General features: G+C 46.8%; 1 protein-coding gene across 1 annotated transcript; it reads left to right on the top strand.

Annotated features, from left to right (window-relative positions):
• The first annotated feature begins 60,588 nt into the window (after positions 1-60,588).
• LOC138292037 (nuclear receptor subfamily 5 group A member 2-like) lies at positions 60,589-122,962 on the top strand. The gene is made up of 7 exons (XM_069230369.1): positions 60,589-60,808; positions 61,686-61,801; positions 79,476-79,617; positions 82,870-83,489; positions 118,992-119,111; positions 119,627-119,774; positions 121,008-122,962. Exons 1-7 carry the CDS (start codon positions 60,724-60,726, stop codon positions 121,250-121,252), a joined length of 1,476 nt encoding a protein of 491 aa, XP_069086470.1. The 5' UTR covers positions 60,589-60,723; the 3' UTR covers positions 121,253-122,962.
• The last annotated feature ends 21,217 nt before the right edge of the window (positions 122,963-144,179 follow it).

The raw sequence follows: 144,179 nt of genomic DNA, 5'->3' as shown, positions 1-144,179 counted from the left end.
CCAATCCCACTCTAAAAGTGATAAGCTCCACCATTTCACGACCACCAGGTCTCTTTAAGGTCCTTCATTTGGATTTTGTGGATATGAATGACAGGTGCAACAACTACAGGTACCTCATAGTAGTGGTCTGCCCATTTTCCAGATGGATTGAGGCAGGACCATATGTCCATTTTGATACCAAATCAATAGCCACCTTCCTTGTTTGGGAAGTGACTCCCCGCTGGGGGATCCCAGAAGCCATAAGATCCGACAATGGCACTCATTTTTCTAATACAATTTTTGAACACCTCACAGTGCTATTACTGATAAAGCAATAGCACTATCTGTCCTAAGGAATATCCCGAACTCAGACCATCATTTGACTCCTCATCAAATAGTGACAGGGAGATCCATCAATGTCCAAGCCACTGCCACTAGAACTAAAATACAGGGAGGGAGTTTGTCCCAAACACTGAATGATTAAATGCATATGTATTTGTGTGAATTGACAAAATGTGCAAAGTTCATTTCCAAACAGATAACCAAAGGAAAAGAGAAGGGGGCAAACACCGAGGTTCACCTTCCAGAAGTAAAAGTAGGAGATCAAGGCCCTCATTACAACCTCTGCGGTCTTTTCAAAAGACCACTGAGGCTGCGGGAGCCAGAATACCGCCAGTGCTGGCGGTATTTCTGGCTCCATATTACGACTTTTCCGCTGGACCAGCGGACGGTAACAGTGTTACCATCCGCTGGCCCAGCAGAAAAGTCACATCAACATTGCTGCTGGCTTGTAATAGACCCGGCGGTAATGCTGATGTGCAGCGGGTGCAGTAGCACCCATTGTGCATTTCACTACCTGAAATTCAGGCAGTGAAATGCGCGATGGGGCTATGCCCGGGGGCCCCTGGACTGCCCATGCCAAGTGCATGGGCAGTGCAGGACCCACAGGGGCACCCCAAGCCCCCCTAACCACCAGCCTTTCCATGGCGGTGTTTACCGCCATGGCCAGGCTGGCGGTCGGGGACTCATAACCCCCAGGGAAGCAGTGCTTGCACCCCTGCCCTGGGGATTATGGCGGTATAGTGGAGGGGCCGGCGGTATGGACATGGCTATTGCGCCACGGTCATATTAGCTGGCGGAACACTGCCAGCCTGTTGGCGGTGTTACCGCCAGTTTACCGCCGGCCGCCAGGATCATAATGAGGCCCCAAGTTTTCATACGGAACTTTGTTTGCCGATGGAATGAGAAATGCTTCGAGGGTCCCTACACCATCACCATGGTTACACAAAAGCTCTCAAAGTGGATGGCAGGAAACCTTGGATCCATCACAGCCATGTGCGCCTCGACCCAGCTGCTCGCCAAAAATAATGGACAGTGCAAATAAAACAAGACAGGGATGACGATCGTCACCATAAAAGGGTCCCCCTCCTACTATATTTTTAGACTACATTTTGGATAGACATTACCATGCATCACTATGTATTTTTGTTTTAAAAATGTTCTTTTATCTCCTAATTTATCCTTTTTCCTCTTTGCTAGCAAAGTACCCCCAAATTTTAATATCTTTCTTGTTCAAAGAGAGCTTTCTAGCAACAATGCGACCTTTAACGCTCATGCGAAGTTGCCAGACAAAATGTGGTATCAGCAGGCCATGGCGAGGGTGCAATCCTCTTGCATCAAATAAGTTGTTGACTCCACCAACAATCCTTCTATTCTCTTAGGTCATTTGTGAAAGAAACAGCCACTCTCCGTCTTTGAGAATTGAAGTTTAATAAAGTAGACAGTGAAAAACTCAACGCATTTCAGAAATTCTTGTTTCCTTGATCATGAGTCAAACCAAACACATAGCACCCACCACTTTTAAAACACAGTGCATGCAAAGGAATAGTCTGAAACGGACTACACCAACAAATGAAAAGGCTTTGCATTACAAGATATCGGCCATAATGGAGTGAAGTTTACCATTATAGAGTTTGCCTTACTCCTCATTGTACCACACTTGTATCATAAACCAAATATTTGATCAGCAGCATATTGTTATTGTTTCTCAAAATATATATACTGTTATTTCAAAATCAAGCCCTAGTGGTCTAAAGTGCAAATGCATAACATATATATAATTTTGCCTTTAAAGTAATAATCATAATCACAAAGTTCAAACCTTAGTAGGTTAAAAAAATGAAAGAAAAAATAAAGAAAAATTAAAAGAAACAAAAACACATTGACCCTGCCGCGTGGGCTCTGACCCACTGCGGGTGACACCTGTCGCTCCAATCCAGGTTTTGCTCCGGATTACCTGCAGTGCCTCATCTCTACCCAAGGGCAGGGATGACTGGGCAGCTGAGGGCATGACATAATTGATTTCTCACAGAAGCCGTCACACCCAGGTCTCATCCGTTTCTCTCAGTTACCTTAGTCTCATATATAAATGACAAACAGAGGCAGTATATGTTTTAATAATGATTTTAATAAAATGACTGCATCTTAGATAGCAAAGCGTGAGCTGCAATAACCAGGACGACACAGCATAGTATTAAAATTGTGACAAGGAGAGTGAAGCAGAGAAATAACGCTCTCATATTGTCACTATGGTCAATAGACTAACTCCTACCTAGGCTATGATAGATCACAGCATGTTAAGCTCTAATTCTGCCCTTCAGGTTCCCCTGGGAAGACATCATCCCCCATACCTGAGCAAAGGCCTGCGGTCTGCGTTAGCATCGGTAGAGAAGCATTCGGCAATCAGCATTCAGTTGTGGTTCTCTGGCTGGAATCTCCCTCTAACGTGTAAGGGACAAGGAAGTGTTTTTATAACAACACAGCTGATGTTCTGAGAAATGTCCCCACATAAGGATGTGTGTTTTCTATGAATGTTGGAGACTAAACTTCTACCACGTTCACCGGCAATGTACCTTGCTGTAGCCTTGGGAGAAGAACAGAGTGAGCAAGAAAGTCTTGTTTGAGAACAGAGTGCTGGCCTAGGCAAAAACAGTTAAATAAACAGAAAATAAAACAAGACTGTAAAAGTGGCTATTATAACAATAACAAAATAAAGCCAAATAAAATAGATCTAGGTAAGACTGCACTGCGGCTTGGCCTAGTGTATTAAAATAACATGCATGGAGCCATGGCTAAAATGGCTACACAACAACCCCAATGGATAACAAACGTGGCTTATACGTATGCATTATCAAACTAGAGTAGGCAACCTGACAATCTATCTCAAGGGGGAAATAATCATAACCCAAATGCATTCAAGGGATACTACTGTCCATTTTCACAAGTAGTCCAATTGTGTACCAAATATACAATGAGTGCACCCCACCTAAAATTTTAAAAAACAGATAAAACACATCACAAAGCTCATATTTGGTAAAAAAGAAACTAAGCTTGAAACATATTATGCACTTAATCCTCCAACATCCTGATACAACTAATTAATATTGTGCCCTTTGCATAGCCCACATGACCTACCAATTTTTCGTCCATAGTCAATACAACAGGATGCAGGGTATTCAGACCAATAATGAGTCTCAGCTCTAGTTTTGTGAATTCTAGAATTCTGTTCCCACCTTTCTCTTTCATTGGGATTCTGTCAGGGACCACACATTTCAGCAATTTAGCATTCTGATCATGGTACGTTTGAAATGTCTTGCCACTGGGTAGGCCCCATCATCATGTGTGATCGCCATCATATGCTCCAACACTCGCTTTTTTATCACATGAATTGTGCTCCCCACATAGAACTTATTATATGGATAGTGCAGGGCATACACACTGTAGTCTGAATTGGAGGATACATGTTTTGTTATAACATATAGTTTAGATGTTTTAGGAAATTTTACCTCCTTACGATTAACACTGTATTTACATGCTTTGCATTTCCCACAAATGAAAAACCCACAAATTGGTCGTCTCATTTCCATTTGGGGTATTAGACATTGACTCAATGAGTCTTTCATAGATCCACTTATTCTGAAGGTAAATCTAGGGGACCCATCCAATATTCTGGCCAGTGTTTCATCAGTTTGTAGCACAGGCTAGAATTTCTGAAAACTCTTGTTAGCCTCCCTAGTCTTGTTATGGTAGGTTGTGATGATTCTGATAAGTTCAACCTCCTCAGTAATCTTCTTCTTAACCATCAACAGGGCATCTCTTTTAAACTGACTCACTTTAGTCAGAGCTTTCTCAATGATGAACTTAGGGTATCCCCTTTCCCCAAATCTCTCTGTCATGGTTCCAGTTTCCTTTTTAAAAAAAGCTGCATCAGAACTACAGTTTCTTCTAGCCCTTAATAATTCCCCATGTGGGATACTGTATATCAAGTTCTGAGGATGGTTCCTGCTGGCATGAAGTGAGCTGTTCCCTGCCATTTTTCTCCTAAATAAGGGACTTGCCACCTTCCCATTGTCGATGTAGATTCTTACATCAAGAAATTCTATTGCTTCTGCATCAATTTCACAGGAAAATGTGAGATTAATAGAATTATCATTCAGGATAGTAACACATTGTTGTGCATATTCTGTATCACCTTTCCAGATGCAAAAAATATAGTCTATGTACCTGACCCAAAGGACCACCTGTTCTTCGACCTCCCTGATGTTGCTGACTACCTGTTCCTCCTATCAGCCAAGGTACAAACCTGCATAACTGGGGGTGAAGCAATTGCCCATTGCAGTCCCTTGAGTCTGACAATATATTGCCTTATAAATGAAAAAATATTCATAAGGCATATATAGATCATGTCAAAAAGCATTTCGGTATGCAGGAAGAAGGACAAAGATTGAGTTCTCAAAAAGTGTCTAATGGCCTGAATCTCTAGGTCATGGGGTATACAGGTATAGAGGCTTTTGACATCTACACTCATAAGCAAAAAATCATCTTCCCAAGTGATTCCATAAATTATCCGTAGAAAGTCCCCTGTGTCCCTAATATATGATGGTAATGTTTCCACAAAGGGACGTATGAAAAAATCTACATATTTTGAGGTATTCAAGGGCCCTTCTTTGGGTCTTTGTGAAGCTTGGATAAGAAATAGACTGCAAAGCTTGGACAAGAAAAAGACTGCAGAAGTCTTGGGAAATTCTACCATGGGGAATTGATATTCCTCCCATTCAAGCAGATCTCTGTCTCTCCATTCTTCCAGGTTCTCAAAATACATCATTTTAGCATGTGTCATTTCTCCCTTGCTTGAATTTTCGTAACTGGAGGTATCTCGTCATTGCCTCAAACCTTTAAGGTACATATCCCTTGATAGGATCACCACATTGCCTCCCTTATCTGTATGACAATGTCCTTGTTGTTCTGCAATGATTTAATAGCTTCTTTATATCGGGGCTGGAGGTTGTCAAACTGTCCCCTACTTCTAAACCTCAAATCGTTTGTTTCTTTAATAACACCCTTATCCAAAACATTAATGGCATCATTATTCACCGGTAGAGATGCTGACTTCGGTTTAAACCCACTTGGACAACTCAGATCAATGTCACTACTAATGTCAATTACATTTCGAAAGGCATCTAAAACTGAACTCACTTTTTCATCTAACTCACATAATGTGTGAAGTATTTCCAGGTCACTTATTTGAAAAAATAGATAGTGCAATCATATTCTGTCTTGGCGTGTCACTAGGTTTAGTAGCAAACCATTTTTTAAATGCTTATTTTATACTAAAATGAAAGAGAATAATCAGACTTTGTGTATATTCAAACTGTGCCATGACACGAAAGGATAATCCTAAAGACAGCTCCTCAATCTCAGACTCAGTTTTCTAACTGAGAGATTTACCACTATCCTTGTGTCCATCATTTTGCTGCTGATTGGCCCTTTGTGTGTACTCTCATTGGGCATTCTGCAAAGTCTTCCACCTCTTCTGTTGGCACCTCTTCCCCCTCCGTGACTTTTGTGGTTTCCTCTTCCTGGTTGCACAGCTAGATTCCCCTGGGCCATATGGTCGAACTCCTTTAAAATCTTGTTTTTTACTCTACCCATTTCAGACTGTACAGACGCATCACTTTCACTATTATCAATCACTCTATCTCTCCATCCATTCTGGACTTTTGACAAATGACCTTCTTTATTGATTTTCCTAGGCCAGTTTGTGGATTTTGAGGGTCAACAGTTTCCCATCTGTTGGGTTGTTTTTCCCTGATCTAATCGTATTTTCTTCCAAAGGTCAAAATCTGCCCTCTTTTATAGTCAATTTGGTCCCTTAAAAATTTATGTTGTTTCTTCTTCTTTACAAAGGTTACAGGGACGTTATAGCTAGGTTCTGAATTTACTTGTACAAAACCACAGAAATTCAGCAGTTGTAGTTAGCATTCTTTCAAGCAACTATAGCTTACGCCCTAAGGTAACTATAACTCGTGGCCCACTCATGCACAGGTTTTTCTTAAAAGATTTGACTGCTAATGTTTCATTTCTTCTTTCAAGAATGTTATAGAAGTTCTCCTGGCTGCTGTAATATCTGGGGTAATTAGCAGTGCATGGCGAGGGCGTGAGTTATAGTTACCTTAGGCTGCGAGTTATAGTTACTTGAAAGAACTTTAACTATAACTGCTGAATTTCTGTGGATTTGTACGAGTAAATTCAGAACCTATATAACGTCCCTGTAACCTTAGTTTTTTTCAGTGAATTTGTAAGGATTTTTAAATTCTATTTCCGAACTATAACGTCCCTGTAAACTTTGTTTTTTTTTAGTGAATTTCTAGTTGTTTTTTTTACATAAAGTAATTTTCATTACTATATGTTAATCCAACTACCATCGCGTGCGGCCTTCCGCCAGACCCAGCAGGCAACCACTATAACAACCCAACTCCTCCCTGTGTGTGGCCCGTGGCTGTGGGCATCGGGACTTGGCCACAGCCAGGCCCTGCGGACAAAACCTATGACCACCCAAGTCCGCACAGCCCCCACCCCCACCCCAGGCCAATCTCAGCCCGGGGACTCCATTCCTTGGAGCCCAGCCTAAACATGTAATTATTTTAGGAGGGCAGTGCAGTCCCCCTCCCCAAGCTGATTTTGGCCCCGGGGAACCCACCCCAAGGGTGCAACCTAATTATTATTTTTTTGGGGGGATGGGTGGCCGCGTGGGCCTCCTCCCAACGTCAATCTCGGCCCCTGGGACCCCATCCCCCAGGGTGTGGCCCAATTATTTTTGGGAGGGATCTCAGCAATGGGGACTGCATCCCCCGGGGCCTGGCCTAAATAGAGCAGCTTCCTCTCTGTGAGAGCACTGTTTGCTCTGTCTCCCTGCCTTCATCTCCACCGGCAGGGAGACAGAGGAAACCTCTGCTTGCAGCGAGGAGAGTTGTTTGACAGCTCCTGCTCGCTGCATGCAGAGTGTTTGCTGTGGCTTGGCTACAGCTGTCAAAGCTGCAGCCAAGCCACAGCAAGCAGCTATGTACTGGGGGTGGTCACCTCAGGGCATAGCAGAAGCCGGCCCTCAGGGGTGGAGTTCTTAGGGCCATCAGTGGCTCCTCAATGGGGGCAAAGCAGCCCTCTCCAACTACAATAGCCTCGGGGAGGTTGTGGGCTGTAGGGGTCCAAAACTGACCCCCTTTTCTTTTTTTAACATTTGCTGCACAGGAATGCCCCAGGGTGGTGGTCCCTGGGGCTGTGGGAGGGCCACGCAGCCCTTGCATACAATTTAAGATGCCCTAGGGAGGTGGCGGTCCCCAGGCCTGAGTGAGAGACCACGCGCCCCCGCCCACAATTTTAGAAATGTCACAGGGATGTGGTGGTCCCTGGGGCAGCAGAGGCCCCCCTGCACACGATTTGAGAAATGCCCCGGGGAGGTGGCTGACCCCTGGGCTGTGGATAGGGGAGGACAGCCTCCACGCATTTCATTTTTTTGAAGTCCCTGGGAGGTGGTGGTCAGTGGGGGTGTAGGGGGTCAGAGGGCCCCCACTCATTAAAATGTAAATGTCCCCGGGGCCTGTTCCACCCTGGGGCTTCACAGAAACAAGAATTTTGTGAATTTGAAGGAAAAAGTTTTAAAACATGCTTTTCAGCCCCGTGGGGGGTCCCTCTGGTGCCCTACCACCAGAGCTAAGGGAAGTCCGAAGATGGTTGCTAAGACTTCCTGGTTTGAAGTGTTGGTAGCCAATCAAAGCTCTGAATTTGCCATGCCCAAGCTCTTAATCTTCTTGAAGTCGTCACGGCTAGAGATATACAAATTTGTTTTTCCTTTAATATCTCAAAAACTACTGAATGGATTTACATCAAATAAACTAAAGCATAACCTGCAACTGAAAGCTAGCTTGCTGCCAAATTTGGTGTAATTCCATCCAATTGTTCGGACTATAGTTGTGTCTAACATTCCTGCCGGAATTAACATGGGAAATGCAACTTTTTTCACCCCTCAGTTTTCTCGGCCCCTGCTTGACAGATCACATCGAAACTTTATGTGTGCAACAAGAATCACTGGCTCACTTTTTGGGGGGGAATTTTGTGAAGATTCATCAAACGGTGTCAAAGATATAGGCAAGTCAAATAAATACTTTTTCTATGGAAACATGGTCCTAACTATAACTACCCAGTGGCAACATATATATAAACCCCAGCCACACTTCACTGAAATTCCTTTTAAGAAAGGTGTTGGATAATACCATAAACATCACATTGTAAGAAAGTTAAAAATATATAAAAAATAAAAATGAATAAAACATAAATATTAATATTGTAAAAAATTCCTTTACACACTGCAACCACCTATGTAAATTACATTATAAAATGTAAATCTAACAGATGCGCATACATACAAAATTAAAAGTATGCAAACAATGAATTAAAATAACACAGCTCCTCTCAATTCAAATACTGCATACAGTGAAAGATACACTATAACACACTGCATGTTGCAAACACACAAATGGACACAATGGCATACAACACAACAGTAGTTACATTCTGGGACCCACCACATCTCAGACTGGCACATGGGGAAGAGAGCAAAGCCCAGAGTGTGGGCTCTATTTATGTGCTTCTAATATAAATGATTGTCATGAGTGTAGTTTTTCCTCAGGTGTTGCACCTCACCCTAGTCTTCTCTAAATGTAGTACTACAGAGAGAAGGAATGAGATTTTTGCTTTTGCTATCTAAAACTATATTTGGCAATGTATGCTTGAAATACAACAGCAATTATGCAAGCTGTACATTTAAGCTCATATTTTTAGTTTAATGTGTTCCCAACCCCTTATTTATGTGGGTCAGAACATAATCCAACTAATAGGAGTAAATCTCTGCCTGGAGTTGTTGAAGTGCATTTATGTGGATATTTTCACATCAGCCTAAATCTACATGTGCAGAAATTATTTTATTACATATATTACCTTTACACACAGGCCACACAATGTTATTGAAAAAAAATATATATTACTTGGAAATAAATAAATATTTATTTGAATACTCGATTACATTTACATTACAATTTTGAAGCATGGACATTGTTGTTGTCATCTGCACCCAGGCAGTGTCTATGTAACACTTTCATTTTGTTGTTGTTTTTGACCTAGTGGATATTGTGCAGTTTAGGAAAGGTCAGATCTACTGTATGGTATATGCATCGGAGGAAATAATCCGTTTGATTCAGTACCTCTGTCCACTCGCGGCTCGTGGAGGTTACAGGGGGCGGTGGGTTGAGGAAGATTAATACATTTTAAAAAACGAATTTAAAAAAACCTTACTCAGCTGCAGGCAGGCACAGGATCCCAGCCTGCCTTGTGGCCAATCATGAGGCTGCTCAAAACAGCGTTAGGATTGGCTGGGAACACCCAGCCAGGGCACTCCCAGGCAGACTGAGAGCCTGGGGCTGCTCTCTCCAGCCCGGCAACACAGTACCGGGCTGAAGAGAGCACAGTGCTTGTGTGTATTTGGCCGGCCCGAGACGGTCGGCCAAACATACATGTGCACTGAGGGGAGTGCACAGAGCACTCCCCTCAGTACTCGTCATCCCCAGTGCCCTGCCCCTTTAACAATGAAAGGATAATTACTTAGTTTAATACCCTTTCATTGTTTTGAGGGTTAACAGCAGTTGCTGCTGGTGGAGGGTGGGTGGTGACGCTCCTCTGCCATGTAGGAGGAGATGCCACTGCCTCTCTCACACTGTTTTGTCTGTGCTGGTGTTGGCGGTTGTGTTGCATTGCAGTAACGTTTGTATAGAGCCTCATGAGCCTGACGAGGTCATGAAGCACTTCTCGGTTCATGGGCAGGTTGTGTGAGTTAATTGTTTGCTCTGTGTGGGAGCAGTTTTATTGTTATGCATGATGCGCTGGGTGGTGCTGCTGTCATGTTGTGGCGAACTCGTAGCTGTGCAAGGCAACGAGGAGTGAAATATGTCACCAAACGTTGTGTTAAAGTGCACTGTCTTCGTGCAGGATTCTCATACGTTATGGTGGCCACGGTCTTCATTATGTACTGACGGAGTTGTTAAAGATATTTTGTGGACCTTCCTCGCATGGCAGGAACATGTGTCATTAGCGTCTCCAATAGACAGAGACAGCATCTTAAACCTTGACGTTTGGTGCAGAAACTTCAGGAGGAATGTTTGTTTGGAAGCAGTTCTCTCCTGCTCGCAGGACTGCTCGGTGGTGTTGTGTTTATGATTGCATTCATTATCGCCACTTGTATTATGCAGGTGTTGTAGTCCATAGCAGACCACTGAGTCATAGATGACCATGGAGAAGTTTTGTCTCTGGCGGACTACAGGGATCTGGTAAGTGTTTTTTTTTGTTTTGCGAACTCAGGACCAGATTTATGGAAAGTGGCTCTGCACCGAGTGCAGCAACACTTTCCCTGTGCCCCTTAGCAGCCCCTACTGCCACCATGTGTGCGCCGTATTTAAAATAGGGCCACCATGGTGCAGGGTAGGAGGCAATAGGGTCCTTTTTCATGACGCTATTGATTTACTTTGCAGGAGTAGCACCAAAATATTGGCGCTACTCCTGCAGAATACATAGGGGCCCATTCAAAAGAATGGAAGCCCCCTTTTAACGCCTGCTCTTGAGCAGGTGTTAAAAGTGCCAGAAAAAAATCAATTTTTCCGGCTCCCCTAACGGAAGAACGCCCCCTTTGCATGCATTATGCTTGGCTCAGGCATTATGTAGCACAAAGGGTTACAGAGTGGCACAATGCATGCATTGCGCCACTCTAAATACTGCGCTGGGATTTCGGCCTTGTTGGGCTACATTAATGTCACCAATAATTACATTAATGTGGTGCATGGTGGCGCTAGGGGACTATGTATATGCCCCTCAGGCTTTCATGACTGCTTCTGGCGTCCGTGATGCAACATGCGAGTTAAGCTGGTGAAGGGCTCTTCTAGCTATTTCCTCCCTCTTTTCATTCCAAATATAGCTCACAAGACTCTCTGCTCATCCTTCTCATTGGTTCCCAGTTTTAAATAGTTTCTGCATTTATCTTCTTAACCCCTTCGCTGCCAGGCCTTTTCCCCCTCCTGTGCCAAGCCTTTTTTTGGCTATTTGGGGCAGTTCGCGCTTAGGCCCTCATAACTTTTTGTTCACATAAGCTACCCATGCCAAATTTGTGTCCTTTTTTTCCAACATCCTAGGGATTCTAGAGGTACCCAGACTTTGTGGGTTGCCCTGAAGGAGACCAAGAAATTAGCCAAAATACAGTGAAAATTTTGTTTTTTTTAAAAAAATGGGAAAAAAGGGCTGCAGAAGGCAACTCGTGTTTTTTTCCCCTGAAAATGGCATCAAACAAAGGGTTTGTGGTGGCACGATCACCATCTTACCAGCTTTCAGGAACAGGCAGACTTGAATTGGAAAACCCAATTTTTCAATACAGTTTTTACATTTTACTGGGACAGACCCCATTTTTACTATTTTTTGTGCTTTTAGCCTCCTTCCAGTTAGTGACCAAAATGGGAGAGAAACCAATGTCGGATCCCAGAAAGCTAAACATTTCTGAAAAGTAGACAACATTTTTAATTCAGCAAGGGGTCATTTGTGTAGATCCTACAAGTGTTTCCTACAGAAAATAACAGCTGAAATGAAAAAATATTGAAATTGAGGTGAAAAAAACAGCCATTTTTCTCCACGTTTTACTCTGTAACTTTTTCCTGCGATGTCAGATTTTTTAAAGCAATATACCGTTACGTCAGCTGGACTCTTCTGGTTGCAGGGATATATAGGGCTTGTAGGTTCATCAAGAACTCTAGGTACCCATAGCCAATAAATGAGCTGCACCTTGCAATGGGTTTGTGATGGGTCGCTCCATTCCGACCCACACAGTTCTCTTACTTGTGCTGACTCTGCCACACACGACCTGGTGCATACTGTGTACCCCGGCGATTTGATTGGTCACTTATGGCAACCGCGGGACCAACTGCGGGTTAAAAGCGGAGCGTCAGAGAGATCGCAGAGAGAGGCGAGAGGGAGTGGAGACATACGAGTGACAAAGGAGGAACAAGAGGACGAGGAAACCACCATCGAGGAGGAGGACGGCCGGAAGACGGAGCCGACGGGAGCTGGAGTATCACAGCGGAGATTTGGAGACAGCTGGCCCGGGGAGCCCGCTTATACGCCGCCACGCTTCCGGAGAAGTGTGGCATCTCCAGGCCTGGGAAGGAAGAAGAAGGACGAGCCAAGAGGACCTACTACTATTCCATAAACTTTGTACATATTACTCATCGTATAAACTGTTTCAAGAACCAATAAAAGACAGTTCTTTGAAACCACGATATTGCTATTCAGCGTCATAAATTTGCCATCCTCGCACAAGTGGTGTCAGAAGTGGGATTTGAACCCCACACACACACGGAGAAGACGATGGAAGAAAAACCCACCATGGCGGATGTAATTGCTCAGCTCGCAGAAGGACAACGACATCTACAGTTGATGTGGGAGCAGCAAATGAAAGACGCCAAAGAGGAGAGAGAAGCGTTACAGACGGCCCTTAAAAGTCAGGCCACAATTATGGCCAACAATCAACTAGTCCATGAAACTGCCATGAGTAAATTAACAGAGACCATTGCACATACCAAAGTACATCCGAATGTGCCGAGCAGTGTTCTACAAAAATACCAGGATCAGGAAGATCCGGATTCATTTTTTCTTAATTTTGAAAGGGTGGCCAGTACAGCCAACTGGCCCGAAGACAAATGGGGCCAATATATAGCCCCATTATTGACTGGACAATTGCAGGCCACATATCAAGCCATCAATCCCATGGGCACCCTCCCCTACAAGGAGATCAAAAAGACTGTCCTAGAAAGGATAGGACTAGACCACGAAAGTTATCGGAGCAAGTTCCGGCATATGAAATGGGGATTACAAGAAAATCCTCGTGCCTTATACTACCGGGTCCAAAACGCGGCAGGACGTTGGTTAAGGCCCACCGAAAAGACTCGGGAAGAAATGTTTGATGTGATTGTATTAGAACAATTCCTGGATGCACTGCCCTCAACCACAAGAAATTGGGTTCGGCAACACCCCGGATTAACTAACGAAACAGCAATTGACTTAGCCTGTGCCTTCCACAGGAGCCCAGATTTCAAAACCACCCCTTATCGGAACCCTGGACCATCTCCTGCACGGCCAAATATAGGGAAAATAGCACCTTCACGACCACTAAGTTCCCCTGAGCCAGAGAGAATTCGTAGTCCCCATCCACCTCCAGCCTCTTATACGTCTAGCGGTCCTCAATGTTATAATTGTTCTGAATGGGGTCATATCGCCCGCTTTTGTCCACAGAAAAAAGACATAGAAGAACCCATGGAAGTTGGCGTCACTAAAGGCAGGGTTTTCTGGGCTGGGGAGGCTAGGCCTACCTATACGCTTCCCATATGTCTAAATGGACAAGAGAAAGTAGCTTTAATTGACTCTGGCTGCAGTCAGAGCGTCATTAGACAAAACCTAGTAGAAGCAAGGCACACCATACCCCATACCCAGGTATTGATAGCTTGTGTCCATGGTGATCAGTCATATTACCCAGTAGCTAGCATTCGCTTTCAGTGGAGGGGTGAAGAAGAAATCCTCAGGGTTGGAGTATTGCCACATCTTGAAGAAGATATTATTATTGGGACAGACTATGTAGCTTTTCCACAATTATTGCACAAAGCCGGAGAAGAACATCTGATGAAAAAATGGTGGGAGGAAGTACCCTATGATATTGAAATAGCTGAGACTCGCCCTCTAAAACCCCACGTAAGCAAAAGACAGAAAAGAGTCCAGAGACAGCAATATTGGGAGGAGAATCCAGAAAACAAGAACTCACAAAAAAGCACCGGAAAGGTATATACCGTTGCCGGGGATTTTAGACAAACACAGAGAGAGGATCCATCCTTAAAGAATGCCTGGGAAAAGGCCCTTAATCGGGAGGAAGGAGGGGTAGGACCCACATTTCACATACATAATGAACTGTTATATAGACTACCCCAGTCAGGTAATATGGACCGGAGACAATTATTAGTCCCTGGGAGGTACCGAGAGCAGGTCTTACAACTAGCCTATGGGGAGACAGGGGAAGGGCACCTCGGAAGAGATAAGACTGAGGCAGCGGTCCTCCAACGATTCTATTGGCCTGGGGTATATGGGGATATACGGCGGTATTGTCAAACCTGTCAGAAATGTCAGTTCTATAACCCAGGAATGCAACCCCCTGCCCCTTTACAACCCCTCCCGATTATAGAAACCCCTTTTTCTCGTGTAGGAATGGATCTTATTGGTCCCCTCACCCCATCTACTAAAGGAAGACAGTATATATTAGTCCTGGTGGACTACGCCACAAGGTATCCCGAGGCAATCCCACTTCCTAGTATGCATACAAAGGTAGTGGCCCAAGCTATGATCGAGTTCTTTTCAAGGGTCGGGTTCCCTAAAGAAATTCTGACTGATCAGGGTACTCCTTTCATGTCTAGATTAATGAGGGAGGTCAGTGACACGTTGGGGATAAAACAAATCCGAACCTCGGTTTACCATCCCCAAACTGATGGACTTGTGGAACGATATAATCGGACCATTAAGTCGTTACTTAGGAAGAGCGTAGCAGAGGACGGAAGAGACTGGGAAAAAAAACTACCACTCGTATTATATGCCATACGTACACATATCCAGGCTTCCCTTGGACATAGTCCTTTTGAGATGTTATTTGGTAGACCTCCTCGAACCCTCCTTGATATGTTGGTAGAACAATGGGAGGAAAGAGATGAGGACATAAAGGATCTACTGACCTATACTAAAGACTTAAAAGAGAATCTACAGGCTGTATGGGATAGAGCCCATGAGAATTTAAGAGAAGCCCAAGACAGGCAAAAGAAGAATTATGATGCTAAAAGTGTGTTTCGTACTCTTAAGGTGGGAGATAAGGCTCTAATCCTTCTCCCCAGTAGTGAGAATAAATTGTTAGCCCAATGGCAAGGACCATATGAAGTGTTAGAACAAATCAACCCAACAACATACCGGTTGGCTCTTCCCCATCGACCCCAAAAAGAACAAATCTATCATATAAACTTGTTAAAAAAATGGCAAGGAACTGAGCATAGCCATAAAATCCAACATATCGTGACAGAGCAGATAGAAGACATTCCTTATCCCGCTCTTTCCTTTTTCCCCAATGAAGGAGATGATAAACCCCGGATCAATACCTCTCTTGCTGACAGTTATCAAACCTCTCTCTATCGAATACTTACCACCTATGCAGATATATTCTCCCGACACCCTGGCCACACTAATTTAACCGAACATAGTATCAGAACCAAGAGCGAGGCAGTTGTAAGACAAAGACCCTATAGGATTCCGGAAGCCAAGAAAGCTGTAATCGAACAGGAAGTTACTAAAATGTTACAATCCGGGATTATTGAACCATCCAGTAGTCCCTGGTGTTCCCCTATAGTGTTAGTACCCAAGCCAGATGGAACCACGCGCTTCTGTGTAGATTATCGGAAGGTGAATGAGCTCACCTATTTTGACGCTTACCCTATGCCTCGCATCGACGAACTGTTGGAGAGAATAGGGCATGCCAAGTTCATGTCTACTTTAGATCTCACAAAAGGATATTGGCAGATCCCCTTAAAAGAAACAGACAGGGAAAAGACCGCATTTTCAGCACCCTCTGGGTTATATCAGTTTACAGTTCTCCCTTTTGGACTACACGGAGCCCCTGCTACCTTTCAACGGCTAATGGATATGATTTTAAGACCCCATCGCTCCTATGCCTCAGCCTACTTAGATGACATTGTAATATTTAGCGACTCATGGACTGACCACCTCCAACATTTATCAACAGTACTACAGACATTGAGGGAAGCTCACTTAACTGCCAATCCTGAAAAATGTATGTTAGGCTGTACATCAATCAAATACCTGGGGTATGTCTTAGGACAAGGAAAAGTCTACCCTCAAATTGAAAAAATTGCAGCCATAAAACAGATTCCAGCACCTAAGTCAAAAAAAGAAATACGCTCGTTCCTTGGGCTCGTCGGCTACTACAGGCGGTTTATTCCTGGGTTTTCGACCATAGCTGAGCCTCTTACAAATCTGCTGAAGAATGGGTCTCCTAAAACATTCTCCTCCTTACCAGAAGCAGGTATGCACAGTTTTTTGAGGCTTAAGGAGGCCTTGGCTACCAACCCTGTGTTGTGCTGCCCGGATTTTGGTCGTCCTTTTATCTTACAAACCGACGCTTCTGATGTTGGTCTAGGGGCCGTGTTATCACAAACCCAAACTGATGGGTCGGTTCACCCGGTTCTGTTTATCAGTAGGAAGCTTCTTCCCCGTGAGCGTCCATATCCCACTATTGAGAAAGAATGTCTCGCCATTAAGTGGGCCATTGAGTCTCTCCGGTATTATCTCAGTGGCCGTCCTTTCACCCTCCTGACTGATCATGCCCCACTCACTTGGCTGTCTCGTCATAAGGATACGAATCCTAGAGTCCTGAGATGGTTTCTTTCCTTACAACCCTTTTCGTTTCAGGTGTTTCATTCTCCGGGACGTCTCATGGCCAATGTTGACTTTCTCTCCAGATGTCCTTCGGATGAGCGTCGTCTACAGACGCTCTCTAGGGGGAGTGTCTGTGATGGGTCGCTCCATTCCGACCCACACAGTTCTCTTACTTGTGCTGACTCTGCCACACACGACCTGGTGCATACTGTGGACCCCGGCGATTTGATTGGTCACTTATGGCAACCGCGGGACCAACTGCGGGTTAAAAGCGGAGCGTCAGAGAGATCGCAGAGAGAGGCGAGAGGGAGTGGAGACATACGAGTGACAAAGGAGGAACAAGAGGACGAGGAAACCACCATCGAGGAGGAGGACGGCCGGAAGACGGAGCCGACGGGAGCTGGAGTATCACAGCGGAGATTTGGAGACAGCTGGCCCGGGGAGCCCGCTTATACGCCGGCACGCTTCCGGAGAAGTGTGGCATCTCCAGGCCTGGGAAGGAAGAAGAAGGACGAGCCAAGAGGACCTACTACTATTCCATAAACTTTGTACATATTACTCATCGTATAAACTGTTTCAAGAACCAATAAAAGACAGTTCTTTGAAACCACGATATTGCTATTCAGCGTCATAAATTTGCCATCCTCGCACAGGGTTTTTATTCTATACCGGGTATACAGCAATTAGTTTGCTGAAATATAAAAAGTGAAAAATAGGTATCAAGAAAAAACTTTGTATTTCCAAAATGGCCACAAGATAAGATGTTGAGAAGCAGTGGTTATTTGCACATCTCTGAATTCCGGGGTGCCCATACTAGCATGTGAATTACAGGGCATTTCTCAAATAGACGTCTTTTTTACACACTGCCTTACATTTGGAAGGAAGAAATGTAGAGAAAGACAAGGGGCAATAACACTTGTTTTGCTATTCTGTGTTCCCCCAAGTCTCCCGATAAAAATGGTACCTCACTTGTGTGGGTAGGTCTAGCACCAACGAAAGGAAATGGCTCAAAACACAACGTGGACACATCACATTTTTTCACAGAAAACAGGTGTTTTTTGCAAAGTGCCTACCCGTGGATTTTGGCCAATAGCTCAGTCGGCACCTGGGGAAACCTAGCAAACCAGCGCATTTTTGAAAACTAGACACCTAGGGGAATCGAAGATGGGGTGACTTTTCGGGGATCTGACCAGGTTCTGTTACCCAGAATCCTTTGCAAACCTCAAAATTTTACCCAAAAAACACTTTTTCCTCTCATTTCGGTGACAGAAAGTTCTGGAATCTGAGAGGAAACACAACTTTCATTCCCCCAAGTCTTCCGACAAAAATGGTACCTCACTTGTGTGGGTAGGCCTAGCGCCCACGAAAGGAAATGTCCCAAAACACAATGTGGACACATCAAATTTTTTCACAAAAAACAGAGGTGTTTTTTACAAAGTGCCTACCTGTGGATTTTGGCCTCTAGCTCAGCCGGCACCTGGGGAAACCTAGCAAACAAGCGCATTTTTGAAAACTAGACACCTAGGGGAATCCAAGATGGGGTGACTTGTGGGGATCTGACCAGGTTCTGTTACCCAGAATCCTTTGCAAACCTCAAAATGTGACCAAAAAAACACTTTTTCCTCTCATTTTGGTGACAGAAAGTTCTGGAATCTGAGAGGACAAACAAATTTCCTTCCACCCAGCGTTCCCCCAAGTCTCCCGATAAAAATGGTACCTCACTTGTGTGGGTAGGCCTAGCGCCCACGAAAGGAAATGGCCCAAAACACAACGTGGACACATCACATTTTTTCACAGAAAACAGAGGTGTTTTTTACAAAGTGCCTATCTGTGGATTTTGGCCTCTAGCTCAGCCGGCACCTGGGGAAACATAGCAAACCAGCGCATTTTTGAAAACTAGACACTTAGGGGAATCCAAGATGGGGTGACTTGTGGGGATCTGACCAGGTTCTGTTACCCAGAATACTTTGCAAACCTCAAAATGTGACCAAAAAAACACTTTTTCCTCTCATTTCGGTGACAGAAAGTTCTGGAATCTGAGAGGAGCCACAAATTTCCTTCCACCCAGCGTTCCCCCAAGTCTCCCGATAGAAATGGTACCTCACTTGTGTGGGTAGGCCTAGCGCCCACGAAAGGAAATGGCCCAAAACACAACGTGGACACATCACATTTTTTCACAGAAAACAGAGGTGTTTTTTACAAAGTGCCCATCTGTGGATTTTGGCCTCTAGCTCAGCCGGCACCTGGGGAAACATAGCAAGCCAGCGCATTTTTGAAAACTAGACACTTAGGGGAATCCAAGATGGGGTGACTTGTGGGGCTCTGACTAGGTTCTGTTACCCAGAATCCTTTGCAAACCTCAAAATTTGACCAAAGAAACACTTTTTCCTCTCATTTCGGTGACAGAAAGTTCTGGAATCTGAGAGGAGCCACAAATTTCCTTCCACCCAGCGTTCCCCCAAGTCTCCCGATACAAATGGTACCTCACTTGTGTGGGTAGGCCTAGCGCCCACGAAAGGAAATGGCCCAAAACACAACGTGGACACATTAAATTTTTTTTCACAGAAAACAGTGCCTACCTGTGGATTTTGGCCGAAGATGGGGTGACTTTTCGGGGATCTGACCAGGTTCTGTTACCCAGAATCCTTTGCAAACCTCAAAATTTTACCCCAAAACACTTTTTCCTCTCATTTCGGTGACAGAAAGTTCTGGAATCTGAGAGGAAACACAACTTTCATTCCCCCAAGTCTTCCGACAAAAACCTAGCAAACCAGCGCATTTTTGAAAACTAGACACCTAGGGGAATCCAAGATGGGGTGACTTGTGGGGATCTGACCAGGTTCTGTTACCCAGAATCCTTTGCAAACCTCAAAATGTGACCAAAAAAACCCTTTTTCCTCTCATTTCGGTGACAGAAAGTTCTGGAATCTGAGAGGACAAACAAATTTCCTTCCACCCAGCGTTCCCCCAAGTCTCCCGACAAAAATGGTACCTCACTTGTGTGGGTAGGCCTAGCGCCCACGAAAGGAAATGTCCCAAAACACAATGTGGACACATCACATTTTTTCACAAAAAACAGAGGTGTTTTTTACAAAGTGCCTACCTGTGGATTTTGGCCTCTAGCTCAGCCGGCACCTGGGGAAACCTAGCAAACCAGCGCATTTTTGAAAACTAGAAACCTAGGGGAATCCAAGAAGGGGTGACTTGTGGGGCTCTGACCAGGTTCTGTTACCCAGAATCCTTTGCAAACCTCACAATTTGGCCAAAAAAACACTTTTTCCGCTCATTTCGGTGACAGAAAGTTCTGGAATCTGAGAGGAGCCACAAATTTCCTTCCACCCAGCGTTCCCCCAAGTCTCCTGATAAAAATGGTACCTCACTTGTGTGGGTAGGCCTAGCGCCCACGAAAGGAAATGGCCCAAAACACAACGTGGACACATCACATTTGTTCACAGAAAACAGAGGTGTTTTTTACAAAGTGCCTACCTGTGGATTTTGGCCTCTAGATCAGCCAGCCCCAGGGGGGGCAGAAATGGCCTAAAATAAATTTGCCCCCCCCAACCCCCCTGGGGAGCGACCCTTGCCTACGGGGCCGCTCCCCCTGCGTGACATTGGCGCCAAAAAAAAGATCCCGGTGCCTAGTTGTTTCTGCCCCCCTTGGTGGCAGATTGACCTAAAATCGGCCGATTTGCCCCCAAGGGGGGCAGAAATGGTCTAAATACAATTTGCCCCCAAGGGGAGCGACCCTTGCCTAATGGGTCGCTCCCCATCTCTAAAAAAAAAAAAAAAAAAAAAAAAAAAATACAATTTTATTTTAGCCCTGGCGCCTAGAGGTTTCTGCCCTCCATGGGGGCAGATCGGCCTAATAACAACAGGCCGATCTGCCCAAATGTCCTAAAATAAATTTGCTCCACCAACCCCCCCCCTCCCCGGGGAGCGACCCTTGCCTATGGGGTCGCTCCCCTTGCGTGACATTGGCGCAACAAAAAAATACCCGGTGCCTAGTTGTGTCTCCCCCCCTTGGGGGCAGATTGACCTAAAATCCGCCGATCTGCTCCCAAGGGGGGCAGAAATGGTCTAAATACAATTTGCCCCCCAGGGGAGCGACCCTTGCCTAATGGGTCGCTCCCCATCTCTAAAAAAACACACAAAAAACCTTGCCCTGGCGCCTAGAGGTTTCTTCCCCCCGGGGGCAGATCGGCCTAATAACAATAGGCAGATGTGCCCCCAGGGGGGCAGAAATGGCCTAAAATAAATTTGCCCTGTCACCCCTCCGGGGAGCGACCCTTGACTACGGGATCGCTCCCATTGCGTGACGGCGCAAAAAAAAAAGATCCCTGGTGCCTAGTGGTTTCTGCCCCCAAAGCGTGCGGAAATGGCCTAAATACAATTTGCCCCTCCAGGGGAGCGACCCTTGCCTAAGGGGTCGCTCCCCTTGCATGAAATTCACAAAAGAAACAAAAAAACTCCCAGGTGTCTAGTGGTTTCTGTCCCTCTTGGGGACAGATTGGCCTCATAAAAATAGGCCAATCTGCCCCCAAGGGAGGCAGAAATGGCCTAAATATAAGTTGCCCCCTATGAGAGCGACCCTTGCCTAAGCCAAAAACAAAACAAAAAATCAAAAGAATTACCCCTGGTGCCTAGAGGTTTCTGCCCCCAGGGGGGACAGAAAAGGCCTTAAAAAAAATGCCCCCCCTGGGAGCGACCCTTGCCCAAGGGGTCGCTCCCTCATGCCAGTTTCATTTACAGGTATAAATCCCTGGTGTCTAGTGGGCGTTTCAAAAGTCAGATTGCTTTACAATCCTGCTTTTGAAACGCTAAGAGAGACTTCAAAGGGAAGGAAATTCCTTTCCTTCCCTTTGAAGCCTCTCTTGCCTCCTCCACATGATTGGAAGAGAAATGCTTTGCATTTGAGGCCCTCTGTGACAATCAGCGCGCGATCGCACGCTGACGTCACGGGGGTGGGGAGGTCAGGGGTGGAAGGGAAAGGTCTTCCCCTTCCATCCCTGCCTTGGGGGTGTGGGGGGGAACCCCACAGAGGGAGCGCTACGTCCTGGGCGCACGAGCACCGTTCTGTCGGCGCTCAAATCTGTACACTTTGGATATGTTAGCGCAAGCTCGGTTTCAACACACAATGGAAGCTTAGAAAAGATAAAACAAGTTTCAGAGTTCCAACATCAGCAAAACCTTGTGGTGAACTCAGCGCCAGTAGAAATGGGGTGTGAGGAGCCACCTAATTTAGGTACACCTCTCTAACGCCTACCGGCGGATGTCCTTCCTGTCTGTTCCTGCCATGTCAACTGTGGAGGTCGCAAACAGAAACAAAAATCATAAATTCTATCATGATCCGGGACAAAGCTCACTGAGGGCGACATTAGACATTTGCGAAAATGAAGGGTCGATTTTCTGAAATAACGTAGTTGACTACAGGTTTGTCTTGTCCGCAAAGCGTGACAGTCCTGCGCAAAGCTTTTTGCTATACATCTCCTCCCACCAGGGGCACACTAATGGTTTTAGAGTAATAATTGCAGGTGACAAATCAATTCTAAATGGTCTGAGTTTTTGGTATTTTGTCCATCACTGCCTGGAAAAAGCTGATGGTCACCAATGAAAGAACACCCTGGGAGAAAACCCCTAGGGTGTGTGTGAGAGGGGAAGGAGCAATAGTTTTATTTATTTATTTTCAGCAAAAAACTCCCACTTTTAAAGTTTGTTTCTGTAAAGCATCTGCCTAGCGGACAGAAGAGTCCATCAAACGTGTAGATCCTTCTGAGAAACCGCCATGACTTAGACTCCTCTGAGGGCACAGAACTCACCTAGAGATCATGGGTGATCTCTAAACTTGGCATGGGTAGTCTGTCAGAGTGGCAGATGTAATGTCCTCTGCCACACGAGTGAAAGAGGGCTGCCCACCAACAATAAATCAGGCCCTTGGTAACAGCTTTCACTGTGCACAAGTGCATCAAACTATGGGGCATATTTAAGAAAAATGGTGCTTCACACAGTGCAGGGCCACTTTTCATGCGCTTCTTAGTGCCCCCCCTAATGCCACCATGTGTGCCGGCGCATCATGGCGATAGTTAAGGGACTAGCGTCAGAATTATTTACACTAGTTCGGCACTTTGCAGGATTTGCGTAAAAAATTCTGACACTAATCCTGCAAAGCACCCAGAGGCCCATTGTAACCAATGGAAGTCTCCTTTTAATGCCTGCTCGGGGCAGGTGTTAAAAGTGTTGAAAAAATGGCGCAAGGAAATCTCTTAGATTTCCTTGCGTCATTTGTTTGGCCCCCCTAACGCAGGAACATCCCCTTTGCATACATTATGCCTGGCACTCATAATGTAGTGCAAAGTGGCACAATTCAAGCACTACGCCACTTTATAAATCTGGGCATTTTCGGCCTTCAAACGCCACTTTAGCTTAAAAAAATTATGCAAATGTGCCGTTGGAATGGCGCTAGGGGCTCTTAAATATGCCCCCATATTTTTCCAAAAAGTAAAGTTTTACAGATAATTTTAACCTTGTGGAAGCCTCACACCATCCTGACATGGTGTTTGGAAACTTCAAATTTAGGGGCATATTTATACTCCGTTTGCGCCGAATTTGCGTTGTTTTTTTCGACGCAAATTCGATGCAAAACTAACTCCATATTTATACTTTGGCGTTAGACGCATCTAGCGCCAAAGTTCATGGAGTTAGCGTCATTTTTTTGCGTGAACACCTTCCTTGCATTAATGATATGCAAGGTAGGCGTTCCCGTCTTAAAAAAGGACTCCGATGCATATGCGTCGTATTTATACTCCCGGGCAAAAATGACGCCCGGGAGTGGGCGGGTCTAAAAAACCCGCATTAGCGCCGGATTTTAGCGCCTGGGTCAGGGCAGGCGTTAAGGGACCTGTGGGCTCAGAATGAGCCCAGAGGTGCCCTCCCCTGCCCCCAGGGACACCCCCTGCCACCCTTGCCCACCCCAGGAGGACACCCAAGGATGGAGGGACCCACCCCAGGGACATTAAGGTAAGTCCAGGTAAGTTTTTTTAAAGTTTTTTTGTGGCATGGGGGGCCTGATTTGTGCCCCCCTACATGCCACTATGCCCAATGACCATGCCCAGGGGACAGAAGTACCCTGGTCATGGCCATTGGGCAAGGGGGCATGACTCCTGTCTTTGCTTAGACAGGAGTCATTTCAATGGGGGATGGGCGTCGTAAAAAAATGGCGCAAATCGGGTTGTGGCGATTTTTTTGCCTTAGCCTGACTTGCACCATTTGTGGACGGCCATACCCCATTTTCCCCCTACGCCGGCGCTGCCTGGTGTACGTCGTTTTTTTTAACGCACACCAGACAGCGCCGGCGGCTAATGCCGGCTAACGTCATTGAATAAATACAGCGCCCGCATGGCGCTTCAGAATGGCGTTAGCCAGCGCTAATTTTTTTGGCGCAAAACTGCGTTAGCGCAGTTTGGCGTCAAAAAGTATAAATATGGCCCTTAGCATTTTAATTTCAATGCATATTTCTGTTCTTTTTCTCTGGAATGGGTTAATCATTTCTCAAGGATAAAAACACATAAGAGAAGGTTAAAAATGCACTGGTACCAATTGAGTTGTTGTGTCTTCGTCTTTGTAAGTAAGAAGGCAAGCACGGTTTCTTATATTCTACTTATAATACAAAGATACTAAAGGGTAGATTATTATGGTTTCTTGCGCACCCTTAGCACCCCCCTAACACCACCATGTATGCACTGTATCTAAGATACTGCGCACCATGACGGTAGTTAGGGAACTAGCACCAACATTTTTGCCACTAGTTTGGAGCTTTGATCCTAATCCTGCAAAGCCCAGTGTAAACAATGTAAACAATGGTGTGACTCGTTTTAACACCTGCTCTGAGTTGAACAAAATGACACAGAGAAATCTCTTAGATTTCTTTGCACCATTTTTCCGGCCCCTCTAACAGGTGAACGCCTCCTTTGCATACATTATGCCTAGTACAGGCATAATGTAGCACAAAGTGTTACAAAGTGGCACAATGCATACATTGCGCCACTTTGTAAATTTGGCACTGCGATTTTGGCCTCGTTGGGCCACACTAGCGTAAAAATAAAGATGCTAATGTGGTGCAAGAAGGTACTAGAGGCTCTTAAACCTGCCCTCAAGATTTGCTTCACCAAAGAAAGTTCCTAAGTATCACACAACTTCAGGGGGTGCTTGTTTTTCCATTAGGGGGATGCTCGGAAGGAGTGAGTCAGGCTGGGATATCACTAAATTATCAACCTTGACATTTGTGTCAATTTGCAAATTATATTGGCGCACCACAACAGCAAAGTAATTAACAAATATAGCTCCAGAACTGCTGAAATAAATTTGGCTTATGTCTTCATGACTCATTAAGCTCCTGATCTCCATCAGAGTGCTGTGGTTCAAACTCCTCACCCACGCTCACAAGGCACTGCACAACGTGGGACCAGAATACCTCAACAGACAGCTCTCCTTCTACACCCCAACCTGACAGCTTCAGTCACTCCATCGACCTTGCCCTCGCCACCGTCTCACGCATCCACAGAACGACCGCAGGTGGCAGATCGTTCTCCCACCTCGCCACCAAGACGTGGAACACTCTTCCGACCCACCTGCGTCAGACACAGGACCTACTTACCTTCAGGAGACATCTCAAGACATGGCTGGTCGAGCAGTAGCAGCCCCCCCCTCCCCTCAGCGCCTTGAGACCCTCACGGGTGAGTAGTGCGCTTTACAAATACTCTGATTGATTGATTGATCAAGGGCATAGAACACTATATAAATTCTGTAACAGAGTAAAATACCGTACATGAGGATCAATTCCATCTATGATTGTTTTTTTAATTGTCTCATAAGGAGCTACTTCTCACCAAGCCATTTGTCTTTTTATGGGTGAAAGTTGAACATTTATTGCTCTCACTAATTATTTAAACTATTTGTGTATAGTAAAGTGACCTATGAAAGAGCACAGCATTTTCACTTGGTGATATAAACTGCATGTTATTTGGCGAGTTAATTTGAGGATGGGTCTTGCAAGCTCCTGAAATCTTAAAAATATATCCATACCAGATTAATTTCCTGATTTCGTCCAATAAAAAGTTTTAAATTATTGGAAGTAAAAAAAATACAATGTATAATCATAGGTGTTATTTTAATTGATTTTTTCAACAAAGAATGGCTCATTAATCTGATATATAGGTTTTAGACTCTGTACATTTCCGGCACAGATCCTTAGTCAGCACACACCTTTTTAAGAACATATTTGTTTTAACAAACATAAACATAAGAAACAGTTACAAACAGCATGCAGAACACACAGAAACAGGGGTTGAAATGCTTAGTTTAAAGAATAAGTTAGATCATGTAAATGTCCTTTGAAGAATGTATACGATGGCTTGCCTAATAGAAAGTACACACACCAACTGGTCATCGGAAAGCTTATATTATCATTCAAATCATCTTCTTATGAAACCATGGTAATAAAATATATGCAATTTTCAATGTCTACAAATACTGAAGAAATCATTGATATGATTAGAGCAAGTGCCTGGCTGCCAAACTGTAGAACATGGTGGTATTTCTATGTGAAGTGTATATTCCATGTTTTAAATAACATACGAAGAAAAATGGTAGTAATGGTGCAAAAATATGCACCTCCTATGTGTGTCCAAACAATATAATGAGAATATATTCTGAGAGACAGGTGCTATGTGGTTAAATGCCCTACTACCCCAAGGCAAACGCATGTATTCCTATGGATACTTGAGACACAAATATCAACAAGAAACAACAGCACATTTGACATACAAAACGTATATAAATAAAAGTTTATAGTAAGATATTGACATATGAATTTCTTGGTGGTAAATTGGAACCTCCATTGAGCGACAGACACAGCATTCGTAGATAGGAACGTGATACATATAAGACTGGGTGCATCGAGCGACAGGTTTATGCCTTGAAAAAGTCACATCTAATGATGAAACACATTATATGTAACGAATAGTGTTGATATGAACATATACTGCATACGTATAATAAAGAAGACTTTGTTTCTGAAGCAAGAGCAATCTATGGACTCACTATAAACTTTTATTTATATGCATGCTTTGTATGTCCAATATTGAGTGCTGTGGTATCTTGTTGATATATTCCATGTTTCACTGATTTTATGGCACAAAATGCAGTGGTGGGAAGATCCACATTTCACAGTGAATTTTGAAGTATGGGGAATATTTCACGGTTGCCTTTACAATATGGATTTAGTTAAAATTACAGCTTCCCAGCCAATACGCAGTGCTCTTTCACTGCCAGGGCCACCAGGAATTAGGCAGCATGGTAACCAAATTATGCAGCATAATTTTTAAATTATCTAGCAAAAAATGCAAATTATTCAGCACGTTCTTTGGTAGTAATATTTTCATCCATTTTAGCTAGAAACAAGAGAGTGCCAAAAGCAGTAAATTCATAATTATTTTATAAACGCGGCAACCAAAGAATGTCCATTGTCCATTGTTTTATCAACAATTTATATGTGAAAAGTAAACCCAAACATTCTCATTTCAAACAGTTCCCATTGTTAACCTCACACTAAAAAACATCTTTTAAGGCTAACCACTCCAAAATAAAAATGTAATATATAAAATGCATAATGGGTAACACCTAATATGGTATTAGATTGTTATTTCTGGGTTGCAATTTTTGGTTTCTGATGTCATTTATGAACCACTCAGTCTTGTGGTGTTTGATGTCACCAGAACCCCTTGAGGGCAACACTGGACCATATGGTTAGGTTTCCTCTAGAGCTTTCATAGCCCATTCTTGGAAATGGGGTCTTTGGTTGGCAGTCAGGTTACCCCCTGTCCAAGCAAAAGCCCTCACTCTAGTCAGGGTAAGTCACACACAATCCAAGATTATCCTGTGCCCACCCTCTGGTAGCTGGCCACGAGCAGTCAGGCTTAACTTAGAAGTTAATGTGTAAAGTATTTGTGCAATAAATCATACAATACCACCATATAGCACCAGAAAAAATTACACCACAGAGTGTTTAGAAAAATATATAATATTTATCAGGATAATTGTAGGTCAAAACGAATAAAGTTGCAATGTGAATTTGTAGAGATATCACTGAAAAGTGATATGAAGTGTCTTAAGTCTTTAAAAAGCAAACAAAGTCTCTTTCAAGCACAAAGTACCTGGTATGGAGTGGAAAATCTCCTCAGAGGGCCACAGAAGAAGAGATACGTGGAAAAAGGGTGTGTGCGTCGATTTCTCCCCAGCACATACGGACTTGCGTCGTTATTTTTCACGCGGGGAAGTCGTGCGTCGTTTTCCGGCGCGCGGACATCTCTTTCTGTGGATCGCGGGGATTACCAGATGTCCCGGGTCTGTGCGTGGATTTTCCTGCTTGTTTTCCGGCTGCGCGTCGTTCTGCGGGGCTGCGCGTCGAAATTTCGATCTCACGGCAGGCGTCGCGTCGATTTCTCCTCTGGAGGTCGGGCGGCGTTGTCCTTGCGAAGCCGTGCGTCGAAGTTCCGGTCGTCCCGAAGGCGTCGCGTCGGTCAGCGTCGGTGTGCGGCGGTTTTCTCGCCGCTGAACAAGCTGTGCGTCGAACATTTCGGCGCACGGAGCGTCCAAGTGAAAAAGAGAAGTCTTTTTGGTCCTGAGACTTCAGGGAACAGGAGGCAAGCTCTATCCAAGCCCTTGGAGAGCACTTTCACAGCCAGACGAGAGTTCAGCAAGGCAGCAGGCCAACAGCAAGGCAGCAGTCCTTTGTAGAAATCAGACAGGTGAGTCCTTTGAGCAGCCAGGCAGTTCTTCTTGGCAGGATGTAGTTTCTGGTTCAAGTTTCTTCTCCAGCAAGTGTCTGATGAGGTAGGGCAGAGGCCCTGTTTTATACCCAAATGTGCCTTTGAAGTGGGGGAGACTTCAAAGAGTGGCTAAGAAGTGCACCAGGTCCCCTTTCAGTTCAATCCTGTCTGCCAGGGTCCCAGTAGGGTGTGTGGCAGTCCTTTGTGTGAGAGCAGGCCCTCCACCCTCCCAACCCAGGAAGACCCATTCAAAATGCAGATGTATGCAAGGGAGGCTGAGTACCCTGTGTTTGGGGTGTGTCTGAGTGAATGCACAAGGAGCTGTCAACTAAACCCAGCCAGACGTGGATTGTAAGGCACAGAAAGATTTAAGTGCAAAGAAATGCTCACTTTCTAAAAGTGGCATTTCTAGAATAGTAATATTAAATCCAACGTCACCAGTCAGCAGGATTTTATATTACCATTCTGGCCATACTAAATATGACCTTCCTTCTCCTTTCAGATCAGCAGCTACCACTTCAATACTGTATGAGGGCAGCCCCAATGTTAGCCTATGAAGGGAGCAGGCCTCACAGTAGTGCAAAAACAAATTTGGGAGTTTTACACTACCAGGACATGTAAACTACACAGGTACATGTCCTGCCTTTCACCCACACAGCACCCTGCTCTAGGGGTTACCTAGGGCACAAGTTAGAGGTGACTTATATGTGGAGAAAGGGGAGGTTTAGGCTTGGCAAGTACTTTTAAATGCCAAGTCGAGGTGACAGTAAAACTGCACACACAGGCCTTGCAATGGCAGGCCTGAGACAAGGGAAAGGGGCTACTTAAGTGGGTGGCACAACCAGTGCTGCAGGCCCACTAGTAGCATTTAATCTACCGGCCCTATGCACATAGAGTGCACATTACTAGGGACTTATAAGTAAATTAATAGTCCAATCAGGTATGATTCAAGGTTACCATGTTTTAAGGGAGAGAGCATATGCACTTTAGCACTGGTTAGCAGTGGTAAAGTGCGCAGAGTCTAAAAGCCAGCAAAAACAGTGTCCAAAAAGTGGAGGGAGGCAGGCAAAAAGTTAGGGGTGACCACCCTAAGGCTGTCAGGTCTAACATGTGTCCCCCCAGCTGAAAGTGGGGAGAGCTACCCGACCTCCTGGGAGCTCTCATCGCTAAGGCGGAAGTATCTGGAGAGACCATCAGCATTGGCGTGGTCAACCCCTGTGCGATGTTCCACCGTAAAGTCCATCTCCTGTAGGGAAATGGACCACCTCAAGAGTTTTGGATTCTCACCCCTCATCTGCATGAGCCATCTGAGGGGCCTGTGGTCTGTCTGAACCCGGAAGTGAGTCCCAAACAGGTAGGGTCTTAGCTTCTTCAGTGCCTAGACCACAGCAAAAGCTTCTCTCTCAATAGCACTCCACCTCTGTTCCCGTGGTAATAGCCTTCTGCTAATAAAGACTACTGGTTGGTCTAGGCCCTCCTCATTTAGCTGTGCTAGGACTGCCCCTATGCCATGCTCTGAAGCGTCTGTCTGCACGATAAATTCCTGGGAGTAGTCAGGGGCCTTGAGCATTGGGGCCGTGCACATGGCTTCCTTCAGGGAGCCAAAGGCTTTCTGACAAGCCTCTGTCCAATTCACCAACCTAGGTTGTTTCTTGGAAGTGAGTTCTGTCAAGGGTGACACAATGGTACCTTAGCCCTTGACAAATCTGCGGTAGTATCCTGTGAGGCCTAAAAAGGCTCTCACCTCAGTCTGAGTTCTAGGTGGTTGCCAGGCCTTGATAGTTTCAATCTTGGCCTGGAGTGGCTGCACCTTGCCACCACCCACTAGGTGTCCCAAGTACACCACGGAACCCTGCCCAATCTGGCACTTACTAGCCTTGATGGTCAGGCCTGCCTGTTGCAGGGCCTGAAGCACCTCCTTGAGGTCGAGCAGGTGTTCCTCCCAGCTGGAACTGTAGACAGCTGTGTCATCCAGGTAGGCTGCACAGAAGGCATCCTTGCAAGCTAGGACCCCGTTAACCAACCGTTGGAAGGTAGCGGGGGCATTTTCAATCCAAAGGCATCACCCGGAACTGGTAATGGCCATCAGGGGTTGAAAATGCAGATCTTTCTTTGGCCCCCTCAGTCAGGGCGATCTGCCAGTACCCTGAAGTAAGATCAAACGTACTCAGGAACTTGGCAGTGCCCAGCCTGTCAACGAGCTCATCGGCTCGGGGGATGGGGTGAGCATCAGTCCGTGTGACTGAGTTGAGACCCCGGCAGTCCACACAGAACCGGAGTTCTGGCTTCGCACCTGGGGCAGTAGCCTTAGGGACCAACACCACTGGCCAAGGGACTACTGGATTTCTCGATAACCCTTAGAGCTAACATCTTGGAGACCTCCTCCTTGATGCTGGCCTTCACCTTATCCGATAACCTGTAAATTTTGTTCTTCACAGGGAGACTGTCACCGGTGTCAATGTCATGAACACAGAGGTGGGTCAGTCCAGGAGTAAGGGAGAACAGGGGGGAGAACTGCTCCAACAGCTCATAGCAGTCTCCTTTCTGGTTTAGAGTCAGGGAGTCAGAAAGAATGACCCCTTTCACTGACCCATCACCTTCTTGGGCAGAGAGGAGGTCGGGGAGAGGTTCACTCTCCTCTTCCATTCCTTCATCTGTGACCAGAAGCATGTTGACCTCAGACCTCTCAAAATGAGCCTTTAGTCGGTTAACATGGAGCACCCTTCGGGGGTTCCTAGGGGTTTGGAGGTCCACTAGGTAAGTAGCCTCCCCTTTCCGCTCCTTTACTTCAAATGGGCCAGACCAGCGGTCCTGGAGAGCTCTAGGCTCTACTGGCTCCATTACCCACACTTTGTCTCCAGGTTGAAACTCTACCAGGGTGGCCTTCTGGTCATACCAGCGTTTCATTACCTCTTGACTGGCCTCAAGGTTACTTTGGGCCTCTTTCCAGAAGCGGGTCATCTGGTTGCGGAGGGCCAACATGTAGCTGACCACATCCTGAGGGGGTGCCTTTGGAGATTTCTCCAATCCCTCCTTGACAATGCTTAAGGGTCCCCTGACAGGGTACCCACAGAGAAGCTCAAAGGGACTGAACCCCACCCCCCTCTGGGGGACCTCTCTGTAAGCAAAGAGAAGGCATGGTAAGAGGACGTCCCACTTACGCCTCATGGCCTCAGGGAGGCCACCAATCATGCCTTTCAAGGTCTTGTTGAATCTCTCCACAAGACCATTAGACTGGGGGTGATAGGGTGTGGTGAACTTGTAGGTTACACCACACGCATCCCACAGAGACTTCATGTATGCAGACATGAAGTTAGTGCCTCTGTCAGACACTATCTCCTTTGGGAATCCCACACGGGTAAATTTCCCCATCAGAGTTCTGGTCACCACCGGTGTAGTTACGGTCCTCAGAGGGATTGCCTCTGGGTAACGGGTGGCATGGTCCACCAAAACCAGGATGAACCTGTTGCCTAAGGCAGTTTTGGGGTCCAATGGTCCAACAATGTCGATGCCCTCCCTTTCAAAGGGGGTGCCAACAACAGGAAGTGGAATCAGGGGGGTTTTAACCCTTTTTCCTGCTTTACCACTGGCCTGGCAGGTAGGACAAGATCTGCAGAACTTATCTGAGTTTGTCCTCATTCGGGGCCAATAAAAGTGGGTGACAAGCCTGTCAAAGGTCTTGCCTTGCCCCAAATGTCCTGCCAGGGGAATGTCGTGAGCCAGACCCAATAGGAAGGTTCGGTAACACTGGGGGACCACCAGCGTACGCGCTGCCCCAAAGGCCGGAACCTTAGGCTCACTGTAGAGGAGATCATTCTCCCAATATATGTGGTGATTGCCAGAGGCTTCACCTGCCGCCTGGTCTGAGGCTTGCTTCCTCAGACCCTCCAGAGTGGGACATTCTTTCTGCGCCTTGCAGAATTCCTCCCTGGTGGGTCCACCCTCAACTTGCCAGCCAGCAAGCTCAGGTAGAACACCTAGGGTGGCAATGTCTTCCCCAGTTGGCTCGGGAGCCTCCTCCTCAGGAGGCCCGTCAACCACTGGGGGAACTTCTGTTGCTGGTTTCCTGCGCCCCTTGCCCCTCCTCTTGGCAGCTCTCTGGGCCATTGTTCCAGGCTCCAGACGCCCTTGACTTCCCTCTCGGTCAGCCATGGACCGTGTGGTCATGCAGACCCACTCAGGTAACCCTAACATCTCCAGGTGAGATCTGAGCTCCACTTCTTTCCAAGCAGTATGCTCAAGATCATTGCCTAACAGACAATCTACAGGCATGGCAGGACTCACAGCTACTTTCAGAGTACCAGAGACCCCCCCCCACTCAAAGGGAACCAGAGCCACCGGTAGGTGACTCTCACGATTGTCAGCGACTATGACCTGGTGGAATGTATTAGGGACTATCTGCTCTGTTGACACCAGCTGACTCTTGATAGCAGTCATACTGGCTCCTGTGTCACGCAGAGCCTCCACCTTCTGCCCATCAATGGTGACCCACTGCCTGTACTTGGAAGTATTTTGGGGCATGTGGGCTTTGGGCATCATTTCTCCTTCTTCCAGGGACACTAGGCAAATCTCTACCTGTTCCCCAAAGCTATCTGGGTCCATCTCCCCCCCGAGCGCTACACTAGTCAACCCAGGTGTCTGTCCGGTAGTGGACGGTGCTCTCTTGGAGTACTGGGGGTCGCCTTTATAGTGACCATACTGGTAACACTCCATGCATTTGGGGTTGGGTTTTCCTGACCTATCATATGTCCCTGGCTTTTTCCCAAATCTGGAAAAGGAATGGTTGCCACCCCCTCCCTGGGAATTCTTTTGGGGGCCTTTGGAGAGTTCCTTATCTGTAAATTTATCTTCCCCCTCTTTCTTCTGTTAAGAACCCTGACCACCTTTGTGGGTGTCCCCCCCAGGTACCTTCTTGGACACTCTGGTGTTAACCCAGAGGTCTGCCTCCTCAGCAAGCTTCCTGGGATCATTCAGCTTACTATCCACTAAGTGCTGGAGCAACTCTGTAAAAGTAGTATTAAGCATATGCTCTCTCAGAATCAAGTCATATAAACCTCTATAATCATCTACTTTGTTGCCCCGCACCCATCCATTCAGTGCCTTACTGGGGAAGTCAAAGAAATCTACCCATGTTTGTGTGGTTTGTTTGGTGCTGTCCCTGAACCTCTGACGGTATCCCTCAGGGGTCAGCCCAAACTTGGCAAGTAAAGTGACTTTCTGAAGTGGGTATGTGTTTTGATCAGGTTGATCCAATGTGAGAAGTGTGTCCCTCCCCAATGGCGGTACATAACCCCACATAGCTACGCCCCATTGCCCTTCAGGAACCTCATGAGCCCTTAGTGCAACTTCATAAGCAGCTAACCATTTATCTATGTCATCTCCCACCACAAAACTGGGCACCACATTTTTGGGTATACGAACCTTCTTGTCTCCAGCAGGTCCTGTCAGTATGCTGCCACCATTATTGCTGGATTCAGACTGCTTTGCCTTGAGATCCAGCTCCTTGAGACTCAGTTCATGAGCCAATAACAGTTTCTTTTCAGCCAAGGCTCTTTCAGCTTCAATCTGTTTGGCTGCTCTTTCAGCCTCAGCTTGCTTGGCTTCTCTCTCTGCCCTTCTTTCTTCCTGTTGAGCCTCAATTTTCAGTTTTGCCATTTGCAATTGGAACTCCCTTTCCTCTCTCCTTTCCTCTGCGGTCAGGGTTTGCACAGAGACACTGCTCCCTGGTCTGGAAGGGGGCACAATTGCAGTGGTAACACCATCCACAGATAGTAACAAATCCTCTGAGGGGCCATTTTCTGGCTCCTCTTCCTCATCATCCTCTTCTAAATGGGCTTCTGCCCAGGCCCTCAGCGCCACTTGAAAGTCCTCCTTTTTGGAGGCCCTTTGGCTGGGTACCCTTATTGCCCTGCAGAATCCTTTTAGTTGTTTGACCGTATATGTATCCAACAGGACTAGGTCAAAGTCTCCTATCTGAGACCCAGTCAGAGACATGTTGAGTGAGGATTTAGTTTTTGAAAATTGTCAGGAAAAACGAATTTGCAAAAAGAGATAAAAATCAAGTTGACCTTCAACTGTGGGTAGGTAGTGAAATACTTAGCTACTGTATTTCACTGCACAAATACAAGTCCTATCCCACCGCTGCCACCAATGTTAGAAATTGGGTTTTTGGTTGGCAGTCAGGTTACCCCCTGTCCAAGCAAAAGCCCTCACTCTAGTCAGGGTAAGTCACACACAATCCAAGATTATCCTGTGCCCACCCTCTGGTAGCTTGGCACGAGCAGTCAGGCTTAACTTAGAAGGCAATGTGTAAAGTATTTGTGCAATAAATCATACAATACCACCATATAGCACCACAAAAATACACCACACAGTGTTTAGAAAAATATATAATATTTATCAGGATATTTGTAGGTCAAAACGAATAAAGTTGCAATGTGAATTTGTAGAGATATCACTGAAAAGTGATATGAAGTGTCTTAAGTCTTTAAAAAGCAAACAAAGTCTCTTTCAAGCACAAAGTACCTGGTTTGGAGTGGAAAATCTCCTCAGAGGGCCACAGAAGAAGAGATACGTGGAAAAAGGGTGTGTGCGTCGATTTCTCCCCAGCACACACGGACTTGCGTCGTTATTTTTCACGCAGGGAAGTCGTGCGTCGTTTTCTGGCGCGCGGACAGTCTCTTTCTGTGGATCGCGGGGATTACCAGATGTCCCGGGTCTGTGCGTGGATTTTCCTGCTTGTTTTCCGGCTGCGCGTCGAAATTTCGATCTCACGGCAGGCGTCGCGTCGATTTCTCCTCTGGAGGTCGGGCGGCGTTGTCCTTGCGAAGTCGTGCGTCGAAGTTCCGGTCGTCCCAAAGGCGTCGCGTCGATCAGCGTCAGGGAGCGGCATTTTTCTCGCCGCGGAACAAGCTGTGCGTCGAAAATTTTGGCGCACAGAGCGTCCAAGTGAAAAAGAGAAGTCTTTTTGGTCCTGAGACTTCAGGGAACAGGAGGCAAGCTCTATCCAAGCCCTTGGAGAGCACTTTCACAGCCAGACGAGAGTTCAGCAAGGCAGCAGGCCAACAGCAAGGCAGCAGTCCTTTGTAGAAAGCAGACAGGTGAGTCCTTTGAGCAGCCAGGCAGTTCTTCTTGGCAGGATGTAGTTTCTGGTTCAGGTTTCTTCTCCAGCAAGTGTCTGATGAGGTAGGGCAGAGGCCCTGTTTTATACCCAAATGTGCCGTTGAAGTGGGGGAGACTTCAAAGAGTGGCTAAGAAGTGCACCAGGTCCCCTTTCAGTTCAATCCTGTCTGCCAGGGTCCCAGTAGGGGGTGTGGCAGTCCTTTGTGTGAGAGCAGGCCCTCCACCCTCCCAGCCCAGGAAGACCCATTCAAAATGCAGATGTATGCAAGGGAGGCTGAGTACCCTGTGTTTGGGGTGTGTCTGAGTGAATGCACAAGGAGCTGTCAACTAAGCCCAGCCAGACGTGGATTGTAAGGCACAGAAAGATTTAAGTGCAAAGAAATGCTCACTTTCTAAAAGTGGCATTTCTAGAATAGTAATATTAAATCCAACTTCACCAGTCAGCAGGATTTTATATTACCATTCTGGCCATACTAAATATGACCTTCCTACTCCTTTCAGATCAGCAGCTACCACTTCAATACTGTATGAGGGCAGCCCCAATGTTAGCCTATGAAGGGAGCAGGCCTCACAGTAGTGCAAAAGCGAATTTGGGAGTTTTACACTACCAGGACATGTAAACTACACAGGTACATGTCCTGCCTTTCACCCACACAGCACCCTGCTCTAGGGGTTACCTAGGGCACACATTAGAGGTGACTTATATGTGGAGAAAGGGGAGGTTTAGGCTTGGCAAGTACTTTTAAATGCCAAGTCGAGGTGACAGTGAAACTACACACACAGGCCTTGCAATGGCAGGCCTTAGACAAGGGAAAGGGGCTACTTAAGTGGGTGGCACAACCAGTGCTGCAGGCCCACTAGTAGCATTTAATCTACCGGCCCTATGCACATAGAGTGCACATTACTAGGGACTTATAAGTAATTTAATAGTCCAATCAGGTATGATTCAAGGTTACCATGTTTTAAGGGAGAGAGCATATGCACTTTAGCACTGGTTAGCAGTGGTAAAGTGCGCAGAGTCTAAAAGCCAGCAAAAACAGTGTCCAAAAAGTGGAGGGAGGCAGGCAAAAAGTTAGGGGTGACCACCCTAAGGCTGTCAGGTCTAAAAGTATGGATATCACTGAAAGTAATATCAAGTCTCTTTAGAGTTAAAAATATTACTGTAAAAGCAATAAAAAGAGGCTTAAGTTCTCCTAGAAACAACAGGTGTCTCTTGCAGGGCAAAGTACCTAGTTTGCATTGAAAAATCCTTGCAAGGGACCTCAGAGGAGGAGATGCGTGGAAAACGGTGAGTGTGCGTCGGTTTCACCCCTTCGCACACGGACTTGCGTCATTATTTTCCTCGCGGGGTAGACATTGCGTCGATTTCCAGCATGTGGGCTTGGATCCTCTTTGGGTTGCGGGGTTTTCAGAAGCCCCGGGGATGATGCGTGGAATCCTGGGCTTGCGGAGGGAAGTCACAGGGGCTGCGTCGATTCCGGTAGGTGATGGGTGGAATTCTCTTCCGCACAGCAGGCTGCTGCGTCGATTCTTCTCAGGAAGTTGGGCGACGTCGTTCTGAGTCACCTTGTGTCGATCCAGTAGGGCTATGTGTCGAAGTCCCGGTCACGTCACTGGCGCTGCGTCGATCTTCTGTTGCGAAGTCGGGCTGCGTTGGGCCGGACTCAGCGTGTGGTGAATTTTTCACCGCGAGCAGGCTGTTCATCATTCTTGCAGGGGGTGCATCGAATTTTCGCCACACAGGGATTTCAGCTGCAGGAGAGAAGTCTTTTTGGTCCTGAGACTTCAGGGAACAGGAGGCAAGCTCTATCCAAGCCCTTTGAGAGCACTTCTGCAGCAAAGCAAGAGAGCAGCAAGACAGCAGGGCAACAGCAAGGCAGCAGTCCTCTTCAGAAAGCAGTCAGGTGAGTCCTTTAGGCAGCCAGGCAGTTCTTCTTGTCAGGGTGCAGGTTCTGGTTCAGGTTTCTTCTCCAAGAAGTGTCTGAGGTGGTAGGGCAGAGGCCCTGTTTTTACACCCAAATGTGCCCTTGAAGTGGGGGAGACTTCAAAGAGAGGCGTAGAAGTGCACCAGGTCCCCTTTCAGTTCAATCCTGTCTGCCAGGGTCTTGGTAGGGGGTGTGGCAATCCTTTGTGTGAGAGCAGGCCCTCCACCCTTCCAGCCCAGGAAGACCCATTTAAAATGCAGATGTATGCAAGTGAGGCTGAGTATCCTGTGTTTGGGGTGTGTCTGAGTGAATGCACAAGGAGCTGTCAACTAAACCCAGCCAGACGTGGATTGTAAGGCACAGAAAGATTTAAGTACAGAGAAATGCTCACTTTCTAAAAGTGGCATTTCTAAAATACTAATAATAAATCCAACTTCACCAGTCAGCAGGATTTTGTATTATCATTCTGGCCATTCTAAATATGACCTTCCTACTCCTTTCAGATCAGCAGCTAACACTCAAACAATGTATGAGAGCAGCCCCAATGTTAGCCTATGAAGGGAGCAGGCCTCACAGTAGTGTAAAAACAAATCTAGGAGTTTTACACTACCAGGACATGTAAGTACACAGGTACATGTCCTGCCTTTTACCTACACAGCACCCTGCACTAGGGGTTACCTAGGGCACACCTTAGGGGTGACTTATATGTAGAAAAAAGGGAGTTTTAGGCTTGGCAAGTACTTTTAAATGCCAAATCGAATTGGCAGTGAAACTGCACACACAGACCTCGCAATGGCAGGCCTAAGACAAGGTTAAGGGGCTACTGAAGTTGGTAGCACAATCAGTGCTGCAGGCCCACTAGTAGATTTTAATTTATCGGCCCTGTGCACATATAGTGCATTGTACTAGGGACTTATAAGTACATTAAATAGCCCAATTGGGTGTGATCCAATGTTACCATGTTTAAAGGGAGAGAGCATATGCACTTTAGCACTGGTTAGCAGTGGTAAAGTGTGCAGAGTCTAAAAACCAGCACAAACAGTATCTCGAAAGTGGAGGGAGGCAGGCAAAAAGTTAGGTGTGACCACCCTAAGGCTGTCAGGTCCAACATGTGTCCCCCCCAGCTGAAAGTGGGGAGAGCTACCCACCTCCTGGGAGCTCTCATCACTAAGGTGGAAGTATCTGGAGAGACCATCAGTGTTGGCGCGGTCAATCCCCAGGCGATGCTCCACTGTAAAGTCCATCCCCTCTAGGGAAATGGACCACCTCAAGGGTTTAGGATTCTCATCCCTCATCTGCAAGAACCATCTGAGGGGCCTGTGGTCTGTCTGAACCCGGAAGTGAATCCCAAACAGTTATGGTCTCAGCTTCTTCAGAGCCCAGACCACAACAAATGCTTCTCTTTCAATAGCACTCCACCTTTGTTCCTGTGGTAATAGTCTTCTGCTAATAAAGACTACTAGTTGGTCTAGGCCGTCCTCATTTAGCTGTGCTAGGACCGCCCCTTTACCATGCTCTGAAGCGTCTCTCTGCACAATAAATTCCTTGAAGTAGTCAGGAGCCTTGAGCACGGGCCGTGCACATGGCTTCCTTCAGGGAGTCGAAATCTTTCTGACAAGCCTCTGTCCAATTCACCAAACTAGGTTGCTTTTTGGATGTGAGTTCTGTCAAGGGTGTCACCATGGTTCCATAGCCCTTGACAAATCTGCGGTAATATCCAGTGAGGCCTAAGAAGGCTCTCACCTCTGTTTGGGTTCTAGGTGGTTGCCAGGCCTTGATAGTTTCAATCTTGGCCTGGAGGGGCTGCACCTTGTCATCACCTTCTAGGTGTCTCAAGTACACCATGGGACCCTGCCCAATCTGACACTTACTGGCCTTGATGGTCATGCCTGCCTGTTGCAGAGCATGAAGCACCTCTTTGAGGTGGAGCAGGTGTTCCTCCCAGCTGTCACTGTGGACGGCAATGTCGTCTAGGCAGGCTGGGCAGAAGGCATCCTTGCCACCTAGGACCCTGTTAACCAACCGTTGGAAGGTAACAGGGGCATTTTTCAATCCAAAGGGCATCACCCGGAATTGGTAATGGCACTCAGGTGTGGAAAATACCGATCTCTCTTTAGCCCCCTGAGTCAAGGCGATCTGCCAGTACCCTGATGTAAGATCAAAAGTACTGAGGAATTTGGCAGGGCATAGCCTGTCTACGAGCTCATCAGCTCGGGGGAGTGGGGTGAGCGTCAGTCCGTGTGACTGAATTGAGACCCTGGTAGTCCACGCAGAACCGAAGTTCTAGCTTGGCACTGGGTGCAGCAGCCTTGGGTACCAGCACCACAGGGCTGGCCCAGGGACTACTAGACTTCTCAATAACCCCTAGAGCCAACAGCTTGGAGACTTCCTCTTTGATGCTGGCTTTCACCTTGTCTGACAACCTGTAAATGTTGTTCTTTACAGGGGGACTGTCTCCCGTGTCAATATCATGGACACACAAGTGTATGAGTCCAGGGGTGAGAGAAAACAGGGAGGAGTACTGTTCCAGTAACAGGAAGCAGCCCTTTCTCTGGTCTAGGGTCAAGGAGTCAGAGAGAATGACACCCTCTACTGACCAATCACCTTCCTTGCCAGCGAGGAGGTCGGGGAGAGGTTTACTCTCCTCCTCCATACCCTCATCTGTCACCAGAAGTATGTTGACTTCGGTCCTCTCAAAGTGAGGCTTCAGTCGGTTGACATGGAGCACTCTTAGGGGGTTTCTAGGGAATTGGCGGTCCACTAGGTAAGTGGCCTCCCCTTTCCGCTCCTTCACTTTAAATGGGCCAGACCAGCAGTCCTGGAGAGCTCTAGGCTATAGTGGCTCTGTTGGACTTTTTTGCTTATGCAGGGTCATCCCCAATCTTTTTGCCTCCTGCCTCCTATCTTTTCTGACCTGTTGCTGTTGGCTTTTGAACTCTGAGCACTTTTCCACTGCTAACCAGTGCTAAAGTGCATGTGCTCTCTGTGTAAATTGTATGTGATTGGTTTATCCATGATTGGCATATTTGATTTACTAGTAAGAACCTAGTAAAGTGCACTAGAGGTGCCAGGGCCTGTAAATCAAATGCTACTAGTGGGCCTGCAGCACTGGTTGTGCCACCCACACGAGTAGCTCTGTAATCATGTCTCAGACCTGCCACTGCAGTGTCTGTGTGTGCAGTTTTAACTGTAAATTCGACTTCGCAAGTGTACCCAGTTGCCAGTCCCAAACCTTCCCTTTTCTTACATATAAGGTAGGCCCTAGGTAGGCCCAAGGGCAGGGTGCAGTGTATCATTAAGGTAGGACATATAGTAATGTATTTTATATGTCCTGGCGGTCAAATATTGCTAAATTCATTTTTCACTGTTGCAAGGCCTGTCCCTCTCATAGGTTAACATTGGGGCTACCTTTAAATCTGATTAAAGTGTAGATTCTCTTTGGGAGTGGATGGACATGTGGAGTTTGGGGTCTCTGAGCTCACAATTTTAAAATACATCCTTTAGTAAAGTTGATTTTATCCTGCATCTGTCACCAGAAGCATGTTGACTTCGGTCCTCTCAAAGTGAGGCTTCAGTCAGTTGACATGGAGCACCCTCAGAGGGTTCCTAGGGGATTGGAGGTCCACTAGGTAAGTGGCCTCCCCTTTCCACTCCTTCACTTCAAATGGGTCAGACCAGCGGTCCTGGAGAGCTCTAGGCTCTAGTGGCTCCATTACCCACACTTTATTTCCAGGTTGAAACTCTACCAGGGTGGCCTTCTGGTCATACCAGCGTTTCATTACTTCTTGACTGGCCTCGAGGTTACTTTTGGCTGTTTTCCAGAAGCGGTGCATCTGCTTGAGGAGGGCCAGCATGTAGCTGACCACATCCTGAGGGGGTACCTTTGGAGCGTTCTCCAACCCCTCCTTGACAATGCTTAAGGGTCCCCTGACAGGGTACCCATAGAGAAGCTCAAAGGGACTGAATCACACCCCCTTCTGGGGTACCTCTCTGTAAGCAAAGAGAAGACATGGTAAGAGGACGTCCCACTTACGCCTCAGGGACCCAGGGAGGCCTGTGATCATGCCTTTCAAGGTCCTGTTGAACCTCTCCACAATACCATTTGATTGTGGTGATAGGGTGTGGTGAACTTGTAGGTTACACCACACGCATCCCACATAGACTTCATGTATGCAGACATGAAGTTAGTGCCTCTGTCAGAAACTATCTCCTTTGGGAATCCCATACGGGTCAATATCCCCATTAGAGTTCTGGTCACCACCAGTGCAGTTACGGCCTTCAGAGGGATTGCCTCTGGGTAACGGGTGGCATGGTCCACCAAATCCAGAATGAACCTGTTGCCTAGGGCAGTTTTGGGATCCAATGGACCAACAATGTTGATGCCCACCCTTTTGAAGGGGGTGCCAACAACAGGAAGTGGAATCAGGGGGGCCTTAACCCATTTTCCTGTTTTACCACTGGCCTGGCAGGTAGGACAAGACCCTCAGAACGTTTCTGAGTTTGTCCTCATTCCGGGCCAATAGAAGTGGGTGACAAGCCTGGCAAAGGTCTTGTCTTGACCCAAATGTCCTGCCAGGGGAATGTCATGAGCCAGTCCCAGTAGGAAGGTTCGGTAACACTGGGGGACCATCAGCGCACGCGCTGCCCCAATGGACGGAACCTTAGGCTCACTTTAGAGGAGATCATTCTCCCAATATATGGGGTGATCGCCAGAGGCTTCACCTGCTGCCTGGGCTGAGGCTTGCTTCCTCATGCCCACTAGAGTGGGACATTCTTTCTGCACCTTGCAGAATTCCTCCCTGGTGGGCCCACCTTCAACTTGCCAGCCAGCAAGCTCAGGTAGGTCACCTAGGGCGGCAATGTCTTCCCCAGTTGGCTCGGGGGCCTCCTCCTCAGGAACCCCGTCAACCCCACTGCGGAAACTTATGGGACGGGTTTCCCGCGTCCCTTGTCCCTCCCCTTGGCAGTTGTCTGGGCCATTGTTCCAGGCTCCAGACGCCCTTGACTTCCCTCCTGGGCAGCCATGGACCATGTGGTCATGCAGACCCACTCAGGCAATCCTAACATCTTCAAGTGAGACCTTAGCGCTACCTCCTTCCAGGTAGTGCTCTCAAGGTCGTTGCCTCACAGACAATCTGCAGGCATTGCAGGACTCACAGCTACGTTTAGAGTACCAGAGACGCCCCCACTCAAAGGGAACCAGAGCTACCGGTAGGTGGCTCTCACAATTGTCGGTGACTATTACTTGGTGGAATGTATTTGGGAGGACCTGCTCTGCTGACACCAGCTGACCCTTGACAGTAGTCATGCTGGCTCCTGTTTCACGCATAGCCTCCACCCTTTGCCCCTTGATGGTGACCCACTGCCTATACTTTGAAGTATTGGCAGGCATGTGGGATTTTGGCACCATCTCTGCATCCCCCAGGGACACTAGGGTTACCTCTCTCTGCTCCCCAAAACTGTCTGGGGCCATCTCCTCCTAAAGCGCTATGCTAGCCAACCCAAGTGTCTGCCCTCCCTGCCCTCCCTTGGGGGGCTGTGCCCTCTTGGGACACTAGGAGTCACCCTCAGAGTGCCCATACGTATTGCACTCTGCACATTGGGGTACAAACCTCCCTGTCTTATGGTCAGTAAAACCTCTCCTTTTAGAATCAGACCAGGACTGGTTACCACTATTCCCTTGGGAACTATTTTGGGGGCCTTTTGAGAACTCCTTGTTTTTAAGTTTTTCTCCCCCCTCTTTCCTCTGATGGGAACCCTGACCACCTTTGTGGGCGTCGCCCCCAGATACCGTTCTGGACACTTTGGTGCTAGTCCAGAGGTCTGCCTCCTCAGCAAGCTTCCTGGGGTCAGTCAGCTTACTGTCTACTAGTTGCGCAACTCTGTAAAACTAATACTGAGCATATGCTCTCTCAGAATCAAATTATACAATCCTGTGTAATCATCTACTTTGCAGCCCGCACCCATCCATTCAGTGCCTTACTAGAAAAGTCAAAGAAATCTACCCATGTTTGTGTGGACTGTTTGGTGCTCTCCCTGAATCTCTGACGGTATCCCTCAGGGGTCAGCCCAAACTTGGCAAGTAAAATGGCTTTTAGAAGTGGGTATGTGTTCTGATCCTTTGGGTCCAATGTGAGAAGTTTGTTCCTGCCAAGGGGAATGTCATGAGCCAGTCCCAGTAGGAAGGTTCGGTAACACTGGGGGACCACCAGCGCACGCGCTGCCCCAATGGACGGAACCTTAGGCTCACTGTAGAGGAGATCATTCTCCCAATATGTGGGGTGATCGCCAGAGGCTTCACCTGTTGCCTGGGCTGAGGCTTGCTTCCTCATGCCCTCTAGAGTGGGACATTCTTTCTGCGCCTTGCAGAATTCCTCCCTGGTGGGCCCACCTTCAACTTGCCAGCCAGCAAGTTCAGGTAGGTCACCTAGGGCGGCAATGTCTTCCCCAGTTGGCTCGGGGCCTCCTCCTCAGCAACCCCGTCAACCACTGCGGAAACTTCTGGGACCGGTTTCCCACGTCCCTTGCCCCTCCCCTTGGCAGTTGTCTGGGCCATTGTTCCAGGCTTCAGACGCCCTTGACTTCCCTCCCGGGCAGCCATGGACCATGTGGTCATGCAGGCCCACTCAGGCAATCCTAACATCTTCAAGTGAGACCTTAGCGCTACCTCCTTCCAGGTAGTGCGCTCAAGGTTGTTGCCTCACAGACAATCTGCAGGCATGGCAGGACTCCCAGCTACTTTTAAAGTACCAGAGACCCCCCCCCCTACTCAAAGGAAACCAGAGCTACCGGTACGTGGCTCTCACAATTGTCGGTGACTATGACTTGGTGGAATGTATTTGGGAGGACCTGCTCTGCTGACACCAGCTGACCCTTGACAGTAGTCATGCTGGCTCCTGTTTCACGCATAGCCTCCACCCTTTGCCCATTGATGGTGACCCACTGCCTTTACTTTGAAGCATTGGCAGGCATGTGGGTTTTTGGCACCATCTCTGCATCCCCCAGGGACACTAGGGTTACTTCTCTCTGCTCCCCAAAACTGTCTGGGGCCATCTCCTCCCCGAGCGCTATGCTAACCAACCCAAGTGTCTGCCCTCCCTGCCCTCCCTTGGGGGGCTGTGCCCTCTTGGGACACTAGGAGTCACCCTCAGAGTGCCCATACTTATTGCACTTTGCACATTGGGGTACACACCTCCCTGTCTTACGGTCAGTAAAACCTCTCCTTTTAGAATCAGACCAGGACTGGTCACCACTATTCCCTTGGGAACTATTTTGGGGGCCTTTTGAGAACTCCTTGTTTTTAAGTTTTTCTCCCCCCCTTTCCTCTGATGGGAACCCTGACCACCTTTGTGGGCGTCCCCTCCATTTACCTTTCTAGACACTCTGGTGCTAGTCCAGAGGTCTGCCTCCTCAGCAAGCTTCCTGGGATCAGTCAGCTTACTGTCTACTAGGTGCTGGCGCAACTCTGTAAAACAAATACTGAGCATATGCTCTCTCAGAATCAAATTATACAATCTTGTGTAATCATCTACTTTGCAGCCCGCACCCATCCATTCAGTGCCTTACTAGAAAAGTCAAAGAAATCTACCCATGTTTGTGTGGACTGTTTGGTGCTCTCCCTGAATCTCTGACGGTATCCCTCAGGGGTCAGCCCAAACTTGGCAAGTAAAATGGCTTTTATAAGTGGATATGTGTTCTGATCCTTTGGGTCCAATGTGAGAAGTTTGTTCCTGCCAAGTGCTGGCACAACACTCCACATAGCTGTACCCCATTGCCCTTCAGGAACCTCATGAGCCCTTAGTGCAACTTCATAAGCAGCTAGCCATTTATGTTTGTCATCTCCCATCACTGGGCACCACATTTTTGGGTATACAAACCTTCTTTTCTCCAGCAGGTCCTGCCTGTATGCTGCCACCATTAATGCTGGACTCAGACTGCTTCGCTTTAAGATCCAGCTCCTTGAGACTCAGTTCATGAGCCAACAAAAGTTTATTTTCAGCCAAGGCTCTCTCAGCTGCTTGTGCTTCTCTCTCTGCTCTCCTTTCCTTCTGGTGAGCCTCAAATTTCAGTCTTGCCATTTGCAATTGGAAATCCCTCTCCTCTCTCCTTTCCTCTGTGGTCAGGCGTTGATAAGAGACACTGCTCCCTGGTCTGGCAGGGGGCACAATTGCAGTGGTAACATCATCCACTGATGGCAAAAAATCCTCTGAGGGGCCATCTTTGGCTCCTCATCCTCAGCATTATCCTCTAAATGGGCTTCTGCCCAGGCCCTCAGCGCCACTTGAAAGTCCTCCTTTCGGAGGCCCCTTGGGTGGCTACCCTCATCTCCTTGCAGAACCCTTTTAGTTGTTTAACAGTGTATGTCCCCAACAGGGCCAGGTCAAAATCTCCTGCTTGAGACCCAGCCTGAGACATGTTGAGTGAGGATTTAAGTTTAGAAAATTGTCAGGAAAAACAAATTTGCAAAAAGAGATAAAAATCAAGTAGACCTCCAACTGTGGGAAGGTAGTGAAATACTTAGCTACTGTATGTCACTGACAAAATACAAGTTCTATGCCACCGCTGCCACCAATGTTAGAAATGGGGTCTTTGGTTGGTAGTCAGGTTACACCCTGTCCAAACAAGGACCCTTCCTCTAGTCAGGGTAAGTCACACACAATCCAAATTATCCCGTGCCCACCCTCTGGTAGCTTGGCACTGAGCAGTCAGGCTTAACTCAGAAGGCAATGCGTAAAGTATTTGTGCAATAAATCATACAATACCACAATATAACACCGCAAAAATACACCACACAGGGTTTAGGAAAATATATAATATTTATCTGGATAAACGCAGGTCAAAACAATTAAAGATGAAATAAGCAAATGTAGGGACATCAAGGGGGTCATTCCGACCCTGGCGGTCCATGACCGCCAGGGCCGGGGACCGCGGAAGCACCGCCAACAGGCTGGCGGTGCTTCCTGGGCCATTTTGACCGCTGCGGTAAAGCCGCGGTCAGAAAAGGGCAACCAGCGGTTTCCTGACGGTTTACCCCTGGCCCACAGAATCCTCCATGGCGGCGCTGCTTGCAGCGCCGCCATGGGGATTACGACCCCCTTCCCGCCATCCTGTTCCTGGCGGTTTTTACCGCCAGGAACAGGATGGCGGGAACGGGTGTCGTTGGGCCCCTGGGGGCCCCTGCACTGCCCATGCCACTGGCATGGGCAGGGGCCCCCTAACAGGGCCCCATGAAGATTTTCAGTGTCTCCTTTGCAGACACTGAAAATCGCAACGGGTGCCACTGCACCCGTCGCACCCCTACCACTCCGCCGGCTCCATTCGGAGCCGGCTTCATTGTTGAGGGGGGTTTCCCGCTGGGCCGGCGGGCGGCCTTCTGGCGGTCGCCCGCCGGCCTAGCGGGAAAGCCAGAATGGCCGCCGCGGTCTTTTGGCCGCGGTGCGGTCACTCGGCGGTTCCCTCCAGGTGGGCGGCTCCCGCCGCCCGCCGGGGTCAGAATGACCCCCCAAGTGTCTTTAGAGTTAAAAATATTACTGTAAAAGCGATAAAAGGTGTCTTAAGTACTCCTAGAAACAACAATTGTCTCTTACAGGGCAAAGTAACTGGTTTGCGTTGAAAAATGCTCTCAAGGGACCACAGAGGAGGAGATGCGATTGCACACGGACTTGCATCGTTATTTTCCATGTGGGGAAGACGTGGCGTTGATTTCTGGTACTCGGACTTGGATCCTCTTTGGGTTGTGGGGTTTTCAGACGCCCCAGAGACAATGCATGGAATCCTGGGCTTGTGGAGCGAAGTCACAGGGACTGTGTTGATTCCAGTAGGTGATGCGTGGAATTCTCTTCTGCGCGGCAGGCGCTGCATCGATTCCTCTCAGGAAGTCGGGTGTCATCATTTTGAGTCAGCTTACATTGATCCAGTAAGGCCGTGCGTCGAAGTTTCGGTCGCATCGCTGGTGCTGCGTTGATCTTCTGTCGCGAAGTTGGGCTGCGTCGCTCCGGACTCGCGTGCGCTGAATTTTTCACCACAAGCAGGCTGTGCGTCATTCTTGCCAGGCGGTGCGTTGAATTTTCATGCACAGGGATTTTAGCTGCAGGAGAGAAGTATTTTTGGTCCTGAGACTTCAGGGAACAGGAGGCAAGCTCTATCCATGCCCTTGGTGACCACTGCTGCAGCAAAACAAGAGAGCATCAAGACAGCAGGGCAACAGCAAGGCAGCAGTCCTCTTCAGAAAGCAAGCAGGTGAGTCCTTTAGGCAGTTCTTCTTGTCAGGGTGCAGGTTCTGGTTCAGGTTTCTTCTACAGGAAGTGTCTGAGGTGGTAGGGCAAAGGCCCCGTTTTTATACTCAAATGTGCCTTTAAAGTGGGGAGACTTCAAAGAGTGGCTCAGAAGTGCACCAGGTCCCCATTCAGTTCAATACTGTCTGCCAGGGTCTTGGTAGGGGGTGTGACAGTCCTTTGTGTGAGAGCAGGCCCTCCACCCTCCCAGCCCAGGAAGACGCATTCAAAATGCAGATGTATGCAAGTGAGGCTGAGTATCCTGTGTTTGGGGTGTGTCTGAGTGAATGCACAAGGAGCTGTCAACTAAACCCAGCCAGACGTGGATTGTAAGGCACAGAAATATTTAAGTGCAGAGAAATGCTCACTTTCTAAAAGTGGCATTTCTAAAATAGTAATATTAAATCCAACTTCACCAGTCAGCAGGGTTTTGTATTACTATTCTGGTCATACTAAATATGACCTTCCTACTCCTTTCAGATCAGCAGCTACCACTCAAACAATGTATGAGGACAGCCCAAATGTTAGCCTATGAAGGGAGCAGGCCTCACAGTAGAGTTAAAACAAATTTAGGAGTTTTACAGTACCAGGACATGTAACTACATAGGTGCATGTCCTGCATTTTACCTACACAGCACTCTGCCCTAGGGGTTACCTAGGGCACACCTTAGGGGTGACTTATATGTAGAAAAAGGTTTTTTTTAGGCTTGGCAGGTACTTTTAAATGCCAAATCGAATTGGCAGTGAAACTGAAAACACACAGGCCTTGCAAAGGCAGGCCTGAGACAAGGTTAAGGGGCTACTGAAATGGATGGCACAATCAGTGCTGCAGGCCCACTAATAGCTTTTAATTTACATATAGTGCACTGTACTAGGGACTTATAAGTAAATTAAATAGCCCAGTTGTGTGTGATCCAATGTTACCATGTTTAAAGGGAGAGAGCAAATGCACTTTAGCACTGGTTAGCAGCGGTAAAGTGTGCAGAGTCTAAAAAACAGCAAAAACAGTATCTCAAAAGTGGAGGGAGGCAGGCAAAAAGTTAGGGGTGACCACCCTAAGGCTGTCAGGTCAAACACCCATCTTTCATTAAGTGATTAATGTAGATGCGACGTCCCAACATGTTGTATGATCTTTTTAAGACAATATATTTTTAATATTGCTCCATTTAGTCAATCAGAAATTATGGCCCTCATTATGAACATGGCAGTCCGTTCCGCTCCGCCGGCGGTGGCGGTAGAAACCACCAATAGAGGAGCGGGCCGGACCGCCAAATAATGAACCAAACGAAACACATGTATCCCGCACACCACCCACCGCCAGGAAAGGAGTCCCTCTGACGACGGCAGAGTCTGCCCACAGGCCGTCAGAAAGGCCCAACCGGCCCATCAAATTATGAACCACCATTCCGCCGCCAGTTCCAGGGCGGGAACCACCGTCACACAAAGCCAGGCGGAAATGAAACAAATAGAAGGAAAGACTCACCGGAGTTCCACAAAACATGCAGTGGCAGCCATGGACAGAGAGCTGCTGATCATGCCAGCCTTGCTCCTTGCCATATACCTACACGACTGAGACCACCGACGAAGACGACGACGGTAAGTACCGCAACCTACGACACAAGGGAGGAAAGGGCAAAGTTACATATCCACCCACTCTGCAATGCCCCCTAACCCTTCCCAGCAGCACAAGTCATACACACCACACCAAGAGGTACATACCCGACCGAAGGCCACTGCAACTTGACCATAGTACATACAATAGCCCCACACCCATAAAAAATTAAAACAAACACCAGGGTGGAACTGCCTGCAGCCCAAACACAGGCCACACAAAAACTTTAATTTGTAGCTCACTGAGCAAAACAGTGGCAACAGGGCCAATGGCCAGTCCATAAAAAGAAAATTGTCTTTGGCCACATCTGGCCACACCTGACTCCCACAAGTGCTGGGCACTCCACTGAACGGGGCACCATATGGGGATCCAGGCACCTCATGGAAGGGGGGGCAGGGAGGGGTCGGGTGGGGATTTCCGACGGGGGTGGGACTTAGACTTGCGTGAGGAGGTTGGGGGGGGCTTCTCCTTTGAAGGGGGTGGGGGCTGTTTGGCTCGGGTGGAGCTGGATGGCTTAGGCTCTGAGAGGGCCTTCTTCTTCACCGGGGAAGGAGCACGGGAATGGATAGGCTGTACCGGGGTGGGCTGTGATGTGGAAGGAGCGGAAAGGGCAAGGAGGTGGGCACGTTTCTGGACAAGACGGGGTGGGCCAGTGGGTTGGAACAGGTCTGCACAGGAGAAGAAAAGTTTCTTGGGAGCAATTGGAGTGGGCGTGGATGAGGGCGTGGGAGTGGAGGCAGAGGGAGTTGATGTATGGGGTGTAGGTGTGCGTGTAGTGGGTGCAGGTGACTGCTCAGTATGCTGTGGTGTGGTGGATGTCTGATGGGTGGGTGTCTTGGTGCGTTTGAGTGTTTTGGGAGGAGGGGGTGGACGCAGTGGGAGAAGACAGACTGCTAGTGTGGATGTATGTTGGGTGGGTGTCTGCTAGTCTGCTGAGTGTGCTGCATGTGTCAACTACAGTAGAGGTGGTGAGTGCAGGTGTGGTGTATGGGGTGCATGTATGGCTGTCTGCTATTGTGGTGAGTGCAGGAAGAGGAGCAGCAACAGTTAGTGAAGGTGCAGTGCATGAGGGTGTGGATGTAGAGGTGACAGACAGGGAGGCGGAAGAGGCGGGCACACAGGGGGAAGTGGACGTTGTTGTGTGTGCAGGTGTCTGTTGGCTGTGTGAATGCTTGTGGTGGGAGGTGTGGTGCTTGTGTTTGGAAGTGTGCTTCTTTTGTGTTGATGTGCCTGTAAGTGGGTCTGATTGTGTGCTTTGGACGGGTGAAGGGAGTAGGGTGCTGGAAAGGGTAGAGGAGGTTGGAGGGGGACAGAATGGCCAGGGAAACTGACTGCCGTCCAAGAGGAGGCCATAGCCTGAAAAGATCTCTGTAGGGCAGACACGGCACCGTGAATGCCATCCAGATACGCATTGGTCTGCTGCACCTCAGATGCCAGACCCTGGATGGCATTGACGATGGTTGTCTGCCCTACAGAGATGGTTCTCAGGAGGTCAATAGCCTCCTCTGTGAGGGCAGCAGGGCTGACTGGGGCAGGGGAGGAAGTGCATGGGGCTAAGGAGACGCCCACCTTTCTGGTTGGGCGGGCACGTGCAACTCGGTGGGGAGCAGAAGGGAGGGCGCTGATGGTATGGGTGGTGGCGGAAGTTCTCACTGTAGTGGTGTGTCCACTAGGGTCCTTCACCGCCAGAGGACCCCCATCGAATAAGGTCTCAGAGTCACTACCTCCTGTAGTAGTAGCCTCTCCCGTGGAAGTCCCCTCGCCCTCCCACCCACTGGTCCCCTGGGCGTCCGTTGTCTCTGCCTTGGAGGATCCGTGGACCGCTGCCTCCCCACTTGCCGGTGCCTCAGCTCCCTCGTCTGATGTTGATGCTGTACCAAACAAACACATGAGAAAAGGAATGGGGAGACAAAACAGGAGAGACGCTTGTAAGTAGCTGAATGATGATACACAATGGCCAGACATACACCTACCCAGCAGACACACCCAACAGGTAGCACCGTGCACTATGCCCATGGCCATGCCCCTGACTACTGAGCAGTATACTGACCTACACCCATCCCCTGAAATAGTACTGGACCTGAGGTAGGTGAAACCTGACAGGCACACCCCTACACCCTTTGGGGAACATACAGTAGATGGACACCAGTCAAATTCCCTGCTCTAAGCACCATGAGCCCTATCGCACACACACTCATCCTTCTAGGCTGAAGTATGGTCTGTGAGTACTCACCCCCTTGTGACTGCTGTGAAGCCTTCAAGCGCCCATCCAGGTCTGGGTACGCCACCGCCAGGATCCTTCGCATGAGGGGGGTCAGTGCCTGATGGGCACCCCTTCCACGTTGGGAGGACTTCCCCAGCTGGGCCTCAGTGATCTTTCGCGCCCAGCGACGCAGGTCCTCCCACCTCTTTCAACAGTGGGTGCTCCACCAGTTGTAGACCCCCAGGGTCCGTACCTCCTTGGCGATGGCATGCCAATGTGCCATCTTCTGGTGGGCGCTGACCTAGTAGGGTGACACACAAATGGAACACAGAGGTCAGGCACCTGCACGATGGGAACAGCTGGCAGATTGTAAAACATAGGACAGACAGTATTCCCAGAGATGCAGGACAGTGGCACGCAGCATTCCAGGCACCTTGGCCCATCCTGGCTCACAGGAGCACACATCTGTGCAATCCACTCCATCCATTACTCACACAGTGCCCCCCAAACCCGGACTCACCTGTACCTCTGGCCGGCCGTAGAGTCTGTCGTACAGGGGCAGGACCCCTTCCACTAGTTTCTCCAGTTCTTCCTGGTTGAAGGCCGGGGCCCTTTCCCCTGCACCACGTGGAACATCCATAGCCAGAGGCAGGCAACAGCAGTACACAGAGTGGAGTACCTGTCCGTACAAAATCAGGGAGTCAAGTGATCAAATGATGGCGAACGCGCGTACTTTCCGCAGCGGTATGCACCGTCACCGCCAGCGGCGATCATGATACGCCAGGATTCCCCATTGGCATCCATGTTAGCCAATGAGGGTGCGCACAGCGGTCAACACTGCCGTACGCTGTGACGTCAACTGCTAGCGGTATTAGGTCACTTCCACAACGAAGGGGCAGAACTACAGTGGGCAGACATTTTGCCATCACCTACGCATCTTGAAATTCATAATACTCACAATGCATGGCCTACTAGCCATATAAAGCACCTAGGCCTCTATCCATCATATATATTATCACACATGATTTACTCTGTTCCCGCCTAGTGATGTACATGTACATCTGTCAGGTTGCAGTTATTGTACAGACACTACCATGAACAATGCACTGCATGTATTTAGCAAATATGCCAATGTATGTGTGCACATCACTCCTTTTTCTTACCCCTCATAGGTACCGACCCTTGTGGCGAGGAAGGACACCATTGGTGTACAGACCACTTGTGGATATGGGGACCAGGGTGGAGCGTCAGATCAATATCACTTACAGACTCACACGTGCAACTATTCAGGACCTATGTGCATTACTGGATCCTATACTGACTCCCGGAAATCGTAATCAGCATGCCATTCCAAATGAGGTGCAGGTGCTCTTCGCACTCCATTTCCTGGCCACAGGCTCATTTCAAGTGACAGTGGGCATGGGTGCTGGTTTCTCACAGTCAATGTTCAGCCAGGTACTGACAAGGTTTCTGAATGCATTTGTACATCTGCAGTCCTATGTGTGATTCCCCCAAAGTGCTGACCTCCCTGCCATCAAGTCTGACTTCTATGCCTTTGCAAATATTCTCCATGTCATAGGTGCCATAGATGGCACCCACATAACTATCACCCCCCCAAGAGTGAGTGAACAGGTGTACAGAAACAGGAAGAACTTTCACTCCATGAACATCTAATTGGTATGTACTGTAGACCAGTACATTTCCCATGTGAATGTCATGTTTCCAGGATCAGTCCATGATTCATTTGTTTTGAGGAACAGTAGTGTGCCACAGAAGATGGAACAACTACAAGAGGACAGAGGGTGGATCATAGGTAAGTTTGTCTGTCACTAACCGACACATTGCAGAAAACCAGCCTGTCTGACTAAGGGACATTACAATGACGACTCTGTATTGACCATTTTTCTAGGTGATTCTGGCTATCCAAACTTGCGTTGGCTCCTCACACCAGTGAGAAATCCCAGGACGGATGCAGAGAGGAAATACAATGAGGCCCATGGACGTACTAGGTGGGTGATAGAGCGTACTATAGGTCTCCTGAAGGCTAAGTTCCGGTGTCTACATATCTCTGTGGGGTCCCTGGCCTATGGGCCTGATAAGGTGTGTAGAATAGTGGTGGCCTACTGCATGCTGCACAACGTGGCTGTGAGACATTCTATCCCCCTTTTGGAGGTGGAGGGTGCTATAGGTTCTGATCAGTTACCTCAGAGAGGTGAGGAGAGTGATGGTGAAGATGAGGAAGGGGAAGATGTCAATTCCAGGAACCAACTGATACAACTCTACTTCCAATAACTTGTGGGACTTAAGCCTGTAATTGTGGTTAGTGACTGATACTGTCAGTGTGCCATGTCATATAGGGGGGATTGGTCATGATAGGTGGGACATGGACCTCTTCAGCATGGTACTGACAGACAATATATGCATTCCCTCCTTGCCTAATTTGAAACACACATTACCACCACCAAGCACAAATGGACAATAAAGTTGTTCTCTGCCAGTTGCATCAATACTCCACTTTGTTCAACATTGAAGACAGGGCACAGTGTTACAGATGAGAAATGTTGTTTATTGGTCGAATATAGTGAAATGTGCTGTGTACAGTGATGGAAGTCGTAAGGGTTGGGTGTCCTTAAAACTGACTTGGTGGCAGCCCTGTTGGATGTCATAGGTGGGTCCTATTTGTAGTATAGTACTTCATTTTGCCCTCAGCTAAGTGTAGTTGTTGAGTGGGTGGGATGGTTGTTTTGCAGTAGTAGCAGTGTCAATTGTTGGAGTGGGGCTTGCTCTTAGCTGGGTTTCCAGTGCCATACCTTGGCCTGAGACTACGTTTGGGCGCCTGCTGTGGAGCTTCTTGGGGTGGCATGGTTGGCCCTTGTGATTCCTGGGAGGGTATTTCCTGTGCTGTTTCTGCTGCTAGGGTCATCTGTTGCTGGTTGTCCAGGGCTGTTGTGGGGGCCTCTTGTCTGGTGTGGGTGTTTGACTGTTTGTTGACCAACTGCAGCAGTGCTCAAGCAATGGTGGCCATTGTGGCATTGTGTTCTTTCCACTGCTCCATGGCCTGTTGGTATTGTTGCTGCTGCATCCTCTGACTTTGCTCCAGGGTGGACAAAATCTGTGACAACCTGTCTTGGGTATGTTGGTAGGCCCCCAATACCTCTGCAATTATGTCCTGGGCTGCTGCATCCATCCGGTGCCCTACCCCCTAACCCACTGGGACACTTGAACTTGCCCTGGGCCCCTGTGCCTGTCTCCCCTGCGCAGGTCTTGACGTGCCACTTGCACTGGGGCCCACGCCTTCCTGCATGTTGGGAGTGGGAGACTCCATTAGGGTTGCATGGGTGGTGGTGCCTGTTGGGGGACATAGACATGTCTGGTACATATGCATGAGGGTTTGAGGTGTACAGAACTGTGCAATTTTGTGCTGGTGTGACTTTCAGTGGCCTTCCAGGGTGCCTTTGTGAGGTGGACATTGCATTTAGTGGCAGTGGTGGGGTTACATTGTGGTGGGGGTTATTATTCCATTGTGGGTATGTGCAGGGGCGGGTGGCTGTGCACAGCAGGAGTGATGTGGGCCTGGTAGTGAGTTGTGGGTAATGCAGGGTGGTGGATGTGGTGGGTAATGGTTGGGTGGGGTGTGGATTACAGGTGTGTTGTATATGGGGTAATTGTAGATGACTTACCCGAGTCCATTCCTCCAGTGAGTCCAATGAGTCCCTCTGGGTGCAGGATGGCGAGTACCTTCTCCTCCCAGTCGGTGTAGTCGGGTGGTGTTGGTGGCGGTCCTCCCCCAGTCTTCTGCACTGTGATGTGGTGCCTGAATGCCATGGCCCTGACCTTCCCCCGCAGGTCATTCCATCTCTTGCGGATGTCGTCCCTGGTGTGTGGATGGTGTCCCACTGCATACACCCTGTTGACAATGGTCTGCCTCAGCTCCAATTTCCATGCAATGGGTGTGTGCTGCACCTCGGACCCGAATATTTGTGGCTCCACCTTCAGGATCTCGTCCACCATGGTCCTTAGCTCCCTTTCGGTGAAGCGTGGATTTTTGGAGGGGGACATGGTGAGGGTGGTGGGTGGCATTGGGATTGGGGATGGGGTATGGGTGCTCCTGTGTGGGTCGCTATGCGTGTCCTGTCTGCTGGCGTTCTGTCTGGCTCTGGTGCTCTCCGTCTTCTGGTCTTGGTTTCATTGGCAAGGGATTGTGGGATGTGTATGGGGTTGTTTTATGGTGATCTGGATGTGTTTCAGGTGTGTGGGTGATAGGCCTAGCCAATGTGTGCACTTGTTGCTGTTGGGCCCACTTGCCGCCCGTGGCAGTCGCAACCGCCAATGGTCGTCCGGCCTCCACTGTCCGCCGAGGTGTTTTGTGCACCATTATTTGGAGGGCGGGATGTGGGTGTGCTTGACGGTGGCGGGGTGGGGTGGGCCAGGATTTCCACCGACAGGGTCCTGGCGGGGAGTGGTGGCCTGGGATTTTTTGGCGGGGTTGGGTTTTTCTATCATTATATGGCGGGTTTCCATTCGCCGCCACCGGCGGGATTCTGTTCACAGCCGACATGGCGGTCGGCGGTCTTTCCCACCATGTTCATAATGACCGCCTACATGTAAAATCTTTGGCAGCATGTTTAAACATTATGAATCTTTAGCCATCAGTCATATCGTTTGTTTATAAGTAGGTTCTGAAGATGCATCATGTGACTTTACTTAAGAATGGTTCAATGAAGCACACTTTGACACGTTTTATTTGTAGTCCTGTATTGAAAATAATAGATAGTCCTCTATTCAGATAGGTGCACAGTAACATAGGTTTTGCTGAGTTTTGTCTGTGCACCAATATAGACATATTACAAAGTTTTCTTTCACAATTTTTTAACAGTTCCTTAGCAGTGATGGAAGCAATGCTGGGTAACAACTCATCCCCTGCCACCAGACTTATATACTGACCCCAGTTCCACTCTCAGACAATGTTATAGATTCTGCTAAGGTCCTAATTTATAGTAATGTGCAAATTCCATCAGTAATGAGCAAATGCTGCAATAACATTACTACTATTTATTACACTGTATTACTATGGAAAGTAGAGCAAACTAAATAATGTGGTAATGTATTTGCTGCTTTGTTTGTCTTTTGTCTGTCTGTTACCATCAGCAAAGAGTTGCTGGTAGGTTGTCACAGAAATGAGGCAGTATATCAGTATTAGGACAAATCAGTTAATATGCTTTCTGGGATAAATATGTATGTAGACACTTCTTCTGTGTATTTGTTTTCTGGAAACCACCATAAATGAGACTAGGAGTGCCCAGACACTACTTTGTAATTGTATCTGCTTAGAAAGCACTGACATGCATTGGCTGGCAGGTTGCATGCTACAAGGTGGTGAGTGTTTGGTTGGAAGAGTGTTGAATTGCAGTGTGGTCTTGAGGAAAGTGTGTTGTTGTTATGCATGAGTTACCACGCTGGTGCTTTTGTGCTCTTATCCTGGCTTTGGTTGCAGTGCCAAGGCATCTAATGGGTGGGAAAAAGAGGAGTGAGAGATAGAATGCATGCGTTAGACACATTCGTTTATTCATGCTCATTATTTTCTCTGCCTCTAAAGACTTCACCCAGGAGCGAGAGAGGAGCAGTCCATGGCATCCACTGGATACACCCAGTAATGGTGGAGCAATAAAAGAGTGGTCTGAGGCATGCAAGGTAGTCTTGGCAAAGGCAACCCCCTGTGGTGAAGGAGAGCTCCTCACCCGGGCATACTGTCTGCAGCGATGTGGAATAATGCTCAGGCATGCACAGGAAAAACTCATTAACAATAAATGTTTTTTAAGTAATACCTGAGAACACAAAAGTAGGAAGCCACAGAAGTGTATTGTTACAGATGTCTAGGAGTGACAAAAATGCAGCAAATGGAATGCAGTGATTACAGGGAGCATGGATAAATTATTTGGTGTGTCCACCCAAGAGTGACACAGGAGCAACTCAAGATGTGCACTGATTAAAGTGAAGCTAAATAGTCTTTAGGGCCCATCCGTGAAAGACAGAGGAGGAGCAGTCCACATCAGGCACTCGATACAGACTTCCATCTTCAGGAGAGTGTTAGAAAGCAGTACTGGGCAGATTTGAGACTCTTCTTGCTTAGGTCCACCTGGATTTACAGATAGTCAGGAGAAATGCTTGATAGCGTCCACTCAGAAGTGATAGAGAAGTCCAACGACTTGCACTACTTACACTCTATGAGGGTGGGCATCCCAATAACCCCTTGGGAGCAAGGGTATGAATATCATGCACGGTAAAGTGCTAACAAGGAGATTATTTATGAAGTTATTTAGTGGCAGTTAGATTAGTTGCTGTCTGAATTAATAAATCTGAACACAAACCAAAGCAAATGATCAACATTATTACTCAATTCTGGAAAAAAAGTATGCACAGGCCTTGCATTTGCGTCATTTTGTGACACAAAAGCAGCGCAAACTTACAAAATATAATTGAATTTTGTAAGTTTGCACCGCTTTTGAGTCAAAAAATGACGCAAATGCGGTGCTAAAAAAGTATAAATCAGGCCCTTGGTCTATAATGCCAATTATGGAGTGGCTGTAGACCAGTACTAGGGATGCACTCATGATCAACCCAGCAGCAGCAGTAAAGGAGCGACCCAAGAATAGTAGCTGGTTACAGGCAGCCAGGACTGATAGGAACTGCATGGTGTCAGTCCTAGGGACCTCTTGGCAGCAAAATGTTGTACCTGGTAGGATAGTGCTGTGAAAATAATATGATTAATGGGGTAAGAGAACTGAAGTAGTGGAGAGTTTTAGGGGAGTTTGTAGACGTGTGGTGGGCTTTCAAGCAACAAGGGTTCTTTCATTAGGCCCTTCCCTGGCAGTAACAGACTCAAAAAGGATCTTGCACTTTCCACGAGTACCTTTCCCAAGGGATCTGAGTTAAGGTACTAAGCTTCCACGACCTCCAGAACTCCCAGCAACCTCCTCTGTTGCTAGAAGACGGTTTTATGAATTTACCCACATATTTAAATATTTTAATAAATAAAGGTCATGTTTCTTTAGAAAATCATCCTTAAAACAACACATAAATTCACATATATTAATATACCTCCAAAACTAAAAAATATAGAAATATATACATATAGAACAATGTACTGTCACAAAAATGTCACAAACATGCTCCCCAAGTTTCCACTAATGACAAGTGTGTTTCCCAACTATTTTAGGACTGAATTTTAAATAGTAACCCACACATCCCGAGAATATTGTGGTGAAATGCATTTGTAAGGTGCAGTTTACTAATACGAGCCATATTTGTATTTCCCTCACTTTCCAGCTGATAAACACTCTCCCCCGTACTGGCTTAGTTTAACTACAGATCTCCTAGATAGACACAGGGACATTGCATGCTCTTTAAACGCCCCCACCACCTCTAAAGGACGTGAGAGGAAAGAAAGGTCTATGGGCCACATGTACAAAGATACAGTTTTACGACTCGCAAACTGTGAGTCTTAGCGACTCGCAATTTGCGAGTCGCAAAACCAGATGTACAACAGTGTACTTTACACTGTTAGCGATTCCCAATGGGGTCGTGAATGACCTACCTCATGAATATTCATGAGGTAGGTCGCAATTTGCGACCCCATTGGGAATGGCCGCCCTCGCAGGGATGGTGGCCTGCTGGAGTCAGCAGACCACCATGCCTGTGCCTGCTTTTATCTAAAGCAGTTTTTTTTTAATGCAGCCCGTTTTCCTTAAAGGAAAACCAGATGCATTTCAAAATCAATAATGAAAAGTTTTCTTTTCATTTTTTCAGTGCAGGCAGTGGTCCGTGGGACCACTGCCTGCTCTGAAAAAATATTTTTGTGCCATTTACAAAGGGGAAGCGGTCCCATGGGGACCCCTTCCCGTTTGCGAATGGGTTAGCACCAGTTTGAAACTGGTGCTAACTGCGATTGTTTTGCGACCGCATTTGCGGTCACAAAACAATCATACGTACCATTTGGATTCGGTATTAGGAAGGGACGCCTTGACATGCCCCTTCCTAATACCGAATCGCAAAACTGCCATTCGGTACTGAATCGCAGTTTGGGCTTTGTACATCCCAAAAAGCATTTTTCAAGTCGCAAACGGGATGATTCTGCGAATCAGCCCGTTTGCGACTTGAAAAATGATTCATACGTCTGGCCTTAGATCCTCTGATCTGTACGTCAAGCAGTGACATCATACAACCTTTGACCCAGCTAACTTAACAGGAAGTGGATATAGTAGTTTAGAAACCTGCAAAAAAAAAAAAAATCACGGCTCAGAAGCTAGTAATAGACCTTAAAGGGGGCTTCGAGGGGAGTAAAAAAGGTGGGGCACGCACCACTCTGGGGTATTGGTCACTATGGCCTGCAATCAGTGGCTGTGCCAATGAATGCCTGTCACCAAGTCGCTGCTGTATACGTTGGGTGACGGACTTTATTAATGAGCCGATAAATCTGCCCCGAGAGTAGTTAAGAGACTTGGGGAATGTTTCATATAAAGCTAAGAGTCTCGGGAACATCAGATGAGCAGAGCGTTTGGAACTATGATCCCTGGTGACTCTTAAATGACGATCGGCTTCCTGGGTGACAGGCCTGAAAGACAGGAGTACGGGGCGTCTCCCGCAGGCTAGGAGAGGTTTTAGCTGGCGTGTGCCACAATGAGGCCTGCCTCCACTTCATGGATTTTATGGCCCCACGCAACAGGGACAAAGTCCCCTTCTGATAATGCTGCTCTCTATCAGTCCTGCGCCAATGTCACTCTCTTGTTTCTTCCAAAGCTTACGGATGTGAAATGACCGGAGTTATGGCGGACATTTTAGGGGTTATTTTTCGCTCCCGGCCGCCTGCTGGGCCGTTTTTCGGATTATGACGGACACCGGAGTTTTTGGGGAGCTAGGTCCAGGAGTGGAGGTTGGAGCCGTGCAGGAAGCCATGTACCGGACGGGATACTGTAAGTGGCAACTGGTTGGGATGGCTCTGGAAGAAAGTGACAGTCTCATAGGCATAGCGCGATGCTTGCAGTCTACCAGAGGCCTCAGTCTGGGCGAAGGGCAAGTGGTAGGGCTGTTTGCCTTCTAGAGAATGGAGGGCTGGGATGGAGTGCTGCTACCTGCTCCCTGTGGCCAACTGGCCTAGGGGGGAAATTACAAATCTTATGAGAGGCCTGAAACTTTGAAAATTCTGTGAGGCTGGGGTAGTATGGCTGACGTGCTTCAAAAAGCCTTCTTGGTGGAAAATCTGCCTTTGCTTGGCGTGAAAGGCTCTACCTAGTCACAGGATTGTGTCAGATGCAGCAGTGTGTTGAATTAATTAATTAATATGGCTTGCAAAGCATAGAGCTACCCAAAGGCACCCCGGCAAGCAATTTCCCCATTGTACCTTACAAATGCCTGAGTGTGTACCAGCTTAAAAGGCTCTAGCATGTTGAAACCTTTACCAACTCTCTATACTAGGGGATTTCCTTACCCCAGACCTAGTCTGAGGTATTTTTCTGCGCAAGTTAAATTCTAGTGTTTGTTTTTGGATGAACTTTGGGATTTGGTCGCAGGTATCTCACCTCGTCACATGAAAACAAGTGCATGCATAATACTCAGAGATCTCCCTTCCATTTGCATACACGAACACTCAGACATCCCTGGCATGTACTCACAAATCTAATATTTACAGCACATAGAGGTTTCAATCTGTACATGTACACCATTGAGAAATCTGCAGTCTACACATATGCACCAATCCTTAGTTGTCCCTCGTCGGTTCATCTACACACATAAGTATTCAGAGGTCTCACTTTTTCTTACCAAATATCATACACCTTTGCTTTTCTGCAGCACCTGGAGTGAAAGAGGTGGATGTTAATGGCGAGGACTCAAGCGAGAGCTGTCCAATATGTGGGGACATGGTTTCGGGGTACCACTATGGCTTGTTGACCTGTGAAAGCTGCAAGGTAGGTCATTCATGTTTTCACTTCCTGGGTAGTCAGATTCAAGGCTCAGAGTCATTGGTGGCCATCTGGTCGGAAGCCTGATGATGGACTGGTGCTCAAGTGCCTTGGCCTGCATGACAGTCCATCCTTGCGATCACGATTCATGACAGCATCTGCAGCGATGAGCTGACCTAATAATCTCCTGAGAAGCCATTTTATCTCTTAAATCTTAATTCCACCTCAGGGAAGTGAGGATGCGTACAGCAAGATCATAGTGGACTCTAACACTGAGAGGCACAAGGTTGTATCCCAAGGCTTCTGAACCCATGGGGTGAATTGCATTTTTACTTCTCAAAAAATGTGGTAAACAATTTTTTGCTTTGCCATAGAACAGTTATGCTCAAACTGACAATTTGCATGAGACACCCCCAATTTTACCCTAACTACTCCACTCTTTTTTTGATAGATAAGAGCTATTTGGGCATCATGTTCTGTCTTCATGTCTATTTCGGCAGTTTTATATAGCGTGAAGTTAGCCCATAGGGCATTGTAGTGCTTTAGGTGAGCAACAGATTGTATTACACACATTGTTTTAGGCACGGGGATATTAAGGGATTCTCCAACTATCACAGAATGCTGAGCCAAGATTGGGTCTCAAACTGCTTCCCCACTTCCAAAGTCACCACCTGTAGCCATATCTCCTCTTTAAGTGATAGTATCTGCCTTGTCCTTAAATCGTGTGGTGGTTGTAAGTGCTTGGCATCGAACCTCATTTTGCTACTTGGACTAAGTTTCAGGTTTTCACCCTGAACAAAAGAGAGAAAGGGAGAAAGAAGGAGAAAGAAAAATAGAAACATAGTTTCAAAGGCAGAAAGCAGGGCTGAAGTAAAACATGGAAGAGTGAGATAGACAGGAAGTGTATAATACTGGAGGAACCAGGCATGAGGGGGAATTTACACTAGGCAGCCGAGGTACTCAACAGTCCCAGAACTGGGCAATAACTGTAGCAGGGTCCTAAGAAAAACTTTGATAACATGCAGTTATTTGTTTACAAAATTAAGCACTCTGACTTCCACGTACTATCAACATTCCCAGTCTGTTGCTCATAACCAAAATCATAAAATATTGATTTGCCTGCTTTGTAGTTTGATAAAAACTTGTCCTGCTGAGTTGAGGCTGCCAGTGGGAGTAACGTGTCCTTCCTAATCTCAGACACGAGATACATCTTGCTGCAGGGCAGACCCTGAAAATGTCTTCCCTATAGCTCATGAAGTCCTTTTCTTTAGTGATTTACATCATATACACACAGCAGTGCACAGAGCCCTGTATGCTGCTGCCCAAGATTTCAAACTGGACCAACCACAGAAAGTTCAGATGATGATGCTAGCCTCACTCTTGGCTTCTGAAAGAGATCCTGCGGCACCATTTCTGAAAATACTGCACAATCTTTAAAAGCAAAAATTAATTTCAATTATCTCTTGACATATACATTTAAGTATGTGACCTATACGGTATGAAACTATGTGCAGAAAATCTATAGTTACATAGAATGAGAAGGACTTAAACTGGAGTAATGTGAAGGAGGGGAGATACAGAGGAGATCTAAGTTAAGGTGAAGTTTATATTATGATGACAGGCTAACTCAGAAAAGTTTGCACCAGGGGCTGGGAACCCCATCCTAGACCCTTGTTACATTGTCTCCTTGCTGCACCGTACATGTTAAGTTGGTTCTGCCTTCACTGACCCCTGAGAAAGTGATTGTCCATCCAGACTCAACTTGTGCCCTTGATATCTAGCCATCCTAAAACTGACCACCTCAACTTCTACTACATTGGTAGTTGAGCTGGAAGTGTCTCTACCCAGATCCAAGCTCTTCAAGAACATTCCATGCTATGTAAGATGTTCCCCAACTATTCCCTCCTTCGAAAAGGCATTGAAACCATCCTTTATGAGAACCCTCTCTTCGGTGTACTACTCTTTCGGCAAATGATCAGTACCCCTCAGCAAAAGACACAGGGCCTGATTCACAAAAGTACATTTACACTTTTATGTAAGTTTATGTTTGTTTTTGTATTCACAAACTGAGAGTTAATAGTAAGTTTATAACTGTGGAGATTCGCAGTCATGTAGAAGAACTCTGCACATGAATATTGGTCTAACTTCTTATGTGTGGAGTTCTCTGCCCTGATTGTGCAGTCTCCGCAGTAATAAACTTACTATTAATTAGTAGTTTGTGAATACCAAAAAAAGTAAACTTACACAAAAGTGTGAGTTTACCTTTGTGAATCATGCCAGCAGTCGGACACACTACTACATAAACAAAAGGGGTCTACCCAAACAACCCTACTATACCTGGGTATAATACAGAATTGTATATATGTTTGTGGTCAAATAGTAGGAAAAAATCAAACAATACATTTCAAACAATGAAATCATAAATCAATCATTGGTATCATATTTTATTTCTCAAGTTAATTATATTAATTTATTCGTCAATAGAAAGGTCTGGCCAAAAATGTTTACAAATCTATGAACATACACTTACTTAAAAAAACATGTATCAATACCCTAATCAACATATAAAAACATAAATCACCATATATAAATCCAGTGTGAACTAGAGACACTCTGTGTGACCACCTTCTTGCAAATCACAAACAAATATCTTATCCCGAGCATCTATTCATGTTTTTAAAATGTCATAATTCCCCTGTCTTAAAAGAAATACATCAAAATGATTATTTAAAGCGGCCTCCAAATTTTGTATTTATTTTTTATCATTACCGGTCCCTTAGTGCTTTGCATTATTCACTTACTTCGTTCATTTGAGGGGACTTCAAAAAGCTTTCCTCACAGCTTATGTGTCTCGCGCCGAGTTACTGCGGGCGCTCATCTCATGTCTTTTAATCCATTACGATGGCCATTTTGGGCAAAAGATGATAAACTGTCTTTATCTACAGCGACCGCCATCTTAAAGCATGTCTTCACCATATCTGTTTATTTACTAACTTTGTTTAATTCAGAGGACGTCAGAAAACTTTCCTCTGAGTTTATGTGACAGCTGCCGTACAGGCGCAGTCTCTCATCTCGTATCTTTTAAACCATTATGGCGGCCATTGTGGGCAATAAAGTGATGAACTGCCTTTGTCCACAGCGGCGACCATCTTAAAGCATGTCATACCAAGTCGATTTATCGATAGATTCATACCGACCTCAAAGGATTAAGGGCCAGAAGTAGGAAGATTCCAAATTGCGAGTTGCAATTTGCGAGTCCCAGCGACTCGCAAATTGCAAATCGCAATTTGGAATGCAGAAAGGTGTCCCAGACACCTCTGCGACTCGCTATGGGGTCGCAAAGACCCACCTCATTAATATTAATGAGGTGGGTCGCAATTTGCGACCCCATAGAGAGTAAAGGCACTCACGGGGATGGTGGCCTGCTGGAGACAGCAGACCACCATGTCCGTGACTGCTTTTAAATAAAGCAGTTTTTTTTTTTCAAAGTGCAACCCGTTTTCCTTAAAGGAAAACGAGATGCACTTTGAAAAAAAAACGAAACCTTTAGTTTCGGTATTTTTCAGGGCAGGTAGTGGTCCATTGGACCACTGCCTGCCCTGAAAAATATATTTTTTTTTCCAGACACAAAGGGTAAGGGGTCCCATGGGGACCCCTTCCCATTTGCGCCTGGGTTACCATCCACTTCAAGTGGATGGTAACTGCGCTTTCAAATGAAAATGCATAGCATTGCGAGTCGCAAATAGGAAGGGAACACCCCTTCCTATTTGCGAGTCGGATATGCATTTTGCGAGTCGGATCCGACTCGCAAAATGCATTTCTACATAGCAAAGTGGCTTTTGCGACTCACAAATGGCGATTTTCGCCGTTTGCGACTCGCAAAACCCTTGCTACATCTGGCCCTAAATTACTGATACTACTACTGCCGTGCTGCCCCTGTATTTCTCACTTCCATTCTTTAATAAACCCCCTTTAAAAGCTCTGATTGCTAGATTTTATAGCAAACCAGATCATCTCATTACCCTCTCATTGCTAAAAATCAGTTGCCTCTTAGCATTTACCGAGCTAAATAGCCCTCTAGGTATACATCCACCATCCCAATCACATAAAGGTCAATATTTTATCTCCTTTTACTGACTATCCACTTGATCCTGTTGTCTGCTTACATTTTTTTGTTTTTACTCAGCACTTAAGTGTTACCAATTAGTTCTTGTTAAGTGCAAAACTTGTGTACCTTGACATTGTCTGCTGTAATTATCCACATCAATAATCTTTGTGTATTGCACCACTTGTATCATAGACAACCTCTATACTAGAAGCATCCTAGTATATAAATTTTGTGCGGACTAGTCTGGTGAACTTAACCAATCTTAAATACATAATTATTATGCCAGTCCACACAATCCACCTAGACAGCAGCATTTATCTCAAATAAGGTTCCACATTTCGTCCACATCATTCAGACCTTGTCTTGCCGTCCCGTATTTCTCTATAAGTCTTGCTTCCAATATGGTCAGGTTCGTGGAAATAGTTGATCCATTGTTTTTAGGCTGTACCACCTGTAATACTGTCCACCAGATCTCATCTGATTTGTGGTTCAATTCAAGATAATGTTCAACCAATGGTGCATTTCTCATTTCACATTTGATTCTTGATCTGGGTTGCAGGATTCTCACTTTAACTGGCTGGGATGTTTGTTCTATGTACGTCAGACCACAAGGGCATTGGATACAGTAAATCACATTTTGGTGTTACCATTGGAAAAACATTTTTGGAAATGCACTAAACCATTCACATGCACCTGTTTGGTTTCACTAGTAAATTGACATGCCTTACAACTCATACATTTGTAATGTCCCTGCAATGGAGGCAATTGAATCATCGTTCTCAAATCTTTCTTTCTTTCTACAGGGAATGATGCTTTAACCCAATGTTCCCGTAAATTTTGTGTCTTTTTGAATGAAAATAAAGGTCTCTCTAATTTTAATTTGCTGAATATTCTCCAATTTCTATCTATAATAGATCTTATTCTGTTTGCTTTAGGGCTGAAGGTGATAACGCATGTCAAAGGGCTATCTTGTTTTTTTATTTTAGGAGTAAGTAAAAATTCTCTTAGAGTGAACTAAGCTCTTTTGGAGGCTGCCATCACTATTTTTTTGCGGTAACCTCTATTGACCAATTTGTTTATAAGTTCTCCCGCATTCTCAAAATAATCATCTTAGTTACTGCAATTTCTTCTAATCCGTAAGAACTGACCATATGGTAGATTTTCTTTTAATATTCTTGGTTGTCCTTTCGAGAAATGTAATAAAGTGTTGCAGTCTGTCGGTTTTTTATATAAGCTGACTTGTAGATGACCATCTTTAGAAAAAATCCATAAATCTAAAAAATGTATTTTCTTAACATCATAATTCATTGTGAACTCAAAATCCACTGTACGTTGGTTAAGCCAATTATGGAGGTCTATTAAGGCTTCCTTCTTTCCTTCCCAAATCATGAATGTGTCATCTATAAATCTGTACCACTTACTGATGTTCTTTATGAAAGGATTTAAATTGTCATAAATCCACTTCCTCTCAAAGGAGTCCATTACCAAATTCGCTATCTCTTGGGCAAAGCTACAGCCCATAGCTACTCCTTTGACTTGTAGATACATGATGTCTTTATACCTGAAAAAAATCTTTTTAAGACGGAGTGTGGCTAGATTCGTAAGGAATTCTGTAGGAATATCAGTTGGGGATAAACGTGTTTCCAGTCTCTGTCTGATCACCTCAATAGCCTCATCTTGGGGAATATTTGTATAGAGAGCTTCAATATCGAAGGTTACCAAAATCTGATTACCTTCATCGTATGGTATATCCTTGATTTTGTTAATAATATCCATTGAATCTCGAATATACGCCCTTGTTTTGGCGACAGATGGTTTAAGGAAGATATCAACATACTTTGCCAAGGGCTCCAAAATAGATCCACATGCTGAGACAATGGGTCTCCCTGGTGGATTCTCCAAGTTCTTGTGAATTTTGGGTAGAATATAAAAATTAGGTATTCTACCCTCACTTTGATTCAGAAAATCTAGCTCTTTTTTACATATCCAATTATTCTCCATGGCTTGTCTAGTGATTAGTTCTATCCTATGCTGTACATCAAGGGTCAGTTCTTCATTAATCATCCGGTAGTGCTCTGTATTATTTAGCTGCCTCATCACTTCCTGATCGTATTGTTCTTTATTCAAAATCACTAAACCCCCTCCTTTATCAGCTGGTTTAATAATGATATTCTGATTATTGGACAAGCTCTGAATGGCCTCCTTCTCGACCTTTGTGCAATTCTGTTTAGAATAAAAAAAAATAGTATTCAAATTGTCTATTTCTTTCAAGACAACATCTTCAAAGACTATTACTTCTTTGGGCATAGCTTTTGTTTCTGGACAAAAAGAGGATCTCGGCCTCAGACCCGTAAGGTTCTCTAGGCCATCATTGTCAGAGTCTGCAAAAAAGACTTTTAATCTCAATTTACGTAAGAATCTCAATACTTCTATCTTACTTTCCACTTGATCCTGATTTTTTAAGGGTACAAATGACAGTCCTTTACTCATGACTTGGATCTCAGATGTTGTAAAGGAGTACGTAGAGAGATTATATATCGGGATAGGGTCTTTATTGGAATTTAACGCCTGTATGTTCGCCTCCTTGTCCAGAAAATACCTTGTTCTTGGTATTGACCTCTCTGTATACTCCCTCCCCTTCCTCGCCGGTTACCTCTGCCGAAATAAGGTTGCGCTCCGGTATATTGTGGATTGGGGAGGGGTTGCCCTTGGTTCCCTTGCTCTGAGTCTGAAGAGGTATCTGAAAATGTAATAAATCCTTCTGTGATCTTGTCTGAAATTGGAGATTCAGAGTACTTGGGTTATTATGCTTATAAAAATCTTCTTTTAAGTATGGCTAAGTGCTTGTTGTATTTAAATTTCTCATATCTTTTGGCACTTTACTGATTTTTTGATTCACTGTGTGGTTTTTAAATTCAGTAATAGTTTTGTTCACACTTTCTAAAAGTTGTTTTGCATCCTTTATCGTCTTATCATTAGCGATTTCCTGTTCCAATTCTTCTATTTCTTTTAATTCAGCTTCATTGATTCTTAGTGCTGTTTCTATTTAAAGTGCTAGCCAACCTCTGGAACACTTAGTCCCAACTCCACTAAATTGGGACAAATATGTTTTATCAAAAATAAAAATCACTGGTATATTCTTTACTTGCAGTCCAACTTGTATTGTATTATTCTTTAAGTGTTCTAACAATACCTGTGCATGTAATTGGGTTCAAATGTTCTTGTTTTTCAATTGTTTAAGCTTTTCAGTTTTATTAATTTTAGATGGTTCACTCGAGATTTGGTCACCACTTAATAAGGAAGGATGTTCAAGTAGATTAGTGTTCTGGGCTTCTGAGTAACTCACCATATAGGGTTCCTACATATTAAAAATTATTCAATTTATTGGTCCTAGAACCTAAATGTTGATTAATCATTAATCAGTTGGTCTAGTAGAGACCCTGAATGATATTCTTTTTTATTTCTACTAAACACACCAGCACCTCACCAGGCGCTACAACATACCACATAAACAAAAGGGGTCTACCCAAATAACCCTACTATACCTGGGTATAATTCAGAATTGTATATATGTTTGTGGTCAAATAGAAGGAAAAAAATCATACAACACATTTCACACAATGAAACCATAAATCAATCATTGGTATCATATTTAATTTCTCAAGTTAATTATATTAATTTATTCGTCAACAAAAAGGTCTGGCCAAACTTTTTTTACAAATCTATGAACCTACACTTACTTCAAAGAACGTGTATCAATACCCTAAGCAACATATAAAAACATAAATCACCATATATAAATCCAGTGTGAACTAGAGACACTCTGTATGACCACCTTCTTGCAAATCACAAACAAATACCTTACCCCGAGCATCTATTCATGTCTTTAATTCCCCTGTCTTAAAAGAAATACATCAAAATGATTGCTTAAAGCGGCCTCCAAATGTTGTATTTATTTTTTATCATTACCAGTCTTTTAGTGCTTTGTATTATTTACTTACTTCGTACATTTGAAGGGACTTCAAAAAGCCTTCCTCTGAGCTTATGTGTCTGCCGCCGTGTTACCACAGGCGCTCGTCTCATGTCTTTAAATCCATTACGACGGCCATTTTGGGCAAAAGATGATAAACTGTCTTTATCTACAGCGGCTGCCATCTTAAAGCATGTCTTCACCATATCTGTTTATTTACTTAATTTGTTTATTTCAGAGGACGTCAGAAAACGTTCCTCAGAGTTTATGTGACAGCCACAGGCTCTCATCTCGTATTTTTTAATCAATTACGGCAGCCATTGTGGGCAATAAGGAGATGAACTGTCTTTATCCACAGCGGCGGCCATCTTAAAGCATGTCGTACCAAATCGATTTGTCAATAGATTCATACCGACCTCAAAGGATTAAATTACTTATACTACTACTGCTGTGCCGCCCATGTATTTCTCACTTCCATTCTTTAAAAGCTCTGATTGCTAGATTTTTTAGCAAACCAGATCATCTCAGTACCTCTCATTGCTAAAAATCAGTTGCCTCTTAGCATTTACTGAGCTAAATAGCCCTCTAGATATACAACCTGTTAGAAATGGGGTTTTTGGTTGGCAGTTAGGTTGCCCTCTGTCCAAGCAAGAACCCTCACTCTAGTCAGGGTAAGTCACACACAATCCAAAATCAGCCTGTGCTCACCCTCCGGTAGCTTGGCACGAGCAGTCAGGCTTAACTTAGAAGGCAATGTGTAAAGCATTTGTGCAATAAATCATACAACACCATAGCATAACACCACAAAAATACACCACACAGTATTTAGAAAAATATATAATATTTATCTGGGTATCTTCAGGTCAAAACGATCAAAGATGCAATATGAATTTGTAAAGATATCACTGAAAAGTGAGTTTAAGTGTCTTTGAGTCTTTAAAAAGCAATAAAGGGTCTTTCAAGCACAGAGTACCTGGTTTCTGGTGGGAAATCTCCTCAGAGGGCCACAGGAGAAGAGATGCGTGGAAAAAGGGGTGTGTGCGTCGATTTCCTCTCAGCACACACAGACTTGCGTCGTTCTTTTCCACGCGGGGAAGTCGGGCGTCGTTTTCCGGCGCGCAGACAGTCTCTTTTTGTGGATCGCGGGGATTACCAGATGTCCCGGGTCTGTGCGTGGATTCTCCTGCTTATTTTCCGGCTGCGCGTCGTTCTGCGGGGCTGCGCGTCGAAGTTTCGATCTCACGGTAGGCGTCGCGTCGATTTCTCCTTGGAAGGCGGGCGGCGTTGTCCTTGCGAGGCCGTGCGTCGAAATTTTGGTCTCACAGCAGGCGTCGCGTCGATTTCTCCTTGGAAGTCGGGCGGCGTTGTCCTTGCGAGGCCGTGCGTCAAAGTTTCGCACTCACGGTAGGCGTCGCGTCGATTTCTCCTGGAAAGTCGGGCGGCTTTGTCCTTGCGAGGTTGTGCGTCGAAGTCTCGATCGTCCCGAGGGCGTCGCGTCGATCAGCGTCGGTGTGCGGCGTTTTTCTCGCCGTGAAACAAGCTGTGCGTCGAAATTTTCGGCGCACGGAGCGTCCACGTGAAAGGAAGAAGTCTTTTTGGTCCTGAGACTTCAAGGAACAGGAGGCAAGCTCTATCCAAGCCCTTGGAGAACACTTTCACAGCCAGACAAGAGTTCAGCAAGGCAGCAGGGCAACAGCAAGACAGCAGTCCTTTGTAGAAAGCAGACAGGTGAGTCCTTTGAGCAGCCAGGCAGTTCTTCTTGGCAGGATGTAGTTTCTGGTTCAGGTTTCTCCTCCAGCAAGTGTCTGATGAGGTAGGGCAGAGGCCCTGTTTTATACTAAGTTGTGCCTTTGAAGTGGGGGTGACTTCAAAGAGTCTCTAAGAAATGCACCACGTTCCCTTTCAGTTCAATCCTGTCTGCCAGAGTCCCAGTAGGGGGTGTGGCAGTCCTTTGTGTGAGGGCAGGCCCTCCACCCTCCCAGCCCAGGAAGACCCATTCAAAATGCAGATGTATGCAAGTGAGGCTGAGTACCCTGTGTTTGGGGTGTGTCTGAGTGAATGCACAAGGAGCTGTCAACTAAACCTAGCCAGACGTGGATTGAAGGGCACAACAAGATTTTAGTGCAAAGAAATGCTCACTTTCTAAAAGTGGCATTTCTAGAATGGTAATATTAAATCCGACTTCACCAGTCAGCAGGATTTTGTATTACCATTCTGGCCATACTAAATATGACCTTCCTGCTCCTTTCAGATCAGCAGCTGCCACTTCAACAGTGTATGAGGGCAGCCCCAATGTTAGCCTATGAAGGGAGCAGGCCTCACAGTAGTGTAAAAACGAATTTAGGAGTTTTACACTACCAGGACATATAACTACACAGGTACGTGTCCTGCCTTTTACCTACACAGCACCCTGCTCTAGGGGATACCTAGGGCACACCTTAGGGATGACTTATATGTAGAAAAAGGGGAGTTCTAGGCTTGGCAAGTACTTTTAAATGCCAAGTCGAAGTGGCAGTGAAACTGCACACACAGGCCTTGCAATGGCAGGCCTGAGACAAGGTTAAGGGGCTACTGAGGTGGGTGGCACAACCAGTGCTGCAGGCCCACTAGTAGCATTTAATCTACATGCCCTAGGCACATGTAGTGCACTCTAATAGGGACTTACAGGTAAATTAAATAGTCAATCATGGATAAACCAATCAATAGTACAATTTACACAGAGAGCATAGGCACTTTAGCACTGGTTAGCAGTGGTAAAGTGCTCAGAGGTCAAAAGCCAACAACAGGTCAGAAAAAATAGGAGGAAGGAGGCAAAAAGTTTGGGGATGTCCCCGTCAAAAAGCCAGGTCCAACATGACCCCCTACCAGCCTAAAGCCAGGGGAGAACAATCACTATCCTGATGTACTTCCCTGTTTGAGGCGACAGAACAAGGACCCAGGCCCACAACAGCAGGGGCATGCTCCAGTTCTTCGCCTTCCTGACTCCAATTGGATCCCTCTGTCCATACTCTCAGGGCCCACTAAGCCCATCCATGGGGAACCTTTCTCCTTTCCTGCGGGTCCCATCTGTGCAGCACCTAACCTTACTTTGCTCACAGATGTATCCCAGGAGCAGGATAGTACCACCATGACCAACATAGTGGGGTTGCCCACTCTACCCCTGGGGTGTGACACTTGTCCCCTCCCCAGGGATAACTCTGTCCACCCGGACAGCAAGCCACAGTGATTACTGACAGCTGCCAGGGATGAGAGCCAGGCCCCAGGCCTCTCAAAGCTCTCCAACCACTGTGGCTGTGGAGAGTGGGGGGCGGTAGCCCCAGGTGCTGGGCACCCTGTAACCACTCTCCCTTCCACCAGGTCAGGGATGACAGCCTGAACCTGGTCCTCCCCTCTGGGGCTTTGTACCCTCCCTCCTGGAGCGGTACCCCCAGAGTCCAACATGGTCAGGGTGCTTACAGAAGTCACCCTGTACCATTCCTCCACCAGTGCAGGGCTGTTAACCTGCCACTGGCCCTCCAACCTGGGGCCTGTACCTTCAGGTTGGACTAGGGCCCGGGGTGAGGCTTCCCTCCCCCTGCCCTCCCTTCTGGGGTCCAGCACCCTCCAACTAGGAGTGGCCTCCTCAGAAGACAACATGGTATGGGCACTGTTATCAGTAGCCCCTCCCTCCAGGTCCGGGGGGACACCCTGAACCTGGTCTTCCAGCCCAGGGTCTGTACCCTCAGACTGGATCACCGCCTGGCAAACCAGGACTTCCTGGGAGGCACACCTACCCCCCACCAGGTCAGAGTTTAACCTCTGCACCTGCCCATTCAACTCAGAGTCACCACCCTGAAGTTGAACAATTGCCTGGCACGCCAGGACTTCCTGGAGGGCACACTGACCCTCCACCAGGTCAGAGTTTAACCTCTGCACCTGACCATTCAACTCAGAGTCACCACCCTGAAGTTGAACAATTGCCTGGCGCACCAGGACTTTCTGGGAGGCACACCTACCTCCCACCAGGTCAGAGTTTAACCTCTGAGCCTGGTTCCCCAACCCAGGGTCACTACCCTGAGGTTGGGCAATTGCCTGGCACGCCAGGACTTTCTGGGGGGCACACCTACCCCCCACCAGGTCAGAGTTTAACCTCTGAACCTGGTCATCCAACCCAGAGTCAACACCCTGAGGTTGGACAATTGCCTGGCACAGCAGGGCTTCTTGGGAGGCACACCTACCTCCCACCAGGTCAGAGTTTAACCTCTGAACCTGGTTATCCAACCCAGAGTGAGCACTCTGAGGTTGAACAATTGCCTGGCACGCCAGGACTTTCTGGAGGGCACACTGACCCTCCACCAGGTCAGAGTTTAACCTCTGAACTGGGCCATTCAACTCAGAGTTACCACCCTGAAGTTGAACAATCGCCTGGCATGCCAGGACTTCCTGGAGGGCACACTGACCCTCCACCAGGTCAGAGTTTGACCTCTGAACCTGGCCATCCAACCCAGAGTCGACACCCTGAGGTTGGACAACTGCCTGGCACGCCAGGACTTTCTGGGGGGCACACCTACCCCCCACCAGGTCAGAGTTTAACCTCTGAACCTGACCATCCAACCCAGAGTCAACACCCTGAGGTTGGACAATTGCCTGGCACAGCAGGACTTCTTGGGAGGCACACCTACCTCCCACCCGGTCAGAGTTTGACCTCTTCACCTGGTAAGCCAACCCAGAGTCACCACCCTGAGGTTGAACCATTGCCTGGCATTCCAGGACTTTCTGGGGGGCACATCTACCCCCCACCAGGTCAAAGTTTAACCTCTGAACCCGGTTATCCAACCCAGAGTCACCACCCTGAGGTTGAATCTTTGCCTGGCATGCCAGGACTTCCTGGGGGGCACTCTCACCCCCCACAAGGGACACGCCGTCCCCAAGGGCCACACAAGAGTCTGGTTGGCGCAGGTCTCCCGACCTCTGCCCATCCGGCAGAGTCTGGGTTTCCCCCAAACCAGAAACGGTTTCACCTGGGTCATTCCTGGGGGGCTCTGCTCTCAGAGCTGACCCCTGACTTTCAAGATCCTCCACTGGGGTCGGCCACCCCCTCTCAACCCTATGTCTGGACTTCTGCACCCCCTCACTAGGAGTGGTACTGCCAGACACCAGAACTGTTGGGATGCTGTCTACAGTCATCCCCCCAAGTTCTTCTGACACTGCGGGGCTCCCCTCAAAAGGTAGCCCTACGGTACAGGTTAGGCTCTGAGACCTACCTGGGACACTACAATCCTCTCCCACCTCACTTGGTCGGGAACCACCTAGACCACTCCCTTCAGGAGCACCCCCAAATGCCTCTTCAGACTCTCTGGTACTCACCAAAAAGTCTGCCTCCACTGTAAGTTCCCTGGGGTCAGAGAACTCACACTCCACCTGGTGTTGGCGTAGCTCTGGAAAATAAGGACCAGACATATGCTCTCCAGCAATTACATCACTCTGCCCTTCACATGTATTAACCACAGTACCCTTCACCCCACCACCTAGTAACTCAGCCTTGGAAAAGCACTCTACATCACCCTCTTGAGACTGGTGAGACAGTTTCTGTCTGTCCCTGACACTCAACCCATACTCTTCTGGGATGTTTCTACACTCTATATCCAGGACGTCCACCAGGGGGGAACCCTTTTCTCTGTCACTTTCTGCTAGAGTCAGTAAAGTGTCCCTCCCCCCAGTAGGAATATGACTCCCTTTGCCAGTTCCCCAACCCTCCTCAGGGACCCTGTGCATAACGGGAACTACCTCATACCCTTGAACCACCCGGGGTGTGTCAACTCCCTTCTTCAAGTTGGGCACCACATCTCTGGGCTTGTGCCCTTCTTCAGCATTACTAGATGCAAGATTTTTGCTGCCACCATCTGAACTGGACTCAGCCCTTCCGGCCTCCAGTTTCAGCTCTTTACAGCTCAGCTCTTGAGCTGCAATCTTTTCTTCTTCCAGGGCTAAAAGTCTTTTTGCCTCAACCTCTGCAAGATACTCCTCTAATTGTTGCTCCTGTCGCCTTTGACTTCGGAGCCATCCATCTATTTCTGGGTCACTGTCCAACTCTGAGTAGCCTTCCTCCTCATCTGAGTAGTCTTCCTCCTCATCTGAGGGGTACTTAGTCATTTGGTTTCTTGCTGCCTCTCTCTCTGCCCATCTTTCCTCCCCCCAGACTATGTAGTGATGGAGCATCTCCGCTTTAGTAGATCTCCTTGCTACAGGAAGGCCCCATTGTCTGCAAAGCTTCCTTAGGTCAGCCTTAGTGAGGTGGTCAGTACGAACAAAGAATGAGTCGGTACACAATCCCATTTTGATAGAATCTTATCAGCAAAAACCAAAATCCAAAGTCCAAAATATCAATAGTATATCCAGGAGGACATCAGAGAACCCAGAGCCAGAAAAGATGAAAAATCAAGTTGACCTTCAACTGTGGGTAGGTAGTGAAATACTTAGCTACTGTATGTCACTGCACAAACACAAGTCCTATCCTCACCGCTGATCACCAATGTTAGAAATGGGGTTTTTGGTTGGCAGTTAGGTTGCCCTCTGTCCAAGCAAGAACCCTCACTCTAGTCAGGGTAAGTCACACACAATCCAAAATCAGCCTGTGCTCACCCTCCGGTAGCTTGGCACGAGCAGTCAGGCTTAACTTAGAAGGCAATGTGTAAAGCATTTGTGCAATAAATCATACAACACCATAGCATAACACCACAAAAATACACCACACAGTATTTAGAAAAATATATAATATTTATCTGGGTATCTTCAGGTCAAAACGATCAAAGATGCAATATGAATTTGTAAAGATATCACTGAAAAGTGAGTTTAAGTGTCTTTGAGTCTTTAAAAAGCAATAAAGGGTCTTTCAAGCACAGAGTACCTGGTTTCTGGTGGGAAATCTCCTCAGAGGGCCACAGGAGAAGAGATGCGTGGAAAAAGGGGTGTGTGCGTCGATTTCCTCTCAGCACACACAGACTTGCGTCGTTCTTTTCCACGCGGGGAAGTCGGGCGTCGTTTTCCGGCGCGCAGACAGTCTCTTTTTGTGGATCGCGGGGATTACCAGATGTCCCGGGTCTGTGCGTGGATTCTCCTGCTTATTTTCCGGCTGCGCGTCGTTCTGCGGGGCTGCGCGTCGAAGTTTCGATCTCACGGTAGGCGTCGCGTCGATTTCTCCTTGGAAGGCGGGCGGCGTTGTCCTTGCGAGGCCGTGCGTCGAAATTTTGGTCTCACGGCAGGCGTCGCGTCGATTTCTCCTTGGAAGTCGGGCGGCGTTGTCCTTGCGAGGCCGTGCGTCAAAGTTTCGCACTCACGGTAGGCGTCGCGTCGATTTCTCCTGGAAAGTCGGGCGGCTTTGTCCTTGCGAGGTTGTGCGTCGAAGTCTCGATCGTCCCGAGGGCGTCGCGTCGATCAGCGTCGGTGTGCGGCGTTTTTCTCGCCGTGAAACAAGCTGTGCGTCGAAATTTTCGGCGCACGGAGCGTCCACGTGAAAGGAAGAAGTCTTTTTGGTCCTGAGACTTCAAGGAACAGGAGGCAAGCTCTATCCAAGCCCTTGGAGAACACTTTCACAGCCAGACAAGAGTTCAGCAAGGCAGCAGGGCAACAGCAAGACAGCAGTCCTTTGTAGAAAGCAGACAGGTGAGTCCTTTGAGCAGCCAGGCAGTTCTTCTTGGCAGGATGTAGTTTCTGGTTCAGGTTTCTCCTCCAGCAAGTGTCTGATGAGGTAGGGCAGAGGCCCTGTTTTATACTAAGTTGTGCCTTTGAAGTGGGGGTGACTTCAAAGAGTCTCTAAGAAATGCACCACGTTCCCTTTCAGTTCAATCCTGTCTGCCAGAGTCCCAGTAGGGGGTGTGGCAGTCCTTTGTGTGAGGGCAGGCCCTCCACCCTCCCAGCCCAGGAAGACCCATTCAAAATGCAGATGTATGCAAGTGAGGCTGAGTACCCTGTGTTTGGGGTGTGTCTGAGTGAATGCACAAGGAGCTGTCAACTAAACCTAGCCAGACGTGGATTGAAGGGCACAACAAGATTTTAGTGCAAAGAAATGCTCACTTTCTAAAAGTGGCATTTCTAGAATGGTAATATTAAATCCGACTTCACCAGTCAGCAGGATTTTGTATTACCATTCTGGCCATACTAAATATGACCTTCCTGCTCCTTTCAGATCAGCAGCTGCCACTTCAACAGTGTATGAGGGCAGCCCCAATGTTAGCCTATGAAGGGAGCAGGCCTCACAGTAGTGTAAAAACGAATTTAGGAGTTTTACACTACCAGGACATATAACTACACAGGTACGTGTCCTGCCTTTTACCTACACAGCACCCTGCTCTAGGGGATACCTAGGGCACACCTTAGGGATGACTTATATGTAGAAAAAGGGGAGTTCTAGGCTTGGCAAGTACTTTTAAATGCCAAGTCGAAGTGGCAGTGAAACTGCACACACAGGCCTTGCAATGGCAGGCCTGAGACAAGGTTAAGGGGCTACTGAGGTGGGTGGCACAACCAGTGCTGCAGGCCCACTAGTAGCATTTAATCTACATGCCCTAGGCACATGTAGTGCACTCTAATAGGGACTTACAGGTAAATTAAATAGTCAATCATGGATAAACCAATCAATAGTACAATTTACACAGAGAGCATAGGCACTTTAGCACTGGTTAGCAGTGGTAAAGTGCTCAGAGGTCAAAAGCCAACAACAGGTCAGAAAAAATAGGAGGAAGGAGGCAAAAAGTTTGGGGATGTCCCCGTCAAAAAGCCAGGTCCAACACAACCACTATCCCAATCACATAAAGGTAAACATTTTATCTCCTTTTACTGACTATCCACTTGATCCTGTTTTCTGCCTAAATTTGTTTTGTTTTTACTCGGCACTTGTTACCAATTAGTTCTTGTTAAGTGTAAAACTTGTGTACCTTGACATTGTCAACTGTAATTGTCCACATCAATAATCTTTGTGTATTGAGCCACTTGTATCTTAGACAACCTCTATACAAGAAGCATCCTTATATATATATATATATATATATATATATATATATATATATATATATATATATATTCTAAAGTCATAAACTTACTATTAATTAGTAGTTTGTGAATACCAAAAAAAGTAAACTTACACAAAAGTGTGAGTTTACCTTTGTGAATCATGGTAGCGGTCGGACACAAGGCTGCAAGTTTGAGTATCCACACCATAGAGTAAAGTAGAGCTATTAGTTTTCACATAGTAAATGTCTGGAATTGTTTGGAGACTCACCAGAGGGATTGTCATAGTGCCTCAGTGGCAGTGGATGAGGTAGAGGTCTTTCATGAAGCTGAAACTCCAGAGACAAACAAAGGCAGGTGCCCACCCACGTCCTGCTAGCTCTGCCACTGATGAGTGCAATGCATTTCAAAATATGGGCATTTGTGTTCTCATCTTTTGTGGGTGCTTGGCACCTGGTAGAACCTCAATACCCATAGCTTGGAAACAGCTCACATTGGTTCCACCTTCTGCTTGAATAAAGCTAAGGGTGAGGATGATTTCTGGCAGGCGTATTGTTGCAGCATTTAATAATCATCTACCATCATCGCATAATAACCTGTGCCCCTTGCCATTCTAGGGGTTCTTCAAGCGCACGGTGCAGAACAACAAGCAGTACTCTTGCCTGGAGAACCAGACTTGTGCCATTGACAAGATGCAGCGTAAGCGATGTCCTGCGTGCCGCTTCCAAAAGTGCCTGAGTGTGGGCATGAAGCTCGAAGGTAGGTTATCAACTACTCTGTTAAATACGAATATCCTGTCCTTCCCAGGAGTGGAAATGTTTCACAGAGATAGTATGTTGCCTGGTCATGCACATTCCAATTTTGACAGATTAGTCCACCGATACTGCTCATGTTGGGAATGCAAGGCCCGAAAATGGAAGGGATCTGAGCAAGGAGAACCATGGCCACATATATAGTTAACATGGGTCATGCCAAAGTCCATGCTGACATGATGTTGACCTGGGTCATGCCAGGGTCTGATCAGGGTGGAGACAAAGGGCATCATATTGTGCCAACCTTTTTGATGAGGTAGGGACAGGGGAGACCAGAGGTCACATACTCTCCTAACTTGTTTTACATGAGTGCCCATGATGAATACATTGTGAGCAGTGGAAACTGAGATATCACGAATGAATAAATATTTGGCGGAAGATTTTAGGCACAATCATGGTGTCCCTCTTTGCATCGCACCAAGGTGTTCCAGCTGTGGTGGCTACATAAAAGGGCACATAGGTCGAAGGGCTTATTTGTAAATAGTGAGTATGTTGAGAATCTGCTCTCTATGAATAGCCAGTAGGTTGGAGATTTCCCATCGATATGTTGGGCTATTGTCTGACAAGTACCCCTGGTAGGTCCCAGGATACACGTGGCCAGTGTAGATCTAAGATGACCCAATCTAGCCACCATTTTTGTGATGACCATTAGCTCTGCAACTATCCGTTTGTTGCATTTATTTTATTACAAATGCATCTTATGTGGCTATCCTAAAAAAATACATGAATCCAACCTTCCTAGATAACATTGTTCTAGGTCAAAGATAACTTAGTATTAGAATTCCACACTGACTAAGTAAAACACTGCCCAAAAAGAATATGCCAAGATTGGACCTGCAAAAATGGAATTCTTTTTGGTATTCCAAACTATTTCCCCGCCCCTGCCTGTAGCTCACAGTATCCCATTTTGGGGGTGATTCTCACCCTGGCGGCCGGTGACCGCCAGGGTCACCGGCCACGGGAGCACCGCCGACAGACCGGCGGTGCTCCGAAGGGCATTCTGACCGCGGCGGTTCAGCCGCGGTCAGAAAGGGTAAACCGGCGGTCACCCGCCGGTTTACCGCTGCCCTTCTGAATCCTCCATGGCGGCGGAGCGCGCTCCGCCGCCATGGGGATTCAGACACCCCCTACCGCCATCCTGTTCATGGCGTGAAACCCACCATGAACAGGATGGCGGTAGGGGGTGCCGCGGGGCCCCTGGGGGCCCCTGCAGTGCCCATGCCAATGGCATGGGCACTGCAGGGGCCCCCGTAAGAGGGCCCGCTAAGTATTTCAGTGTCTGCTATGCAGACACTGAAATACGCGACGGGTGCCACTGCACCCGTCGCACCTTCCCACTACGCCGGCTCAATTCTGAGCCGGCGTCCTCGTGGGAAGGTTGATTTGCCCTGGGCTGGCGGGCGGCCTTTTGGCGGCCGCCCGCCAGCCCAGGGCAAATCTCAGAATCACCGCAGCGGTCTTTCGACCGCGGTGCGGTGTTCTGACGGGGTTACTTTGTACACAAAGTAAAACACCGGGTGCATGTGTGCAGCAGGAGGGGAGGCAAGATTTGGATCTTATTTTGGAGCTCGTATGAGGGAACCATTAGCCCCAAATTCAAGTACATTTCATAGAAGTCCAAATTTCCACCACAAATGCAGTTAATGCACAAGGCAATGCCATTCTCTTTCTGAACAATCACTCCTATACAGTTCTTAACACTTTGCAAACATTCAATTGGAAAGTATGGGATTCGTCTGTGGCCCTGCTATTGCAATTTTTCATCCGAACACATTGATGCATTTCCAAACCCATTTCCCGTTGAGGACTGATCGACCTTAGGATGCTCAGCTGGCACAGTCCTGGTACTAGTACAAGTGCAGACTGAATGATCTTTAAAGCAAGAGGATTGGATTAGATAGTGAATTTATCTAGTAATAGTAAAATAATCCTGAAAGACAAATGTGGTCTAGCAGTTTGTGATAACTTAAAAGGTTCGAGTCGTATCAATTCTTATTTAAAAAATTTGAAAAACAAACATAAGAAGAAATTTAGCTCAGATCACGCCCACAGGTTCTTCATTTTACACTATTCATGTTTGCCTTGAGACTTAGGTTGAAAGATTTCAAACTTTGTGGGAGTGTTAGTATGAATGTAGGAAGCACAGATCATGTGTTTAGGAAATGTCCCAAAATTTCCACTTTTTAAAAGGCAGTATTGAAAATGATTAATTTACCCACATAGGATATAAAATGAATTCATGCCTGATAATATCAGTTTCTATAAAAAATCACAGAAGAACATTAAGTGCATCTGCTTTTCAGCAGGTTAACGCATGCCAAAAGGGGCAGTGCTGAAAAGCGAATAAGAAACATCTAGAAGTACGATTGTAAAATTGTATGTACTTATCTTACTCAAAAAGGACTCTTGCATGTAAGTTACTAATATTCGGAAATTTGATGTGATATGGCGCAAAGGTATTTAATTACATGGCTAATAAAGTTAATTAGTTTATCCGTAGATTTCCATCATTGGCCTCTCCACCCCAATCGTTCTTCTTTCCTATTTTACTCCATCCTTTTCTTTACTTCCTCTCATCTTTTCTATCATACTGGTAATTTTCTATATCTTCATTGTTTTCATTTTTATGCACTACGGTGTACGATATTTTGTTATAGAACCTATTTTGCTAGCAAGTGTATCAAAGGTATTTTCATATTTCGTGACCAGTTTAGTACAAGTCTGTGTATGAAGCCGCATTTCATTCTTGAATACTTTTATGTAAACATTCTCTAATAAAAAATTAATATGATATAAAGCTGAGCTGAACCTCACAAAATCTCAATCCTGGAAGCTGTTTCTTTGAAAAGAAGAGACAAAGCTAATGACGAAGCGTCAAATTTGCGGAAAGCCGGTCAATCTTATGTCTGGTGAGACGGCCTTTGCTGTGACCCATTGGCCTTTCAAAGTATACTCAAAATCCCTCAAATTCCCCGTAGGCAGGTCTACCCTTAAGGACAGGCCAAGATTCTCAGGTCAGGAGTTCTTGAGCAAGCAGAATTGGCGCAAGTAGGGGTTTGTATTAAAACCGAGATTGGCCTAACCTCAAATTTCCAGGCCTATGGGTCGCCTGAGGGCAATGCAGACTGTACAGAAGTTGGTATCACTTGACTAACAGTTTGTTTTTTCCTGTTTTTTTTCCTCACCTTCGCTCCACAAGCTGTTAGGGCAAACCGCATGAGGGGAGGCCGGAACAAGTTTGGGCCCCTGTATAGGAAGGACCGGGAGCAGAAGAAGCTGAAGCAAGTCTGTGAGCGAACTAGCTGTCTGGTGAAGCAGGAAACAGATGTACAGCTGGCCCTCAGTGAGCGAATGATCCCACCATGTTATGACCACCCGTCCCTCTCAATGGAGCACCTTGAGACGTCTTCCTTTGAGGAGTGTAAAAGAAGCAGTCTTGGTAGCATGCCAACCAACATGCCCCTCGTGGCCCATGCCTCCGCTACCACCTACCAAGTTCACAGCCCTTGCCCTTTCTATGTGGTCAAGACTGAATTTGCAGATGCTGGGGCTTTTGGCCCAATGGATTGCTTAGCACTTAGCCCGTGCACATTGGTTTCACCATGCGGGATGCCCCCACTGATCCTGGAGCTTCTGCGGTGTGAGATGGAGGAGCACCATCTTCAGAGCCGCGTACTAAGCCATCTTCAGCAAGAGCAAGCCAGCCGGGGGTGGCACGACTGCCTCAACACTTTTGGTATCATGTGCAAGATGGTAGACCAAACCCTTTTCTGCCTGGTAGAGTGGGCACGTGGTTGTATCTTCTTTAAGGAATTCCAGGTAAGTGGGCAGCAAAGTGGTAAACAGGAGGTCTCAGTAAAATGCAGGTTTCGATAAAGCCAGATCTGGGATAGTAGTGCCCATCTTGGCTGCTGCTGTGGGACCTGTGGGGAATGTAAAGATGGTGGACATGGTGGGTGACTTGCGCATATCCGTGGGGAGTTGGATTGGTCGAGTATGCATGTTTCTAGGAAGTAGGGGCTGCTACTCCTACCCAGCTTGTTCTTTGCAGGGGTCCATCTCTTTAGGGTACAGGGCTGCGAGTCAGTGATAGCCTATAAACAGGAGTTACTTTCTGGGCTGATCTGGAAATTAAATTAAGCCCTGATAAAAATGTTCAAACCAGCCTCACATTTCAGGAGGCTGTGTCTAGAATGGGGCATGGGTGTTGGTTGGGTCAGGGGAGCACATCCCGCTCCGAATCAGCCCCCGAGCCCGCAGCCGATCAAACTTCCAAAATGGTGACTAGCTGTAGTCACCCATCATTGTGAGTGTGAAAGGCCTATGGACACAGCACCACTGCCAGCCAAAATAAGATGAACTTTTGAAAGGCAGGAAGCTGGAACGTTAAGCAGTAAATATATGAAAAAAATTATTTGGGAAAGGGTTAGGGTAAGAGAGTCAATGGGTGGCGGGCGAACAGTCATGGTCAAGTCTGGAGAAGAAGGGAAAAGAGAAGCAGGGTGGTGGTAGAGAAGGAAACATGATAGAGTGTTGAGGCGCAAAGGATTTAGCTATAGGGTCAGATTGTCAAGGCATTTTGCCACAGCAACGTCACAAAACGTGACGCAAACCAAAGAAACATCTTGATTTAGGATTTACCTTTCAACAAAAATCCTGATTTGTGCTGAAAAGTAGCCTTACATTATCACAAAGTACCACTTTGCGCTGGTTTGTGCTACTTTATGTCAAGGGGCGGCATCCCATGGGTAGTACAAGGCAGAGACGTTTTAAGACACGGGCAAACTGGGCTCTGGCCCAGGACCCCAGCCTTTCAGGGGCCCCACTGATAGAGCTAGCTCCATCCTGCAGCCTTGCCCTGATGACCTTGAATAACTCAAACCGATTTTTTAAAGACCGTTTTCTTGTAATTTATTTTTAATGTGGGCGATGTGTGCGGGTATATTACAGACATTTTTCAGAGAAATGTTGTGTTTGTTTCACGTAAGATCCATAAAAATGTTTCTTTTAGATCAAAACAGGTCCTCACATATGAGAAATGGGTGGGTGCCGCAGAGAATATTTGAAATAATTTTAGTGAGCTGCTGCTGTGTTCAAATACTGAAAACACATCATTTAAACCCTGAATATTAGATGTAAACACTTTCAGAATTTGAACGAGTGTGCCTGTGCACTGTCAGTGACGTGGCCAAAGAGGGCATGAAAGATATAAAACTGGATCATAAATTCAGAGCTGTTCCTAACAGGAGCCCCCAAAATACGTTTGGCCTAGGGACCCCAAAATCCTTAAGATGTCCCTGGTACAAGGGTGTTTCAATGCAATCATCCATGGACTTTGACACAAAACCCGACCTACGTAAAAAGGTAGATAGGGATTTGTGACAAAAACGTAGGCCTCTTCAAGGCAGGCATAATGTTTGAGAAAAGTTAGCATTTTTCACAATCTTTCTAGCTTAGCATGTATGCTGTAGTGCACAACACACAAACATACTCAGGTGTTTTAAACTATTTCTAAGCAAAGAGCCTCATTACGAGTTTTTGACGCAGGGCAGCCAGTCTCTTTGCTGTGCTGCCCTAAGTCAAAAGGAAAGGGCAAGAGTCCACCATATTAATGAAATATGACACATTCCTGTCCCTTCTGCCTGCACCAGTGCACAAATTGGTGCCTACCACCAACGCATGCACCCTTGCACCATGGTGCAACGGTGTCTGCATTGTTGGCATGATTGATTTTGTGCAGGAAGGGACGCCTTCCTGCACAAAAACAATCAATGGAGGTGTTTCCACTGAATGCAGCACACATAGAAAGTGGAAAAACTGGGAGAAATAAGGTTATTTTTTCTCGTTACGCTTCCCCTGGGGAGTCAACAGCTTTGACGTATATCCCAGGTTTACAGATCCTTGTATATCTGGGAATGTGTCAGAACTCATGGGTGTTGCGTGGGAAAACCTACCTCAATGCCCATGGAATGCCTCCTTGACAAAAAGTAAGGCAACACAGTACTTTGCACTGTCTTGGCTTACTCCATATATGTGAGGCCATGCAAAGCCACGCAGGGTGGCTTTGCCTCGCCTCATATATATGATTGAGAGGCCTGCACCACCGGAGCATCATAAAAAGTGATGCTTCAGTGGCGCAGGCCTCTTGTAAAGGAGGTCCATAGTTTTTTGCCCTGGAAGGATATCTTTCCAGGTATCCTTCCAGAACAAAGCCTATGCTAGGCATTATGCAGACATCCTTGCACTACAATGCAAGGGTATGTATGTGGCACAAGGTAGAATGAATTGTGCCAGCACACTAGGAGACTGCAACAGGACCATATCTTAGTAGATATGTGTTAGAAATGGTATCACTAGTTGGCAGTGGTTTTCACCCTGTACAAGTAGGGACCCTCACTCCAGTCAGGGCAAGGGAGTCACACACCTAAGATAACCCCTGCTCACCCCCATGATAGCTTGTCTCAAGCAGTTAGGTTTATCCCAGAGGCAATGTGTATAGTATTTGTACACAGAGTAACACATTGAAAACACCATAAAAGTACACACCAAAAAATAGCAAATATGTATCTGAGTAAAATAATACCTAAATGACAAAAACCCAACCTACACAAGTAAAGACATTAATTTTTAAGGATTAAATCCAAGTATAACACTCATAAATATGATAGCTCCAACTGGGGCTATCACAGCCCCTTGACGGAGTCGTTCCCCACAGTCCAATGCCACTCGCGAGGGAGCGCGGGCCAGTCACAGAGTTGCACTGACCCCAGGTACAGTACCTTGGAAAACAATGAGGAAACAAAGACTTTGCACAGAGTCGGGGGTGAGGCGTTGCTGGATCCGGTACACTGTCGGTTCGCTACCAGGGAGGGGAGGTGTCTGTTCCTTACTGCTAGGCAGCGGAGGTGAGGCGTTGGTTCCTTACAGTTGCAGGGGAGGTGATGCGACATCCGTGGAAAGGCGCCGGTTCCTTACAACCCAGCTGGGTCGATGAATCCAGCAGGTCAAGATGCGAGGCGTCCACTTTGCGGTGTCGCAATCACACCATAGTGCCACAGGTGCTAAGGTGTAGTCGGGACTCACACTGTTGCGGGACTTCGGGTGCACTGTGGCGGTGTCGGGCCTGTGTTGCGGGTGGCAGTCATTGCACTTAGTGGGGATCACGGCCCCAGTGCAGGGAGCGGCACGGAGTCAGGCAGCAGTGCCAGTTCCTTAGTCGCTCTGGAGTTGATGTGTTTAGTTTCTTCTTGGTTGCACCAGAACTTACTTCCAAGGGCTCAGGAACTGGATTTGGCACTACTTGGCAAGTCAGGACTCTCAGCAAGAGAGCCCAGGAGCTGGCAGGTGAAGTCTTTGATGGCCCTGAGACTTCCTAACAGGAGGCAAGCTCAGTTCAAGCCCTTGATGAGCCTTTGAAAGCAGGATGTAGAAAGCCAAGTCCAGTCCTTTCACTCCCAGGACAGAAGCAGCAAGCAGCAGGCCAGCACAGCAAAGCAACATGCAGAGTGACCGTCCCTCCTCCAGCATCCAGCTCTTCTTCCTGACAGAATATTCTCAGTCCAGACGTGTTCTAGCTTTGTGGTGTCAAAGGTGCAGTACCTATCCCCATTTGTGTCTTTCAAGTAGGCAAACTTCAAAGAAAAGTATTTGTAGTGCACACAACCCTGTCTTTTCCTGCTCTGGCCCCAAGCACACTCCAGGGGATTGGAGACTGCTTTGTGTGAGGACAGGCGCAGCCCTATACAGAGGCAAGTGTCAGCTCCTCCCATCACCCTAGCTTAGGAAGGCCCATCAGCTTGGTGATGGACCATCAGGATATGCAGGGCCCATCTCAGCTCCCTTTGTGTGACTGTCTAGAGTGAATACAGAAACAGCCCAGCTGTCATCCTTACCCAAACGTGCATTCCACAGACAGTCAGAGCACAGAACGGTTAAGCAAAAAAATGCTCACATTCTAAAAGTGGCATTTTCAAACTTACAATTCAAAAACCTTCTTCACAAAAATATGTACTTTTTAAATTGTGAGGTAGAGATCCCAAACTCTAGATCTCTATCTGCTCCCAATGGGAAATTACTCTTAAAAGATATTTCAAGGCACTCTCCATATTACCCTAAGGGAGAGAAATGCCATTCAATAGTGAAAAAACAAATTTAGCAGTGTTTCACTGTCAGGACATGTAAAACACACTGGTACATGTCATACCATTTAAATACACAGAACCTGGCCCATGGGGCTGCATTGGGCCTACCTTAAGGGTGACTTACATGTAGTAAAAGGAAAGGTTTGGGCCTGGCAAGTGGGTGCACTTCAATAAACCAAAATATTATACACACAGTTCCAAAAAACACGAGGGTTTCTTTTAGACATGTGGTTCTGCAATGAATGGAAACCAATATTTTCGAAGCAAGAGCCCTCACTCACCCTCCGGTGACATGCTTCATCATAGGGCTATGCTCCTCGTCAGGCCGGCGCTGAAATGCCTGACGGGCCCCGCAAGGGGGCTCTTTGCCGGAGATCTTTTGAAAATGATGCACAACCGGTCAAAGCGTGAGTAAGGATTGGCATAAGGATAGTTAAAAATGCCTAGAGGTAAAAAAATACTATTTATTCTGATATTAATACCCCTGACATGATTAAAAACAATAAATAGGGATATGGTAAAATAATGTCTACGCTCCCCAAATGAAGAAATAATTTATACAGTTACTAAGTCTCAAAATGGAGAATAGTACAAGAAAAGAGTAAACACAGGGACCCTGTAATACTCTGTATAATAGGTCAACATGTTTCTCGCTATGTTTTAGTCAATAATGATCTTATCCCCGAACTGTGAGTTCCGGGGACCGACAGCGCTTGTAGGTGGACCAGAATTGACGGCTCTATGACAAACATAGTGGATTTTTCAAGCCTGATGTTTTCCCCGATGAGGCCCTACCTTTAACCTGTTCTGTGCCTTGGACGAGATGATCTCGTCCAAGGCTACAGTTCCCCTGTGCCTTGGACGAGATCATCTCGTCCATGGCACAGGGGAACTTGGGGGAGTGCTAGCGCGCCCCCCGTGCGCCCCCCTTCCCCCCAAGCCGGGGATGGAAGGGGAAGACCTTCCCCTTCCACCCCTCCCTGTGACGTCAGCGCGCGAGCGCGTGCTGATTAGTCACAGGGGCCTTGAAATGTATTTCCTTCCCTTTGTAGTCTCTCCGAGGATTTCAAAAGCCGGATTGCTTGCAATCCGGCTTTTGAAACCCCACTAGACACCAGGGATTTTTTTTATTTTTTATATTGTCATAAGGGAGCGACCCCTTGGGCAAGGGTCGCTCCCAGGGGGGGCATGTTTTCGGGAAGGCCTTTTCTGCCCCACCTGGGGAACTTTTTTTTTTTTTTGTACGTTTTTTTTTTTTTTTAGGTGGGGAGCGATCCCTTAGGCAAGGGTCGCTCCCCTTGGGGGAAAATTATATTTAGGCCATTTCTGCCCGCCTTGGGGGCAGATTGGCCTATTTTGATGAGGCCAATCTGCCCCCAAGGGGGGTAGAAACCACTAGACACCAGGGAGTTTTTTCTTTGCGTGAATTTCACGCAAGGGGAGCGACCCCTTAGGCAAGGGTTGCTCCCTGGGGGGGGGCAATTTATTTTAGGCCATTTCTGCCCCCCCTGGGGGCAGAAACCACTAGGCACCTGGGATTTGTTTTTTGGCGCCAATGTCACGCAGGGGGAGCGACCCCGTAGGCAAGGGTCGCTCCCGGGGGGGAGGTGGGGGTTGGGGGGGCAAATTTATTTTAGGCCATTTCTGCCCCCAGGGGGGGCAGAACCCTCTAGGCGCCGGGGCAATTTTTTTTTTTGTGTTTTTTTTTTGTTTGTTTGTTTTTTTAGAGATGGGGAGCGACCCATCAGGCAAGGGTCGCTCCCCTGGGGGGCAAATTGTATTTAGGCCATTTCTGCCCCCCTTGGGGGCAGATTGGCCGATTTTAGGTCAATCTGCCCCCAAGGGGGCAGAAACCACTAGGCACCTGGGATTTGTTTTTTGGCGCCAATGTCACGCAGGGGGAGCGACCCCATAGGCAAGGGTCGCTCCCAGGGGGGGGGATGGGGGTTGGGGGGGGCAAATTTATTTTAGGTCATTTCTGCCCCCCCTGGGGGCAGATCGATCTTCCCCCAGGGGGGGCTGAAACCTCTAGGCACCAGGGGAATTTTTTTTTGTGTGTTTTTGTTTTTTGTTTTGTTTTTTTAGAGATGGGGAGCGACCCATCAGGCAAGGGTCGCTGCCCAGGGGGGCAAATTGTATTTAGGCCATTTCTGCCCCCCTTGGGGGCAGATTGGCCGATTTTAGGTCAATCTGCCCCCAAGGGGGCAGAAACCACTAGGCACCTGGGATTTGTTTTTTGGCGCCAATGTCACGCAGGGGGAGCGACCCCGCAGGCAAGGGTCGCTCCCAGGGGGGGGGGGGGTTGGGGGGCAAATTTATTTTAGGCCATTTCTGCCCCCCCTGGGGGCAGATCGGCCTATTATTAGGCCGATCTTCCCCCAGGGGGGGGCAGAAACCTCTAGGCGCCAGGGATTTGTTTTTTGGCGCCAATGTCACGCAGGGGGAGCGACCCCGTAGGCAAGGGTCGTTCCCAGGCAGGGGGGATTTGGGGGGGGGTGGGGGGGTCAAATTTATTTTAGGGCATTTCTGCCCCCCCCCCCCCCCCCCCCCTCCCGGGGCCGGCTGAGCTAGAGGCCAAACTCCACAGGTAGGCACTTTGCAAAAAACACCTCTGTTTTCTGTGAAAAAATATGTTGTGTCCACGTTGTGTTTTGGGCCATTTCCTTTCGTGGGCGCTAGGCCTACCCACACAAGTGAGGTATCATTTTTATCGGGAGGCTTGGGGGAACGCTGGGTGGAAGGAAATTTGTGGCTCCTCTCAGATTCCAGAACTTTCTGCCACAGAAATGTGAGGAACATGTGTTTTTTTAGCCAAATTTTGAGGTTTGCAAAGGATTCTGGGTAACAGAACCTGGTCCGCGCCCCGCAAGTCACCCCATCTTGGATTCCCCTAGGTCTCTAGTTTTCAGAAATGCACAGGTTTGGTAGGTTTCCCTAGGTGCCGGCTGAGCTAGAGGCCAAAATCGACAGGTAGGCACTTCGCAAAAAACACCTCTGTTTTCTTCCAAAAATTTGGATGTGTCCATGTTGCGCTTTGAAGCGTTTCCTGTCGCTGGCGCTAGGCCTACCCACACAAGTGAGGTATCATTTTTATCGGGAGACTTGGAGGAACGCTGGGTGGAAGGAAATTCGTGGCTCCTCTCAGATTCCAGAACTTTCTGCCACAGAAATGTGAGGAACATGTGGTTTTTTTAGCCAAATTTTGAGGTTTGCAAAGGATTCTGGGTAACAGGACCTGGTCCGAGCCCCGCAAGTCACCCCTCCTTGGATTCCCCTAGGTCTCTAGTTTTCAGAAATGCACAGGTTTGGTAGGTTTCCCTAGGTGCCGGCTGAGCTAGAGGCCAAATTCTACAGGTAGGCACTTCGCAAAAAACACCTCCTGTTTTCTTTCAAAAATTTGAATGTGTCCACGTTGCGCTTTGGGGCGTTTCCTGTCGCGGGCGCTAGGCCTACCCACACAAGTGAGGTATCATTTTTATCGGGAGACTTTGGGGGAACATAGATGAGCAAAACAAGTGTTATTGCCCCTTGTCTTTCTCTAAATTTTTTCCTTCCAAATATAGGAGAGTGTGTAAAAAAGACATCTATTTGAGAAATGCCCTGTAATTCACATGCTAGTATGGTCACCCCGGAATTCAGAGATGTGCAAATAACCACTGCTCCTCAACACCTTATCTTGTGCCCTTTTTGGAAATACAAAGGTTTTCTTGATAGCAATTTTTTACTCTTTATATTTCAGCAAATGAATTGCTGTATACCCGGTATAGAATGAAAACGCACTGCAGGGTGCAGCTCATTTATTGGCTCTGGGTTCCTTGGGTTCTTGATGAACCTACAAGCCCTATATATCCCCGCAACCAGAGGAGTCCAGCAGACGTAACGGTATATTGCTTTCGATAATCTGACATTGCAGGGAAAAGTTACAGAGTAAAACGTAGAGAAACATTTATGTTTTTTTCACCTCAATTTCAATATTTTTCTTTTTCAGTTGTTATTTTCTGTAGGAAACCCTTGTAGGATCTACACAAATGACCCCTTGCTGAATTCAGAATTTTGTCTACTTTTCAGAAATGTTTAGGTTTCTGGGAACCAGCATTGGTTTCCTGCCCATTTCTGTCACTGACTGGAAGGAGGCTGAAAGCACAAAAAATTGCAAAAATGGGGTATGTCCCAGTAAAATGCCAAAATTGAGTTGAAAAATTGGGTTTTCTGATTCAAGTCTGCCTGTTCCTGAAAGCTGGGAAGCTGCTGAGTTTAGCACCGCAAACCCTTTGTTGATGCCATTTTTAGGGGAAAAACCACAGGCCTTCTTCTGCAGCCACTTTTTCCATTTTTTTTAAAAAAACCGAAATTTTCCCTGTATTCTGGCCAATTTCTTGGCCTCCTTCAGGGGAACCCACAAAGTCTGGGTACCTCTGGAATCCCTAGGATGTTGGAAAAAAAGGACGCAAATTTGGCTTGGTTAGCTTATGTGGACAAAAAGTTATGAGGGCCTAAGCGCGAACTGCCCCAAATAGGCAAAAAAAGGCCTGGCACAGGAGGGGGAAAAGGCCTGGCAGCGAAGGGGTTAATATTTGGAGGGATTCTGATTTCCCTAGTATGGGACTCCTAATTGTTTAAAGGGTTAGGTACGTGCTAAGGTCCTGACGAATCGCATAAGATCATTATTGACTAAAACATAGCGAGAAACATGTTGACCTATTATACAGAGTAACACAGGGTCCCTGTGTTTACTCTTTTCTTGTACTATTCTCCATTTTGAGACTTAGTAACTGTATAAATTATTTCTTCATTTGGGGAGCGTAGACATTATTTTACCATATCCCTATTTATTGTTTTAATCATGTCAGGGGTATTAATATCCAAATAAATAGTATTTTTTTACCTCTAGGCATTTTTAACTATCCTTATACCAATCCTTACTCACGCTTTGACCGGTTGTGCATCATTTTCAAAAGATCTCCGGCAAAGAGCCCCCTTGCGGGGCCCGTCAGGCATTGCAGCGCCGGCCTGACGAGGAGCATAGCCCTATGATGAAGCATGTCACCGGAGGGTGAGTGAGGGCTCTTGCTTCGAACATATTGGTTTCCATTAATTGCAGAACCACATGTCTAAAAGAAACCCTCGTGTTTTTTGGAACTGTGTGTATATTATTTTGGTTTATTGATTATTGGGAGCCATACACACGGGACCAGGAGTCTTCTCTCTGAATCTCCCACATATGCCCCTCCTTGTTGTTGTTGTTTGATAAGTGGGTGCACTTGCCAGATCGAAATGGCAGTTCAAAACTGCCCACACTGACACTGTAGTGGCTGTTCTGAAACATGTTTACAGGGCTACTCATTTGTATGGCACAATCATTGCTGCAGGCCCACTAGTAGTAGTTGATGTGCAGGCCCTGGGCATACCTGGTGCTTTATATTGGGGCCCTACTAACAAATCAAATAAGCCAATCATGAAGAAACCAATCACCAATATATTTGAGACAGAGAGCATATGCACTTTAGCACTGGTTAGCATTTGTAAAATGCCCAGAGTCCTAAAACCAACACAACAGGTCAGGAAAAATAGGAGGAAGAAGCAAAAACTTTGGGGGATAACCCTGCAAAAAGGGCCAGGTCCAACAATATGGCACTGTCCTATTCTCTCCCTTGCATACAATGCAGCCTAGTACAGCATATTTGGCTGATGAACTGTGTGTGTGATTTTTCAGTAAATTGTGCAAATAGATCATCACACAAAGGGTAAGAGGAATGCAGGAGAGGTGAAGGAGAATATCAGGAGAGAAAATGAAATTCTCGGTGATAGGAAGGAACATGAAGAAATAGGGAGTCAGAAAAAGAGGTGGTTGAAGAAGAAAGGCAACAAAGAAGAGAAGAGGAGGTAAAAGAAAGAGAGAAAGAGGCATACAATGTAGAAGAGAAAGGAAGTGCAATGTGGTATCTTTGTATTTTGATATGATTTAAATGCAATGCTCTAAAAACATCTTGCAAATCAAATTAGGCGTGAGTATGTGAAATGCCTCCAAAACATATCTATGCACACTCACATCAAAAAGACAGTCACCAAATTAGATTTCTAGAACTACCTAGGGGTTGATCATAAATGCTGCAATAAAGGGTGGGGGGTGATAAATCCTCACATATAATTACCAGTACTGTGTGGTATCTCCCCGCCACTCCTGTGCCCTTCCAAGATAATGACCTAGCAATGTGGCATAACATGTAGAAACTGACTTACCGTACCAAATTATTCATCTTTCTACTATACCGGGACAATTTCCACATATGAATTCCACCTTTTGAATAGTGTTCTTTATGATCACATTAATCATATTTTAAAGCACATCTGCTTTGAAATGATGACTAGAGTTTTGCAAGCCAACAAATTAACAGGGAGAGCCAGAGTCAAGTCAAGGGTCTTGTTGGGTTTAAGATCTTGTGCAGGAGCCAAGCCGTGAAAATATTTGGCATGTAAATAATGCAACAAACATATGATCAAGTTTATTCAAAGTTCATGAAATTATATTTCTTTATCATGCAAAAGTGTTTCACCATAGTATATCAGACTGTGGGGGTCATTATGACCCCGGCGGTCAGTGTTCATATGGAGGAAAGTACTGCAGACAGGCTCGCAGTACTTTCCTCCATATTATGACATTGGCGGTTTGGCTGAGGCCAAACCGCCACTGTACCACACCGACTGCCACGGCAGTAATGACCGCCGGGCTGGAGACTTCAATCTCCAGCCCGCCGACCATCACTTGCCCGCCTGTGGGATTATGACCCCGCCTACCGCCATGGTTTTCGTGGCATCCTTACCACCACAAAAACCATGGTGGTAGGCACTATCAGTGACAGGGAATCCCTTCCCTGTCACTGATAGGGGTCTTCCCTGCCCCCTCCCCCTCCACAGGTTTCCCCCCACCAACCCCTTTCCTCTCCAGGCCTCCCCTTCATACACGCCCCTCCCTTCACACACGCACACACGCATACACACACCCTTTCCAACATTCATCCACGCATGCATACATCCATTCCCACACACATCCACACACCCTTACATACAGACACACAGACATGCATTCACACAACTCAACATACAGGCACACACACCCCCAAACATGCACACACATACAACACGGAACACACACCTGTATACACGCACGCACATACACCCCATCCCCCCCACACACAACACTCCCCACCCCGTTTCTCTGTTGGAGCACCCACTTACCTTGATCCAGGGGGTCCTCCGGCAGGAACACCGCCAGGCCGTATTATTTTCATAATACAGCCGGTGGTGGTCTAGTGGCATGGTGCTGCTGCTGGCAGCAGTGCCACCTTACCGCCATCCGCCGCCATGGCCACAGCCAGATTTCCCCTATCCTTCTGGCGGAAATCCAGCTGTGATCATGATATGGCAGACGGCTGGTAGCCGCAGTGACGGTCTTTTGGCAGACGCTGCGGCAGAGGTAGGCGCTATATACCGCCAAGGTCCTAATGAGGGCCTATTTCTTTGTATTGAGAGAAATGTATTGAAAGTGGTAGGGTTTAAGCATGAACATAGAAACATTCCTGAGCACCTTCCTCTTATCATCGAAAATGCAACTAGTGAACTAAGGGGCATATCAGTTGTGTATTAGTTGTGTGCACTCCATATGTGAACTAGATTCTTAATGTAAATTGAACAACATTATAATCCATTAAATGAAACACAAGAGTTGTTTTCGTACAATTCACTACCCAAACTCACATATTTGAAGGTGCTCTCATATGTGATAATGAAGAAAAGGGAGGTTTGGTGAAATAAAATATTTGCTTGGGATCACACAATTTGGTTAAGCATGGAAGCAGGACTGAAATCAGGTTTTCTTGTATCACATTGTGCATTTCAGACACTTGGAGACTTACTTACAAGCAGCTCGCGCTGCCGGTGTGTCAGTTTTTGTGACACACCGTGGCGTAGGCCCATATCTACAAGGCCACGCAAAACTACTTTGCATGGCTTTTTATGGCCTTGCAAATATGGAGTAAGGCAATGCCGCACAAGTCGCTGCATTGCCTTTCTTTGGGTCTAAGAGGCATTCCATGGGTGTTGCAGTGGGTGTTCCCATGCAACATCCATCGATTTTGGCGCACTCCCAGATTTACAAAATGTTGTAAACCTAGGAATTTTGTTAACCTACGCCTCCCCAGGTAAGGGGTAAGGGCAGTACAAAAGGAGCAATATCCTTATTGCTCCTTGTTTTTTCCTCCTAGTATGTGTGCTGTGTTCTGCAGCACACATAATAAGAAAAAATCACCTCCAGTGATTGTTGTTGTGCAAGAAGGTGTCCCTTCCTGCACAAAAATAATCATTCCTACAATGCAGACATCCTTGCACTATGGTGGAAGGTTGCCTGCATTGGTGCATGGCAGCCAATTGGGCACTAGCACAGGGGGAAAAAACAGGAATGCACCATGTGCCATAGATACAACGTATTCCTGCCCTTTTCTTTTGATGCAGGGCAACGCAGCAAGAATCATTGTGGTGCTGCCCTGCGCCAAAACCTTGCAAATGAGGCCCTAGATGTGTATCTCTTTCTCTCCTTTTTTACTTCAAAGATTAATATTTTGTCTTGGTGGATGAGGTTAGAATGTGTGTGGCAGGCAGAAGCCACAGGGAAGCTCATCTTGTTTTTGGCCTGAGGGTCCAAGGCAACCTCAAACTGAGCCAAAGCCAAGCAGCCGGGACGTGCCTGGCTCAAGCTTTCACTGGCTCAACCACCTCGACTGAAGGCTGTCAATACATAGGGCCCGATTTAGAACTCAGTGGATTGGTTACTCCATCAAAATGGTGATGGATATACCGTCCACTGAAATCTAGCTCCCATTATATCTTAGGGATTTTAGATTTTAGCGGACGGGATATCCATCTCTGTTGTGACAGGGTAACCCGCCCAGTGCATTCTAAACAGGCCCGAAGTCCTGATTTAATGCTAACATCAAGGAAGCTTATTACTATCTGACAGTTCTTATACTTTTCCTTAAACACTAGTTTTCTTGAACAGTTAATCATGCCAGTTATTTGCCAAAGACTGAAGGGTTGGGAGTGGTATCCTGTGCTGTGAACCAAAGGCATGGAGTGACTGGGTTGGTGGTTCAGAGGACTAATGCATCTACTCCTTAAATCTATGTTTGATCTCATGGTCACAGGTTCCAATCCCAGTTAGTCCATTTAGTCTTTCATCCTTGGTGGTCAATAAAGCAAATATCATTGTTTTGGGTTGAACTAAACATTTTATATTTCAGTGCAAAAAAAACATGAGTGAATGTGCGCTTTACAATTACCAGGTATTTTAAAGAAGAAACAAGGATTTTAGTTCTGTAATAAATATAAATGTGAGAAATAGGTTGATTAGAGAAGCAAAAAGCAGCTTGTGAGACACCATGAGGACCAAATTGGGGCCAGATTTAAAGAAAAGTGGTGCAGCTCGGTGCTGCGCCACAATTTGCAGGTAGACCTTCCTGCACATAAACAATAATTTCTGGTATTTTGCTTTTTCTATGCGTGCGTCAGAATGCAGCATGCATAGAAAAAGCAAAAAACGAGGAGGAATAAAAGTATTCCTCCTCGTTGCGCCCTGCTAACGCCACCCATGGGGTTGGCGTTAGATTTTGGCGGTGCCTCAGGTTTACCAAATTTCATAAATCTGAGTCAGCGTCAAAATGCAATGGGTGTTGCTGTGGCACGCCCACAGCAACACCCATTGCACACCCCCTCCACGCACAGTGCTGTGTGGGAAGGGGCCATAATTACAAGGTGGCGTTAAGCCACAAAATGTGGCTTAACACCACCTAGTAAATACGGCGTGTGTTTAGCGCCACAGGAGCGTCACAAAAAGTGACGCTCCTGTGGCGCTCGGGGCCTATAAATACGGCCAATTGATGCTGTCTTCAAATTTCAGGATGAATGAGTGGAACTTGTTTGGCTGGAGACATCTTTTTGAGGGGTATGGGAGGGATGCTATCAGTTGAGTTCTAGAGAGCATCTTTTCGATGGAAACTTAAAGTTCGCTCTGGTTTCCAAATAATTAATGAATAGGAATGCTTTTCTAGCTCATATCTTTGTTAGTGGAGACTTTTAGGGAGATGCTTCTTTGGCGTGTTCTACTGTTTTAAGGACATTTTCTAACTGCCGGATTGTTATGGTTCAGCCCCATTGAAAGGGTCCGTTTCCCCCGCAGAAGGGAAACTCTGAAAGCCGCAGTAGTGCTGAGTAAGTAAAACTGCTTCCATCTAATGTGAGCGGATTTACATCAAAGGGACGTCTGATGCATGTTTTTCTGGAAATAAAAGTGCAGGTCATCTATTAAGAACGATGGTCCTTATTTAGAAATTGTCGGAAGAGGACCTCATCCAAAAAGTGGTCCTTTAACATTTCCAAAAAGCGTTTTTACTGGAATCAATGTAAGTGCTTTCCCCAAATGTCTCCACTGCCCCGAGATTGATTTGGTATACAAATTTACCTCGATTTTTTCTGAATGAGTATTGTAAGCAGAAGTTAGGTGTATTTCTCATTTTGCCCCGAGCTAGTTCAGGGCGGTGCTATATGAATGTTAATGAACATGGAACCTGCAAGTCTCCACTTAGTTTCTCTTCCTCCGCATGCAATGGTTTTGCGTGGGAAGTATATGTAAATTAATTGTAAATCCCAGGTTTCAACACCCTTCCAATGACTCGTACCTGAAATGGGTACATCACCCAAGTTTGGCCTGCTGCCCAACATACTCTCCTGTCCCTCAGCCAGCAACTCCTTATCAGCCCATCATTTCTCATTTCTGGCTCAGGTTTTTCCCACACGTTGCTGTTCCTTGCTCCACCCTTACTTTTTCCAGTTTTGAATAGTGCGAACTTGGTCCAGGAGCATTGGTGCGCTTTACACGGGCACCGGATTACATTACATATGGTCAGATACATTTTTTATGTACAAGCAGATTAAATGATTTGTCTAGAATAAGAGGATGTTGAGCCCATGCTGGGACTCGAACCCAGGTCCCCAGTTCCAAATTGGGCCACTCTGGCTGTTAGGCCACGTTCCCTCCCCTCAGCTTGGCATATTAGTGTTCAACTCCCCTATACATAGCTTCTGGTGGGTTTCCCTCACTCTTTCAAACCACAGTGTCCCTAACCCTACGCACTGAGACAGCCCTAGTGAGTGCAATGGACGGTTACGTTGGAGGGCAGATAATGATCAGACTGTCCTACTAGTGCATTTTGCACGGTCAACCACAATACCTTGCTGACTAGGTTAGAAACCCATAGTGTGGGTGGTGCCATAGTGAAATGGATGCAACCCTATCTACAGGATTGTTGCCAGACTGTGGCACAGCCTCCTTTCTGCTCTGATTTTAGAAGCATCCAACATGGGGTACTGCAAGGGTCGTCACTTAATCCGATCTTATTCAGCATTTATATGAAACTACTAATTACTTTAATAAAAAGTCATAACATTTCTGTTATAAATTACCTTGGTGACACACAATTGATTTTGTCACTCAATCAGCAGGATGAGGTATCTTCTTTTCAGTCCTGCATGATTAACATTGTAAAGTGGATGAATGCAAATTCCCTACAATTAAATGGGACTAAAACTGAGTTTCCCTGTTGCTCCCCAAATAAGGGCCCGATTCCAATACTTCCTAATTTCTGGCAACCACCTACAGAAACCGAGATGTGCTCCTCTTAGGCTGTACGCAACCTGGGGGTCACTTTTGATGCTCATCTCCTGCTTGACAAGCATATGAATAAGGTGGCTGGTGCCTGCTTTGCTTTGTTACATAGTTTGCGAAAGCTGCTTCTGGTACTACCAGCACAAGCCAAGTCATTAGTTACTAGGAGTGTGATACTTAGTCAGCTCGACTACTGCAATGCCATCCTTCTATGGGCCACCATACTTTTTGATCAAGAGACTTCAAAGAGTCCAGTTGGCTGCTGCAAAACTGGCTTCTCATATATCTTCTGCCTCCTGTGCCCTTAAGGAACTGCACTGTAGGACAGAGGATTCTCTTCAAAGTTGTGTGAATTGTGTTTAGGATTTTATGGGGAAAAGGTCTGACACTTCTTCAGTGCAAAATGAAAAGATATGTTCCATTGAGAGCCTTGCGCTCTGCCTCTGCGAATCTTGTGCAGACATCTAGATATGGAAGAGCTAAACTGGGGGGGGGGGCTCTTTCCATCAAAGCTGCTGTCGAATGCACTTCCTGCCCCTCTGAGAGCTCATTCGGAGCTTTTGAAATTTAGGAAAGGCCTGAAGACAGGGCTATTCCCACAACAGAATTAGATTTTTATTGGACATCCTCTATATTCTGACTTTCCTAACCAATGCTGCCTATTAAACATTTTAGTGCAAGGATACCAGTTTTGGTCACAGTGCGCTCCATTAGGGTTACAAATAAATAAATACCTCTAGGACACCCTGTGTCCAGTTGTTCTAACAGTAACTGGCAGTACCTGACCCCCTCACCTCCTTCCATGTGCTTCCGTGTGCATCATTCCAAGCCAGATCTATCCTTCCCTTGGGACTGGCAGCATTGACCCACTATTTTCTTGCTTGTCCGGCAGGCTCTGACGATTAACAATTGCAGGCCCCTCACAATTTGTGGATGTGCCAAAGTGTCAACAACCTTTGTTTAATAAATAAATTAGAACATGCTTACCTCTCAGTTATTTGTGTGGTTGGACCAAACATTTTATATGCAATTCCTTGTAATGAATGCCCAACAAAAGAGTAACAGGAGATTTTGCTCATTTTAGTCCGTCCCTGGCTCCACTCCCCATTCCCTCTGATCCCTCCTTTGCCTCCCTATTGCCCTCGATATCCGTTACCTGTACGTTTTATGCACGTCGACCACTGATCAAACTATTGCAAGAACTATAAGAGCAGGAAGGAAGATGACGGAAATACTACAGCTTACCCAAGGGGTTGTGTTAGGCGTACAAAAGCCCCAGAATATTCACTAGGATCAACTATGTACGGCATTGACATCAGCTATATCAATTTAATACTGCAGACTTACTTTTAGATGATTTATGTTACAAAACATATCTTCTAGGTTGTATATGTATGATACTGTAACCTGCCAATGACATTTTCCCACAATGGGAGTAGTTGACCAACATTTTGCCTGTTGTTGATTCTATCTACTTCTAAGCACTAACACTCATGCTTTCACTTACGGGACTCCACCCACACGTGCTAACTTGTATCAGGTGATGTAGCGCGTGTGGGAGTTCACTCACACGTCATATGGCACATGATAGCAACAGGAAAGGCAGTGTCGGCAGTTCTGTGAGTGGCTTCGAGTACGTCTGTTACTCATTGACAGCCAGAATGAGTGAAATGTGGCACCCATACCTCAGCTCAGTTACTGGCAGGCAACCGCCCCTTTTATCTCCCTGGACCCTGATTGTTAGTGCATCCAGTAAGCAACAGACAGTGGGGCCCTCTTGCATGCCAAATATTGACTTTGTCCAACGTTTGATGTTTAACTTTGAGTAAATACTCCTGCCAGGGGATCAACGGACACCCTACTTGCAAAGATACAGCAAGCTTGGTGACACAACCTAGTACTATGCACAGGAACCACCAATGGAAACGTTTTTATACGAAGCTAAGGCCCTGATAGTGAGTGTGCCATAAAACTACGATCCCTGTGCAATCACCTTTTCACGTAAAGGTCTGAATTCCCAGATGCATGGACATAATTGCACCCCTCCAATTGTTCACAGGTACATTCCAGCAGGTGAAACCTGAAAAAATGTTAAAGGGGCGGAAGAGTGTTGAGTTAATACTGAGACATGCAAAATGCAACGCAGAAAGAAACAATTTCACGTGTAATTCTTCATTTTCGAAAGAGAAATTCAGAATTAGAGCTATTTACTGACCTTTGTTAGTAGTTTATGGGGCCTTAAAACTACAATATAAACCTATTCTAGAACAGGACCAGCTGCCTCACGAAGTGCATGCTCAGCAGATCACATGCTTCGCTCATAGTGACAGATATAGCGCAGGGACTCTCCAGCAATGTCGTGGTGGCTCCAGCTTGCTGCGAACATATGACTTTACAATGCATGCAATTACCATGCATGCCTTTTCCAAGCAGTCTTTACCAGGCTTGGTAAGTATATATAAGGTAAGACTATATCATTGTTATTTTTTAAATAACTTAATCTACTTTCCTCCACAAACCCCACGTGTGTCTGTGTGTATTAATATTTTTTTTCTTTTTTGTCGAGAAGCCCCTAATTCAACCTCCCATAGCCACCCTTTAATTCTAAAATTACCCTTAGCTGCCTTTATCGCTACCCACCCATAAAGCCTGGAATTACACTTACCACCTTTTACCACTGTCCAACCCTAAATCCTAAAATTACTCTTATCTCCCTTTACCTCTACCCATCCCTTAACCCTGAAGTTATTCTTTTCTCCCTTTATCTCTACCCACTCCAACCCTATATAATTGCACATACCTCCTTTTATCATTACCCACCACAATACCTTACACTTTTACCTCTAGCCACCTATTCATCCTAAAATAACCCTTACCTACCTTTATCGCTAGCCACCCATAAAGTCTAAAACTACACTTACTTCCCTTTATCACTGTCCACCCCTAAATCCCAAAATTACCCTTATCTTCCTTTATCTCTACTCACTCCTCAATCCTAAAATTATCCTTTACTCCCTTTATCTCTACCTACCCCACTCTATACTTTCCTTTACCTCCTTTTATCATTACCTACCCATAATCCCTAAAATTACGCTTACCCTTTTTACCTCTACCTAACCCTAAACCCTATAATTACCAATACCTCCGTTTACCACTATTCACACTAAATCCTAAAATTACCCTTACCTCCCTTTAAAACTACCCACATCTAAATCCTTCTTTAAATAATGTTATAATTATGTTATTTAAAAAACGCTTACCTACGTGGTAAAGGCATGCATGGTAGCAGTCCAGATACTTACCTGCATGGTAAAGGCACTGTGCTGGAAACTCATTGTGTGGTAAAGACTGCATGGTAAAGGCATTGCTACATGCATCTCTTTGCAGAACGCCCTTTAAGGTGATTGACGCAACAGGCTGATGGATAAGTTCACACTTGATAATATACAATGGATCTTTTCTACCTCCCATGGACTTTAATTTGTCTAGGGCGGAGTATACTCTTCCTGTGCCCATTCCAATAGATCTGCCCTCTCCCTGTCTAACGCCCTCCCCACTTTGTCCCATGGCACCCACACTTTGTGAGTCCACATTCCTCGTACAAGACTTCACTCTTCCACAGAGCTCTAATGAGATGGCTCCTTTACATAAGGACACCACTTTGTCATTCTTGGGGTTTGCTTTTGCTGATCATTTGTATCAGATTTGTAAGTACTGGTGTTACAATTGAAGTAATGCACTGATTCGTAAAATGAAAGCTCAAGACTGGAATATGCTGCAGGGTGATTATCTTGTCACCATTCCCCCACTGTGCACCCTTGTTACCCACTCAATGCCAGAGACCGCCATACTATTCCAGTTTTCCAGATTTGCCACTGGGACCTCACTCCCATCCCAATTAATGAGTCCTAAAAGTGCCTCTAGGATCCCGACTCTAATTATTATCCGGTAGCCCAGTCTATCCCATGGCCCTCCCTCAATTCCTATGCTCATATTATCCTAAAGAGTATCTATCCCAAGGGAGATTACAGAGTGGATACTTTGCATTAAATGAATAGTTAGAGTCACAGAGAAAGGAAACTTGCAATTGATGTTTTCTTATTGTCTATGTATAGACACATAAAGGAGAGATCATTGGGATCTGAAAAGAGGGACAAACCAATTTTCAATTTATTCATTTTTAACAATTGTCAACCCTGTGGCTGCCAGCGTCATTGAGGTATTGTATGTAATAAGGTATGACAGGTTATTTCTTTCAGATGTTAGAACAAACTTAATATACGACAGGTATTATACTGAGCTTGTCATTCGTTGTGTAAAATATCTCTTACTGGGTAAGGGTACAGAATCTTAATAGGCTTTGAAAGTATTGCCTCTGACCAAATGGCAATTACCGTAGGTTGTCTATTATAATTATTTTATTTGGATTGTCTAAACATTCTGCCTGCTTCCATTCAATTGTCAAACAAAAGGCATTTACAGTGGTGCATGTTTTAGGATTACTCAAGGATTGACTTAGGCCACTGTGGGATCTCCAATAAGATGCTAACACAGAGAAGCCCCACCTCACAGGCAATTTTCCCTGAAAGGTCTCCTGCCAGCTTGACCAGAGCCCTTTTGAGAAAAAAATTATGCAAGGTTGATCATGGCCACCCATCAGCCTTTGTGTTTTTTATTTTACTGACACAAACCTCTAAAGTGGAGGGTTGTTTCTGTACAAAACATAAAAATGCCTCTGATATGCTGAAAGTTTCATCCCGGGACATAGGAGTCATTGTTGCATTTTCCTGTTCCTGACCGGCATGGCTTTAACAGTGATTGTGAAAAAGAAAAACAATGTTGAAAGGCTCTAATCTAAATTCGACAGACCCTCTAATGCTTTGGATCCAGCTGCCCCACAGTGGATAGGCTTTTAAATGAGGTGGTGAACTGTGAGGCAGGCGACCAGGACATGTGCTGATATTGGGGAGGTGAACCACTTCGCTCAACTCTAAATGATCAACTAAGACCTTCTCAGATTTGTCACATCCTAGAAATATTTAACTCATGGTTCAACATTATATTTCCTGATAATTTGCTGGGCAGTAATAGAAGCCAGTAGGTGTTTACAATGGGCCTTAACCTACAGTTGAAGAGTTATGGTTTGCTTAAACAAAATGTTGATATGTTCCCACACTTCATCGGTTAGATGGCATGGATAAGCAAGAGTGGCGGGATCATACATAGGAGTGGCTGATGACATTTGTGAACTAAATCATTAAAGATGTAAACTGGAGTTGTTGAAGTTGGAATCCTAATTGGACACTTCCATCTGTTTTTCACAGGGAAACAGCTAGGAGTAACTTTCAGATCATTCAATGTGTCTGCTGTGTAAACTTGTTTTCTTCATGGAAGTTCTGACCTGTTTGATCAATAGCATTTGCCTCATCTGATTTGTTAAGTAAATGAATGAAGACCTGTTATAAACCAAACCAGTGACTTATCTCAACAAAGGTTGTTGGGTTCACTACTGGATAATGGAGGTGGGATTAATGCCATCAAAATCTCAGTAGTCTTGATCTGTCTGTGAAGCAGAGAGGTGTGCCTTGAACCATAAAAATTACCCGGCTGGATGCATCTTGCCAAAGACAATAGATTCCAACACAGGACTGCACATAGGTGCCATGGTGGTGGGCAGATTGCAGACAACCTCTAAAAGTGCAAAATCAGACTCTGGGTATAGACCTTTCTAAAATGGTAGCCTGAGGTGGGATGCAGACACACCCTTACCCCTTCCAGAATGGCAGCATTCGCCAGGGTATGGGGTGTTGGATCTAAAACTGCCATGGTCAATAAACATGGTATACTTCAGAAGGGGAATTGACTCAGGGGCATCTGTCATGGCTTAGACTGGAAGTGGGTACGGCCACCTGTCACTTTGGAATATAACAGATGCTACATAACTGGAATGACAAGCTTCCTATGGGGGGCAAAGAAGGGGCATTACTATCCCAATCAAGAGAATTTCAAATCACAAGACCTATGTGCAGGAGGTCTCTCTTCTTCTTAGAAGTGAGAATAAACTTAAAATGACCATTAAATTCAGTTCAGATGGACTTAGAGATCTTGCAGGGTAGTGATATATTACCCCCTCCTATAGGTACAAGACAATGGCACCTGAGAGCTTTTCTAGGCCAGGCTCTCAGGTGCCATTGTCCTGGCTACAGCCAGTGATGTAGGCAGCCATGGAAGGGAAGACCTTTCTCAGTTCCCTACCTTAGTGTGGCCTCAACATTCTAGCCCCTACAAGGCAAGAGAAGTGACTGGATGGGTGTCTGGCCTAAAGACCATTCCAATAATCAAGATTGGAGTTTTCTCAGAATCCCACCACATCATCTCTGTCATAAATGTCCGTGAATGAGAGGTAGAAATTAAATTACATTTCTGAGTCCTGAAGGAAACAACCTAGATTTGTAACTTTTTTAACATGAAGAAAAATGAATTGGGTTGGAACAGGGTTGCTATGCAAATACAATACACCCATTTATAATATTTCATAACAGTTCTGTAGTAGAGAACACATTATGGAGTTAAACAAAGCAAGTGTATAGTTGCCTGAAGACTCAAGCAACAGGAATCTAAAGATTTTGGGTGAGCAAGCTAATCAACCCACTCTCCTCTTGAGAGCCAAGAGGTGAAAGAGGCTCAAACGTCAGAGGTATTTGTTAGCTTAACTGGAAAAGCATGGTAGAAGCATATGGCAGTTATGGTAATAAATAATTATTAAGCCACGAGCCCTCCCTCCCTTCTTGCGTTATTCATTGTGCACTTCTTATGAAATTTTGATAGACATTAGACTGTTCACTATAAGAGACCTATTTTGTTCATTTCATTCCATACACTGTAATCAGACTCCTCGTCCTCCTAATTACTTTTATTATCATGCATTCTCAATGGGTACGATGGGGACATACCTTTGACTCTTGTAAGACTTGAGAGGGATGCAATACAGACTGGGACATGCAACGTTAATAAGCAAAAGCATGATGAAAATTACCACTACATACTTAATAATCTTCATCCCGCCCACCTTCAAAAATGCCTTCCAACCATGACTAAAGACCTTGCATTGATGTTGTATCATTAAGGTATGCAATTTTGCCCACCTCACATGTATTTTATAAATCTGTTAGAGTATACCTAAAGAGACATTTTTAATGAAAGTACTACATTCTGCATCTATGATAGCACAAACCCCACCTCTGGCAGCTAGGACAAAATCAAGAGATCCTCTGTTCTATAAAACCACAGTACATTGAGCTTGCAAATGATCTCACTAGATTCTGTGTTTTTGGTGAGCAAAATCTGGTATGGGCCTTGTCGCCAGGGTACAAGTGTAATTTTGGTTGATGGATTTTTACAGGGATTCAGTCTCCATGGTGAAGATTATGGCATGTATCTGTCAGGCTAGTGAACTAGGTAGCTTTGACCTGGGAACTGAAGCTCCTCTTGAGACAGTAAATCAGTTGTTTGCAGTTCTCTAGAGTCACATTATCATTCAAATGCAAGTCAAATAGGAGTGACGGGAAGTAGCATGGAGCAACCTGAAATTATCTCATAATAAATCAGCTCAGTTTTTAGTGTGGGGTGGCTCGAATCGACCAGAATGTGAAAGGTAGAGTTTCGGCCCACTTAAGCCCAGTTTCTGCACAAAACTATTTTGCTTCTCATGAAAATTTGTAACTCAGTTGTCTCAGGGACTCTTGGTGATCAGTACAATGAAAATGTTGTTTAATCCCTTGATGTTAACACAGATTCTGAACTACTGATGACACAGTGTGGGTTCCCTTGCCACTTTCAAACTAGAGAGGGATTTTAAACTTTGCTATGAAGTCCTGGATCAACTTCTTAGCTACACTCATAGCATCAGCCCGGGTAGATTGGTAGGCTCAATCTATCGTAAGACCATGCACATTAGAATTAGAATATGAACATAAGACCAACACTTAGGTGTATAAATGAAGTCTATTTTTTTTCGCATAGGCAAAGGGACGGATAGGCGAAGGTGATGGATAGGCAGTGGGCGTGGACTTGACACCTTGACCCGTATTGAAAGCTTGGCACTAGCTAAGGGTATGACAATATAGTTGGGCAATGGAAAGGCAGCAAGGAGCAAACTGGAGGGTACCTATGGCACAAATCATAACATTAAAATTAACCTGGGCAATGGCATATCTAAGCAAACTAGGCTTTTTGCAGATGCCCCCATTTGGACTACTAGATGCTGGTTGTTCGACTCTGACAGTGCACTGGAACCTGCTAACCAGGTCCCTGTGCCAGTGTTCTCGCCCTACATTGATTCTCAACTTGGTAATTCCCTGATTGACAAATGGATAATATGGTACTTAAGCCCGAGCAGATCCGGGTTGCTAGCTAATAATGGTGCCACCTAGATATTTAGAGTTTGGTGTAAAACAATGTATCTTCTCTCCCCCAACATGAATCTGGTGTTGAGGGATGGCACACTAGAGGTTCCCACCTGTTTGCCACCCTTCTTTGTGCTCTGGCCAATCAGCCTGCACTTATTCCTGCGCTTGCCGCTGCCAAGAAGGGTTTCTGACCTCCTGCCAGGTAGTGTGGACACTCCAAGGAGTCAGGGACAAAGGCTGAGGCAGGAAGGAGGTCACACCTCCAGCCCCCCAAGCCTGGCTAGTGAATAGAACCATCAGGGTGGTGAGCTTCAAGGCTTCACCGCCCCTGATAGCCATCTGTGCTGTCCCCCAGAGGAGGAAACATCCATTCCCCCCCTCCCCCAGGCACCTTTGTTTGTGGCCAGGTGGGATATTAGGTATGAAGGACAGTGCACACCCCCAGCAGGCTGACCACAATTCTAAGGTGAGTAGCCAGTCTGTGCACTAAATTGTGATTCCTGCCATGTTAGGAGTGGCAAAATAGAGGGTTCTGGGTTCCTAAAGGTGACCTACCCCGTTGGATGTGGGCACCTCCCGGGTGGATTAACTGAAGGAGCTAGATGCCCATTGGCCACTAGTCTCCACACCTGTAACTCCCCTAAATCTGAGATTTAAGGGACACCCCTGACAGCAGAACCTCAAATCTGATTGATCAACTTCGAATAATGATCAGGGGGAGCTCTGCATCACCAACACATAGACTTTGCCCACTGCACCAAAGCAAAAGAGGGATAATCTGTCCCTGAGGCAGCAGACTGGCTGCTGTGTGGACAACCCTCGTCCTTGTCTGAAACTCAACACTCCCGACCAGAGAGACCCTTGTGGAAGCCTGAAGCACCCTCAGTCTCCCTTGGTCTAGTGGAACTAGCCCCCTTCAAACTGCAGGTAAAAACAGTCGCAGGAACCGAAGATTCGTCGGGTCGGACGTTGTAATCTTGCTTGTCCAGAGTTTCAGGCCACTTCGTCGCTCCCCCGGACCCTGTAAAGTTCCCAAAAGATTTCTGCACCTTTACCGCTGCCAAGGCTTGTTGGTTGCCAGTCCGGTAACTTACCCTCACACTTGACACTGCTAGTGCAGGGCACAGCGTGCAACCTGCATCGGACATGTGCAACCCAGTCCTATCTGAGATTTTGCATCCCTTTGTCAGCATCATTGTGTAAGCAATCAGCACCACAGCGAGTCCCAGTCAGCACCACGGACAGCCAGGGGATCTCTGCACCTGGACGTCACAGGCCAGGTAAAACTGAACTGACTGTTGTGATTTGGTCCTAGGGTCTGCACAACTTCTCTATAGACTTCAATGCAACATTTAAATTAAGATAAAAATATGCTCTGTTTTTACAAATTGGTGTCGGATTTCTTTTGAGTCGTGTCAATTACTTATGGTCCATATTGGTGCTGTGAAATGCTTAACACATGCTCCTCTAAGTAAAGCCTGACTGCTCTTTGTCACACTACCAAGACTGAGCTAAGGATTTACTAGTGTGAATCCAAGGACCATCTTTGGGGTATTGTGAGAGTATTAAATGGTGAGGACTAACCCCCACACCACATAACACTCCACTTTCTTAAAGCATAGCATAATCTGGCTAAATTAGGGAGCAGTACTCTAACCAGGTTCTATTTTGCTTTTGTATTTTAGCCACACATTATTTTACTACCACAGGCACTTTCTTTTAAATCAGTAAGCCTTTAGGGTGCTTATAAGATGTTCAGCGACCTGGGATACTCAGAAAGTGAGTTTAGACTTGTGAAACAAAGCAGTTTTGTAGCCGTTTGATCAACAAAGTCTTTACCCTTTGCACACTTTGTCCTGAGTGGATTGATGTGCAGCTCATTTGACAATAGCAACTGGTCATGAAGAAACGTTAACCTCACAGTTTACACATGCTTTCCTCCAGTTATTTTATGTTTCTGTGTGCATACCGATGTTCAGTACTCAGGTGCACTCAGGCTAGGTTCATGCTCCACCTATATCAACACATGCACACATACAAACATGAAGACTTTTTACATTAACCCAATTTTTGAGAGGAGTGCCCCCAGAAGAGGCAGAAATCCTGGCCACCACAAAAGGCGTACTTAGATTAGGGGAAAAAGGTTTCAGTTTTCTGTGCAGCTAGGACACAAGCACGAGTGAGGACTACCACACCCAGCTACTTGAGCAAAACTTACATGCAGTAAGCATCAACTCTCCATGATTTTATATATGGTACAAGTGCATTCCAGGCAACCAGAGTTCCTTTACAATTTCCGTCAGCATAATATACACCATTGTAATTAGGTAAATGTGCATCAATGAGGTCAATAAGACTTTTGGTAATGTGGGCTGTTGTCAGGATACCGTTGTGAGATTCCCTAATAAGAGCAACACAAAAGGATGATGGATGGAGTGCTCAACAATGCAAACACTCACCCCCAGTCACAGATCTGGGTTTAATCCATCGTTCTTTTGCTCACCATGTCACCCCAGTTTGGATTCAAGCTAGACTGGCTGATGAAGAGTGATACCCTGAAACTGGCCCCAGGATGTTTGTTTCCAGTCCAGGTAGGACCTGGCTTGGCAGTTCAGGCTGGACTGTTCCTATGAGGAACAGGGTCAAGACTGATTTGCATTTGGCTGGGTCCAAACTGGAGTGGCATGGTGAGAAAAAGAACAATGGATTAAACCCAGGTCTGTGACTGGGGGTAAGTGTTCGCATTGTTCAGCACTCCGTCCATCATCCTTTTGTGTTGCTAAAGTTGCTCTAAGTGGGAAGGGTATGCCCAGACGTGGGTCCCATGCTCACTGTGCCAATGGATTCAAGATAGTCTGCCTGATGAAGGGTGATACCCTGAAACTGGTCCCAGGATGCTCGTTTCCGGTCCAGGGAGGACCCGGATTGGCAGTTTGGGCTGGACTGTTCCTATGAGGAACAGGGTGAAGACTGTTTTGTATATGGCTGGGTCCAAACTGGGGTGGCATGGTGAGCAAAAGAACAACAGTGTTTGCATTGTTCAGCACTCCGCCATTATCCTTTTGTGTTGCTAAAGTTCCCTATCAAGAGCCACAGGGAAGAGGGATGCATGGTTCAAAAGGGGACCTATAAGTACCATTTGAGAAGCAGATAGCGATAACATTTCATATCTTGAAATCCTGAACATGGACAGGTGGTGAGGTTTGGTAGCCAACAGTAGTACAGTCACAGCATGAAAAGTGACAACAGTGGCAGGTGATCCTAATACAATATTTTACGACACTTCAACTAGATGGGTAGCATGGCCACCATAAGCAAGTATGATGGTACAGTGATTTTATTGTATCAAAAACTGTCAGACCCAGTTGTGGTGGCCACAGGGCATACAGAAGCTACTGAGCCCCACCTTGGTGGGGATTCCAGGGTCTATCGGTCTATGGTTATGCACACTAGGCTAAGTATAACTCTTTCTGCACTTGACTGTCAGACTTGCGAGGATAAGCAGTCACAGGCTTCTCAAAGAGGTAGCGTGAGGGGCATGAGCTCAGATCACAACAGGAAATCAATAGGCACATTAGCTTCAATGTTCAGCCCACATTTTGTCTCTTTTTTTAGGAAAGAAAATACTTTCTAGTTTTACCGCAATACTAAATACAACACTTCAAATCCAGAGTACAGGACAGTGACCCTGGTCACGATTTTCCCATGTGGCTCCAAACTCACTGATCCAAACCCCCACCACCTCGACCCCCACCCAATCTGTCTCTCACCAGGGATATCTTTTCGAATACTGTCCATCTAGCAATTATGGAAGAACCATGAATCAGGTTTGGTTGCAGATTCTGGTGTCTCACAAGTCAAATGCATAGTCAGTTCATACGCACAGTGTGTTCCTACCTTTGTTGTTGTAGTGGGGAAGAAGTTTGTCTCTAAGTCTCTCATTCTTAACTAGCACAGATCCATTGTCTTAATATCCCATTCGAGAGGTGGAGGCAATCACCAAGCCGCACACAAGGCTGGGTGCAGCCCACGTTTCTCCTTACATGATCGCCCAAGTTCAGTCCATCATCGTTTGCTGGTGATTCCCCTCTGCTCTGGCATGGACCCAGCTGCTGCAGCTCTGTCCAAACAGAAAGATGTATGCAACCCTGCTTGAACTGTTCGCTGACACTGGAGAAGTTGTGGCCCGAGCGGTCTGATACAATCACCATGGCAGTTGAAACTCCGACAAGTTTGACACAACTGGTGATGCAGTTGCCTTGACCAGGCTATTGCCTTTAAGTAGGCTTTTTTCTGATTTCCACTAGGAATTTACTTAAAGACCATTGGATCTTTTGCAGCACGGGTTACTCCTGGGTGCACTCAGAGACAGGCAGATACCTCTGGGTGTCCTTCCATTCAGAGACATGCTGGGCTTCTCCTCCTGGACAGTCTCTCCTGCTGCAGGGCATGGTAGACTATCTCCCTTTCTCAATACGCATGCAAGCTCCTAGGCACAAGACAGCCTCATGTCTTTCAGTAGAAAGTGGAGACTTCCAATGATGTCCCCTCATCTCTTGAAGCTGTCAGGCAGACACCAATCCGGTCACACAGAAGTTATTTGAGTACTCTGTGGATCTCTCTCTTCTTTGGTCATGAAGACTTGATGCAACAAGCTAGGTCACAGGCCAGGTTCAAGACCTTGCACAATAACGGACAACCTTGGCCTCATGCTTAGATTAAGGGCCTGATTTAGATATTGGCAGACAAGTTACTCATCACTGTGATGGAAATCTCATCTGCCGAAATCTAAATCCCATTATATCCTATAGGATTTAGATTTCCGTGGACAGGATATTCATCACCGAAGTGACAGAGTAACTCGTCCGCCAATATCTAAATCAGACCCTAAGTCAGGCCACAAATACACAAGCATTTGGGCACTTAGCACAGGAGAAAACACTTGTGCACCATGAAGGAGACTTCCAGTCCCAACAAGGGCAAAGGAATAACACACACCTTTTTCCACCAAGCTCGTGCTCAAACACATTTCAAGCAAAACCTTCTCTCTCATATCTAAAAGTTTTGTCATAGTCAGGCAATCTTAAGACAAATGTAAAGAGCAGTGCTTGTAAAAAAAATACAAATGCTTATTCAACCTCTTGGGGCAAAGGCAAAGTTTCAGGTACTTTTTCTTATGGAAATCATGCAAATGTTGACAATGCTGGGTTACCCCAAAACCCACCGTCTACAGTACCCTACTACCCCAAAAAGTGCATGGCTAGGAGACGCTCACAGGTCTGGGTAGCTTAAGGATAGCTAGATACAATCTGAAGACAGGGGTCGCTCCCCCTAAATATCAGACAAGTGGCACACATAATTGTATTTTCTCTATGCCTTTTTTTAGATAATTCAGTCAGGCGATAAAAAGACTGATTATACATTTGTTCAATGAATTAGAAGTACCGAACAAGCTTCGTGGGGTGGACTGGTGTGCTCAGCAGGAGAAGGTGATCTATGAAGCCCAAGGGTGCCCAGCCAAATATACAAAGGTGTGGGGGAGTTGGGATGGGGCAAGGAGCCTAGTTTTGTCATGGGGGTGTGTGCAATCTAACAAGTGGGGCGGTGGTTCGTTTGCGTGCGCATCAGTATGTCAAGCGTTGGATCTACATGGTGCATTAGTTTACCTGCGCTGATTATACCAATGATCTGTTGGGCTTGTAAGCCGTTCTATATAAAACTAATAAAAATGGCTTATCAAAAAAAGAAGTAACAAACAAATCATCACCATATTGAACTAGCATCGTTTTTCTGGGAAAATGAGGATATCCAGCTCTTTACCGAATGCCTGTGAGAAGATAAAAGGTGATTATATTTAGAACAACATTCATGCATGCATCTCTATGAGCAATAAAAGCAGCTTCATCAACCGAGACATGGGAGTTGGCCCCTGTAAAATGAGAAAACAAAAAGTAGTAGTAGCGGGGTTTGGTACAATAGACAAACAGCATTTATGGCATATCGGTTTTACAAAGAGGTAGGCTTCTTTATCAGGCACAGTGGTAAAATAGGAAGGTTACAAATGCTAAGATTAGGCACCAAACCACTTCTTTCAGTACAGTAGAAACGACTGGATGGATCCCAGCCTTCATTGCAGGGCTTTATGGGTACTGTGGTACGCAGGGATGCTTGTCTGAGGACTGGACTTGATTTCTACAGGTTCTAAAGTTAAAAGACTGCCTATAACATTGGCATGTTCAGACTGTAAAGTGGAAGGGTCTTGATGAAGTACATCAGACGTAGAGCTGGAGGTTTCAGAGTATCATCAGGTTCACATAAATCATTACTTTCACATAGAACTTCCACAATAGCTTTCTCATTTCCCATTGGAAATTGTACAAAACACAGTAAAGTTCAACGTGCACAAAATATCCTTCCCTAGGAGGTTGGTAGTAGGGATGTGAGAAATGTGTGTAATTTGCTTTTATGTAAATATATGAAGTTTAAGGAAAATTGTGCGAAATTACGCATCATTAATCAAAATGCAGATCCGTCACTAAGCACAATATTTTAGTTGCATCAATTTAAGACATGAGAATACATTTCACAGTTAAAATATAGCAAGATAAACCGAAGTGGTGCGAGCAACAGATGCCTGCATTCTGGCCGTTTGCACTTTTCTGGAGTGATTTCAGTAAATTTTGCCGCAAAAAATATTACATGGCGGGTGCAATGGTGTAATTGCAGAGATTTTGCATAACAAATGTTACTCGAATTATGCAAGCATAACTTAAATTTTGTCTGAACCTGGTAGGGCTTAAAAGGGAAGTGTGTTGGTCTGTAACTGGATCCAGAGAAAAGGACAAAGGATCAGTGATGTAGTATGAAACAGGTGCATTAAAAATGCCCACTTCCTTGGTTGGGTCATCTGAGAAACTTAGGGACATATTTAAACTTTTGGTGCAAAACTGCACCAATGCAGTTTTTGCACCAAAAAGTTTACCGCCGGCTTGCACAATTCCTGAGTGGCAGCCGGGTGCCATATGTATGGAATGGCGCAAGCCGGCGCTAAGCTTGGGCTAGCGTCAACAACAATGATGCTAGCCGGGTGGGGGTGGTGGTATGGGAATAGGAGGTTGTGCACCAAAAAAGACGTTAGGCTGGGTAGCGGCCCAAAAAAATGCTGCTAATCATTCTTACGTCATTTCCAGGTGCACATGCATACTAAAACATGACTCCTGTCTTAGAAAAGACAGGAGTCATGCCCCCCACCCCAATGGCCAGCACAGGGGGCCAGTGTCCTTTGGGCACGGCCACTGCACCCAGTGCCACGCAGGGGGCCCCCTTGTTGGGCCCCCAATGGCACTTTAAATATAATAACAAAAATGCTTACCTATACTTACCCTAGTTACCTGGGATGAGGTCCCCCATCCTCTGGTGGGGGTGTTCCTGGGGCTTGGGGTGGGCACCTGTGGACCCATTCCATGGTGTTTTACCGTGGAAATAGTTCCACAGGTCCCCAAACGCCTGGTCTGACCTAGGCATTAAATAATGGCACTAAGCAAGCTTAACAACATTATTTGGGTCCGCCTCCCACCCGTGCACGGGGGATAAATATGGCACTATGGGGATAGCGTCATTTTTAGGATAGGAACGCATACCTTCCATCTCATTGGCGCAAGTTGGGTTCATGCATCCAAAAAATGGTGCAAACTCCAATATTTTGATGCTAGAAAGGGTCCAGCATCAAAACATAAATATGGAGATAAGTTTGCGCTGAATTTACGTAACAAAATTAAGCAAATTTGGTGCAAACAGAGTATAAACGTCCCTTAATGAGTGAGATTCAGAGGATTTCAATGCAGACCTGCTAGCACCAGTATCAATATGACATAGGGTGGGCTTTCCATTAATAACACATAGTATGTGCAGCCTATACTGATCTACTGGAATTAAATTTGCAATTACTAAGCAGTTGACTGCCATTGGGCTGTCCTAAAACATAGAGGACCTGATTTAGATTTTGGGGAATGGGTATTCCATTACAAATGTGACAGATCCCTGTCTACCTTATTAAAAGTGCGATAGGAGATAGAGTATTTCAAGTAAGGCAGACGGGGATATCTGTGTGTCATGTTTATGGAAGAGTAACCAATATGCCAAATTGCAAAATCAGATCAGTCCCAGAGTATCAATTTGTGATAGTCAGATGAACCCAGATTGCTCGGAGTGATCATGTGAGCTGGGGGGGAGCATTTGAGTAATCATTTCCATTCCACTAACTGGCTACAGTTGAAACCCAAGAAACCGCCAGGTGGGTCCCTCTTCCCACCTTGTACCTTCAGCGATAGCCCTTGAGTGAATGCGGCCTGAACAGCTCCTTCATCGGTTTCCACAGCATTTATAGCACCAGAGTAATGATCAAACACGTTTCAAGCAATCAAGGTAATCAGCAGCGGTTTCCCGTTTGTACTGTTTGCGATTATTTATCAAAACATTTTAACAGGACATACTTCAACAACTGTATTCATCCATGCATCCCTAGCAGCAGTAAAAGCAGCGCCATCGATGGGTGCTTAACATGGCAAAATAGATTTGTCTTTCAGGCTTTTGCTTCATCTGCCAATAAGTCACGTAGCAATTAACTAACCTAAGCCAATTTGGTTAATAGCTCTCAAAATCTGTAATTTTTATCGGGGGTTATTGTGTGTTTTAGGAAATTGTAAGGTAATGTTTAGGAGATCAGACGGGAACCAGTGATCAAGAATGACCATGATTGGTCTCCTAGCGGTAGGAGGGCACCTGGTTGGATATGTGAAAAGGTCACTTAGGGCATCCCTGTCCTGACTGGCTGAGGAACTATTCATTGAAGTCGGGGTACTCTACTGAGCTCTCTGCCTTTGTCCTGCATCCCTCGAGGACAGCTAGACAAGCTGCTTCAATGCGCTGCCTCAGAACAGCGAGGCACTGAAAGAGATCGCATCGAGGGTGTCAAGTGGGCTTTCCTAGTGTCAGCTTTTTGTCTTGCTGTGGCACCAGTCGCAGTATTGCTTGACACATTTGCCATGCTCACTTGCACAGGATCCGCCTGTGCTCCTACACAGCCTATTGAGTGGCGCTGCTCCATTTTGCAGGTTTCAGTAATAATTTGGAAAACAGAAGGAGGGGGTTGTGCTAATTTGGTATCTCATTTTCTTGTGGGAGTCTTTCAGTCCCCACACCTGAGATTCCTTCTTCATACCCAAATAGCCTCTGAATCACGGGTCCAGCCGGCCAGAGATTCTTCTAGAAAGCCGCTTGGAGCTTGCTTGGTTTGAAAGGATGCGCCACGTATTAAAGTACTTCAGAAACTGCGGTCAAATAGGGACATCTGATACAGCTAAGCAAAGGGATCGGGCAGGTGCCTGAAGACTGAGTACGATCAAGGAGACGGGCACCCTTCAGTATGTAACAAGAAGGTAAACATGTCAGATGATCTGTGCTTTCTGGTCTGGGAGCTATGGTGTGAAAGAATGTCTCAAGAATTCAGAGATGGACACATACTTTAGGCACTTGTATGCTAAAGCAGAGAAACATTGTTGATGCATATTATGGTTATGCTAATAAAAAATGATTACTCTAAACTGTAAATATGAGAAGGTTTATCGGCCTTCTAAGCAGTTATTGATCCAGCTATCTGGAAATTACATAGACACATTGCTTTCATATATGATGCCAAAGGTTGAAAGAGATGTTTAACTTGAGCCACCATCCCCACATAATGCCATGGCTTGTAGAATCTCTGTAACTTGAGGAATAGCCCTGCTTCAGTGCTTAATTTGTAAAAGAATGACTGCAGGTGCCCCAAAGTGCTGCTCAGAAGCTCGCGGCTGGTGATATAAAGGCCCCTATTTTTACTTTTTTAGCGCCACATTTGCATCATTTTTTGACGCAAAAGCGGCGCAAACTTACAAAATACAAATATATTTTTTACGTTTTTTTCGGTTTTGTGTAAAACAATTATGCAAATGCGGCACTAAAAAAGTATAAATATGGGTCTAAATGTCAGCACGCAGAATACCAGTGCTGCGCAGCCTTGAATCCACCTCATGTCTCTTTAATCCACTACCAGACACTTCCTTCCCCTTAATCTAACGCTTGCAGGTTTCTGATTTTTCCGTTTGTGACGGCTTTCCCTCTTTCTCTTCCTCCTTCTTTCCCCCTTGCGTGTTTTTACCTTTCTTGTTCTTCGGGGATGTCTGACGAGGAAAAATAAGCGCTGGTCCCCAAAAATGAATGCCAGTGGCCTCCACCGGCAACCACCAGCTCAAATTAAGCACTGCCCTGCTGTCTAAACCTCCAAAATATAAATGTAAATAAGAAATACCTTTACGACTGAGACTGTACTTGTGCTAGCTAAGTAAACTGAGGGATAGTTCTGCAGTCTACGCAAATATCATGGAAACCAAATTAACTCTCTCTCGCTTTTTCTTTCTCTATCCTCTCTTCCTATCTCGCTCTGTCCATCCTTCATCCTCCCTCTCCTACTGTTTCATTCTCTCTCAACCTCTTTCTCTTTATCTCGCTCTGACTTCCTTTTTCCCACCATCTTGATTTCTCTCTCTCTCGCTGTCCCTTTCTGTCTCTGTCCGCACCCTCCCTTTCTTACTCCTCTCTCTCTGTTTCTGGCTCTGCCCCACAACCTTCATCTCTCTCTCACTCACTCTCCTATCTCTTGCTCTTTTATCCATTCTCTTTCCAAATCTGCTTCTCCCTGTCACTCTTACCCTCTTTCTCTCTTCCTCTGTCACTTTGTCCTCCTTTCCCTTGCTCATCTTCTCTCTCACTCACTCCCTCTTTCTATGTTTCCCTGTCTCGAGCTTTGTCTCTCACTTTCTTCTGTCTCCTTCTCATTCACTTCTCTCTGTTTTGTTTTTCATATTACTCCCTTCTCCCTCGTTCTCGTTCTCCCGCTCCTCTCTCTTGCTATTTCTTTATCTGCCTTACTCTGTCTCCTTTTTCTTTCCCTGCTCACTCGCCCATATGTGTCTCTGTCTCTCCCACTCACACTCTCTCTCTGCCTCCCACACTCTCTCTCCAGGTGGAGGACCAGATGAGGCTTCTTCAGAACTGCTGGACAGAGCTGCTCATGCTTGACCACATCTATCGCCAGGTGCTTCACGGGAAAGAGGGCAGCGTCCTTCTGGTCACCGGGCAACAGGTGACTTACTTGGCATTGATGAGCTGTCATAGGATAATATCCTGTAGGAGGATAGTGCCTTAAGGTGAACGGGGGTGGGGGTGAGTCAGCGATTGGATCAATGAATCAAGGGACAGCAGATAGCTAGGACCTGGGGCCAGTGAAATATTCCTTTCAGTTATCTAAGTACATCCGTCCCCAAATGTCCATCATCCCAAACAAGTTTAGCAGCCTCACTCTACTGTCCAGTAAGCACCAGGTGATAACAGTCCTACATCTCAATAGCATTCACTATATGTTCTTGTCAGAATAAATACTATTCCTATTCGCCCTCCACTTCAGTACACCAGCCCAAAGCACAGTCTTTGGCACAGAGGTAAACTGGGATCCGTCTCAGAGCTGTGTGCCTATTTCAGTGCATCTGAAACATACACTTGAGATAATAATATCATGCAGCAGGGTTGGTGCAGCACTCAAAAAGAGTTACTGTCATGCTCAATATCTGTAATTGACTTTTGGTTCTCGTTTCCCTGCAGGTTGACCTGTCGACGATCATCACCCAGGCTGGCGACACACTGGCAAGTCTGGTAACACGGACGCATGAGTTGGTCTCCAAGTTTCAGGCCCTTCAGGTGGACCGAGCAGAGATGGTGTGCCTCAGGTTCCTCGTTCTTTTCAGCTCAGGTCAGAGTGCTGCAGATGGAATTCTATGCAGGAATCACACTTACATTGTCATAATTCATTTCCCTTAACTCACCCGATTTGTGGTTGAAAAATCACGGTCTCTGGGTAATTGAGGAAGAAAATCAGTCTGGAATCTTCCAACCACCTTCATATCAATACACCATTTCAAAAAGACATCCTTAAGGATGACCCTCTGCCTGTGTGAAGTCTGTGGGGTTTAGTTCCATAAAATATGCATAATTCTTACGAAATGTGCATACTATGCTAAATAAATTTTTCTGGTATCTAGAGTAGCTTTTCTTGATGAGAGTATACCTTGCAGACATAAGTCACGTGAGATATCAGCGGGAGACTGGTTCCACATGCAGATGTCTCATTCAAAGAGAAAGTGTTTGTCGGCTAAGATTTTCTACTTGAATCAGTATCCCGCAGGCAAAGTTCGTAAAAATTTTGCATTTATGTGAATTGGCAAACATCCACACATTTCATGGTAACACAAAATGTGGGATTTGTGTGATATTTTTCTGACGTAACAAACATTTCACACAGGCCTACTACCTATCCTTAAGGCCATACAAATATATAATAGGTCATGAACCTGTTGATCTTCCCTTTTGTGAGTCTACTCAACACTCTCTTTGGGACATCTCCAGTGTACATAATTCAGATTCCTGTTGTTGGTCTTATTCTGGTTCTCGCCTTCAGCCATGTTTTGAGTCAACCAAATTGGACCAATATGGTAAATCAATCATACATAACTAACATTGAGCAAACCCCGCTCTTCACCTTCTGTTGGCTAATTACAGTCAAGATGTTTTCACACCTTTGATGTTCTCCTCTTACCTAGTTGGGCCTCCTCCCACAGAAAGGGTACACTGAAACACAAACCCTTTCCTCCATGCTAGTTAATGTTGACATTGCTCCCTCTGCAAACGTTTCATAAACCTCGTAAGTGTAGCAATGTCTATCCCAAGCTGTCTAATTCCTTGGGGTAAACATGAAGATTGCTAAGTTAAGTAATTGATAGTGTCCTACATATTGTGTCCTACAGGTACAAAGCCTACAACGAGCAGGCAATATGTCTCAGTTAGTTAAGTACTTATTGCTGAAACCTGCTGTGGCCTGCACATCACTTGTTTGATTCCCATGAAGGCTGTCTAAGCCGTGTATTTGTTTGAGGTTGATAAATTGTTAAAAAGTCACTGTTCACCTTTCCTTTCTCTATTCCTTCAGATGCAAAAAACCTGTCAGGCCTCCCTTTCCTGGAGCAGGTGCAGGAGCAGGTGAATCGCAGCTTGATGGAATACACCACCTGCCACAAGCACCAAGCAGACAAGTTTGGACAATTGCTTCTGCGGCTGCCTGAGATCCGCGCCATCAGTATGCAGGCCGAGGACTACCTCTACCAGAAGCACCTAAGCGGGGACCTGCCCTGCAACAACCTGCTGAACGAGATGCTGCATGCCAAGTTAGGCTAACACACAGCTGCTGCCGCAGGCTTCCATGATACGTGGTTATATATTCATATCAACCTGTAGAACAGCCTTCACCGCTTGCACCGTGGGATGCTGAGAGGATAAACCCCTGCCACTATTGTCTCTACCTCTGATGAGCACATGTTCCAGGTTAGAGCCTCCGATTGCATAGGTAGATGTACCGTGCCACTATTGTCTCTACCTCTGATAAGCACATGTTCCAGCTTAGAGCCTCCCGTTGCATAGGTAGATGTAAGTGTATCTCTGTTTAAACTTGCATCGTAAGGAATGAGAAGGTAAAGCGCCCTCCCCTATCCACCTGCTATCTAGTCCCAGATTACACCACCGTGCATAGCTCCCAGTGGCTCGATACAGACAAAACTAAAATTTTTCTCATATTCGTGCAGTGAGCCAGTGCCAGGCTGTCCAGAGAAGTTTGGGTTCATGACTCAGAGTGGGATTAAGGGAGGAATTGACTACTTTGGATTTGGCAAGAACTCCCTGCAAGCATGGCACATTGTGATGTGACTGCATTCAGGACTACAGGTCCATCCACCAAATCATTAAAATGCACATTTTCAAGGAGTATTATTAGAATGCTAAAAAGGACTATATGTTAATGGTGCCTAAAAATAAAAGTTGTGTTTAGCAGCATAAGAGACCTATACTTTATGGTATGTGAGTGGTTATGGCATGGTGATTATTTAACATGATCTTAGGGCCCTTTGTCTTACAGTAGATGAGCGGTCATTGCATTCTGGTTATAGGTTGACATGAGCAGAAGAACCAGGGTTTGATGGTATGTGAGTGACCATTGCATGCTGGTTAAAGGTTAAAGGTTGGCATGAGCAGAAGAACTAGGGTGAGTGACCATTGCGTGCTGATTAAAGGTTGACATGAGCAGAAGAACCTATGTCTTATTGTACATGAGAGGGCCTTGGACACTGATTGTAAGCTAATGGGTGCAAGACAGATGCCGTCCAAAGATGACAATAATTTAATTAAAACTAATGACAGTGGTTCGTAATAGATATAAAATATTTGCTTTGATTATTATAAGTAGGGGTGTAATTAAAATTCCAGCAAGACAGTTTTGTGAATTTGAAAGAATTTAGAAGCTTTAATAAATGTGGTATTTGTCACCTTTACATAACTTTGTATGCAAGCAAAAGTTCCTACAAAATAGCGTTTTGCAGATTTCTTAAAACCCTCTTTTTGTTTAAGAATTCTCTCGCAAAAAACTATGAGTTCTGGGTTATTTTCTCCTGCACAGGCTAATTTTTGCTGAATTTTTCATCTGCTGTTGTTTTCAAAGCTTTTAGACTTCCAATGTTTAATAAGAGAACTTCATTAAAATGGTAAATTCTAACTTCCACGCTCCAGTAATTATAAGTTAATATGGTAACAGTTATCTGTAGCCTATGGTTTGTAAAATGTAATCTCTGAAATGTTTCTACTGCTTCCAAGGAAGAAAAGACTGAGAATAGTTATTTGTATGTGGGATGAAAAAAGTATAGGTTTCAAATGATGGTGTGCCCAACGAAGCCTAACTGGGAATCTTTCACAAGGGATGTGTCCTATTAAATATAGGGGATGTACTAAGACATGAACTAGAATCCCGAGTGTGACACTGTGCCGCCTGGCTAGTGTTTGGAGGTCTCTGGGTGATTTCTATTATGGCAGCAAAACATATTGCATAGCAACGAACACATACACCTGAAACAAGCCACGGAAATAGGTTTTGCCAGTGCTTCCTAGCACAGGTTTGTCTTTTATATCTTCTGAATAAGTATTGTTGTGAATAAACTGTTGTGTTTCAGTTCTGAAAACATGAGATTCTGAAAAATTCTAGAAATATGATATTGTAAATTAACCATGGCTAAGGTCTGTGAAAGCGTGAGTGTCCTGAGAGTCTCAGTGCCCCTCACATCACTTTCTTTTGCACGCTTCCCCTTTGCGTTAGACACATATGCCCTTTCTCTACCCGCATCTCTTTATTTGAAGTCGCTCAATCTGCATGTCACACACTTCATCGTATTCCTCTTCATTGATGTTATTCACTGATTCTTTGTGTACTCCGTTGTGCCTCCTCCACTGCCTCCTTTCTTTCACACACACATGCAGCCCCTCCCCACCTACAAATAATGCATTTCCCTGTCCCGTGGTGCCGCTAATTGTTTAACTAATATGTGCCTCCTTTACACACTTCCCCCATAAAATTGGAATTTCAAGTGATACATGTGACCATCAGTCTCACAATTCTGCAGAGAGGCCCGGGATTAGATGAACATGTAGTTTGAACACGTATTTAACCCAGTGATTGGTCCTGTAAGAAACTTGCTCTGCCTTACGCCTTAGATCCAGAGCTCTCAGTCGTGCCCTGTCATAAACACCCACCTAAAGGCTGAACCCGAGGGGCCACTTAGGCCCATATATATACTTTTTTAGCGCTGCATTGGTGCCATTTTTTGACGCAATAGTGGCGCAAAATTACAAAATATAATTGGCCCATATTTATAGTTTTTGACGCAAACCAGCGCCGGCGCTGGTTTGCGTCAAATATTTTACTGATGGCTAACGCTATTCCTATGCGCCATGCGGGCGCCTTATTTAAGGAATGACGTTAGCCGGGGCTGCGGACTGGTCTGAGTAAAAAAAAATGACTCAAACCAGGCAGCGACGGCGTAGGGGAAAATGGGGGTTGTGCGTCAAAAAATGGTGCAAGTCAGGTTTGAGGCAAAAATCACACCTCAAACCGGACTTGCGCCATTTTTTGACGCACAACCCCCATTGATATGACTCCTGTCTTAGCAAAGACAGGAGTCATGCCCCCTTGCCCAATGGCCATGCCCAGGGGACTTCTGTCCCCTGGGCATGGTCATTGGGCACAGTGGCATGTAGGGGAGCCCAAATTAGGCCCCTCCATGCCACATAAAAAAAAAATGTAATACTTACCTCAACTTACCTGTACTTACCTGGGATTGGTCCCCCCATCCATGGGTGTCCTCCAGGGGTGGGTGAGGGTGGCGGGGGTGTCCCTGGGGGCAGGGAAGGGCACCTCTGGACTCCTTCCATGGTCAGAGACCATGGAAGTGAGCCCACAGGTCCCTTAACGCCTGCCCTGACCCAGGCGTTAAAAAACGGCGCACATCAGGCTGTGCGCCATTTTTTAAGGCCTGCCCCCTCCTGTGCGTCAAAATGACGCTGGAGTATAAATAAAGCGCACAGGCCTTAAAGTCATTTTTGGGGCGGGAACGCCTACCTTGCATGTCATTAACGCAAGGCAGTTTCCCGCATCCAAAAAATGATGCACACGGAAGGAATTTTGACGTCCGCGGGCTCGGGCATCAAAGTTTAAATATGGTGCACGGTTTGCGCCGAATGTGCGTCAAAATATTTGACGCACATTTGGCGCAAACAGAACTAAACTACAGAAAGACAGCATCTGCGAATAGGAAATAGTCAATACAGACAAATGTAACATACACCATGAAGTAAAACGTGTGAAATGTATACAATGACTGAATCAATCAATCAATCAATCAAAAACATTTATAAAGCATGCTACTCACCCGTGAGGGTCTCAAGGAGCTAGGGGGAGGGGGTTACTGCTGCTCAAAGAGCCAGGTCTTGAGTTGCCTCCGGAATGCGAGGTGGTCCTGAAGTTGGTGGGGAGGGAATTCCATGTCTTGGCCGCCAGGTAGGAGAAGGATTTCCCACCTGCCATGGTGCAGCGGATGCGAGGGACGGTGGCGAGTGCGAGGTTGGTGGAGCGAAGTTGACGGGTGGGCGTGTAGAAACTGAGGCGACGGTTGAGGTATTTGGGTCCCTTGTTGTGGAGGGCTTTGTGTGCGTGGGTGAGGAGCCGGAAGGTGATCCTTTTGTTGACGGGAAGCCAGTGCAGGTGTCTCAGGTGGACGGAGATGTGGCTGTTGCGGAGTATGTCGAGGACGAGGCGGGCGGAGGTGTTTTGTATTCGCTGCAGCCGTTTCTGGAGTTTAGCGGTCGTTCCTGCGTATAGGTTGTTACCGTAGTCCAGGCGGCTCGTGACGAGGGCGTGGGTCACAGTCTTTTTGGTGTTGGCGGGGATCCAACGGAAGATCTTTCGGAGCATGCGGAGGGTGAGGAAGCAGGAGGATGATACGGCGTTGACTTGTTTGGTCATGGTGAGAAGTGGGTCCAGGATGAATCCGAGGTTGCGTGCATGATCTGCGGGGGTTGGTGCTGTGCCAAGGGCCGTGGGCCACCAGGAGTCGTCCCAGGTGGAAGGGGTGGTTCCGAGGATGAGGACTTCCGTTTTGTCTGAGTTCAGGTTCAGACGGCTGAGTTTCATCCATTCTGCGACGTCTTTCATTCCATCTTGCAGGTTGGTCTTGGCGCTGGTGGGGTCCTTGGTGAGGGAAAGTGTTGGACTTTTGGCCATACGCATGGTCATCCCTAGTCTTTTTGCCTCCTTCCTCCTGGTTTTTCTGACCTCTCGCTGTTGGCTCTAGGACTCTGAGCACTTTATCACTGCTGACCAGTGCTAAAGTGCAGGTGCTCTCCCATCTAAAGTTGGTATGATTGGCTTGTACCTAATTGGCATATTTAATTTACCTATAAGTCCCTTGTACAGTGGTATCTCTATACCCAGGGCCTGTAAATTAAATACTACTAGTGGGCCTGCAGCGCTGCTTGCGCCACCCACTGAAGTAGACTTTCAAACCTGTCTCAGGCCTGCTAGCGCAGGGCCTGTGTGCGCAGTTTTCTGCCACAGGGACCTAGCATCTAAATTTACTTGCCAGGCCCAGAACTCCCCTTTTACTACATGTAAGTCACCCCTAAAGTACGCCCTAGCTAGCCCTATGGGCAGGGTGCCATGTATGTAGAAAGGCAGGACATGTGCCATATTGCATGGCCTGTCCTAGTAGTGACAAACAGCCTAACTTGGTGTCTCACTGCTGTGAGTGCTGCCTTCTCATAGGATTGCATTAGAAATGCCCTGCCTTAGGTGTAAGGGGTATTGTCTGATTTATGAGGGGTAGCGTAGGCGTGTTTGGTATGGTTGTGATGGTGATAATAAATACTGCTTACTGGTGTGGGTGTGTTTTTTATTACTATCACAGAAATGCCACTTCTAGAAAGTGCGCATTTATCTGTGCTTATAATTCTGGTGTTTTGCAGCTTGACTCCAATCCACGTCTGGGCAGAGTGACAGTTGGGGCTTTGTGCATACTTTTCAGACAGCCTGTACACAGGGAGGGTGGAGGTGTCACTGAGGTGCATCTACATACTGAATAGTCTTCCTGGGCTGAGAGAAGGGAGAGGCGGGGCACACCTACATTTGTAAAGGCTGTGCCCTGGCCTCACACAATAGGGTCGTTAACCCCCCACTGATGTTTGGAGCCTGTGCTGAAAGGAGAGAGGGGGCACTCCCAGAACCAGTTGTAACTGGCTGGAACCTCCTCTCCCTATCATTGTAAAACACTGTAAAAATGGACTATAAGTACAGGGGAATTTTCCCCACAATTTGAACATTCTTGGAACTTGAAACTGGACACAGGACGCTGATGACTGGACTCACCAGGAAACCGCCTTGGACTGCTGCTGCTGTGCTGACCTGTGACCTGCCTGGTCACTAGGAGGAACTGCCATCATCTGCACCCCTTGTGCTGGTCTGTAGCTGGATCCACCAGCCCTGTACCTTCTCATTGATTATTTGTTCCCAGGGGCAGGGTGCTGTGGCCCCTGACCCCTGCAACGATCTTTTACATCTTTGCCCAGGATGCTTTAAGAGAAGAAAGGCATCCTTTCAATTGCTGGGCTTTGGAGGGGTCCTAGCGATTTGAAAGCGCTTTTCTTCTGCCCAAGGAAATCCCCGCCGCAACCCGGGCATGAAGGAAGACCGTCGCGCCTTCCTAGAGCGCTTTATTTTGAGCCCTGAAATCACCGCCGCAGCCCGGGCTTTCAAATGAGCCCTCGCGCTTTCCTGAGCGCGCTGCCGTCAAGGTGCCCAAAAGAATCACTGCCGCAGCCCGGGGAAGTTAATTTGGTGGAGCGCGAGGATCGCGCTCAGCTCCGTGCCCCTGGGGCACGAGAAATCCCTTTCCGAAATCATCAGGAGCAAGCCTGCTCCTAGCGGTGCCCCCGGGGTTGGGATCGCTCCGAGGAGCGCCCCCGGGGCACCAGCCGGCCCGACCTGGTGCCGGCGTTGTTTTCAAGCAGGAGGGAGAGGAGGACGCCTCTCCCTCACCTGCTCCAGCCCCGGAGGGCTCTCCCGGTGCGCGCGGGCGGGGCAGCAGCCTCATCGGAGGCTCGCCCGTGCCGCAGGCACTCTGGTGGGCCCCCTCGTGGGCCCGAAGCAATTGGGAAGGGGTCTCCCTTCGAGGACGGGCCACGGAGGCCCAGGGAGACCCCAGGAATTGGCGGGCCCCCGGAGGGGCCCGTTTTGCAACCCGGAGGGGGTGCGTGGCGCCCCCCTCCCCCACAAGAGATTTCTCTGGCCTGGGCCCCCCCTCGAGAGGGCCGGTGGAGCCCTAGGGGCGCCCCCAATAGTTACGGTCCCCGGAGGGGCCCATTTTGGGTATCAAGGAGGGGCGTGCCGCCCTCCCCTGACCACAAGGAATCAGGGAGGCCCCCGTTCTGCGCAGAAGAGCGCCGGGGGCCCCATTTATTCGTTGTAGGCACTGGAAGTGCCTCTGCATCAGAACAGGTACTTTTTAAATGGACAAATATAATTATGATTTAAAGTTCTTTCTACAGACTTCCTTAATTGTGTTATATTACCTGCCTGTACTATGATGCTCTTACATATGTGTGCACATGTTCCTTTTATGGACATGACTTGCTAATATGTTTGTTTAACTTGCCATAGATTTTCTAATGTTCCTACTATGGGCGTTTTATGATATTCTTATGACAAGTGTGCTAATGTGATAACGTGTTTCCTGACTACTGCTGATGTTGCAGAATACTGAGTAACCTGTGTGTTATGTGTGACTACTGCTAGTTTGCAGAGTAACTAATGTGTAATGTTCTGACAACTGCTAAGGTAGCAGGATAGTACTGTTATGTGATGTTGGTCTAATGATTACGTTGGGTACAATACAGTATATTTTCATATAATCTGGTGTTGTGTTTCCTTTGTGGTGGGGATATTGCGTCACATGTATGTGTGTGTTGTGCAAACGCTTTACGCATTGCCTCCGGGTTAAGCCTGACTGCTCGTGCCAAGCTACCAAGGGGGTGAGCAGGGGTTATCTTGGACGTGTAACTCCCTTGCCCTGACTAGAGTGGGTAAGTTCTGCCTGGCTGAGGTGCATACCCTAGCCAACCAGAAACCCCATTTCTAACATTGGAAGTCAGCGGTGAGGATAGGACTTGCGCTTGCACAATACCATTGTGACTCATTATTTCACTACAGGGATTGCGTTTAGACCATCACATGTTTGGCTTCTCTTAACTTTCTCTCTTTGGTCATTTTTCCTGTTTTCAGTTCTCACGCTTGGGTATTGTGGTTGTCACAGTTGAGTTATTTGTACCTTTTCAAGATGGGGCTTACCTTTGATTTAGAGGACCTGCCGTTTTACACGCAGGGGGAATTAGAGGCGTTCTGTAGAGAGAGGGCTGCCTGTAGAAGGGGACCTCAGGTGATCTCTGAATTTTTTTGAAAGGTTTGTGACATTTACCCAGGGAGGGAGTGTGCGTAGGGGGTACCCAGAGGATCCTGAGTGTAGCGAGGGTTCCCAATGGGAGGGCTCCCAGACCTCATCCCTAGAGAGTGGTAGAGAGACTGATCAGGAGGGTGAGAATGACCGGTTGGGGACGCCAGTTGACAGGGAAGGCCCCAGTGATAGGGAGTCCCTTGCTGGGTCCAGTGTAAGAAGCAGGGCTACCTCTCATTCCTTGACGCCTGATGAGCTAAGAGATAGGCGGGAAGAGAGGGACCTGAAGTTGCAGTTAGCGCGCCTAGCTGTTGAGGAGAGAAGGGCTGAGGTAGAGAAGGCCTTAGTACAGGAGAGAATGGCAGAGGCAGAGAGGGCCTTTGCCAGAGAAAGACTCGCTCTAGAGCGCAGTCTGAAGGTTCTAGACTCACCAGCGCTGCAGGTGGAGTCCAGTGGTGGCAGCAATGTACAGTGCTGTAGCAAAGATGTTCCTCACATACCCATAGATCTGGTACCTAGGTTCCAAGAGGGGGGTGACATACGTCAGTGGTTAAAGGAATATGAGAGGGCTCTGGTAGAGCGCAGGATCCCTGAGAAGGATTGGGGAACTGGCCTAGGGAGTTTTATTCCTGAGGAGGGGAGGGATGCCCTACTGACTCTAGAAGAGAGTGACAGGGAGGGGTACTCCGCTGTGAAGAACGCACTGATTGTGAAGTATGGTTTTTCCCCTGAGGAATACAGAAAAAGGTTTAGGGGTGGTAAGAAACTGTCCCACCAGTCTTGGGAGGAGTTTGTGGAGGTTGCTGCATTGCACTAGATGGATGGGTGAAGGGTAGCACAGTAAACAATTTTGAAGGGCTGTTTAATCTGATTCTCAGAGAGCACCTGTTTCGTTGTTGTTTTTCAGAGTTACGCCAACACTTGTCAGTGTGTGAGCTCTCTGACCCCAGGGAGCTTGCAAAGGAGGCAGACTTCTGGTTGCGTACCAGAGGGTCTGGTGTGACATTAGGGGGTGTTCCTAATGAGAGTGGTCTAGGTGTTTCCCAACAAGGTGTGGTGGGAAAGGAATGGAGTGTCCCAGGTAGGTCCCAGTGGACTGGGATGGGTGAGGGACCCCATGTCCCGTCTCCGAGGAGAGGGAATGGGGCTGGGCTGAGGCCCAAGGTGCCCAAGATACCGCCCCAGGCCCCTGAAGGTTCCATGAGTGAACGCCAGGAGGTGAGCCTAACCTGTGCCATAGGGCCAGCTGTTCAGAAGGATCCCATTTTGTCATTAGGACTTAGGCGGGTGGCTGGTGATAGCGTTCCGCCGGTCCTGGTGTCTGGTAGTCTCGCTCTACAGCGGAGGAGGCGGAAATCCAGGCATAGGGTTGAGAGGGGGCTGCGGGCCCCAGTGGAGAACCTGGAGGGTCAGGGGTCAGCTCTGAGAGCAGAGCCCCCCAGGAATGACCTCGGTGAGACCATTTCTGGGCTGGGGGGAATCCAGACTCTGTCAGATGGGCAGAGGTCAGGAGAGCTGCGCCAGCCAGACTCTTGTGTGGCCCTTGGGGAAAGTGTTTCCCTGGTGGGGGGTAGGTGTGCCCCCCAGGAAGTCCTGGTGCGCCAGGCAATGATTCAACCGCAGGGTGGTGACTCTGGGTTGGATGATCAGGTTCAGGGGGTAAACTCTGACCTGATGGGGAGTACGTGTGCTCCCAAGGAAGTCCTGGTGCGCCAGGCAGTGGTTCAACCGCAGGGTAGTGACTCTGGGTTGGATGGCCAGATTCAGGGGGTAAGCTCTGATCTGGTAGGGGGTAGGTGTGCTCCCAAGGAAGTCCTTGTTCGCTGGGCAATGGTCCAGTCTAAGGGTGTCGTCCCTGGACTAGATAGACAGGTTCAGGGGGTAAACTCTGATCTGGTTGGGGGGGCGGTTAGTGTGCTCACCCCCCGTGTGAAACTTCTGGTGGCTTCTCCCGAGGTGGGGAGACGCAGGACTCTGGAAGTGGGGTTCAGGGAGGGGGAAGCCCACCCCGGACCCCGGTGCAACCCAAGGGTGTCGTCCCTAGGTTGGGTGGTCAGTCGCCAGGTAGTGATCCTGGGCTGGCGAGAAAGTTGTGCAGGGCTGCTGTACCCAGCACCCTGGCAAGTGTGGATTCTGGTGATACCCCTCCTAGGAGAGGAGGGCGGGATCCTAGAAGGAGGGGTAGAGGGAGGAGAGCCTCGCCTCTAGCCCCTGTAGAACCTATGGGTGCGGACCCTAGGTTGGTGGATCAGTGACAGGGTAGAGCCCCTGAACTGATCGGAAATGGAGTGGAGACAGGTTGCTTTGCACCTGGGGCTACCGCCCCCCACTCATTATGGTTTCAGAGACCAGAGGCTCCTAGATGGCCTGGGGCCTGGTTCTGGCCATTGGCAGCTAGAGAATCCCCGTGGGTTGGTCTAGGCTGCCTGGGACGCATTGACAGAGAGATCCCAGTGGAGTCAGGAAGGCGTAGAACTGGAACATGCCCCTGCTGTTGTGGGCCTGGGTCCTTGTTCTATCGCCCCAATCAGGAAAGTACATCAAGGTATTGATTGTTCTCCCCTGGATTTTGGCTGGTAGGGGGTTGTGTTGGACTTTTGGCCATACCCATGGTCATCCCTAGTCTTTTTGCCTCCTTCCTCCTGGTTTTTCTGACCTCTCACTGTTGGCTCTAGGACTCTGAGCACTTTATCACTGCTGACCAGTGCTGAAGTGCAGGTGCTCTCCCATCTAAAGTTGGTATGATTGGCTTGTACCTAATTGGCATATTTAATTTACCTATAAGTCCCTTGTACAGTGGTATCTCTATACCCAGGGCCTGTAAATTAAATACTACTAGTGGGCCTGCAGCGCTGCTTGCGTCACCCACTGAAGTAGACTTTCAAACCTGTCTCAGGCCTGCTAGCGCAGGGCCTGTGTGCGCAGTTTTCTGCCACAGGGACCTGGCATCTAAATTTACTTGCCAGGCCCAGAACTCCCCTTTTACTACATGTAAGTCACCCCTAAAGTACACCCTAGCTAGCCCTATGGGCAGGGTGCCATGTATGTAGAAAGGCAGGACATGTGCCATATTGCATGGCCTGTCCTAGTAGTGACAAACAGCCTAACTTGGTGTCTCACTGCTGTGAGTGCTGCCTTCTCATAGGATTGCATTAGAAATGCCCTGCCTTAGGTGTAAGGGGTATTGTCTGATTTATGAGGGGTAGCGTAGGCGTGTTTGGTATGGTTGTGATGGTGATAATAAATACTGCTTACTGGTGTGGGTGTGTTTTTTATTACTATCACAGAAATGCCACTTCTAGAAAGTGCGCATTTATCTGTGCTTATAATTCTGGTGTTTTGCAGCTTGACTCCAATCCACGTCTGGGCAGAGTGACAGTTGGGGCTTTGTGCATACTTTTCAGACAGCCTGTACACAGGGAGGGTGGAGGTGTCACTGAGGTGCATCTACATACTGAATAGTCTTCCTGGGCTGAGAGAAGGGAGAGGCGGGGCACACCTACATTTGTAAAGGCTGTGCCCTGGCCTCACACAATAGGGTCGTTAACCCCCCACTGATGTTTGGAGCCTGTGCTGAAAGGAGAGAGGGGGCACTCCCAGAACCAGTTGTAACTGGCTGGAACCTCCTCTCCCTATCATTGTAAAACACTGTAAAAATGGACTATAAGTACAGGGGAATTTTACCCACAATTTGAACATTCTTGGAACTTGAAACTGGACACAGGACGCTGATGACTGGACTCACCAGGAAACCGCCTTGGACTGCTGCTGCTGTGCTGACCTGTGACCTGCCTGGTCACTAGGAGGAACTGCCATCATCTGCACCCCTTGTGCTGGTCTGTAGCTGGATCCACCAGCCCTGTACCTTCTCCTTGATTATTTGTTCCCAGGGGCAGGGTGCTGTGGCCCCTGACCCCTGCAACGATCTTTTACATCTTTGCCCAGGATGCTTTAAGAGAAGAAAGGCATCCTTTCAATTGCTGGGCTTTGGAGGGGTCCTAGCGATTTGAAAGCGCTTTTCTTCTGCCCAAGGAAATCACCGCCGCAACCCGGGCAAGAAGGAAGACCGTCGCGCCTTCCTAGAGCGCTTTATTTTGAGCCCTGAAATCACCGCCGCAGCCCGGGCTTTTAAATGAGCCCTTGCGCTTTCCTGAGCGCGCTGCCGTCAAGGTGCCCAAAAGAATCACCGCCGCAGCCCGGGGAAGTTAATTTGGTGGAGCGCGAGGATCGCGCTCAGCTCCGTGCCCCTGGGGCACGAGAAATCCCTTTCCGAAATCATCAGGAGCAAGCCTGCTCCTAGCGGTGCCCCCGGGGTTGGGATCACTCCGAGGAGCGCCCCCGGGGCACCGGCCGGCCCGACCTGGTGCCGGCGTTGTTTTCAAGCAGGAGGGAGAGGAGGACGCCTCTCCCTCACCTGCTCCAGCCCCGGAGGGCTCTCCCGGTGCGCGCGGGCGGGGCAGCAGCCTCATCGGAGGCTCGCCCGTGCCGCAGGCACTCTGGTGGGCCCCCTCGTGGGCCCGAAGCAATTGGGAAGGGGTCTCCCTTCGAGGACGGGCCACGGAGGCCCAGGGAGACCCCAGGAATTGGCGGGCCCCCGGAGGGGCCCATTTTGCAACCCAGAGGGGGTGCGTGGCGCCCCCCTCCCCCACAAGAGATTTCTCTGGCCTGGGCCCCCCCTCGAGAGGGCCGGTGGAGCCCTAGGGGCGCCCCCAATAGTTACGGTCCCCGGAGGGGCCCATTTTGGGTATCAAGGAGGGGCGTGCTGCCCTCCCCTGACCACAAGGAATCAGGGAGGCCCCCGTTCTGCGCAGAAGAGCGCCGGGGGCCCCAGTTATTCGTTGTAGGCACTGGAAGTGCCTCTGCATCAGAACAGGTACTTTTTAAATGGACAAATATAATTATGATTTAAAGTTCTTTCTACAGACTTCCTTAATTGTGTTATATTACCTGCCTGTACTATGATGCTCTTACATATGTGTGCACATGTTCCTTTTATGGACATGACTTGCTAATATGTTTGTTTAACTTGCCATAGATTTTCTAATGTTCCTACTATGGGCGTTTTATGATATTCTTATGACAAGTGTGCTAATGTGATAACGTGTTTCCTGACTACTGCTGATGTTGCAGAATACTGAGTAACCTGTGTGTTATGTGTGACTACTGCTAGTTTGCAGAGTAACTAATGTGTAATGTTCTGACAACTGCTAAGGTAGCAGGATAGTACTGTTATGTGATGTTGGTCTAATGATTACGTTGTGTACAATACAGTATATTTTCATATAATCTGGTGTTGTGTTTCCTTTGTGGTGGGGATATTGCGTCACATGTATGTGTGTGTTGTGCAAACGCTTTACGCATTGCCTCCGGGTTAAGCCTGACTGCTCGTGCCAAGCTACCAAGGGGGTGAGCAGGGGTTATCTTGGACGTGTAACTCCCTTGCCCTGACTAGAGTGGGTAAGTTCTGCCTGGCTGAGGTGCATACCCTAGCCAACCAGAAACCCCATTTCTAACAGAAAGTATCAGCTGAGTGTCGTCGGTGTAGGAGGTGATGTTGATGTTGTGTTTGCTTATGATGTCGGCGAGGGGGCTCATGTAGACATTGAAGAGAGTCGGGCTGAGCGAGGAGCCTTGTGGGACGCCGCAGATGATCTCGGTGGGGTCTGAGTAGAACGGTGGGAGGTAGACTCTTTGGGAGCGGTTGGAGAGGAAGGAGGTGATCCAGTCCAGGGCCTGTCCTTGGATACCGGTGGAGCGGAGGCGGGATATTAGGGTTCGATGGCAGACGGTGTCGAAGGCAGCCGAGAGGTCGAGGAGGATGAGGGCGACTGTTTCTCCGTTGTCCATCAGAGTTCTGATGTCGTCTGTGACTGAGATAAGGGCGGTTTCTGTGCTGTGATTGGCTCGGAATCCGGACTGAGAGGGGTCGAGTAGGTTGTTGTCTTCAAGGAAGTTGGTAAGTTGCTTGTTGACGGTCTTCTCTATGACTTTGGCAGGGAAGGGGAGGAGCGAGATGGGGCGGACGTTCTTCAGGTCGCTGGGGTCCGCCGTAGGTTTCTTCAGTAGGGCGTTGACTTCTGCGTGTTTCCAGCTCTCGGGGAAGGTGGCAGAAGCAAACGAGCTTTTGATGATGGTCTGGAGATGCGGGGCGATGATGTCGTCGGCTTTGTTGAAGATGAAGTGTGGGCAGGGGTCCGAGGGGCACCGGAGTGGATGGAGTTCATGGTAGCTTTGGTCTCTTCCGTGCTGATGTAAGTCCAGGCGTTGAGGGTGATGGCTGGGGTTGTAGGTTCTGTGGTGGTTGGCTGGGTCTGGTGTCCGAAGCTGTTGTTTAGGTCAGTGATCTTACGATGGAAGAAGGTGGCGAGGGAGTTGCAGAGGTCTTGTGAGGGCGTGATGGCGTTGGCGTTGGCGTTGGGATTGGAGAGCTCTTTGACAATGTTGAAGAGTTCTTTGCTGTTGTGAGTGTTCTTGTCCAGTCTGTCTGTGAAGGAAGTTCTTTTGGTGGCGCGGATCAGTTGGTGGTGTTCGCGGGTGGCGTTTTTGAGGGCAGACATGTTTTCAGCGGTGTGGTCCTTGTGCCAGGCTTTCTCGAGGGTGCAGCAGTTTTTTTTAGATTCCTTGAGGGTGTCTGTGAACCAAAGAGGTTCCCTGGTGCTGGTCTGTCTTGGGAGGCGTCTGAGGGGTCTGAGGTTGTCTGCGCAGTTAGTGATCCAATGCGTGAGGCGGAGGGCTGCGTCGTTGGGGTCGGTGGAGAAGGTGGGTTGGTTGTCGCTGAGAGTGGAGAGAAGCTGTTCCGCAGGAATTTTGTTCCAATGTCTGCTTGGGATGGATTGTGTGCGGAGGTGGCGAGTCTCGCGTCGGAAGGTGAAGTGGACACATCTGTGGTCGGTCCAGTGTATTACGGAGGAGTGGCTGAAGGATACGTGGTTGCTGGCGGAGAAGATGGGGTCGAGCGTGTGTCCAGCGATGTGGGTGGGGGTGTTCACCAGTTGCTTGAGACCGAGGTTGGCGAGGTTGTCGAGCAGGGCGGTGGTGTTGGGGTTGTTGTTCTGTTCCAGGTGGAAGTTGAGGTCACTGAGGAGGATGTAGTCCGGCGAGGCAAGGGCGTGCGGCGAGATGAAGTCAGTGATAGAGTCACTGAGAGGGTGTGTGATCCAGGGGGTCTGTAGATGAGAGTTCCTCTGAGGGGGGTCCTGGGGTCGGTGTGGATCTGGAAGTGCAGGTGTTCGGCGGCAAGGGGGGTGTCTTCGGTGGAGGTGGTGACGTTGATGGATTCCTTGAAGACGATGGCGATTCCTCTACCGACTTGGTTGGTGCGGTCTCTCCTGGAGATCTTGTAGCCGTCGGGGATGGCTATGGCGATGTCGGGGGCCGAAGAGGCGTTCATCCAGGTCTCAGTGATGAAGGCGATGTCCGGTGCGGTGGAGTCCAGGAGGTCCCATAGTTCAATGGCGTGTTTGTGGAAGGAGCGTGCATTGATCAGGATGCATTTGAGGTGGTTGTTGGCGCGTGGGCTGGCGGGCGGGGTGGTTTCACGGTGGAAGGTGAGTTTGCAGGTGAGGCATGCGAAGGGTCCATGGGTGCGTTTAGGGTTGGCTTGGAAGCAGATACTGGAGCACCCTGGGTTGAGGGCGTGGAGGGTGTTGGGGTCGTAGCGGTGCTGAGGGGTTAGGGAGTGCTGGGGGCCAGGGGTTGTGGCGCTGGGCGTGGTCCAGGTGCGGACGGGTGCAGATGGGCTTGCCTTTGGCGCGCCAGCGGCGCGGCCGCACAGCGGCCGCCATAAGAGGGAGGAGGGGGAGAGGAGGGGGGAGGAGGGGGGGAAGAGGGGTCAGCTGGGGGTGGGGGGCGGGAGGGGGGCGACGAATGGGAGCAGGGGGGCGGGCCGAGCAGGAGGTGGCGGACGGTGGGGGGGTCAGGTAGAGGGGAGGAGAGAAAAGATAGGGGAGGGGGGATTACAGAGGAGGAGGGGAGTCAGGAAGAACAGAAGAGGAGAAGAGAGAAGAGTCAAGAAGAAGAGTAAAGAAGAAGAGGAGAGAAGAGTCAAGAGAGAAGAGAGAAGGGTCAAGAGAGAAGAGTCAAGAAGAAGATGAGAAGAGTCAAGAAGAAGAGTAAAGAAGAAGAGGAGAGAAGAGTCAAGAGAGAAGAGAGAAGAGTCAAGAAGAAGAGTCAGGCAGAAGAGGAGAGACCTGAGAAGCAGAGGGGAAGCGTCCAGAAGATGAGGAGAGGCCACAGAGGAAGAAAAGGAACACGCAGAGAAAAGTACAGAAGAGGAGAAGAACACACAGGTCGGGGTGCAGAGGAGAAAGAAGAACATAGATGAAGAAAGAAGAAAGAACACGCAGGTCAGGGTGCAGGGAAGAACACAGATGAAGAAAGAAGAAAGAACACGCAGATCGGGGTGCAGAGGAGAAAGAAGAACACAGATGAAGAGCAAAAGCAGGAAGAGAACGCGGTGGGGAAGAGGAGATAGAAGAACACAGATGAAGAGCAAAGCAGGAAGAGAGCGCGGTGAGTAAGAGGAGAAATGAAGATACAGAAGAAGAACACAAAAGAAGAAAGAACACGCAGGGCGGGGTGCAGAGGAGAAAGAAGAACACAGATGAAGAGAGAAGAAAGAACACGCAGCAAGGGGTGCAGAGGAGAAAGAAGAACACAGATGAAGATAGAAGAAGGGACACGCAGCAAGTGGGCAGCTGAAGAGGAGCAGAGAGCGAAGGGAAATGGACAGCAGAGGTGCGGAGAGAGGTTGGAGGAGAGAGCAGAAGGCAGGAGACAGAAGTACAGGAAAAGAGAGGTGAGCAGCACGGGGCTGGGTGAGGGGCTGGGCGGGGGGAGTACTTACTGTTTTAGCAGGTCTTGCTGGGAGGTGTCAGGAGCCTGGGCTGGTGGAGCTGCAGCGGCAGGGGGAGCGACCTACCCTCGGGTAAAGGGTCGCTGACTCTGTCGCGCAGCGGCCGCCATAAGAGGGAGGAGGGGGGAGGAGGAGTCAGCGGGGGGCGGGAGGGGGGCAATTACTAAATTGGATTGTCTAAAGGGTTTGTGTACTCATTTTCCAAGAATAGGATTTGTATTGTGCTTAAAAAGGCAAGGAAACTAATGTACAGCCCACAGGGGACCGCTTTCAGCATCAGATCTTTATTGCTGACTGTTCAGCACTGACAAGAGCCGCCTTTCTTAAAGCCCTGACTGGGAAGGACTAAAGATTTTTAGGGCCATATGTACGAACACATTTTCCCATAGAAATAGAATGGGTAAAACCCTTTGCTACATCTGACCCTTAGTTCTTAGAACAAAGCCTGGTTGAAGCTGACCAAGTCACACAGGTGCTTGCCCCGCTGATTGCTGGGCTGAGAACAAGACTTCCCTTCCTAAGCCCGGAGAGAAAACAGAAAATAGTAGCCCAATTTAATGCAGTTAAAATTGAAATGATGAAAATAAATGAGTTTTCATTTCAAAATGCCATAAGAATTTAATAAATATCAAGCAAGGGATAATAATTGCCAGTCTTGTTGGGTCCAGATAGAATGACAGAAAGTAAGGGAGATCAGTGGGAAACCGGTAAATGGTGAAGCAACAAAAGTCTGTCCAAGTGTTAAAGAACCATGGGCCAGATGTAGCAAAGTGTTTGCGCCTCGCAAACGGCGAAAATCGCCGTTTGCGAGGCGCAAAAACCACTTTGCTATTCAGAAATGCATTTTGCGAGTCGGCTCCGACTCGCAAAATGCATTTCCGACTCGCAAATAGGAAGGGGTGTTCCCTTCCTATTTGCGACTCGCAGTGGGATGCAATTCCATTTGCGACCGCGTACGCAATGGTAACCCACTCGCAAATTGGAAGGGGTCTCCATGGGACCCCTTCCACTTTGTGAATGGACCCAAAAATATTTTTTCAGGGCAGGGAGTGGTCCAAGGGACCACTCCCTGCCCTGAAAAAATACCGAAACTAAAGGTTTCGGTTTTTTTTTTAAGTGCAGCTCGTTTTCCTTTAAGGAAAACGGGCTACACTTAAAAAAAAAAAACTGCTTTATTTAAAGCAGCCACGAACACGGAGGTCTGCTGACTACAGCAGGCCTCCATGTTTGCGAGTGCCTATACTCGCAATGGGGCCGCAATTGGCGACCCACCTCATGAATATTGATGAGGTGGGTCATTGCGACCCCATTGCGAGTCGCAGTCGGTGTCTGAGACACCGTACTGCATAGCAAATTGCGACTTGCAATTTGCGAGTCGGATGGACTCGCAAATTGCAAGTCGCAATTTTGCATTTTGCTACATCTGGCCCCATGTTCTCAATAGACACAATACCACTAAACTGGATTTAGCAGCCAATGAATTTATAGCTCTGTCTCTGCTTTAGCGGTCTTGGACCAATTAATTCTGCAAAAGTGTGATCTGCAAACTGTGACCCTTATTATCAGTGCTGAGGAAATCCTGATCTGGCTAGTAAAAGGAGTTACTCGCAGCCTTGAGGTTGCAGTGCATGGAAAGCCAAAGCCATGTGTCACCCATTTTCAGTGGTTCACCACTGCATGAAGCCTTGCCATAGGATGTAGACTGTAGGCAGTGGGAACTTGCCGAACTTACGTCCTGGACTGCACTGTGTGTTCCCACTACAACTCAGAACCTTGGGAAACCCTCAGCAGTAATGGATTTAAAAAATAATTAGATCTATGCTCTGAGCAACCTATCTCTCATCCCCAGCTCACTTCAAGCCTAGTCCCATCTTGTGTGAGAAATTAATTGCTTGACATCATCACTGGACAGTGGCTAGAAGGCCTAATCTTCACCTTGGGCAAAGTCTCACCTTTGGAAAGGTGAATGGGCCCGATACTTCAAATGTCTAAGTTTACAACTTTGGGAATTCACAAAGGGCATTTACAAGTAGTATCTTTAGGTCCGTACTCGGGGCAGAGATCCTAGAGGGTGGACCCAAAGATACTACTCGTAAATGCCCTTTGTGAATTCCCAAAGTCATAAACTTAGACGTTGTCCTAACTTCACCCAACTTCATGAAAGGAGAATTTAGCTTCACCCATCTGTGCTTTTTAGGGAGTGTGTTCTTGCAAATTCTCATTCAGCAGTGACGTGGATCATCGGGTGGAGAGACTTGGCTTGATTGTTGACAAATTCATAAAAAATGTACATGGTATATCCATTCTGAACACAATATCTATTAGTCTTGATGTTAAGCTCTGCCTTCAGTAGTGCATGAAGAACTTTTCCAAAGTGCTGAGAGTGCTTCATTTGACATATGGAGATTCAGATATATTGTGGCCGAGTTATGTCCTTCCTTAAGGCAAAATTCATACAGTCTCTTTTCATTTAAGGGCATTGATTTGGAAATAATCTCATTCATTTTCAGTTTCTTTTTAATAGTGTACACTTATTATAATGATTACCAACATTCATCTAAGTATCCTTAACTTTTGGTTTCATACTTCCAACAAAAGGAGCACTATTCTGATGATTGAAATGGATCTTCCTCAATCTCAGATGAGGGCATCTACATCTGAGCTAGGTGCTGACGTTTTTGCATGACATACGTAATTTCTTTCACAAATCTCAGTAGGAGAGGCCTTATGTTCTCAACTGGCAGAATCAAACGACAAGTAGGACACTCCAAGAAAACATTTTACCATTTTCCATCATGTAGTCTCTTCCTAGAAGTGTCCTCTCACATTCCTCCCTCAGCCGAGGAATCTTTCCCGATTACATCAAAACAAGGGGCATCCTTCCCCTGTTAAAAAAAACAAAAACAGTACCCCACAGATCTCATCAGTTTCCCTACATCAACTACATACTCATACTTTTCAATGGAAAAATCATTGGAAAGCAATCTTGATGCATATACAGCATCAGATCAAAAGGAATAACCTTCCACAAAACTACAAATCAAGCAACAACCCTGGTCAGTCATGGAGAATTCTATCCTTCATGTAGTCGACTACACCCTCCTCAATAATGACAGTAAGAAACCCTTTCTCTGTATTCTGCTCACGCCCTTTGTTGCCTTTAACAAAGTTGACCAAGAGGCCCAAATCCACCCCAGGACAATGTATAAGAAACCCTGTCATTGTATATGGGTTTCTCTGACACTAACATGCAGTTGTTCTCTGCTTACATGGCCTAACCCCATCAGTTTGTGCGAATGGACACCTCAACATACCTGAAATTCCCCATCTCTCTCATAGTTCTAAAGTGTTACATCCTTCCCCTATAATCTCTAACCTCTAAGAAGAGCCATTTAGATACAGACTCCAAGACAACAGCATCGGGGTCCACCAATATGCAGATAAGACCCACCTTTAGCTCAAAATATCCTTTGTTCCTGAAATTTAGTGACTCAAAACCAGGCTCGAACCATCTTAGTGAGCACCAATCTAAAACCCCATCAGACTAAGACAGAATTCTTCCTCTTTGCCAACTGTGTCAAGTAATCACAAATTCAGGATTGGCTCTCTCACGTGAACTTATCTGGCTTCACTCCCAAGCTCACAGCAAACACAAAACTACTTGGATTCACCCTCAGCATAGACAACTCTTTCAAAGAACACATTACAAGAAAACTAGGATAGCAAGGTACCAGCTCTCAGTGCTGAAGAAAGTGAAGCCCTTCTTAACTGAAACCAACTTCCGAACAGGAGTCTAAACATTGATTCTCTCCCATCAGCATGGATGCAATATCCTATTCAACAGCCCTCTCAACACCACACTGGAACCTATGAAAGGAGTCTTGTACACTACGGCAAGCCTCATCACTTGCCCCTTGAATGTCAACCACATTACCCCAGCTTTGAAGGTGCTAACTTCAGTTGGTCTTGCAGCATCATCAAGGCCATCTTTGCCACTCACAAGACCAGCGGAAACCTTGTGTCTCATACCTGGATGAAAAACTAACCACCTCAGGCATTTATAACACACTCAAAGTATAGACAAGGGAAATGCAAGAAGGAAAATATACAAAGTCACCTACTGTTAGAAATGGGGTATTTGCTTGGCAGTCAGGTTACCCTCTGTCCAAACAAGAACCCTCACTCTAGTAAGAGTAAAAGAGAATCACCCTCAGCTAACCCCCGCTCACCCCCTTGGTAGTTTGGCACGAGCAGGCAGGCTTAACTTCAGAATGCTAGGTGTAAAGTATTTGTACCAAAACACACAGTAACTTAATGAAAACACTACAAAATGACACAACACAGGTTTAGAAAAATAGTGAATATTTATCTAAACAAAACAAGACCAAAACGACAATAGTCCACAATACACAAGTCAAGTTATCAATTAAAAAATAAAAAGATTCTTCATGTAGTTTTAAACACAACGCTAATGCTGTTAGCGTGAAAATGTACCTGGGTGCATCAAAAATAACCCAGCACGGGCGAGTGTGTGTCAAAAAGGGCTTGCGATGCGTCGATATCACTCACAAGTGAGACCTTGCGTCGTTTCTCCTTCAGTCGGGTTGGTGTGCGTTGTTTCTTCTCTCCGCAGGAGAGCGATGCGTCGATCCAAACAGCACTCTCAGGTCCAGGCAGGCCTTGCGTAGTTTTTACACACCCAGCAATGTTTGCTTCAGAAATCCTGCCGCACGATGGTCTGAAAACCATGCAGCACAGGTTACCATCTCACCAGACTCCGTCAGCGATGCTGTGCGTCATTTCTTCAGCCGCGTGCATCAATCTTCCAGCCACAAAACAGGTGAGCGTCAATTTCAGCTGCGAAACCACCGGCGTGTTGATTTTTCAGCCGTGTCTCGAGTTGCGTAAATCTTTTCCCTGCACAGCGGTCTCTGCGTGGATTTCTCACTCTTGTCCTGCCAGCTTCTCCTTTCAGGGCCCCAGGAACTGGATGGGCACCACTTAGTGGAGTAGGAGTCTCAGCAGAGGCTTCAGGTTCTGGCAGAGAGAAATCTTTGCTGTCCCTGCCTGAGACTTCAAATAACAGGAGGCAAGCTCTAAATCAAGCCCTTGGAGAGTTCTTCACAAGAAGGTAGGCACACAAAGTCCAGTCTTTGTCCTGTAGCACAGGCAGAAGCATCAATTGCAGGATAGCTCCACAAAGCACAGTCACAGGCAGGGCAGCTCTTCTTCCTCAGTTCTTCAGCTCTTCTCCAGGCAGAGGTTCCTTTTGGTTTCCAGAAGTGTTCTAAAGTATGTGCTTTTGGGTGCCCTTCTTATACCCATTTTGCCCTTTGAAGTAGGCTTACTTCAAAGCAAAGTCTCTCTTGTTTGTGAAATCCTGCGTTGCCCAGTCCAGGCCCTGGACACACACCAGGGGGTTGGAGAATGCATTGTGTGAGGGCAGGCACAGCCCTTTCAGGTGTGAGTGACCACTCCTCCACTCCCTCCTAGCACAGATGACTGTATCTGTTTTTGCAGCGAGATACCCCTTCGGGGGGATTCGCGCGCTTTATACGTTATATTAAAATCTCTTAGTCCATGCTACTGTTCCTACTGCTAAGTATTGTTATCGTGCCTTCTACCTGGGGCCCAAGGATGATCCTCTAATACCACCCTCTATAGATTTCTACCAACACCTGTCCCTGAAGCTGGCAAGAGTCGCATTGCTTGATTACAATACTGAGTAACTTTTGGCAACAAATTTCGTACTCAGTGCTAAGAACACCTCATTCTATCTATTACAAGGCTCCATTCCACATGGTAATGCTTACTCAACCTGCCTGCGACTAACACCAGTGGCTTCTGTTGGCACTCCAAACCATCTGCTAACAGGACCTTTAACTCCTTCCAACGCCTCACACGTCATACCTCCAATCCTTCCATGCCCCTTGCTGACTGTTCAGCACTGACAGGAGCCACCCTTCTTAAAGCCCTGACTGGGAAGGACTAAAGATTTTTAGGGCCATATGTACGAACACATTTTCCCATAGAAATAGAATGGGTAAAACCCTTTGCTACATCTGACCCTTAGTTCTTAGAACAAAGCCTGGTTGAAGCTGACCAAGTCACACAGGTGCTTGCCCCGCTGATTGCTGGGCTGAGAACAAGACTTCCCTTCCTAAGCTCGGAGAGAAAACAGAAAATAGTAGCCCAATTTAATGCAGTTAAAATTGAAATTATGAAAATAAATGAGTTTTCATTTCAAAATGCCATAAGAATTTAATAAATATCAAGCAAGGGATAATAATTGCCAGTCTTGTTGGGTCCAGATAGAATGACAGAAAGTAAGGGAGATCAGTGGGAAACCGGTAAATGGTGAAGCAACAAAAGTCTGTCCAAGTGTTAAAGAACCATGTTCTCAATAGACACAATACCACTAAACTGGATTTAG

Source organism: Pleurodeles waltl, chromosome 4_2 (genome assembly GCF_031143425.1).
Source record: "Pleurodeles waltl isolate 20211129_DDA chromosome 4_2, aPleWal1.hap1.20221129, whole genome shotgun sequence".
In the NCBI taxonomy this organism is placed as follows: Eukaryota; Metazoa; Chordata; class Amphibia; order Caudata; family Salamandridae; genus Pleurodeles; species Pleurodeles waltl.
This window is presented reverse-complemented; position numbering and strand designations above follow the sequence as displayed.

What these genes read in the sequence shown, in the direction of transcription:
- LOC138292037 (XM_069230369.1), top strand. Translation starts at nt 60,724, where the DNA reads ATGACGGACACCGGAGTTTTTGGGGAGCTAGGTCCAGGAGTGGAGGTT. An exon ending in TGACCTGTGAAAGCTGCAAG is followed by an intron (nt 61,802 to 79,475) that starts GTAGGTCATTCA and finishes TTGCCATTCTAG; the next exon opens with GGGTTCTTCAAGCGCACGGT. An exon ending in CCTCGTTCTTTTCAGCTCAG is followed by an intron (nt 119,775 to 121,007) that starts GTCAGAGTGCTG and finishes CTATTCCTTCAG; the next exon opens with ATGCAAAAAACCTGTCAGGC.